Raw genomic sequence first — 140434 nt, 5'->3', positions numbered from 1 at the left:
ACTTTGAGGACTAGAAGGAGGACTAGATGACGACAAAGACTGTAACTGGAGACTACCCCCAGACGAGGAAGAAGATATAACAAAAGAGAGGACTTTGAGGTCTACAAGGAGACTAGGATGACAGAATTATGACTGACACTACAACCAAAACTATGACTACAGTTGTGCTGTAAGGGGAGAGATCCGATGATGCTGGGGAGGAGAGAGAAATAAAATGTCTACACACCAGCCTGGGGTCCTGGGCCCAGTTTCTCCATTCCCCCATCCTTCATCTGTCTGTCGCTGTTGTCTGGTCTGGGGAGGCAGCTCTTGGCCACCTCAAGTCCCATGCACCCCACCATGCCTTTTTCTTTGGAAACTCACGGCTGGGGATGGTGGAGGAGAGAAGAAGCAAGAAAGGTCAATGTGAAAATTAAATGGAAAATACAAATCATTATCTAGATTGATTAAGGAGAAAAAAATAAAGAGTGAAGATTCAAATTACTAACATCAAGAATAAAAGTTTAATAAAAAAGAATCAAAGTTTTGGTTGAGGAATAATACAGAGGTTAAGGACCTTGTCTTTCATACAACCCCAGTTAGATACCCAGCACAGAATATGGTCCCTTGAGCCAGGAGTGATTCCTGAGTACAGAGCCAGGAGTAGCCCCAACCACAGCAGGGTCTAGCCCAAAAAACAAAAGGAAAAAAATCTAAGGGCATCAGTACTGATCTTACAGAAACAAAAGATCAAAACAGAATGCTATAAGCAGTGGGAGTTCAGCAAATTAAACAATTTAGATGAAATGGACAAATTCCCAGAAAAACTTAAACTAGAAAAAAATTAAGATTAAATAAAAATATAACTAGATTTTAACAATAAAATTATTGAGTGGGCTAGAGAGTTTAGGTGCAGAAGTTAAGGCCTTGCATATGGCCAAGCCTAGTTCAAATCCCCAGAACCATACTTGGTGTCCCAGGCATGACTAGGGATCACTCCTGGGCAGAGTCCCTGATTCTGCCAGGCGTAGCCCAAAAACAAACAAAAGATTGAATTCATTACCAAAATCTTCCACATAGTAAAACTCAGGACTAGACTATTTCCCTGGACTAGAGTTGTAGGTTAGTGATTTGCCTTTTTTGTGTGAGACACTGGGTTTGGGTCCCACTACTGCACCCCCCCCCCACCAAATGCTCCCTCTTTTTTATATTTATTGATTGATTTTTGTGGTATTGGGGATCAAATGCATAGAGTCATACGTGACTCTATTATTGAGCCACATGCCCATCCAAAAAAAATTTGAATTTGTGATGCAAAAATGTTTCAAATTTTTTAATGTCTAATATCTAGAATATAAAAATATGAAATTTTAAAACTCAATAAAAATAAAGGCAACCTAATTTTTTTGTTTAAAATTTTTTTGTTTCGAAAAAAAATTTTTTTTTGTTTTGGGGGGCCACACCTGAAGGTCCTCAGGGTTTACTGCTGGCCCTGTTCTCAGGGGTCACTTCTGATGGCATTCAGGGAATCTTTAATAGAATCTGGTATCAAATGGGGTCAGTCACATGCAAGGCCAGCACCTTAACCCCAGTGTTATCTCTTTAGCCAACAACCCTATTTTTAAAAGGAGAAAGGACTTAAATAGAAGTTTCTCCAAAGTAAATATGAGTGGTTAGGATTCAAAGCACAGGAAACATCTAACTTGCAAGTATGGTCACAAACTCGTCTTTGTTGCCTCATCATGCACTGAGCTCCATCCTGACAACTGTCTCTATGATCTCTGGTCACTGTCACTGTCACTGTCCTCCTGTTGTTCATCGATTTTCTCGGGGGCCCAGTAACGTCTCCATTGTGAGACTTTGTGAGACTCTGAGCACAGAGGCGCCTAGCACCACCACGTGAACCAAACTCCCCTGCCAAAACAAAGTAGTCAATTAGGGGCCTGAGAAAGAGCTCAGATAAATGGAATGTATGCCTTTATATGTGAGAGGCAAGGAGTTTTGTCCCTGCTCTGACTGAATGGCTTACCAATACCGCAAGGGAGACCCCTATAACACATTGTTTTAGAAAAGTGGAAGTGAGACCAGAGCAATAGTACAGTGGGTAGGACACTCGCCTTGCATGTGGCTGACCCAGGTTTGATCTCCGGCATCCAGTACAGTGTCACAAGCACCACCAGGACTAATTCCTGAGTTCAGAGCTAGGGGTAACCTCTGAGCATCACCGGTGTGACCCAAAAAGCCAATAAAAGTAGAAATGAACCAAAGTGATAGTACAGGAAATAAGGCACTTGCCTTGCACATGTTCAACCCCTGTTTAATCCCCAGCACCAAAGATTCCCAGATAACACCAGTAATGATGATCCCTGAGTACAGAGCCAGTAAGCCCTGGCCTAAATAAGCCCTGAGCACCGCCAAGTATGGCCCAGTTCCCACCCTCCCTCCATCAAACAGTGGGGGGCAGAGAGGTAGTACGAGGACGAAGGTGCTTGCCTTGTCTGCAGTCAACTGTGATTCTAACCCCAGCACTGCATATGGTCCTCCAAGCACTACCAGGAGTAACCTCTGAGAACAAAGTCAGGAATAGCCCCTGGGCATCATGCTTATGATCCGTACCCTCACATTCCCTCCAAAGTGGGGTAAGCTAGAAGACTTAGAGAATTATTGCACAGGTCTGGAGAGATAGCACAGGAGGTAGGGTATTTGCCTTGCACGCGGCCGACCCGGGTTCAATTCCCAGCATCCCATATGGTTCCCTGAGCACCGCCAAGAAGTAGCTCCTGAGTGCAGAGCCAGAAGTAACCCCATGTGCATCGCCAGGTGTGACTCAAAAAGCGAAAAAAAAAATTATTGCGGGGCCGGAGAGATAGTACAGCAGATAGGGCATTTGCCTTGCACACGGCCAACCCGGGTTCAATCTCTGGCATCCCCAAACACCACCAGGAGTAATTCCTGAGCACAGAGCCAGGAGTAATAATCCCTGAGCATCGCTGGGTGTGACCCCCCCCCAAAAAAAGTACTATTACAAGTGGGTGCCCAGCTTCCATTCCCTAGCACCCAGTGCCTAATGCCTGCTGTAGTCTCAGAGTATACCAATGTGCCCTCTACATACAAAAGGAGTAGTCAGTTAGCATATGAAAATCTATGTATCATTACTAATCATTAGGGAAAAGCAAAAAAGAAAAATCCTCTAAACTTCACTCCCAGTAGAATGTTTGGATTATTACATTAATTTTTTTAAATTTTAGCACTGTGGTTTACTGTTAATGGTGAAGCTTTCTGCATAAAACATTCTAGCACCATACCCTCTACCAGAATGTCCACTTCCCTCAACCATGTCCTAGTGCCCCTCCACGTCCTACTGATGACCCCACCCATCCATTGTGTACTTGTGATGAACTTCCTACCGAAGACCAGCTTTCAGTTTCTGTTGGCTTGAGCATTTGTTGTTCTCCTATTATATTTCTTTATTTGCCACATATAGCAAAGACCATTCTATATCTATTTGATCGAAATTTTTTTAAAAGAGACACAGGAGGGACTGGAGATATAGTATAGGGAACAGGTCCTTGCTTTATATGCAGCCGACCCCTGTTTTATCCTCAGCACTGTTCATGGTCCCCCAGGATTGCCAGAAGTGGTCCCTGAGCACAGAGCTAAAAGTAAGCTCTACAGGGTAACCCAACCACTGCACCCCCATCTTCAAGGATGTACAGGGTCACAAGAGATATTACAGGGGTTAAGGAGCTTCCCTTGGTTGATCTACACCACTGAGCTTACCTGAAGTAGAGATGGGGGCAGATAAAAGGGGTCCTTGGCGATTTTCAAAAAATTAGAAATTGAGCTCCCATTTGATCCAGCAATACCACTCCTAAGAATATATCCCGGAGAGGCAAAAAAAGTATAGTAGAAATTACATCTGCACTTAATATGTTCATTGCTGCACTGTTGTAAATAGCCAAAATCTGGGAAAAAAACTGAGTGCCCAAGAACAGATGACTGGTTAAAGAAACTTTGGTACTTCTATACAATGGAATACTATGCAGCTGTTGGAAAAGTTAAAGTCATGAAGTTTGCATATAAGTGGATCAACATGGAAAGTATCATGTTAAGTGAAATGAGTCAGAAAGAGAAGGATAGGCATAGAAAGATTGCACTCATCTGTGGAATATAACAGAATGGGAGACTGATACACAAAAGTAGTAGAGATAAGGACCAAGAGGTCAGCTTCACAGCTTGGAAACCGGCCTCACATGCTGGGGGAAAAGGCAGCTCAGATAGAGAAGGGAACACCAAGTAAAGAATGCTGGGAGAACCCATTCAGGTTGAAAGATGCGTGCCGAAAGTAGACTATAGACCGAACACAATGGCCACTCAATATCTCTATTGCAAACCACAACACCCAAAAGGAGAGAGAATAAAAGGGAATGCCCTGCTGCTGAGGTGGGGTGGGGTGGCGGGGGATGGGGTGGGGGTAGTGGGAGGGATGCTGGGAACATTGGTGGGGGAGAATGGGCACTGGTGGGGGGATGGGTAAATGATCATTGTATGACAGTAATGTAAACACGAAAGTTCATAAGTTTGTAACTATACCCCACGGTGATTCACTAATAAAAAAAATTTTAAAAGAAAGGGGTCCTTGGGACACTAATAAAGGGAAGTTGTCACTCTTGGGGTGGGTGTGGTATTGGGATGATGTATGTATGAAAGTACATATTGTAATATGTAAATAATATTGTAAATATTGTAAATCTGGGCCAGAGCAATAGGACAGCAGGAAGGGCATTTGCCTTGCACACAGCTGACCTGGATTTGATCCTTGGCATCCCGTATGGTACCTTTAGTATGAATACCGCCAGGAGTAATTCTGAGCACAGAGCCAGGAGCAAACCCTGAGCATCGTCAAGTGTTATCCCACCTATAAATATATAATCACAATTAAAAAGGGTGGTGCTTGTCTTGCATGCTTTGAACCTCTGCTGTATCCCCAATATCAGTTGGTCCCCCAGGACTGCTGAAGAAGCCCCATGCCCCTCTTGCATCCCCATGTGTTCCCAAAACAAAAAGACACACAGCAATTACAAGAATCTGAGAAACTGAAATACTCATACACGGGTGGTGCGAAGACAGAATGAGGTGCTGCTATAGAAAGATAATTTTTTTTAAATGTTAAAGTGTTTCTGAGTTTGACTGAAATACAATCATGAAAGTTTGTAAGTCTATAATTGTACCTCACGGTGATTCATTAAAATTTAAAAAATAAATTAAAAAATAATAAAGCTACACATATTCAGACACTAGCAAAATTTAAAAAATAATGTCTTTCTGAGGTGGGTGAGACAGAACAGCGGGTAGGTGCTTGCCTTGCACATGGCTGGCAAGGGTTCAATCCTCAGCATCCCATATAGTCCTCCAGCCACTACCATGAGTAATTCCTGAGTACAGAGCCAGGAATAACCCCTGAGCATAGTCTAGAAGCTTCCTGTATGTGTGATTGAATAATTCCTTTCTCTCTCTCTCTCTCATCTGACACACACACACACACACACACACACACACACACGGTAAATGAGAATACAATGTGCTCATTCTTTTGGGGTGAGTCGCGTGGGGGCCACGCCCGCAATGCACAGGGTCATATCTGCGGGACTCGGAGGACCGTGCGGAAAGCTAGGGGTCAGACCCAGGTTGGCTGCCTTCAAAGAACGCACCCTACTCGCTGTACTATCTTTTCGGCCCTAACGTGTTGCATTCTAGTTCAGAGACTCTTATCTCCGAGGATCTCTTGGTTGCAGGCGGTCTGTTTCCGGGTTTTTGTTCGGTTGGTTGGTTCGACTTGGGTTTGGCGGTGCAGGGGATCGGACTCGGAGTCTCGCAAAGCCCAACATGCATCCTCCTTCCTCAGCCCCTAGGAGGCTCGGGGTACTGCAGCTGCAGAGCAGGTCTATCTCAGATTAAGCTACGCAGGCAGGTGGAAGACGTCGACCCTGCAGACCGTTTTGTCCTGTCGTTTCCGACCTCCTACCTTCCCAAGGAACGTCGCTGAAGAAACTTCCCGACACACCTTCCCCCTCCTGCCGTCCAGCGCGGCGCAGCACGACGAAAGAGTGACCGAGCGCTTTGCGACAGTCGCCTTACGGCAGCGCTGGGTGAGGAAGATGGCGGCCGCCGTGGTAGCTGCGCCGGGAGCGGGGGCAGAGCCCGCCTGGGGCCCGCAGGCCCTTTCCCCCGACTGGGGAAGCCGGGGAGTCTCCACAGGGGTGAGGAACGACTCGCGACTCGGGAAACGTGCTCGGGACGGAACTCGGCGGGGGATGCGGGGCTCAGTGGGTCGGGATGACGGGGGGGGGGGGGTTGCGGGGCGGCGGACGCGCCCGGAGGTGAAGTGAGGTCAGGACGCGTAACTGTGGATGTTCGTGGGTTCTGGGGCCGAGGCCTCGGGGCTAACGGCCTTGGCGTCTGGAGAGGGAGTCTAGTCGAGGCGGACGCTGCGGCCCTCGGGAGATTCGATGGCGTCCGTGGCGCCCCGTCCTTCGTGCTCTGGGAGCCGCACGGGGGTCCTCCAGGTCTGTGTGGGCCGGGGGCTGGCATAGCGCAGGTTCGACCTTTGGATTCTTTTCCAGACAACTATCATGGCGGTGCAGTTTGACGGGGGCGTGGTTCTGGGGGCCGACTCCAGAACGACCACCGGGTAAGCCTTGCCGCGACGCGTGAACCCCGCCCCCCGTTTCCCTTCGCGCCTTACTTGCCGCAGACCGCCGTGAGACGGTGGTCTCTCCTCTCCGGTGGTCTCTCCGCTCCCGGGACGAGGTTTGTTGCGGCTTCCCGTCCCTCCTTCCGCCCTTCGGCGAAGTGCACGCTGAAGTCTCTTCGGCTCGCGTGGGTCTGGGTGAGAATAGGAATTCCTGCTGCGTCGTGGTTCGGACCCCGCTCTGCAAGGCGCAGGGACCCGAGCCGGATATGGAGGGTCTGGGTCAGGCTCCAGCATGGAAAACGTGCCTCAGTCCAGCGAGCTCTCTCTTTGACCCAGAGTTTCCGGTTTTGAGCCCCAAGAGAGTCGTCAGTAACGGGGAGACGGAGAGGGTGCCGGGCGGCGCTCACCATCTTGCCGTCCTGCAGGTCCTACATTGCCAATCGAGTGACTGACAAGCTGACCCCTATTCACGATCGGATTTTCTGCTGCCGCTCAGGCTCCGCGGCTGATACCCAGGCGGTCGCTGATGCGGTCACTTACCAGCTTGGCTTCCACAGGTGCTTGTGGGCAGGGCGGGAAAGCGCCTTCCAAGGAATTGGGGCTGGGAAGCCAAGTTAATCTGGCTCCCTGGTCATGGTCTCTTTGTTCTCATTCCCCTCTACCTCTAGCATTGAGCTGAATGAGCCCCCTTTGGTACACACAGCAGCCAGCCTCTTTAAGGAGATGTGTTACCGGTACCGAGAAGATCTGATGGCGGGAATCATCATTGCGGGCTGGGATCACCAAGAAGGAGGGCAGGTCAGATAACTCCCATTGCTTTCGCTTTAATTTTCCTCACCCAGGCCATTTACTTTTTCTTATTCCAGTGTGCCTCACAAAATCTCCCCAGACTCATCCCACAGTGGATGGATGAAGGTGCATACGTTGCAGGGGAGGGGGACAATTGCTGACTTTTATCTTTCTTCCACCTCTCAGGTATATTCAGTGCCCATGGGGGGCATGATGGTAAAGCAGCCCTTTGCCATTGGGGGCTCTGGGAGCTCCTACATCTATGGCTATGTCGACGCGACCTACCGGGAAGGCATGACCAAGGAAGAGTGTTTGCAGTTCACTGCTAACGGTGAGAACTACCTCCCGACCCAAGCTAGGCCAGAGTTCCTCATTTCTTGCAGCCATCCCAGCTTCTGGTTGAATTGCAACTCTCTTCTTTTTTTCCACAGCTCTCGCTTTGGCCATGGAGAGGGATGGCTCCAGTGGAGGAGTGATCCGCCTGGCAGCCATTGCAGAATCAGGGGTAGAGCGGCAGGTACTTTTGGGAAATCAGATCCCCAAGTTTGCCAGTGCCACTTTGCCACCTCCCTAAATCCAGGATACAATAAGAGACACCTATGGTGATGCAAAATTCAATAAAGCGTGGTAAAGGAAACCTGTGTGCTTTGGGTTTGGTCTCTTGACCTCATGCCTAAATTTGTCTGGACCCCTTTCTTTCTGTTTATCGCTGCTCAGAGTTCTGAGGAAGTTGGGCACATACCTTTGTAAAGATGGTTTTTGTTTTTCTGGGTTTTTTTTTTTTTTTTTCTTTTGGGTCACACCTGGCGATCTGGCGATGCACAGGGGTTACTCCTGACTCCGCACTCAGGAATTATTCAGAGGACCATATGGGATGCTGGGAATCGAACCCGGGTCGGCCACACGCCAAGCAAATGCCCTACCCGCTGTGCTATTGCTCCAGCCCCACAAAGATGCTTTTTGAACTTCTTTCTCCAAATCACCCCCATCCCCACCTTACGCCCTTCTTTTTGTATTGTTTTGTTTTGTTTTGAGATCTCACCTGGCTATGCTCAGGGCTTAAGCCTGGCGGTGGTAAAGGGACCACATAGGGTGCCAGGGATTAGACCCAGGTTGGCGCATGCAAGGAAATACTTTGCCTGTTGTTCTATCTCTCCATCCCCTCCTCTACCCTTCTTTCCTCTAGATCTTAAGACATCAGAGTGATTGATTGACGTGGGTGCTATCAATAAGTGACTCCCTTCTCTTCCTATTCAGGCTTAAGGTGGAACATAGAGTCTTGCCAATACCAGGTTAACTTCCCCTGAACCTGCTTTCTGCCTTTCATGATAGGTGATTTGTGGTTCTAAGGCCAGAAAGACTCGAGAGCTCCAGCTCAGGCTTATGGTCTCGTTTCTCTAGACTCGCCTTTCACTGGTTTTCGTTTTTCACTTACTCCTGGCTGTGCTCGGGGCTTCTTCCTGACTCTGCTCAGGGGTCACTCCTGGTATACTCAGGAGACCATTTGTAGTGATGGGATCAAATCTGGGTTGAATGCATGCTAGGCAAGCACCTTACCTGCAGTACTATCTGACTAGTCCCTTGCCTTTTAGCGAAAAATGGTGAGACATTTTTGGCTTTTGGAAGAAGGTCAGTGTTATTTATAAACTAGTTGAAGATGTGTTGATTAGAGCTACAAAAAGTGTTGTAAACCAGTATTGCTATGCGGAGTGTGATGTAAGTCAGCCTTCAGCCTGTGGATGGGAAGCTGAATGTGGACTCTGGCCTCTCCAGTGCCGTCCCCTCTCAAGTCAGGGGCCTATAGAAATTCCACTAATAGTGACCAGCGTTTGATTTGCTCTTTTGTATTGTGAGGGTGCTGGGGAGTCAAACACGGCAGTAATTGGGAGCCCATGTGCTGTTGGGATTGACCCCAAGGTGCTCATACACAGAGCGTGCATTCCAGTCCTCTGAGCCATCTTTTTACTTCAGTGGCCATCATTTATTCTCTTTTTCCAGTAGGTGATGTCCTGGGAAAGAGGTTTGATCCTGGCACCCCATATGGTTCCTTAAGTCCACAAGGAGTTATCTCTGAACACAAAGCCAGGAGTAAACCCTGAGCACTGCCAGGTGTAGTCTAAAAGATGATCCCCACCCCACCAAATAAATACACACCCGGTGGTGCTGGGATTCCCAGAGGCCACTCCCAGCATTGCTCATCCCAACAGTGTAGACCTGACAGTGTCCAGCAGTGCTCAGTCACAAGAACCTCAAGAACTACTAGATCTATACCCAGTGGTAATTGGGAGACTTTGCTGTACTTGGAATCAAACCCAGGACCATGTATTTACCACTTGAACTATCTCCCCAGATGGACGATCTTAGTTTTCTTTTTTTTCTTTTTCTTTTTAATTTTTGGCCTCACCCAGCCATGCTCAGGGCTTACTCCTGGCTCTGTCTCAAACACTGGCTCTTAGCAGTGTTTGGGGGACGTGTATAGTGTTGGGGATCTGTCCAGGGTCAGCAGCGCATATAGCAAGGGCCTTAGCTCTTGTACTATCTCTCCAACCACTTTTCACCCAATCTTCTCCACATTATGGGTCAGGAAACTCTAGAAGCCACATTAGAAAACTTGGTTCTAGAATATGGTTCTGTACTCTTGGGTTTCAGAGGCTAGAAGGCAGGCTTTTTGAGACATGGGAGATCCTAGCCTAAGTGAAGAAGAAATCTCTGACAAATGTGCACCCCAACTTAAAACGGCCAATATAGGCTGACAATGGCACAGGGGTTAGTTGCCTTGAATTCAGTGACCCTGGTTTGGTTCCTGGCACCGCATGGTCCTCTGACCTCTGTCCAGTGTGGTTTTCCCCCCAGTCCCTCAGCACTGCAGGGTGTGGCCCCAACCAAAACAAAAAAGGCAATGCAGAATTTTTGGTTTTTCTGCAAAACCTGTTCTCCCAGGCCTCTATATCAAGGCACCTGATTCCTCTTAACACTCTTCGTTCTGTACCTAGATATGCATAGCCAGCCAACCTGCAGCTTAGAGAGACATTTGTTAATTTTTGAATCAACATGGACACATAATTCTTCAGTTTTCACATAGGGATTCATCATTCAAGTCTCGACTCCAGTGTCACGTACTCATGGTGGCTGAGTGATAGCACAGCAGGTAGGGTGTTTGTCATGCACACGGCCAACCCGGGTTCGATTCCCAGCAGCATCCCATATGGTCCCACCAGGAGTAGTTCTGAGTGTATGAACCAGGATTTACCCTTGTGCATCGCCAAATGTGACCCAGAATGCAAAAAAAAGAAAAAGAGTGTCACCTACTCAGAAGGCTTTTTCTGACCACCTGAAATGAATCTCCAAGAGCTGCGTGCTTGCCTTGCATGAAACCCTAACCCTGTTGGATCCCCAACACAGCAGGGTCTCCTAAACACAGCCAAGTGTAATTTCTGGGTGCTGCTGGATCTGATCCAAAACATAGTTTTTTCATTAAGCTCCAGGAGCCAGAGAGATAGTCCAGTGTGTAGGATGCTTGCACTGCACATAACCGACCCAGGTTCAATCCCCTGTATCCCATATGGTCCCTTGAGAACCACCAGGAGTGATTCCTGAGTATAGAGCCGGGAGTAACCTCTTGAGCATCTCATGTGTCACACAAAACAAAGCAAAAAAATAAATAAAGCTCAAGGTGTTGGAGCAGTAGTACAGTGGATAGGGTGCTTGCCTGGCATGCAGCTCCCAACTTTGGTTTAATCTTTGACAGGCTATATAGTCGTGTGTCCCCCCCCCACACACACACACACCTCTGACATGAGTGATCCCGGAGTGCAGAGCCAGGAGTAAGCCCTAAGCAAGCCAGGCATGGCCCAACCCCCCCACCTCCCACAAAGAAAATAAAGCTCCAGTCTTCTCTACCTGCTCTTATATATTACACTGTTTAATTTTACTTTCTGCACAGTAGCACTTATCAGTATGTCCTATTGTACTTGTTCTCTGTCTACTTCTGCCTCCTAGAAAGTAAATTAAGTGAGGAGAGAAAATTCCTTTTGCAGGGTGCCACGCCTGGCTGTGCTCAGGAACATCTGTGCTCCGAGTGGTGTTCGGGGGAGGGTGCCAAGCCTGCCAACACACAGAGCATATGCTCAGCTTGGGGAGCTTCTCTCCCACTCAGGCTTCTTTGGCCTGGTTCACTGACATCCTCAGGCCAGGCCCAGAGTGGACACTCGCTCTGTATCGAGTCAATGTGCCCCCTAGCTGCATATGCTGTCCTGCCTAGCTCCTGGCTGCTCAAAATGTCCATCACACTCTCCTCTGAAACGTTATTTCAGCAAATGCTCTCCTGGGACACCTGTGTCCTATTTACTCCTCATTAGTTCCCATTCCCACCCCACACTGCACTTCCTGTTGGCCTGACTGCCTTAACCCCCGGCTACTACCTCCCCACCACCCTGTCCTGCCCCTGCATAATACACAGGTACATACGTATACCTGACAACTCAATTTAATGAGACAGGCTTGAGGGACTTAGGGGTACTGGGATCACTGAGAGAAGTTGAAGGTTTGACGGGGAGGAGGGTTGCCAGAGCTTCTGGAAGTTCAGCCCCTTGGTTGTTTCTTCAAATGGTGGAGTCATTGGCTGATGCTATGTCATGCAGCTGGTGACGGAATGAGAGTCGAGCTTTCCTGCTGAAGTAGGCACCAGACCCCAGGGAGGGTGTCACTCCCTCAGCCATAACGGGAGTGATAGCTGGTTTGGGATCTGGATCTGTAGGGGCTGCTGAATCCAGACCTAAAGGGAAGATTGGAGGGAAAGGAAAGGAGTTGGGGTCAGGGTCTCCCACCCCTCTGGACTCTACCCTTCCATGCAGTAGGAGGAATGAGGAAGACTGCAGCAGGGGCCAGGAGAGGGGAGACACAGGAATGGCTTCACTGGCAGTTCAGGTGTGCAGGGCTCTTACTCGGCTCCTCTGCTTAGCAGAGGCTCTGCTGCCACTGGCTTGAAATCCTTAATCATTCTGAGCAAGGGAGTCTTACTTCACTATGTACTGGGTCCTGCAAGGGATTTCACCAGTCCTATGGGGGAGTAATGGTTCCAGCCTTCTACCTAGGGAAACAACTTATTCTTTTCCCTCCACTGGTTTGGTCATTTGCCTTTCTTCCCCAGTGTGTGCCATCTGTCCCCCTTTCCATCAGTCCCCCTAACTCCCCCAACCCCACCCTGTACCTGTTTCTTTTCCAGTTCCCTGCTGTCTCCGGCACCTGCACCATGGGAAGCACCATGCCCCCTTCAGTCCCATCTCAACAATGAGGAAGATCAGGGTGCTGTGCTCAGGGTGCTGCGATGCTGCAAATAACCAGGAGGGCCCAGGAGGAGGGGTGTGGTTTCCAAGTCCCCCCACTGTGGGCCAAACTACTACTTAGCCTTAGACCGCCTGGTGATTAAAGGCGCCAAGGGAATGGAAAGGAAAGAAGGGGGAGGAGGAAAGGGGGAAGGAGGACACCCGAGTTAGAGGTTGTTTTTTCATTTCGGGAGTTTTGGGCCACACCTGGCTCTGTGCTGAGGTGTCCCAGTGGTGTTCAGGTGACCTTCTGGTGCCAGGGATCAAAGCTGGTTGAGCTCCATGTAAGGCAAGCACCTTGACTGTCTCTCCAGTCCTTGAATGTTCTCTTTGCTTCCCGTGGAAAAGCAGAAGACTAGGAGGCTTGGCATGGCAAAGCTAAATGCAGAAATGCTGCATTGGGGGCTGGAACAATAGTACAATGAGTAAGAGGTTTGTCTTGCATGTAGTAGACCCAGTTTCAATTTCAGACACCACAGATGATTCCCCGTTCTCTACCAGGAGTGATCCTTGAGTGCAGAGCCAGGAGTAAGCCTAGAGAACTGCCCGGTGTGACCCCAAAGAAAACAAGAAAAAAAGATATCCCAGGACAAATCAGTGTAGTGAAAATCCATTACAGTCATGTTGGACAACTTGGTGCCATGGTGGTCCCTTCAGGGGATTCTTTTATAGTTCAGAATACTAAGATGTACAAAATTTAGGGCTGAAAAATAGTACAGAAGTTAAAGCACTTGTTTTGTACACGACTGACTCTAGTTTGATCCCTGGAACACTGGCATTGCATTTGGTCCCCTGGCCATACCAGGAATGATCCCTGAACACAGAGCCAGGAGTAAGCCCTGAGCACAGTTGAATGCAGTCCCCAAAGTAAAACAAAACCCACTTTCTCTGGCCCACTTTAGTAAATATTAACTTGCACGTGTATGATTTAAAGATAGCCTATATATCTTTAGAATAAAAACTTAACTTGGGGGGGGGGTGCTGGAGCAATAGCACAGAGGGTAGGGTGTTTGCCTTGCACGCGGCCAACCCAGGTTCGATTCCCAGCATCCCATATGGTCCCCTGAGCACTGCCAGGGCTAATTCCTGAGTGCAGAGCCAGGAGTATCCCCTGTGCATCACAGGGTGTGACCCAAAAAGAAAAAAACCTTAACTTGGAAACTTGGAAGAGGAAAATGCCTGGGAAATGTTTCGTACTCATTAAGTGGTCTAATAGCTCTTGTCCTCTCCTATGAAGATAGTTATAGTTGATTAATAGTCTATGCCAGGAAGATGCTAGGAACTTATTTATGGTATCTTGTCTAATCACGTCAGCAGTCTTTTGAGGTATTACTATGACCTAATTTTACAGATAAGGAGTTGGAGGCACAAAGAGACTAGGTACCTTGCCACAGTCACACAGGCAGAGACACAGTCACACAGTCAGCAGAGCAGGAACTGCCTCCTCCACACCATCCCCATCAGCTTGACCCCTGAATCCACTCTGTTAACCACCACCTTGTACTTCCCAGGCATGTCCCTCACGGATGTTCTGGGTCAGTTCTAGAATAGCAAAGCCAGGCTGCAAACTTTCTATCAGAGTACCCTAAGGTTAGAATCTAAGGAGTAAGACAGTGCTACGTTTGAAACATAGAAATGCTACGTTTCCACATATTCTCTCAGGATGCTGCTATATGGGAAAGGTTGGAAAGCACTGCTGACTGTACTGCCTACCTCACAAGTCATTTCTCATTTTATAAACTAACTTTATTGAAGTAAAAATCTTTTGTTCTTTGTGCCAGCTTGCTGCCAGCTTTGAATTCAGAATTCAGGGACTACTCCCGGGTGCAAAGGATCAAACCTGGGTTGGTCATATGCAAGGCAAGCACCCTACCTGCTGTTCAATCTCTCTGGCCCACTTTAGTAAATATTAACTTACAGTTTGCCCAGTGATGTAACTCATCTAGAGCACAGGTCCTGCACGTATGCATTACCCTGACTTTGATCCTGGTGCACACACAATTTACAGTATTTTATTATTTTGTTAAATTAATTTTTCTTTTGTTGTATTTTGTTCCTTTTAGGGGAAACACCTGGAAGTGCTCAGGGGCTACTCCAACTCTGTGCTTGGTAGTCCTAGAGATATCTGGGGAGACCATGCAGTGCCCGGGGTTGAACCCAGGCTTTCTGCAGGCAAAGCATGCACTTCATCCCTTTGGGATCTTTCCTCAGCCCCCTCCAATAAATAGTCTCATGCACACATATTTTTTTTCTGGTTTTTGGACCAATCCAAAAGGAATTGTGCTCAGGGCTTATTCTTGGCTCTGTGCTCAGGGATCATGTGGCAGGCTTCAAGAACCATATGGGGTACTGACCAAACCCAGCTCTGCCACATGCAAGGTAAGCACTCTACCCACTGTACTGTATCTCTGGTTTTGGGGGAACCATACCCAGAGGTGCTCAGGGCTTACACCTGGCTCGGTGATCACTCCTGACGGGGCCTGGGGACCATATGGAATACTGGGGATCAAATCCTGGTTGATCACATGCAAGGCAAGGGTCCTACCCACTGTAGTTATCCCTCCAATGAAATGCACATATTAGTATATTCCATAAGAGCTTTTTTTGTTTGGGGGCCATAGCAGGTGTATTGCTCAGAGGTTGTTTGGGTAGTATGTGCAGTAGATAGGGTAGGCCACTTGATTTGCACTCCATATTGTCTCCTGAGTGCCACCAGAAGTGATTCCTGAGCATCGTTGGGCTTGACCCAAAAAACAACCCCTAGCCCCAAAGAAAATAACTTTTGGGAGATTTGGGGGAAGGTTTGGGCCACACCTGACGATGCGCAGGGGTTACTCCTGGCTCTGCACTCAGGAATTACTCCTGGTGGTGGTCAGGGGAACCATATGGGATTCCAGGATTGAAACCTACGGTTCTATCATTCCAACCTCCCCCCCAGCCACCACCTAAAGAACTTTATATAACTAGCATCGTATGGTATTACTTGGGGGAGGGTGTAGTTGTGAAGACCCACAGAACAAGATAAGAGGAACTCTCTGAGACCTTGGACTCCAGGCTCAATGGACCCAGGGACAGAGATTCTCTGCTTGCTCCCACCAACCACAGGTGACAGAGGGATTATAATCAGGAGGCCCACCCTACCCTGCCCTGTCTGCTTCCACCAACCACCAGAGCCCCAGGGATTGGATTGCGCACAGAAGACCCACCCTACCCCTACCGGGACCAGATAAATACTTCACTGGCAGACCTCCACTACCGACACTACCTCCACTACCCAGCCGCCGCCACACTCCAGGACGCTTTCTGGACCCATTATAAGACACTAAATACCCATCTTCCAGAATTGCCGTACCATATTTGATAGGGTTCAAATATGGTAACACCTACGAGGGCGATTAGAGGTCACCCCAAAAGCCTCTATCCCTCTCGGAAAGCCCAGCAAGCTACCGAGAGTATTCCGCCCGCACGGCAGAGCCTGGCAAGCTATCCATTGTATATTCGATATGACAAAACCAGTAATTACAATGGGTCTCGTTCCCCTGACCAACATGGCAGCATTGAGAAGGATGAGAAAGGAGAGGCCGATAAAATCTCAAGGCCGAACTAGGCTGCCACAATGAAGGAAGACAAAAATGATCATCTGTACTTTCAATGCACGTACGCTAGCATCAGATGCATCCATTGAGGACCTGATGGTACAAGCGCGAATGATCAAGTACGACATAATTGGTCTGACCGAGACAAGAAGGCACCAATCTCATCATGCTGTTTTTGACACTGGAGAAGAATTGTTCCTCGGAACATGCGATAAAAGAGGTGTCGGAGGCGTCGGTGTCCTTGTCAACACAAACTTGACCATGAGCATTGATTCATTCGAATGCCTATCAACCTGAATCGAATGTTTACATTTGAATAGATGTGGCTCACTGCCGGCAGTTTCTATCTTCGTTGTCTACGCACCAACATCTCATTATGATGAAAGAGAAATCGAGAAGTTCTACATGGAGCTAGAGAAGTTCTATAAAGAAGACCACACCTTCTACAAGATCATTGTGGGTGATTTTAATGCCAAGATAGGACCGAGAAGATCAGCTGAAGAACTTCACATCGGGACCCATGGCCTAGAATGGAACGAACAGGGTGAGAGACTGTCTGAGTTCATCATGTCGACCAAGACCATCCATGGTAACTCACAGTTCCAGAAGGCCGAATCTAAACATTGGACATGGGAGTCTCCCAGTGGACGATTCCACAACGAAATAGACCACATCATATTCAATTGACGGTTTTGCCTGACCGATGTCACTGTTGTCCCAAAATTCCGAACGAGATCGGACCACCACCTCCTTCGTGCAAAATTCTACTTCACAGAGCGGGAAGAAAGGGCTGCAAAGTTTAAAAAGAGAATTCCCAGAACGACCACCAACTGGGAGCTCTTTGGCACTATTGCGGCAACATGGGAAGATGCCATTGTTGACAACATTGACGAGGAATATGATCGACTGGTTCAGCACCTCCATGACTGTGCGAGGAACGCCAAGAGAGATATAGCCACAAAAAAAGGCCTGTCTTCGAAAACTCTTGAGCTTATTCGCCAGCGTGGTTTGGCACATCCCTCAGGCAACCACAAGCGAATGTCCGAGCTCGCAAAGCAGTGCAGAGATGCGATCAAGGAAGACCTCAAAGAGAGAAGAGCAGAAGTGCTGGTAGATGCGGCAGAAGCCAGGAAAAGTATTCATAACGCCCGCCTGTCCTTCGCCAACTACAAGACCAAGATGACTGCCCTCCGACGTCCTGATGGATCTATCACATCCTCCAGAACGGCAATGGAGAAGATTATCCATGACTTCTACTCAAATCTCTTCGAGAGCCATGTCCACTTGTCGACATACCAAATTCCACAGGATGGATATGTCATTCCCAACGTTCTCACTTCCGAAATCTGACACGCCATTTTGTCGGTAAAGAAACAAACAGCACCCAGCACAGACAAGGTCAGACCTGAACACCTGAAGAACCTGCCATCAGTACTTAACAATACACTGGCTCAGCACTTCACACGCTACCTATCTGAATGCAAAGTTCCGTCCCAATGGAAAACCAACAGGACTGTACTACTGTTCAAGAAGGGAGACATCCATGACATTGGCAACTATCGCCGATCTGCGTACTGTCTGTCATTTACAAGTTGTTCACTCGAGTCATCCTAAATAGGATTGTCAGAACACTAGATGAAGGACAACCATGCGAGCAAGTCGGGTTCCGCAAAGGATTCAGCACCATCGACCATATCCACACGATAACCAAGCTCATTGAGGTTTCTCGGGAGTTCAAGATGCCACTCTGTCTAACGTTCATTGATTTAAAGAAGGCCTTTGATTCTGTTGAGATGAAAGCGGTCATTGAAGCCCTAGCCAATCAGAGCATTCAAGCTCAATACATCAAGATCCTCCGTGAGCTGTATTACGGATTCACTACCAGGATCTCACTATTCTACAAAGAAGTAATCATTGATGTCAAGCGAGGGGTTCGGCAGGGTGATAACATTTCACCGAAACTCTTCAGTGCCACCCTCAAGAACATCATGTGACGACTTGAATGGGAAGGAATGGGAGTGAAGATAGATGGTCGGCAACTACACCACCTCCGCTTTGCTGATGACATTGTTTTAATAACACCAAACATCAGCCAAGCGGCACAAATGCTGGCCGACTTTGACCGTGAGTGAGGAAAGGTCGGACTACAGCTGAATCTTACGAAGACAATGTTTATGAGAAACAGTCTCGTTCCTGATGCCCCATTCGTTCTCAACGGAACGACCATATCCAAGTGCAACAGCTATGTGTACCTAGGTCGAGAAGTCAACATGACAAATGACCTGGCACCTGAGCTGCGCAGGAGGAAGAGAGCGGCTTGGAATGCCTTCAAGAGCATCGAAGAAATAGCTAAGAGGATGAAGAACCTCTGGCTCAGGGCACATCTCTTTGATTCCACTGTTCTTCCTGCATTAACATATGCCTCAGAGACCTGGGCCCTACGCAAACAGGATGAGAACGCTATTCGGGTCTCCCAAAGAGGAATTGAAAGAGCTATGCTTGGAATATCACGTTTCATTCGAATGAGAGAAAGAATCTGGAGTTCTGACATCCGTCGACGATCAAGAATCAGGGACGCTGTCTCGTTTGCCAAAGTGTCAAAAATCAGATGGGCTGGTCACGTAATGAGATTTAAAGACGACCGCTGGACTAGAGCTGTTACCGACTGGATTCCACGGGATGTCAAAAGACCGCCTGGCTGCCCACCTACCAGATGGTCAGACTTCTTCATCAAGATCATGAACGTTCGGTTTGAGGCTCTTCATGTTCCTAGAGCGAACAGACGCCATTGGGCTACACTAGTACGTGACAGGGACAAATGGAGACGTTACTGGCGCCCGCTCGAGCAAATCGACGATTAACAGGACGTCAAGTGATCAAGTAGTTGTGGAACCTGTTTGGGCCACACCCAGCAGTGGTCAGGGCTTAGTCCTGACCTTGTGCCCAGGGTTTACTATTGGTGGTGCTTAGGAGGACTTTATGTAGTGCTTAGGGAACTATATACAATGTGGGGGATTGAATAGGGGTAGGATGCATGCGAGACAAGTGCCTTAACCCCTATACTATTCTCCAGCCCCTGTATTACTTTACTGTGTCTGGTTTTCTTCACCATAATAATTTTGAAAGTCATGTATGCTGTATGTCTCTCGTGAATGTAGGCCTAGAGGTGCCCAAACACCCCCTAGAGGCCCAAACTTTGAACTTTGAAGCCTATACCACTGGAATAGCTCTCAGCACATATACCTGCCCCACTCAGTAGAACTGGAGGAAGGATTCTATAAAAAAAAAACAAACGGGCAGCAGAAATAACACAGAGGCACTTGCCTTGTATGTAGCTGACTGGGCTGGCCAACTCATTCTCTCCCTGGCACTGCATACGGTCCTCTAATCACCACCAGGGGTCACTCATGAGCACAAGAGCCAGCTGAGCACATCTGGTTGGCCCAAAAACTTACAAACCAACAAACAAAAAAATCTGTATCCAGCAGTCACTTCCTAGTCCTCTCCAGCAACTATTAAGCTACTTTCTATTTATTTTATCTTGTTTTATTTATTGTTTTTTGTGGGGCTGGAGCGATTACACAGCGGAAGGGCGTTTGTCTTGCACGCAGCCAGCCTGGCTGAGCCGGGTTCGATTCCTCCACCCCTCTCGGAGAGCCCGGCAAGCTACCGAGAGCATCTCACCCGCACGGCAAAGAACGGCAAGCCACCCGTGACTTATTCAATATGCCAAACAGTAACAACAAGGCTCACAATGGAGACGTTACTGGGCCCGCTCGAGCAAATCGATGAACAACGGGAGGACGGTGTTTGTTTTGGTTGTTTGTTTTGTGGGACTACACCTAGTGGTGCTCAGGGCTTATTTTTGGCTCTGTGCTCAGGGATCATTCCTGGCTAGTGGCTTGAGGGACCACACATGTGGTGCCAGGGTTTCAAACCCAGGTCACCTGCCTGCTGCTGGACTATTTCTCTGGCCCCTATTTTATTTTATTTTAGGTTTTTGGTCCACACCCTGCACAGATCAGGGTTTTACTTGGCCCTGTACTCAGGAGTCACCCCTGGCAGTGTTTATGGGAATATATGTGGTACAAGGGATCAAACTGGGTTGTATGCAAAGCATATAATTTAATTATTTATTTATTTATTTATTTTGGTTTTGGGGTTACACCTGGTGATGCTCAGATCTTACTCTGGGCACGGTGGCCAGGAAGCACTTATGGAGGGGGTTAGGGCACTATATAGGACACTGGGATCAAACCCAGGTCATCTTTGTGCAAGACAAATGCCCTACCTGCTGTGTTATTTCTCCAGCCCCACAACGTGACTTTCTATTAAGCTTATTTTGTTTTGTCTTTTGGTTTTGGGGTACACCTAGCAATGCCCAGGGGCTACTTGTGGTTCTCACTCAGGAATTACTCCTGACAGTGCTTGAGGGACCATATGGGATGCCAGGGATCGAACAGGGATTGAATCGGCCATGTGCAAGACAAGCACCCTACGTACTATACTATCGCTCTGGACTCTCAACATGACTTTTTTTGGGGGGGGGTCTTTTGGTTCCACCCAGCGATGCTCAAGGGTTACTCCTGGTTCTACACTCAGGAACCACTCCTGGTGGTGCTCAGGGGACCATATAGGATGCTGGGGATTGAACCTGGGTCAGTCATGTGCGAGGCAAATTCTCTACCTACAGTACTATCACTCCAGTCCCACAACATGATTTTTTAAATTAGCGATTAGACTTAAAATTAAAGGTAAAAGGTAAAGGCCCTCCCGTTGATCGTCGATTTGCTCGAGCGGGCCCAGTAACGTCTCCATTGGAGACTTTGTTGTTACTGTGTCTGGCGTATCGAATACGTCACGGGGAGCTTGCCAGGCTCTGCCGTGCGGGCGAGATACTCTTGGTAGCTTGCCGGGCTCTCCGAGAGGGGCGGAGGAATCGAACTCGGGTCGGCCATGTTGGATGCATGCAAGGCAAACGCCCTACCGCTGTGCTATCGCTCTAGCCCAGACTTAAAATTAGACTTGAACAAATACTTTATTTAAAAAATATGAAAATAGTCAATGAGCACAAAAAATATGACCAACATTATAAATCATCAGAGAATTGCAAGTAAGACCAAAAAAAGAACTATTTTACCCATTGTAGAATGTCTCATGAAAAAGACTGATAATGTTAAATAGTGGCCATGCTGTGAAACAACTATAATTTCCATACATTGATTCTGAAAATTTAAAATTAAACTATTTTGGAGAGCCTGGCAGTTCCTTACAAACTTAAATTACACTGATGATTCCAGCAGCCTCACTCCTATTTACTCAAGAAAAATAAATGCATATATCCACACAGAAATATTCACAGGTTTGGTCATGGAAGACTGAAAATAACTCAAGTTCCCATATAAGAGTGGAAAAGGGGCTGGGGAAATAGCACAGTGCGTAGGGTGTTTGCCTTGCACGTGGCCGACACGGGTTTGATTTCCAGCATCCCATATGGTCCCCTGAGCACCGCCAGGGGTAATTCCTGAGTGCATGAGCCAGGAGTAACCCCTGAGCATCACTTGGTGTGACCCAAAAAGCAAAAACAACAACAACAAAAATAAATAAAGAAGACCAACTGTGTTTGTATCTTATTTTATTTATTTTTCTAATTTTATTTATTTATTGCTTTTTGGGTCACACCTGGTGATGCACAGGGTTTACTCCTGGCTCTGTACTCAGGAGTTACTCCTGGCCCTGCTCAGGGGACCGTATGGGATGCTGCTGGGACTCAAACTTAGGTCGGCCGCGTGCAAGGCAAACGCCCTACCCGCTGTGCTATCTTTCCAGCCCCTGTGTAGATAGATAGATAGATAGATAGATAGATAGATAGATAGATAGATAGATAGATATAGATATAGATACATTTTTTAAAGCTTTTTTAAAAAGTGGAAAAAATGTTTAGTTTGTGTGCCAAGGATGGAATTCAGGTCCTCCATATGCAAAGTATGTGCTCCACCACTGAGCCACATTCCCGGTTCCTAGGTTGGCCTGTGGGGGGGGGAGGGGGCGTTGGGGGCGTTGGGGGCTTGGGAGGCGAGGGGGGTTGGAGGGGAAGGTACTGAAGATGGAACTGTGGCCTAACCCTTTTTCCTTTTTTACAGTAAGAATCACAGGCAGAGCAACAGTACATCAGTAGAATATTTACTGTGCATGTGGCTGGCCTGGATGGTCCCCCAATTTTCACCAGGATCACCCCCTGAGCACAGAGTTAGGGATAAAGAGCACAGCCAGGAGTGTCGTCCCCCCCCTAAAAAAAAGGAATCACACAGATCAAAGAAATTTCCTTTTTTGTTTGTTTGGCCACACCCAGCAACGTTCCGGGTTACTTACTCCTGGCTCTGCACTCGGGAATTACTCCTGGCGGTGCTGGGGTGGGGGTGAGAGACCAAATGGGACTGAGGATGGAACTCCGTTTGCATGCGAGGAAAGCTCCCTACCCACTGTACTACTGCTCCGCCCCCTACTTTGTTTTTTAATCCTGAAAGTACAACGTCTGGGGTCCAGAACTAGCTCAAGGGGCTGGAGTGCATGCTGTCCATGCCGGATCCCAGGCTTGCACGTCTGGGAGAACCTAGTCAGGAATCGGTCCCGGCATTGTAGGGCGTGGCCAAAAAGCCAAACGGGGCGGCCCGGAGGGGGCGACGCTGTGAAACGTTCTGTCTTTCAGAACCTACGGGTTGGGCAGGGGAGCTCAAGGACCGGTTCACTTGCTTTGGACGCAGGGGCCCTGGCTCCATCCCTTGCGCAGCGCGGTCCCGCTCGGGGACCCGCCAACCCCAGCACCGCTGGGTGTGGCCCCAAGCAAAAACCAGAAAAGAACCTGAGTTTTTCCTGTTTCTCGACTGTACATTCCAGGACAGCAGGTTTCGTGACTCTTGTTCGATCTGTCCGCCCGGTGTCCGGCTCCCCGCAAGCGCGCAACAGACGAATGAATGAAAGAAAGAACAGCTCATTGGTGGACATCGGCGGGCTTCGGCCGCCGTCCCGGGGCTTCCCACTTGCCCACCCCCTCCACCCACCGCCGCGGCTGGGCGGTGTTCGCGGCCGACCCACAGGGGCCGGCAGAAGTGCCCGCCGCGGAGGCGGCGCGCGGGAGGGTCAGGGTCCGGCCCCGCGGCCAGGAGCGTGCGTGGCGTCGGGCGCCCACGGGGCGGCGGCGGGGCACGCTCGGGCGGGCGCGGCGGGCGGGCCGACAGACCGGCGGGCGGCGGACGGCGGACGCGGGAGCGGAGCCCGCGGTGCCCCAGCGGGGGCCGCCTCGCGCGGGCCGGCGCGGCCGGACGCGGACCCCGCGGAGGTGAGGCCGGGGGCTGTCCCGCCCCCGAGGGAGGCCCCGAGCGCGCGCCCCGCCCCGGCGGCCGGCCGGGCGTGGGCTCCGGTTCCCGCCCCGCCCGGCCCGGTCTGCTCGCGAACGCGCGCGGGCGCCGCCGGCTCGGGTTGCCGGGTGAGGGGCGCGGGGGGCGCGGCGAGGATTCCGGGCCCGGAGCGCGGCCGGGCGGGGCCGCACCCCACCGCGGCGTCTCCGCGCCCACCGCGCTCCGGTTTCGCGGCCCCCCGCCCCGCCCTCGGCGAGCAGCCGGCCGCTTCCTCATTCCCGCCCGGACCCCCTCCGCACCCGCCGGGCTGCCCCCGCAGCGCCCCGCCCGGCCCCTCCCGCCCCCCGCTCTGCCCCGCTCCGCGGCCCCTCGGGTCGGCCTGGGCGGTCCTCGAGCGCCCCGGCTGCGGGACGGGAGGCGGTGCGGACGGGTTCGACAGGGACCCGGGCCGGGCTGGAGGCGGGCGGGCCTCGGAAGGGAGGGCCAGGCAGCTGCGTGGGCGTCCGAGCGGGACTGGGGGTCAGCGGGAGCGAGGTGGGTGGAAGGGGAGGCAGCGGGAGGCGGAGGGCCGCGGGGCGAGTGTTTTGCACGGCTGATCGCCTCCCTGAGAGCTCCCCGTGTTCCTAGATGACGGCGACCCCCGAAGGCCTCTTCCCCTCTGGGGAGGATCTGGACTCCAGCCAGTTGCAGATGGAACCCGATGAGGTGGACACTCTGAGGGAGGGAGAGGACCCAGGTACACAGGCCCCGGCCTCAGAGACCCTGAAGGGGCTAGATCTCCTGGGAGGTTGTCTTCCATCTTCTTTCCTTCCAGCCGACCGGATGCACCCCTTTCTGGCCATCTACAACATTCAGCCTCTGAAAACACATCCTTTGGTGTTTGCTCCCGGGGTCCCTGTCACGGCCCAGGTGGTGGGCACTGAAAGATACACCAGTGGATCTAAGGTGACCTGGTGAGGGCGGGATGAAGAGCTGACCCCACGGGGGAGTGGAACCCAACGGTGCATTCATTCCCTTCTCTTGCCCTCCAGGTGGGGACATGCACTCTGTATTCTGTCCGCTTAACGCATGGCGACTTTACCTGGACAACCAAGAAGAAGTTTCGTCATTTCCAGGAGCTGCACCGCGACCTCCTCAGACACAAAGTCTTGATGAGTCTGCTCCCTTTGGCCCGGTGAGGGCTGAGGGTGACCAGGCTGCTTCCTTCCTGCAGAGGGCAGGGATGAGGGGCAGGCTGCCACTGGCCCAGCTCCATCACTCCCTTCTGCATCCTCCCCCAGCACTTTCCTTCCCAACTCTGACCACTGGCCCTACTTGTTACCTGCAACCCTTCCCTCCTCTGCTCATGCCCAGTTTGACCTTAGCTGCCTCTCCTCTGTTTGGGAGGGGTTTGGGCCCTTGGATCAAACCCAACAGTGCTTGGGACCCTTGTGGTGCCGGGGATCCAGCAGGTTTTGTCGCATGCAGGCAAGCACTTTAACCTCTGTGCGTTCTTCGACTCCCTTCTTTTTATTTTTATTTATTTTTTTTATTTTGTTTTGGGGCCCCTGCCAGTGCTCGGGGCTTACTCCTGACGCTGCACTCAGGGATCACTCCTGTTGGTGGTCAGGGGACCATACTGGGTGCTGGGGATTGAACTTGGGTTGGCTACCTGGCGGCAGGCACCTTCCCCGTCATACTATCGCTCCGGCCCAGCCTTCTCTCTTTTCTTGTCTTCATTCTAAGGGGAGAAGACTTCAGTGATGCCAGCTTGAAGATCTCCTTCCTGCCTTGAAGACCCCATTGCTAGTGCTCCGGGGTCCGAAGACCTGACCTCTGGCTCTTAGTTGTCCTCTACTGTCCCTCCCTTCCACAGCTTTGCCATAGCCTACTCTCCAGACCGAGATGCAGCCAACACAGAGATTCCGTCTCTCCCCCGAGCAGGCCCCGAGGGCTCCACTAGGCATGCATCCAGCAAACAGGTTTGTGCGGACACCAGGCCTCTGGGAAGACCGTTGGTGGGCAGATGACCCTGATTCCAGCTCTCCTTCTCCTATTCCTTCTTCAGAAATACCTGGAAAATTACCTCAACCGCCTCCTGACCATGTCTTTCTACCGAAACTACCATGCCATGGTAAGGTTTCCAGAAATAGGATAAAACAGACCCCCAACAAGCAGAGGACTAGAGTCAGTCTGGTCCAAGGGGCTGAAAACCAGAGCCTCTTCTTTGAGCCTTTATCTTCCTCTGCAGACAGAGTTCTTGGAAGTCAGTCAGCTGTCCTTTATCCCAGACCTTGGCGCCAAAGGACTGTGAGTGCCGTATGCCCCTCACTTGATCCTCTGCAAACATCTGGCGCCTGCTGCCTGCAATGAGGAAGGCAGTGCGGACGGGATGTGGGAGTGGATTCCTCATCCAGCATCTTTTCCTGATTTGCTCCCCAGGGAGGGAGTGATCAGAAAGCGCTCAGGCGGCCATCGTGTTCCTGGCTTCACCTGCTGTGGCCGAGACCAAGTCTGTTATCGCTGGTCCAAGAGGTGCGATAGCGCTGAGCAGCAGAGTGATGGGGGAGAGGGGAGGCGTGGGGGAGGATGAGAAAGGAGGTCCCACTAGGTGGCACAAACTGAGTCCTTCTGCACCAGGTGGCTGGTGGTGAAGGACTCCTTTCTGCTGTACATGTGCCTCGAGACTGGTGCCATCTCCTTCGTTCAGCTCTTCGACCCTGGGTTTGAGGTGCAGGTTGGAAAAAAGAGCACAGAGACACGATATGGGGTCCGGATCGACACCTCTCACAGGTGAGGCCTCCTGGTATAGACGGATACACAGGAAGTGAACGGCCAGACAGAAGTCCTAAAGAGAGTTGAGTGGAAGATACCATGGAAGAAAGGAAGGCACATTCACTGCTTTGGGTCTGGCCAGGATCTAGAATCAAATATTTGGAGTGGCTTTGAGAGCCCTACCCAGAGAAAGAGTGTGTAGTATAAGTTGGGTGGTATATCCTTTTATAGAATCACACTTTGCAGTGCTCAGAGGTCACTCCTGGCAATGCTTAGGGATTAAGCCAAGGTTGGCAGCATGCAAGACAAGCACTTTTACTCCTCTACTATCTCTCTGACCCTGTGAGGAATAAACTCTTGATGTTTTAAAAGAGAAGAAGAAGAAGAAAAAAAAAAAAAGCTGTTCTGCTCACTCATGTGTTCATTAACACCCAGGAACCCGGCACAATATTAGGTGCCAGGGGTGTACCTGCCTTTGGACCCACCAAAGGCAGATATATGCCCTGCCTCTATGGAGTCACTATAGAATTAGGGGCTGAGGGAGTAAGTGGGAAAGAGGGGACAGCTATAGTGGAAGAAATGTCTGTGCAAGTCCAGAAGTCTGGGGATCAAGGATTGTCCTCATCTCATTGTGTCCAGGTCCCTTATTCTCAAATGCAGCAGCTACCGGCAGGCACGATGGTGGGGCCAAGAAATCACTGAGCTGGCTCAGGGCCCCGGCAGAGACTTTATACAGTTACACCAGCATGACAGCTATGCCCCACCTCGGCCCGGGACTCTGGCTCGATGGTAAGACACTTGCATCCCTTCTGAACTTGTCTAAATAAGTTGGTGCTTGGAAGAGTCCTCGATTCTGCTTTCTCTCCTCTGACCCTTTTCGATCTCAGTAACCTCTTTGACTTCTCAGATTTCCTGACCCCCTGACCTCCTTTATCTTTCTGGTACCCCTCTAAACTTTCTGATTCACTAAGTTATCTCCATTGACCCTGACTTATCAGACTTCCATAACTTTTGTTTTACCACATTGACCCTCTTAGTTCTCTATGATATCAATTCTCGGGTTTATTCATTTAACAGATATTTTCCAGGGCCAGGAGAGTGTAGTGGTCAAGGTGCTTCAGCCCCTGGTATCCCATATGGAACCCTAAGCACTGCCAGGTTCCTGAGTGCAGAGCCGGGAGGAACCTCTGAGTATTGCTGAATGTAGCCCCAAATTTTTTAAAACAAATTTTAAAATTAAAAAAATAAATATTCTTCAAGTACCTACTAGTACCAGGCTCAGTGTCTAGCGTCCACAAGCGGTCCAGCAGAGATTCAATTGCCAAACTGTGGTAGTAGATAACGGTATCAGATTCAGCCAATAGTAATGGAGGCAGTTACCCTGAGGTTCCCCTTAGCAAGATAAAAAAATGGGGAAAAGCGGCTTAGGCAGAGCTAGAGACAGCTTGGGAGCCCCCAGTCCTGATTGTTCACGCTGCTGAGGAGCGGAGTCTGGACTTAGCAAAGCCTTAGGCCCAGATGCTTAGCTGAGCCAGTTGGACTTTGTCACACAGAGCGGAGGCATGGAAGGAAGTATTTTCTTGGAGGTGGTGTTGAGATTTTTTTTTAAGCCTAAGAACTAGTAGTAGTGGCTAACACTTTGAGGTACTTATTATGTGCCCAAACTCTTCCAGCATTGTGTGTGTGTGTGTGTGTGTGTGTGTGTGTGTGTGTGTGTGTGTGTTTGGTTTGGGGGCCATACTTGGCAGTGCTCAGAGATTCCTTTTGGCTCTGCATTCAGGAATAACTCCTGGTGGGTTTGGAGGACAATATGGTGATTCTGGGGTTGACACCAGGGTTGGCAGCTTTCAAGTCAAACACCCTACCCACTGCACTATCACTCCAGCCCTTTTCTCAGTATTTTTTTTTGTTTTGGGCCACACCCAGAGATGCTCAGGGGTTATTTTTGGCTCTGTACCCAGAAATCACTCCTGGCAGTGCTCAGAGAACCATATGGGGAGCAGGGGTCAAACCCGGATGGGCGACATGCAGAGCAAATGACCTACCTGCATTGTTAGCTTTATAACATCTTACTGAGATACTGCAGTTATATATTCATGTAACTGATAAGAAAACTCAAGCAGGGAGAAGTTAGATAAGTTGCCCAAGGCCACATATCTTACACACAGTGGGATCAGAAGATGTCTGGACCAAGCCTCTATTTCCCCCTGCCCTCTGATATCCGGCCTTAGGCAAGCAAGTGGTACACTGTCCCACTGAGCAAAAAAAGAGAAATACGTTAAGTTAGAAATGAAAGTTCTTATTCACTGCAGAATTCTTCACCCCAGTCTGTCCTTCCCGACATGCCCTCTCAACAATCCCATTTCTCTCCCCAGAAGAAACCCTAGCAACAGTTTGTGATTTTTTGTTTGTTTGTTCTTTGGGTCACACCCAGTAGTGCTCAGGGTTTACTCCTGGCTCAGCACTCAGGGATCACTCCTGGCAGGGTTCCGGGGGACCATATGTGAGACTGAAAATCAAACCCAGGTCAGCCACGTGCAAAATTAGCGCTCTACCTGATGTACTATCTCTCCAGCCTCCCTGGCAGCAGTTTGATATTTATCCTCCCAAATATTTTTTGTGCATATTTAAAAAATTTCTTACTAATATTTTGGGGTTCACACCCAGTGGTGCTTAGGGCACTGTGCTTAGGGATCACTCTTGGTGGTGTTCATGGAACCATATGTGGTGTCAGGAATTAACCCCTGGATCAGCTGTGTGCAAGGCAAACTCCTTACCTGGTACACTTACTATCTCTCCTCCCCCCCCCCCACCGTGTTTTTTGCGGGAGGTGGGGGGGAAACTTGGCAGTGCTCAAGGGAAACTTTTGGCTCTGTGCTCAGGAGTCACTCCTGGCACGCTTGAGGGACCATATGGGGTGCCAGTGATCGAACCCAGGTGGGCCACATACAGAACAATAGAACAGAACCACTATTCTCTGGCCTCATCTGCGCCCTTATTTTTCATTTAATTAATTAATTTATTTATTTGGGTGGGGGCACACCTGATAGTGTGTAGGGGCTACGCCTGCCTTTGGGCTCAGGGATCCCCTGGCACTGCTTGGAAAACCAGTTGCAGCACAGGGGATGAAGCCAAGCTACCGAGAGTATTCGATATGCCAAACACAGTAACAACAAAGTCTCCAATGGAGACGTTACTGGGCCCGCTCGAGAAGCTGGAGTCAGTCGCACGCAAAGCAGTGCCTCAACCCCGGTACTACTTCTCCACCCTCCCTGACAATTTTATTTTGATTTTTGTGTCACACCTGGTAGCGCCCGGTGTCTACTTATGGCTTAGTACCGGGGATTGCTCCTAGAGGTGCTTGGGGGACCTTGCTGTGCTGGAAATTGAACGCAGACCTCCTGCATACCAGCATGTGCTTGAACCCATTGAGTTATTGCCCCAGCCATTTTCTACGTATTTTCATATACACACGTGCTACTTTATGTTCATTGTAAATGAAATAACTCTTTTGTGACTTCTTTCCCCCACCAAATACATGTGTTAGAGATTAGACATTTAGGTTATTTCACATTTTCACCCATATTAAACAATGCTGCAACAGTCTTGACCTAAGCAAGGAGATATAGTACAACTATCCCTGGCACTGTATGTGGATCCCATGAGCCTGCCAGGAGAGATCTCTGAGCACAGAGCCAGGAGTAAGCTCTGAGCATAGCCCACTGTGGTCCCAAAACCAAAACAAAAAGTTTATAACCAATGCATTTGGTGTGATATATTCCTAGAAAGAGAATTCTGTGCGCATTAAATGATATTAAAGGACATGTATATTTAGTATTTTTATAGATACTGTTATATATACATATATTCTCATTATATATGAGAATATGCACTCTCCCATATGTTAATATTGATGGTATAAGATTCTAGTTTTTGCCACTCTAGTGCATTTAAAAACTATTATTTTGTTTTGATACAATTTCCTTGTTTACTATTGAATATCTTTTTCTATAAATAACCATATTTATTCTCTGAGATGTCAGTCTGTCCATTTTTCAGTAGACTGTGTCTTTTTTTACTGATTTGTTAGAATTTTTTATGTACTATGTACTCTCCTAATATTTAGTCATTTTCATTTATAAAGACCTTTTTGTTTGTTTTTTTTGTTTTTGGTCCCCTGGTGGTGCTCAGGAATGAGTCCTGGCAGAATCAGGGGACCATATGAAGTGCCAGGGATTGAACCCCGGTCGCCACATGTAAGGCAGATGCCTTACCCACTGTATTATCTCTCCAGTCCCCAAACGTTTATTTTATTAATCTTTTTTGGAAGGGGGCCATATCTGGCAGCGCTTAGAGCTTACTCCTAGCTCTTTCCTTAGGAATCACTCCTGGCAGGGATTGGGGAACTGTATGGGGTACCAGGGATTGAAGCCAGATTGACTGTGTGCAAGGCAAGCACCCTACCTGCTGTACTCTCACTCTGGGCCTAGGGTTTTGTGTGTGTGTGAGTGTGTGTGTGTGTGTATGTGTGTGTGTATATGTGAGTATGTGTCTTTTAAGGGCATACCTGGCTGTGCTCAGGGATCACTCCTGGTGTGGGGCTCAAGGACCCATATGGGATACCGAGTATCAAACCCAGGTCATCTGTATTTGGACTGAATTTTTTTTTCCTTTTGGTTTTTGGGTCACCCCTAGTGATGCTCAGGGCTTGTTCCTGTCTCTGCACTCAGGAATCACTCCAGTCAAACTCAGGGGACCATATGGGATGCCAGAGATTGAACTCGGGTTGGCCGCATGCAAAGCAAATGCCCTATCCACTCTACTATTGCTCTAGCCCCTTATGAAGTTTTCAAAAAAATATATCTTATACTTGCAAATTTATTCCACTTTGTTATAGCTAATATTTTAAAAAATTTACTAACTTATTTATTGTGTGCGTGTGGGGGGGTGTCCTTGGGCCATACCCAGCTATGTTCCTGGCTTACTACTGGCCCTGTACTAGAGAATCACTCTTATGGGGCTTGGGAGTCAAAGCTTGGTTGGCCGTGTGCAAGGCAGCACCTTACCCACTGTACTGTCTCTCCGCCCCTGCCATCTGATACTCTCTGACCTTCTGACCATTTTCGACTCTGCTCTCATTCTGATCCATGACTATCCTCTGATCTTCACTCTCCAGAGCTTTCTGGCTTCTGACCTCCCTGACACCCTTGGCTTGGCCTCCCCTCCCAGGTTTGTGAATGGGGCAGGCTATTTTGCTGCTGTGGCAGATGCCATCCTTCAAGCTCAAGAGGAGATTTTCATCACAGACTGGTGGTGAGTTGGCGGGGGCACTGCAGGTAAAGCTTAGACAAGGCGAGCAAAATAGGCTGTACATAGATCATCTTATGGGCTAGAGGAGGCAGTAAAAGGGTAGGGGTGGTTATCTGGGTCTCAGACTGTTTCTCACTCCCTGCTCTGAATCCTAGGTTGAGTCCTGAAATATACCTGAAGCGTCCAGCCCATTCAGATGACTGGAGACTCGACATTATGCTCAAAAAGAAGGCGGTGAGAGTGACCAGTGGAGGGAAAGTGTGATGGGGGAACCTGAGTGGAGGTTGGTTAGAAGTGCAGCCAGGGTAATACAGAGACTTTGAAACTTCAGAAGGAGAAAATGTGTCCATCTCACTCAGGGTCTGGCAGATATTGCCTCCTCCTGGCCCCCTTTGCCTTAAAAACTGGGACCTCCCTCTCTCTGCCCCTCCTCTCCCTGATAGAGACTTTCTTCCAGTGTCCATGATACTATATTGTGTTATCCGTGAATAGACACATCTCCGATTAATAGTTTGAGTTCCAGTGTCTGGGAACAATGTCTGCCATATTTGGGCACTCACAGCTATTGATGGAGAGGAGGAAAGATACATAGATAATGGAAAGAGATAGGTGGAAGGATATGAGAGTGGCCAGGCAGGTCATTTGGAGGGTGGGTGGATGGATCATGGCTCACAAGGGGATATGAGTAAGTGGTCTGGAAGGTGGATGGATCGATAATAAAACTCAGGTGTTGCTGTATGGGTGGGCGAGCAGAGAGACGACATTCAGTCTAGGTTTGCTGTGAGCATCAAAACTGGGCACAGGGTCAGCAATGAAGGGTCTCCAGGCAGGATGCAAGGATGGATCGGGGAGAGGCGCTGGGGTCTGACTTCCTCACTCAATGCCAGGAGGAGGGTGTCCGGGTGTCAGTACTGCTGTTTAAGGAAGTGGAGTTGGCCTTGGGCATCAATAGTGGCTACAGCAAAAGGACCCTGATGCTGCTGCACCCCAACATAAAGGTGACTCAGCCCTCAGAACCCCCTCACACTCTAGTCACCCTCACCACATGTCCACATCACCGCACCTCTCTTCTTCTTGAATAGCTCTTGCTTTCTTTGTCGTTCCATCCCCCCACTGCACCTCCCTGTTTTTGCTCATCAAAGCCCATCCTCATGAACTCCTCACACTTGCTCCAGGTGATGCGTCACCCAGACCAGGTGACACTGTGGGCCCATCATGAGAAACTCCTAGTGGTAGACCAAGTAGTGGCCTTCTTAGGGGGGCTGGACCTCGCCTACGGCCGCTGGGATGACCTACACTATCGACTGACTGATCTTGGGGAGTCTTCTGAATCGGTTACCCCACAGGTAATTTCCTGAGACCTTTCTGAGCACCCCAACTCAGCTCACCCAGGTCAAAAACCCTTTACAATCTCGCCTTTCCTGGCTAGTCATTCAAAGCGCTTCCTGCCCTCAGAGTCTCTGAACCTTTTGGGGACACAGCAGGATCATGCAATGATCCTGTCCCTTCCCCATTTTCTCCGATTGCCCCCACCCACCACCCCAGTTCCTCCAGGGACATCACATGCGGCTCAAGGGGAGATTTGGGCATCAAACTCTCTTCTCTCTTTTGGGGGGGGATGAGGGAGGCAAACCTGGCAGGACTCAGGCCTGATTCCTTGTTCTGCACTCAGGGCTTTTTCCGGGCCGGGGACCATGTGTGGTACTGGGGATTAAACTTGGGTCAGACACGTGATCCTTGCTTTGTATGATCCCCTTGAGCTCTCTTTGCCCCTGGCTTGTGTGTGTTCCCCTACAGCCTCCCACCTCCTGCCCAAACTCTGCAGCTACCTCAGACCTCTCTAACAACCGATTGTTCTGGTTGGGCAAGGACTACAGCAATCTTATCACGAAGGACTGGGTGCAGCTGGACCGGCCTTTTGAAGGTGAGGGACCCCCTTCTCCAAATCCAAGGTCTGGGAGCAGGGACGAAAGCTGGGCCTGAGACTGAGAATGGGATGAGCTAGGTCAAGGATAATGCAGGCTTCCCCTGGCCATTTCCACCTCCTTTCCCTGCCCAAGTGTTCCCGGCAGGCCCTCCCTGACTTCTCTCATGATTCTCCTGGCATCTCCAGATTTTATTGACAGGGAGACCATGCCTCGGATGCCATGGCGGGACGTTGGAGTGGTTGTTCATGGCCCCTCTGCCCGCGACCTTGCACGGCACTTTATCCAGCGCTGGAACTTCACAAAGGTGCTCGCTCTCTCCTGTAGTGGGTCAAGGAATGGAGGGAGCCAAGGGCGGTTCGTCACTTCCCACTGACTGCCGTCCTTTCACCTTAGACTACCAAGGCCAAGTACAAGTCACCTGCATACCCATACATGCTGCCCAAGTCCACCAGTACTGCAAACCAGCTTCCCTTCACTCTCCCGGGGGGGCAGTGTGCCACTGTGCAGGTGAGCCTCTTGGTTTCAGACGAGCCCTTTCTCCTCGCCCTTCAACAGGATGCCCCAAGCTGGTCCCCTGACCTGAGTCAGGACTCCCCCTCTGGCGGGGTCAGGTACATTGTATCTGCCTTCCCTCAGGTCTTACGGTCCCCTTGAGCTCTCATTGTATCTGCCTTCCCTCAGGTCTTACGGTCAGTGGACCGCTGGTCAGCAGGGACTCTGGAGAACTCCATCCTCAATGCCTATCTGCATACCATCCGGGAGAGCCAACACTTCCTTTACATTGAGGTGGGTGGCGTGGGGACCGGGGAGCTGCAGGGACTGTCCGCCAAGGGGAACTTTGGATGTCAGTGGGATCACTGGTGGCTAGAGGGAAGAAGCTGGACCAGGACCTGGAGCACAGAGTACATGGGTGGGGGTGGCAGGGAGCTTAGGCTGGGGGCAATAGCCCAACTGCTCATGTCTGTTTCTGGTTCCTACTCTAGAATCAGTTCTTCATTAGTTGCTCCGATGGGCGAACAGTTCTGAACAAGGTGGGCGATGAAATTGTGGACAGAATCCTGAAGGCCCACAAGTAAGGTGGACTGGCTGGAGGGTAGAGACTGTGGGCGTGATTTCAGCCCAATCAGAGGGGTTGTGCTCTGGGTCCAGGTCACACCTCTCATCTACCCCCCTTCAGACAGGGCCAGTGCTTCCGAGTCTACGTGCTTTTGCCCCTACTCCCTGGTTTTGAGGGTGATATCTCCACTGGTGGTGGCAACTCCATCCAGGCTATTCTGCACTTCACTTACAGGTGACCTCCAAGCCAGACCGGCTTACTGCCCCCATCCCCCCTGTGTCCCCCTCCTCGCTGGCCCTTTCCTGCTGGAAGTTTGAGCTCCACCTTCCTCTCTTTTTCCCTCTGCATCTGTTCTCTTTTTTTAGAACCTTATGTCGTGGGGAATACTCAATCCTACATCGCCTCAAAGCAGCCAGTGAGTGCTGGGGTCTGGGGGTCAAGACCTGTACCCTGGAAAGGAGGAGAGTGGAAGGGCTGCAGGCCTCGGGGTGGAGGGAAGGAGGCCGTCATTCTCGCATACCACTGGGGCTCTTGCCCTGAGAACACGGGGTGTCTTTCCTTCAGGGAAGAACATGGCGAGTAGGCTGCACAGGGCTTCTGAAGTGAAGAGGTAGGTGGGGGGCTGGTGGACAGAAGGACCTTACCCCAAGTACTTCCTCTCGCATCTCTTACACACAGTGGGGACAGCGTGGCGAGACTATATTTCCATCTGTGGGCTTCGTACACATGGAGAGCTAGACGGGCACCCTATCTCTGAGCTCATCTATATCCACAGCAAGATCCTCATTGCAGATGACAGGACAGTCATCATCGGTCAGTCAGGATCTGAGGGGCAGGGATGGGGGTGGGGGAGAGGGAAGAACAGGCCTCAGCCAAGGGCAACAGAATGAGGGTGAGAACTGAGCCTGCAGCTGAGGCCCAGGGAGGGGGATGGAGGGCTAAGAAGGTGTGTTGCCCCAAGGCTGGAACTCCAGCAATCGTGATGGTTTGTGGGGTGTTCATGGCCCAGACAGACATAAATATCCCACACCCACTGCAGGTTCTGCAAACATCAATGACCGAAGCTTGCTGGGGAAGCGGGATAGCGAGCTTGCTGTGCTGATTGAGGACACAGAAATGGAGCAGTCCCTCATGGATGGTGTGGAGTATCAAGCGGGCAGATTTGCCTTGAGTTTGAGGAAGCACTGTTTCAGGTAGAGCTGTCATGGGGTGCTACAATGAGTGGGGGAGGCAGGTGGAAAAAGGGCTTGGGTATTCCAGGATATGCCAGGGGGACCGCAGGCAGGTGAAAATTGTGTAATTGGGAGGCCATGGCACAAGTGGGGGCCAATTGGAAGGATAAAGGGACACAGGAAGGTAAGAAGGGTTGTGGAAGGGGCCACACAAAAATAGGTTAGGCTTTGAGTGCATGTTAGATTTCCGAGTGTGCAGACTAACCCTGTGCAGGGTACCAACAAAGTAGAGCACTGAAGCACTGTAGCACTGTCCTCCCATTGTTCATCGATTTGCTCGAGTGGGCAACAGTAACGTCTCCACTGTGAGACTTGTTATTACTGTTTTTGGCATATCAAATAGCCACAGGGAGCTTGCCAGGCTCTGCTGTGTGGGCGGGATACTCTAGATAGCTTGTCGGGCTCTCCAAGAGTGGTGGAGGAATCAAACCCAGGTCGGCCGCGTGCAAGGCAAACACCCTACCCACTATGCCATCATTCCAGCCCACCAACAAAGTATAGATGTAAAAAAAGAAATTTAGGGGCCAGAGAGATAGTACATTTGCCTTACATGCTGCGGACTTGGTTTGATCCCCAGCATCCCATATGGTCCCCCAAACACTGCCAGGAGTAATTCCTGAGCTCAGAGGCAGGAGTTACCCCTGAACTTTACTGGGTGTGGCCCCCCAAATATATTGCAAAATAATTTTATATATGTATTTGGGGTGGGGGACACCTGGTGGTGCTCAGGGGCTATTCCTGGCTTTATGTTCGGGGATTACTCTTGGCTCAAGAGACCATACATGGTGTTGAGGTCTAACTGTGCAGGGAGTAGGGGGACAGGCAGACAGAATCTTGAAGGCCCTGGCCAGAGGGTAGAAACTGGGCACGATTTCAGCCCCAACCAGAAGGGATGTTCTTTGGGCACAGTCCACACCTCCCAATCAATCTATCTCCAGTTGCCTCACGCTTTGGTTGGGTGGCTGTACACACCTGGTTGCAATACACCAGCAGTCACACAGCCTGTTGGGGCACTGTGTCACCAGGATCAAGCTTCCCATGTGGCAGTGCTGGGAATCAAATTCTGGGCCTCAGGCCTACAAGGAAGACTCTCTGCCACTGAGCTAGCCTGGGATGAGCCTGGGCTGTGGGTATGTGTGTTTTCCAGGATTGAACCCAAGGCCTCACACATACAGTGCCTGCATCTCTGCCACCGAGCCGCATCCCCTACCTTTTTATACTGTTTCACCGTTTAACTTTTGAATGACCCAGGGAGGCACACGTAATTCTTCACTATTAGAGTTTGCGAAAGATCTTAACTTGCTCTTGCCAATCCTGCAGCGTGATTCTAGGGGCAGATGCCCGGCCAGACTTGGATCTTCGAGACCCTATCTGTGATGACTTCTTCCAACTGTGGCAAGACACAGCTGAGAATAATGCTAGTATCTATGAGCAGGTGGGCTTTGAGTGGAACTGGCCTAAGAGGGATTTTAGATTCTCTGGTTCTAGGCCAGGGTTAAAAAGTCTGGAGGGTGGGGGTGGGGATGGAAGTGAGGAAAGAATCTCAAAGGATCCGGTGGCACAGGGTCAGTGAGGGGAAGTCTAGGGATTAGGGACTTCCAGCCCAATTAGGCTTGGACTCTCCGGAGACTTTGCCCAGCCTCATTGGTTCCCATGCCCCCCCCCCCCCCCCCATTTCACAGATCTTTCGCTGCCTGCCATCCAATGCCACTCGCTCTCTCCGGACTCTCCGGGAATACGTCGCAGTAGAGCCCCTGGCCACAGTGAGCCCTTCCTTGGCCCGATCAGAGCTCACCCAGGTCCAAGGCCACCTGGTTCACTTCCCCCTCAAGTTCCTGGAGGATGAGTCTTTGTTGCCTCCCCTGGGTAGTAAGGAGGGTGTGATGCCTCTGGAAGTGTGGACATAGCACTAGCCTCAGCTCAGGAGAGGTCACTAGCTGCTGGGTTTCACCGAGTCTGGCTCCCTGTCCCTAAGCCTAAGGACAGAGGGTAGAGGTCACTGAGAACCAGGAGACTGGAGAAGCACCCATTCTCGAGAAGTAGTCAAAGAGGACAGTTCCAACCTTGGGCTTGGGGACAAGAGGGTTCCAGAGATGCTCATCTTCCTTGCTGCCTAGTTCCAACCACTACTACGAGAAGCATCGATGCTGCCAGGATGTCTGCGCCACACCTGCGATCCAGGAGGCACGAACTCTGCTCTGAGCCTTTCCAGCTCTCCCTCCCTCCTCTGCCCTTGAATCCCTCCCTGCCCAAGTATCTCTCCCAGCCCATGGCTGCCAAGGTGGAGAGAAGGATGAAGCCACTTCGGGCTCCTGACCCTAGAGGGGGGAGAGGAAGTGGGGGCTGGGAGGGGGCAGTGCACACTAATTCTCCCCTGCAGCCTGCTGACAGACACTAACTTTATATCAATTCAATAAACATTTCATAGATAAACGCATCGAAAAGGTCCTTGCGTCTTCCTCCGAATCGAGTCCTTGTCCCCACCTGTGTATAGTGCCACGCTTGTTCACCTCCCCACGTTGCTCTCTGCTCCATCTCTGCTCTGTTCTCTGTACGGATCCATCCTCTAACTGCTGGGAGCAGAAAGTGTTTTCCCAGTGCCACCCAAGGGCCAAACCAGGATACCAGACGCCGAGCTGCTGGCGAGGGAGTCTTGGCAAGCTCCTTTCAAGTGGTTGAGGGGAAACACCCTCAGAGGATTGAGGCACATGCTTTGCATGCAGGAGCCTGGGGTTCGAGCCTTTTAAGCTACCTCTCTAGCCCTGACAACACTTCTTTTTGGTAGTGCTGGGATGTTGGGCCACACCCAGCAGTGCTCAGGGGTTGCTCCTGGCAGTGCTTGGGGGCCTGGGGATTGAACTCAGGCCTTCAGCATGCAAAGTATGTGCTTCAGCTTGTTGAACAATCTCTCTGGTCCCTAATGATATTTTTGTGTGGGGGCCATACTCAGTGATGCTCAGGGAATTATATAAGGTGCTGGGAATCAAACCTATCTCACAGACCCCCCAGAAGCATTTCTTACCCCCACCAAAGAAATGATACTAATTACATGTTTTCGTTTTTTATTATTTTATTTTTCTTGGGAGGGCTATACCTAGTAGTGCTCAGGGCTTTACATCTGACTTTATGCTCAGGGATCACTCCTAAGGGGGCTTAGGCGACTATATGTGATGCCAGGGATCAAACCTGGGTTGATTTTGTATAAGACAAACTTCCTACTTACTGTAACATCTCTCTGGTACCTGACATTTCTTAAGTTGAGTAGCACTGTAACACTGTCTTCCTGTTGTTCATCGATTTGCTTGAGCGGGCCCAGTAACGTCTCCATCGTGAGACCTGTTGTTACTGTGTTTGGCATATCGGATACGTTATGGGTAGCTTGCCAGGCTTTGCTGTGAGGGTGAGATACTCTCGGTAGCTTGCCGGGCTCTCCGAGAGGGGCACAGGAATCAAACCTGGCTTGGCCAGGCCGGCGGCTTGCAAGGCAAACACCCTACTGCTGTGCTATCACTCCAGCCCCTAAGCTGAGTAGTTCTATCATATATCGAATATATATTTACATATGATATGTTCATATATTTTTATATATCTAAAATATTTTGCAATTAGGAATAAAATTATTTGGCAGAGATTCTGGTTCTTACCCTTCACTCCCCAAGTTCCATTCTCCAGTCTCTTAACTGACTGCAGGAGCATGATGACACAGGGTTCGGGTTTGTTTGTTTTGGGGTTACACCCTTCTGGCTCTGCACCCAAAGATCGCTCCTGGTGATCTCCAGGGGAGCTTTTGGGGAGTGCCAGGGATCGAACCCAGGTGGCCTTGTGCAAGGCAAGCACCTTACCTACCTTCTATATTATCTCTCCGGTTCCACATGAAGGCACAAATACAGTAAGTTTAGGAAGTCTTCCTGGAAGAGGGGGATTGTGAGGAGGGATGACGACATGGAGAGAGGTGATGTTGCCTCACCTGCATCCTCTCCTTTGAGTCATGTCTCTTGGTATGAATTGGCATTCTGATAATTAGCTTCATTGTCAGCACTGAGTGTCTCTTTCCCGAGGAGCCGACTACCTTATTATCCAGAGTGGGGTAGAGGCACCAGTTGAATTGTCCCAGGCTGGATCAGGGGCTTCTATAGGAGGAACAAAGCTTCATATGCTGTGTGAACGTATCTTTACCCCCTCCTCGTTAGTCCTGACATTGAATTAGGATTTCCCACCAACTTTTGGTGCTAGGGATTGAACCTAAGACTTCACGCATAAAAGGTCTCCTGCTGAGCTATATTCCCCAGATCTTGAATTTCTTGAATAGAGACACCCCGCCCCCCTGCAGTGCAGGGGAGGAAGTAAAGGGATTTGAGGAATGGGCTTAAGAGCCAGGAATATAGCTTAATGGGTTGAGCATATGCTTTTCTTGTTTTTGTTTTGGGAACACACTCAGTTGTGCTCAGAGAGTATTCTGGATTCTGTGCTCAGGGATCTCAGGGAGGTTCTCAGGGGACTATATGTGGTACAAGGGATTGAAACCAGATTGGGTACATGCAAGGCAAGCGCTTTACTTGCTATACTATCTCCACCCCATGCATATGCTTTTCACGTACGAGGCATAGTATCCCTGGTACCATGAGGTCACTAACCCACAAAGAAAAGTGGGCTGGGAGGCCGGAAAGCTTGCACATGGCCTACCAGATTCAATCCCAGCACTACATTTGGTTCCAAGCGCACCACCAGGAGTGACTCCCGAGTGCAGAACAAGAAGTCAGTTTGGAGCACAGCCAGGTGTGCTTCTGCACAAAATTTTCTTTTCTTTATGTATGATCCTGAATTCTTTCATCAGATTGTCTGGCTTTGTATTAACTAGTATGGGGAGTTGGCTCAATGGGTGAGAACAAAGGTTCTTTTTGTTGCTTTTTGGGGGGGAGGTCACTCCAGGGAGTGCTCAGGGCTTACTCCTGACTTTGTGCTCAGGGATCATTCCTGGCTGTGTGTGTGTAGCTATATGTAGTGTCAGATCAAGCCACCAGGGTCAGCTGCATGCAAGGCAAGCACCTTTACCTCCTACTATCTCTCTGGCACATGCTTTGAATGTGGGTGGCTTGGGTCTCATTCCCAGAATTCCATGGTATCCTGAGCACCATCATGTATGGTCCCAAACCAAAACCAATTAGTATGACAATTATAGATATATCTATGTTTAAATATAAACAGATAAAGATGGTGAACCCTCATATAGCCAATGTAGTCATATTTCAGCTTCAATATTCTCAGCACTGGGACTAAGATTATTTCTCTACCCTTCCCAACCCCAGATTACACAGCCAAGCTTGGGTGGCTATATGTCCTACCTCTGTGATCTTAATTTGCTTATTCATTGATAAATATTTCTTTATTAAACACTCCATAAGTCAAGCAGTAAATTTGTTGAGGACCAAGTATACGTCAAGTACTTCAGAAATTTAATTTTATTCTTACCTGTTATTATCTCTAACTAAGAGATAATAGAATTGAACCTCAGTGAGATTAATGACTTGCCCAAAGCACTAGCTTTATATTGTTTTTTTGGGAGACCTCCCAAGTGGCATTCAGGAAGCCTCAGTGGGCCCTCCTCCTGGCAATAGGTTCAATACAAGGGCTGCTGGGCCTCGTGGTGCCCCATGGTGCCAGGCCACCCCAGCTCAAGGTGCCTCAATGACTTCTTTTGGAGATGCTCGGGGACCAGGTGGTGCTGCGGATGTAACTGGGACTGGCCACATAGAGGGCAGGTGCTTTAAACTCATATAATCTTTCAAGTTTCATTCGTGTTGGGTTTTTTTCCCTCCCATCCCATGGTCTTGACTTTGAATTACTGTATATCACATTGTCTACTGAGACAATTGTCATCTTCATTCACAGAATTACTGAATCTATAGCCAGGCTCTGTGCTGAATGAAGAGACGAAATCATTTCTGCCTTTAAGAAACTCGATAGACATTAACAATTCAGAGTGTTAAATATTACCATGAATTTATGCAAGGCAGCTAAACTGAAGAGTGAAACAGCCTTAGTGGGTCAAGGAAAACCTCCATGGAGGAGCTGATTTAAACATGTAAGACAAAGCAAAGGACCATGAGAGTGGGCACTCAGAGCAGGCACACACATTTCTTCCTAATGCTTCAGGAAGAAACAGTAAGTGCAGCAGGCATAAAAGCTGGAGGTGGCGATGTTAAGTTCCTGGGAACTGTGAGTAGAGTATTTCAATAAAATAATGCAAGGTTAAATGATGGAGCACTGAAAAACAAGGCAGGAGAAACAGGCAGATCCTTTTGTTTGTTTTGGTGCCATATGTTTATGCTCTTGGTTCTTTCCTCAGGAATTACTGCTGATACTGCTCTGGGGACCATATGGGATGCCACGGATTGAACCCAGGTCAGCTGCATGCAGGACAAGTGCCCAACCTGCTATACTATCCAGCCTAGAAACTGGGCAGATTTTTTTTTTTTTGTGATACCAGGCAATGCTCAGGGGTTGCTCTGAACTCAAAAATTACTCCTAGCGGTGCTTGGGGGACCACATGGGATGCTGGGGATTGAATATCGAACCCAGGTTGGCCTCAAGCAAGGCAAACAAATGCCCTCCGCTGTCCTATCACTCTGGCCCCAGAAGTGGGCAGATCTTGATTGGCCTCAGAAGCTACACTCTAGAGTCTATTCAGTGAGAAGCCAGAGAATATATTTAAAAAGGACAATGACATCAAGTTTGAGTTTTAGAAAAAAAATCACTGTATGGAGAACTGACTTAAGGGGCTAAGACGGGGAGCCAATAGAGGTGAGTGAGGCTTGACAAAGACAATGAATGGTAAGGTAGAGAGAAGTGTGGAGCAATACTGGATGTGAACAAATGAGCTAAGGAGTGAGATCTGAAAGGAGAGGGCCAGAGGTAGCATAGTAAGGCACTTGTCTTGCATGCAGGTGACCTGTGCAATCCCATCTCCACATATATCTCTGGAGTGAGCCCTGACTGGAGCTGAAGGGAGCTGGGTGTTAGCCCAGAAACTTAAAAACAACCCCCCCCCCCAAAAAAAAACCAGGAAAAGAAAGCAGAATGGAGATTTTTAGTAACCTTCAAGGACTTTTTTTCTTTTTTCTCTTTGGTTCAGTACTTAGGGGTAACTCCTAAAAGGGTTTAGGGGACATAAGGGGTGCTAGGGATTGAATCCAGGTCAGCTATATACAAGGCAAGTGCCCTACCTGTATACTATCTTTCTGGACCTCCTTCAAGGACTGTTTATTCAAGACCTCAATGTGTGTCGGGTCCTACAGATTTAGGAAGTGATACTGGAAATCAAACAAGTTTCCCCCTCAACTTCAGTGACAGAAAGACCCAGAAAGGGCTCAGACCTCATGTAGTCCCCTGAGTCCTGCCAGGAGTGATCCCTGAGCACAGAGCCAGGAATCAGCCCTGAGCACTGTCCAGTGTGCTTCCTTCCCTCACTCCTCCCAAACGGTGCAGAAGGTCAACTAGCACCTTGCTCAAGGTCAGAGTAAAACAATGGCAGGACATAACTCCATGTTCTTTACGTGCATCACGCAGCCTCCGAAGAGGCTAGTGGCTGAGGGTGCCGTTCCAACACGACTAGGGCTAAGGCGTCCTAAGCGAGATTTGCAGGGGCTGGGCACGGCTCCTTCCTTCCTCACGGCCTCTCCCAGCCACCCCTTTCCCCAGGCTGCTTCGGTCGCAGTGAATAACCGTTGAATCAGCTCCTCCGTGCAGCACGCCGTGAGAGGCGCAAAGGTCGAGGCCCGTCTCGAGAGCCGAGGCCCCGTCGTCCGCACCAGCCACCCGGGTCGGGACAGGGCGAAGGGGCTTCCCACCCCCACCCCGAACGCTCCGTGACTTCCACGGCCGCGTCCTCGCGAGGCCCCTCCCGCGGCGGCTCCACTGTCGCCATGGCGATGAGGTGGGCGGACAGCCGTCCTATCCGGAGGCCACCCAGCCTCGCGTGGGGAGTTACCATGACAACGCCCCTGGCGCTCGGGGAGCTGGGTCCGCCCTCTGCCCCCGCGAACGGAGAGGTGGGCGGCTCGATCGGCAGCCGAGCACACGAGAGAGGCGGCGGAGGGAAGGAAAGGCGTCCCGGGCAGCCGCGAGCGCCGCAGGGCCAAAAGCCGGCGAGAGGAGCGGGGAGGCGGCGCGCCTGCGCACGCGCGTCGGGCGGGCGCGCCCCGCCGCCGCCCCGCCGCCGCCCACCTCTCGCCCGGCGGCCCGGGCGTCCCCGATCCCAGCGCGCGCCTCCCGCGCCCGCGTGCGCCTGCGCGCAGGTGTCGGCGCCGGGGGAGGGCGGCCGGCGCGCGCGTCACGTGCTCGTCCGCCCGCCGGTGCGCGGCCGCCCCGCGCGTGCGCACGGCAGCCGGCGGCTCGGGTTGCGGGCGCCGCGGCCACAGCGCCTGTCCGGCGGCGGGTCGGTCCTCGCGCGGGCCCTCCCCCTCGCCGCCCCCGGGAGGCGCGGCCGAGTCCAGCGCGGCATCCCCGATGGGGGAGAAGCGGCGCCGGCGGCAGCGGAAGAGCCGAGCCGGCGCGTGAGCGGCCCGGGCCGACCCGCGGAGGCCATGGGCGACCCGGCCCCCGCCCGCAGCCTGGACGACATCGACCTGTCCGCCCTGCGGGTGAGAGCGCCGCCCCCCGCGCGCCCTGGCCTTCCGGCCCCCCGCGGGGAAGCGGGGCGGCCGCACGTCCCGCGCGCTCCCGGCGGGCGGGGGCCTGCAGACCCCCGCCCCTCGGAGCCCCCTTCCGGTTGGCGCCCCGCCCCCGCCCCCGGCCACGTGCTGCGGCCCCGGAGCCGGGCTCCGTCCCGCGGTGCCCCGCCCCGCGCTCCCCTCCCGCGCCTGCCGCTCGGTTCGGCCCGGACTCCGTCCTTCCGCGCGTGGGGGTCTCCTCCGGCCCGGACGCGGCGCTCGCTCGCTCGCGGTGCTGTGACGCCCGCCGCCCCTGCCCTGAAGCGGCCCCCCACTGCTCCGGGATCTCGACGTCGCGACTCCCTCGACAGCCCCCCCAGCCGCCCCTGCTCCGAATCGCGTCTCTGCCCGGGCGGCGGTTTCAGCCCCCCGCACCACCTGCCCCTGCGTCGTCTCGGCCCCGCGCAGCCCGCCCTGCCCCGCTCCCGTGTCAAGTGCGGCAGCTAGAAGCGGCGTCTCCGGCCCGGGGTCGCTGGCTGGAACATCCCGAACTCTGCAGCAGCGCCGCGACGAGGGCGGAGACGCGTGCCTGGGCGGGTCGAGGGGGGCGCGTTCCTGGAGTTCGGAAACGAGCACGGGACCACGGGAGAGGATGTTTCTGTGTGCGGACTCGCAGACCGTGCCGCAGGTGGCCAGTCTGGAGACCTGGAAGAGCAGTGGGGATCTGTGTGCGTGCTGGGGAGGGGAGGTCATGGCCCCGAGGGAGGACTCGTTAGAAAAGCAAGCGGAAACGGTCGCAGCAGGAATTTCTTGGAAATATGTCTTGCCCCTCTTGGGAGCCTGCACTCTCAGTTGGGAGCCTCTAACGGCGCTGATGCGTTTTCAGCACTGAGTTCTGGGTGGGTGGGTGGGTTGGTTGGTTTTTGGTTTGGGCACCACACCCAGCGGTGCTCAAGGCTGACTCCTGGTTCTGAACTCTTGGATCACTTCTGGCGGGCCCTGGGGACTTCATGGGGTGCCGGGAATGAACCCGGATTCGCTCTGTGCAAGGCGACTGCCCCAAATGCCCTGCTATCTCTTTGACCCCCAAGGAGCTCCGTTTTAAGGAGCAGTTTGAGTATTTTCAAGGTGAACACTCCAGACTCAGGGGGTTATGTCCTGTACCCTTTGGGCGAGGTGTAAGAAGAGCAGAATCTCCCACCTCTGGGCTAGCTTCTGTTGGAACCTCTGTTTAATTGTCTTCCTTTCGATTTAGCCAGGGAACATGGCCTGTAGCGGGAAAAGCGGTCAGCCACCGAGGTGCCCTGGATATGACTGGAAAGGAATTGAAGAGCAGAGTCATGTCGTTAATTAGGTTTCTATAGGTGACACAGTTTTTCTTGCCTTTCAGGTCATAAATTGTTTGGTGCAATGTTGGGCTAAGAGACCTGACTTGCTGGAGATAAGGTGATAAGTTGCTGAGGAGGTGGACTAAATAATGAATCTCTCCTCTCTCTCTTTCTCTCTCTCTCTCTCTGTGTGTTGGTTGGTGAGAAGAGGGTTTTAGAAGAGGGAGTTATGGTCGCTTCAAACTGGTATCTCAAGTTAGGCTGATGGGATGTGAGATGGAAAAACAGGCTCCCCTATTGTGTGCTACTCTGAGATGAACCCCTACTTTCCCTTCCCACCCTGGTTGTTCTTTAACTAAGCCTACTGGTTCCTGTGACTGTGATGACAAAAATAAAAGCCGACACAACAGATAAGTCTATACCATGACCTTTGGTTTAAACCTTGTGGGACTCTGCTTGGATTTCTTCATTCCTAAACTCAGCCTCTTCTGGAAGTTTGGTGTAGACTGGACCCTCAGTTGAGGATTTTGAGCAATTCTGTAAAAACCCTCTGATACGGTGTTTCCATTCTGAATGTCTCTGCTTGAAGTAATGTTAATCTTTTTCTCAGTTGACCTCTGCCTTATTCACCAGAGAGCTCAGCGATCTCTTCCTGGTACTTGTCTCGCCTGCTTCGCCCTTCGAAGGAAGCGTTCCCATCCCCAGCCCCCGACCATTCACCCCAGGGCTGTGTGCTTGGTAGCGAACTGCTTTTTTTGAAATGGGGCGAGAGAGGACCCACTTTCTCCTTGCTACTGACCCTTATTGTATTGCTTGTCCCCTCCTCAGAGAGCGGCTGTGGCACTGTGGAGCAGCTAGCTCAGTAATCTCTGGTTCTGTTCCTCTCTGATTTTCAGTGAGAAATGGCAACCTGGAGTGTTAGCAGCAACGCCTGAGTCTGCATCATTGTGTATTGGAGGCTTGGGGCAGGGAATAGGAAAATATACTCAGCCTTTATTAGTTGGTCTTGAGGAACCCAAAATGTCTTTTTCCTTTTGTTTCAAGGTTTTGTGTGGTCGTCTGGTGATGAGTAATAATCTGGTATTAGAAGAGATTGATTTTTCATTGATCTTAGCCACCTGTGGGTAGGCCGAGTGGACCTTCCACTTTGTCATGATAGGTGCGTTTGACCTCTTCGAGGTTCCATTTCTTTACCAGCATGGTGACGTGGGATCAGATTTCTGAGTTGATTGGCGGGGGGGGGGGGGGGGGGGGGGGGCTCCTGACTACTCTCAGGGGCAAGCTTGGGGGACCATATGGGGTTCTGGGATCAAATCCAGGTCAGCCACATGCAAGGCAAATGCCCTACCTGCTGTACTCTCTTTCTAGCCCCTCTTTCTGAGTTTTTAGGTTCTAGCTTGCTTACTGTATAACTTTGGCTTTGCTCCTACTTCTCCCTTTACTCACTACTGCAGATTCTTCAAAACCCTTTACTTTTCTGCCCTTGTTTGAATTGCAGACTGTCTCCTTTAATGTTTCCCCCCTCCCACCTCTGCCCCTACTTCTGGTTGCTACTACTCCCGACCCTGTGCTCAGAAGATTCCCCTATTGTTCAAGGGTCTATGCAGTTTTGGGGACTGAACCTGTGCCTCCTGCCTGCAAAACAGGCACTCAGCCTGTTTCACTCTCTGTTGGGCCCAAATCTTCTTTTTCTTATCTATATAGTAGTGGAGATGGTTAATAGTGCTGAATTCAGTTGAAATAGTGCTGAATTTCATTCAAGAAAAGAAAGAAATATTTTCCTTAAGCTCTAGTCCAGTTTTGGCACACACCAAGTGACCATATGGCAGTCCTTATTGTTATTATTACCAAAATGACAATCAGAGAAGCCTTCCAGGCTAACTATATCTAAGCATTTCTCCCCTGGTTTATTGTCATATACAGTTTCATATGTTATTTAGTCTGCTTTATTGTACTTCATAGTATTTATTACCAGCTGACATATATATTAGTAGCCTCCAGTAAAACTGTGAGTTCAAAAAAGCTAGGATTTTGGTTCCTTTGTTCACTTTTCTATCCCCAGTGTCTGTGTAACTATTTGGCATATAGGGGGGGTTCAGATGTTTGTTGAATAAATCTGTATGATTGGCCAATAGCTCTTAGAACAAAGCTTGGTTAGAGAGAACATTCAAAAAATGCCACCCTCTTGGGTTTCTTCTTGTCCTTATTTTACATGCATGCAATTAATAATTTACCTCTTAGAGTTGTTTTTTAGAATTACACCTTGTTTCGGGATTAGCTGATTTAGAAACCCTCATCTGAGTGAAGCCCTTGAAACAGAATTAGCCAAGAGACAATTTGGTCATTTTGTTTGAAACCATCTTTGTGTCCAAACTTGATTATATCCTAGGTGAATCTTCTGACTTGAGACTCTTGGTTTTTCATAAAGAATGAATATCAGTGGAAGTGGATGGGTTAAGGAGGAAGCCAGCCCTAGGCTGACCTCTTTTCTTCTGCGTTGCTCTTTTTGTTTGACCCATTTCATAAATCATACAGCTTTTCTTTACTGTTCTGACAGCTGGAATTTTAGACTGCAGTGTCCTTGAAACTATGGGCCCGTGCTCAGTGTTGCTGTATCGAAATAATATGGAGCACCCTCAAGAGGGACTTGTTGCTAGTGCTGATGGAGATGTTCTTTTTCTAATGATTTTTGCATGTGTGTATTCTTTCAATGAATCTCATCCCCCTTTTCTCTTCAGAGTATGCAGAGTGAAACTTGGAAAATTGGCAGTTCCTATTTATTTCTGGGCTGCTGAGTAATGTGGAACTGCTACTGGATTCTAATGTGCTAGCAGTCCAGAGGGTAATGACAGATGCCTCTGGCAAGGGAATTGGAAGACTGACCATATAAAGTGGAAATAAGGAATTTTTACCAAGGACTACAAGTAGGACTTGAGACTGTTTTGGGGAGCTTGAAGCATTTGGAGTAGAGTGAAATGCCACTTTGACAAAATGATGTACCATCATTGCAGAGAAGTTTCCTGAACAAGATCTGTAGCTAGAACAATTCTGAGATGGAAGGGCATCTCCAGAAGCTATTTGAGAGTCTACCGGACTAAACTTTCTGTCTCCAGACAAAGTTGTTCGACAGAAATCTATCTAGAATATTCTTTCTTGCCTCCATCAGTCACTAAGCACATTCAGCCTGCTGTTTTGGAAATCAGAATTCAGATGCTATGGGAAAGATGAGCTCAAGTACTATACTATTTATGAATTTTTTTTTTTTTTTTTGCTTTTTGGGTCACACCTGGCGATGCTCAGGGGTTACTCCTGGCTCTGCACTCAGGAATCACTCCTGGCGGTGCTCGGGGGACCATATGGGATGCTGGGAATCGAACCCGGGTCGGCCGCGTGCAAGGCAAACGCCCTACCCACAGTGCTATTGCTCCAGCCCCGTATTTATAAAATTTTTTATTTAATATTTTTTGTTTTCGTGCCACACCTTGCTGTGCTTAGCCACATCCTGGCTCTGCACTCAGGGATCATTTCAAGGTGCTCAGGGAAACTGTATGGGCTGCCGGGTATTGAACCTAGGCTCACTGCAAATGCCTTAACCACTGTACAATCTCTCTGGTTCCTAAATTTTTTTTAATCCTTTCTTTTCTCTTTGTTAAGGTTTTTTGATGACCAGTTATTGCACACACCTTTGACTGGCATTTGTATATTTTGTGTCTTTTTTTTTTTTTTTTTTTTTGATAGAAGTGCCACACCTGACAATGTTCAGGGATCACTCCTGGACGCACTCAGGGGATGGTATAGGGTACTGGGGACTGCCCCTAGCTCCATGGAAAGCAAGAGCTCTCCATATTGTACTATTGCTCCAGCCCCCAGTTTTCACACTTGTAGTTGTGCTTGCAGGGGTCATGCATAATATCATGGTACTTGGTCACCTAGCCCAGGTGCTTGCCAGGGTTCTCACATCCTTGATTGTGGTGCTTATACATGTACTAGCCGGGAGTTGCAGTCTTAGCTGAGGCACACAAATCATAATCAGAGAGCTCATTGGGGCTGCTGAACTATTTAATCAGAACTCTGGGTCTTTCCCTGAGAAGTCCTTTTATACGCTTCGGCCTCCCTTCTTATTATTATTTACCCTAAAATCTTACAAATTTTGAGGTATGGACATTTTTTGTTAAATCAGACTGACAAATTAAGCTTGTGTTCTGTTGTTCTGTGATCAGTCATCTTGAATTATTTTGTTTTGTTTTGCCACACCCAGGACTTATCCCTGACTGTGCTCAAGGATCAGTCCTGGTGGACTCAGGCCATATGGGGTGCCAGAGGTTGAACCCTGGGCAGCTGTGAGCAGGCAAACACCCTACCCACTGTACTCTCTCTCCAGCTCCATTTTGAATCTTGATATCTAGTCTTATTTTTTTCTTTTTGGGTCATACCCTGTGATGCTCAGGGGTGACTCCTGGCTCTGCACTCAGGAAATAACTCCTGGCTTGGGGGACCATACGGGATGCTGGGAATTGAACCCGGGTTGGCCTCATGCAAGGCAAATGTCCTACCCAGTGTGCTATCGCTCCAGCACCCAGTATATTCTAGTCTTTCCCCTTTTCCAACACTCACTTTCATTACTAAGTCTCTTTTTTTTTGGTTTTGAATCATATCCAGCAATGCTCAGGGGTTACTCCTGGCTCTGCACTCAGGACTCACTTCTGGCAGTGCTCAGGGGACCATATGGGATGCTGGGGATCGAACCCAGGTCAGCCGCTTGCAAGGCAAACTCCCTACCTAATGTACTATCGCTCTGGGCCCTACATTACTAATTCTCTTAACCTTTTTTTCTTTCCTAGATTAAGGAAATAGGCAAAAAGTCTATTCTCAAATTTCTCCCAAGTCTATTCTCAAATTCAATAAGTCAATTCTCAGATTTCATAAATGACCACAGAATATAGAAAGAGAAAAATATTTGTGGGAAGTCTCCATAGCGTGTGTTTGTTTTCTCTTTTCTCTTGTTTTTGCTTTTTTCCTCCTAGCAAATGGTTTATTAACAACAATACAAAATTAATTGTTTTGGTTCTGCTTTGGGGAGCACGGTTTGGGATTTGGGTGGTAACATTCGAAATATAGTGGTGGGAAGGTGCAGTGGTGGTGGGGTTGGTGTTTGAATAGTAAATGTAATGAATCATTGTGAACAACTTTATTAAAATAAAATTAAAATAATTTGTTAACGTGAATCTGGGATTATCCATCTAGAGAAGTCCTTCCAGAAGGTAACTAGAAAATTGAAACTTCTGTTCTCGATGGAGGTAGAGGACAGTAGGGGGGAGAAGAAAGGGATGGAATTGTAGTGACTCTCCAGAGTATCCAGTGGCCAGGTAGCCTGAGGATGCGCATGCTAATAATGGGTAAAATTCCCTGTTCTTTTTGATGGAAGATCTAAAAGCAGGTGTGGAAGATACAATGATGAGCAAGGTTGACGCAGTTTTCCTACAGTCAATAGGAACAGTAATGAAGTAATCATATAATATATCTTTGTAAAATTACAAACCATGGTAATGACTATTGCAGAGAACTTTAGCATGCTATGAGAACATATGTCAATAATTGTTTTTACGTGGAATTTTTTTTTTTTTTTTTGCTTTTTGGGTCACACCCGCCAATGCACAGGGTTCCTCCTGGCTCTTGCACTCAGGAATTACTCCTGGTGGTGCTCAGGGGACCATATGGGATGCTGGGAATCGAACCCGGGTCGGCTGCGTGCAAGGCAAATGCTGTACCCGCTGTGCTATCGCTCCAGCCCCTACTTGAAATTTTTTAATCAAAAAAAATTTTTTTTTGAGGGAGCTCAACCAGCTGTGCTTGAATGACCCTAATGTCGTGCTAGAGATCACATCTGGGTTGACGACCTTCAAGCCCTGTACTGTTTCTCTGGCCACTGTTTTCAGTTTTGGTTTTGGTCCATACCTGGCCGTGCTCTGGGGTTACTTCTGGCTCTGCACTGAGAATCACTCCCATTGATGCTTAGGGGGCCATATGGGATGCTGGAATCAGTTCCAGGTTGGCTGCATACAAGGTGAGCACCTTCCCCTCTGTACTATCTCTCTGGCCCCTGTTTTGACTTTTTAAAAAATAAGGATATTTGGGTGGTCAGAGAGATAGTATAGGGGTTAAGGCACTTGCCTTGCTGTGGCTAGCCCTGATTCAGTCCCTGGCACTGCCAGGTGTCACTCCTGAGAACAGAGCCAGTAGTAGCAGATGCAATCCAAAATAGGAAGGGAGGGAGGGAGGGGAAGGAAGGAGAGGAAATAAGGAGGGGGAGGGAAGGAAGGAAGGAATGTGCGTGTATATTTAAGATATGCAGTATGACGTTTCAATATACATGGTGATTACTACAGACTGGCATATCTGTCTCCTATAGTTGCCGTGCATGTGCTTCATGCATGTGTTTGTGTGTGTGTATGTCACTAGATAGTAATAATCTTGAGTGGTGACTTCTTTGGGTTGGAAGGAAAGTAACGCTCACAGAAATAAGCACCAAGAGGCCCAGTCTTAGACCTAGTTCTTAAGATCTGTGGGAAGTGGGATGCTTCCTAACATTAGATAGATCTACGTATAAATAAATGAGACTCAATTTACATTGTGATGAGTGGGGTGTGTAGGGGGAGTGTTACTGGCTTTGCATGTTTCAAATGATAAAGAGTCGAGGAAGCTGCAGTCTTGGGCTTCTTGGAGTAACCAGACTCTAGAAACAGTTCAAATATCAGCAGGATGGCAGCACAGATGAAGGTGGGGTGAACTGTGAAAAGTGTTAAATGGCACAGACTTTGGGAGGAACTGTAGGGGCTGGAGAGATACCTTTCTTTTCTTTTCTTTTTCTTTTTTCTTTTCTTCTTTTCTTCTTTTCTTTCCCTCCCTCCCTCCCTCCCTCCCTCCCTCCCTCCCTCCCTCCCTCCCTCCCTTCCTTCCTTCCTTCCTTCCTTCCTAACCAGCTATGCGCATGCTTACTCTTGGCTCTGCTTGGATGAAACCCATGTCAGCTGCTTGCAAGCGGTAGGGCGTTTGCCTTGCATGCAGCCAACATGGCCGACCCGAGTTCGATTCCTCCGCCCCTCTCGGAGAGCCCGGCAAGCTACCGAGAGCATCTCGCCCGCACGGCAGAGCCTGGCAAGCTGCCCGTGATGTGTTCGATATGCCAAGCACAGTAACAACAAAGTCTCCAACAGAGACGTTACTGGGCCCGCTCAAGCAAATCACCTTAATCCCTGTACTATCTCTCCAGCACAGTGGCTGGAGAGATGAGAGATGAATGGAGGCTTTCTTGGCCTAAGAAAAATTGTGATGCTTTGTAAGGAAGGATATAAGCCCTTTGAGTATGGAACAAGTACATAGGCCCTTTGACTTCATCTGTGAAGTTGATGCCGCAAAGAAGGAGGATCTTATAAGACCAATGGGACAGGTAGAATGGAGAGTTTTTGTGATTGTACCTGAGAACCCTGTCATTCAGAGTCCTGACTATGTTAAGTGCATCTGGCAGTTACTGTACCTCTGTCCGTCCTGTCCTTAGGCTGAGCAGCCGTATTTATTTATTTATGTTTCAGGGCCACATCCAGATGTGCTCAGGTGCTCTTCTTGGTGTGTCACTGCCAAGAATCTAACCAGTCTCTTACATTCAAAGCATGTGCTCCACCTCTTTGAGTTCTCTTCCATCTCTAGTAGATCTCTTTATACCAGGCCTGATGTTAGTTGGTTTTCTATAAAGAATTTGAATCTTTTTCCTTTTCCCTTCTCTGCTGCAGTGTCAAAGTCTCGGCCTTACACATTCACAGTACATATTCTGTCAACTGGGCTGCCTTTCCAGGCCCAAGAATAAGAAATTTTTTCCTTGGAAAAAAATAGGGGTACCACACCCAGCTGTGTACCTGACTATCTGCTCAGGGATCACTCTTGGTGCCTGGGGGACCAGGTGGGATACCAGGAATCAAACCTGTGTCGCTGCATGCAAGGCAAGTGAGTGTGTCCTGCCTGCCGTAATATCTCTCTGGCCTAGAAATTCTTTTTTTTTTTTTAAATTAATTTGTTGAATCACTGTGGGAAAAGTTACAAAACTTTCAGGTTTAAGTCTTGGTCATGCAATCATCAAACACATTTCCCTTCACTAGTACTTATTTTTCACCAAGAACCCCATATACCCCCCCAACCCTCCCAATGCCTGTGAGGCAGATGAATTCTAGTTAACACTCTATCTACTTTGATTAGATTCATTATTTTGACAAAAGATGCACCATTATTATTTAGAGTTTACACCCCAAAATCAGACCTGCTGAAAAGGCATTGTGAAATAATTTGTTTTCTACAGCTGGTTACAAGAACCAAATGATGTCGCGCGGCCACAATAGCGGCCGCTCGGTTTTGGATTTCTGATATTTTACTTATTAAGCCTGGAAGTATTTCTGCCGAGAGTCAGATAATTATAAGATTGGTTTCTGTGGCTCTAGACCCTTGGCCGTGCCGGAGAGCCTCTCGTGGGGGGCAACTCATGACCTCGGTAGGGCGTGAAGGACAAGCTGGGAACACCCCCCTTCCCATGAGGTTAGGCCTAGAAATTCTTTGTTTTTTTTTTCTTTTTGGGTCACACCTGACAATGCTCAGGGTTATTCCTGGCTCTGTATTCAGGGGTTACTCCTGGCAGTGCTCAGGGGAACATATGGGATGCTGTGGATCAAATCTGGTTCTGCCGCATGCAAGTCAAATGCCCTACCCACTGTACTATCACTCCTGTCCTCTGGCCTAGAAATTCTTAAGTTTTTCATCTGTTTTTATTGGTTTCTGGCACATCCAGTGGTGTGGTGCTACTCTCAGTGTGATGCTTGACTGGAGATTGAACTCAGGCCTCTTGCATGCAGACCATGCGCTTCAGACCTCTGAATCATCTCTTTAACTCTCAGGAATGGGAAATTCTTTTATTGGGGGGAGGGGCGATTTCCCACGCATTAGTCAGGGGCCTAGAGGCCCCTCCTCAGAAAGCGCTGTTCCTCGGGCCCTGTGGTGCCATACCCAGCACTGCTTGGGGGCCTCCAGAATTGCAGACAACAATGCTCGGAGAAGTGTGTGGTGCTGGGCATCATACCTACTCATCCTATACAAGGCATGTGCCCTAACTACTTTACTGCCTCTACAGCCCTAAGAATGGGACCATTTGAGACTAGGAGTTGAAGGATGTGAATTGGGTCCAGGAGGAGTTTTCACTGCACAGCAGACCTAGTAGGGATAGCCTGAAGATCAGTAGAACTGGGTGAAAAATTTCATCACCTTCAGTCCACCTCGACTTTTGCTTCCCATGAAGTCTTCCTCCATTCTTCTCATACATCTTACATGTTTACACTTAATATGTAGAACCTTGTATTGAATACTGTTTTCTGTGCTTTCCCCCTCTTCTGGATGAGGGATCATTTCCTGTTGATTGCTCACAGAGTCTACAAAATACTGAACTCATTATTACTCACTTGGTAAGAAATGAATTCAGTGTTCCTGTGCCTTTCCTACTAGATTCGATCCACGGGCAACAAAGCATACTTTGTAATGTTAGATACCATGGGACAGAGAACAATACAAGTATGGATGCATTCTGTTTCTCATCTAGGGTGGCATTGCTCTCCAGGGGGTGCTTGGAAATGTTAGAAAGGGAGTTTTAATTGTCACTGTGTCTGAGGAGCACTAACAGCGATTTGGTGTGTGGGGATTGGGGATATTAACTATCCTGCAGTGTCTGGGCCAACACAAGGAACAATTGTTTTTCCATCCAAATTGTCAACAGTGCCTCTTGTGATTTTGTTTTGGTTGTGGAAAAGGTCAGGTGAAGGACGAGGCAGGTTTCTTCCATGTTGTTGAAGTAGTTCCTTGGTCCCCTTGTTTATTTTTTTCTGGGTGGGAGAGGAATATAGGCTTTAAATTCTTTTGTGCATGGTACATACCTCTTACAGCTTTTGTTTGCCAGCGCCCCTCTGAAGGTAAAATGGGGAGACTCTAAGTCCCCCTTACAAGGAAGGTAAGATACACATGAACACGATCATATTTCAGTCATATAGTGTTTCAGAACAGTCCCTTCACCAAAGTTCATTTTCCGCCATCTCTCTCTCTCTCTCTCTCTCTCTCTCTCTCTCTCTCTCTCTTTCCTTTTAGGCACTGTGGTTTGCAACTGTGACTGAAAGGTCATCATGTGTATTATTTTACCTCCTTTCAGTCCTCAGCTCTTGTCCAGAGTGGTCATTTCCAACTATCATTGTTATTGTGTTCCCTTTTTTGTCCTAACTGCACCTCCCCCCCGGGCCCCACTTGTGGCAAGCTTCCAACCATGGACCAGTTTTCCTGGCCCTTTCCTACATCTTTGGGTATTATTCTCGTTCTGTGTTTTATATCCTGCAAATGAATGTGATCGTTCTGTCTGTCCCTCTCCCTCGGACGCATTTCACTCAGCCCGATATTCTCCACGTTATCCGTGTATAAGCAATTTTCATGACTTCATCTTCCCTAACAGCTGTGTAGTGTTCCACTGTGTATATGTGCCATAGTTTCTTATGTAGTCATCTGTTCTTGGGCACTTGGGTTGTTTCTAGATTCTGGCAATTGTGAATTGTGCTGCAATGAACATAGGAGTGCAGGTGGCTTTTCTGCGTTGTGTTTTTGGGCCGCTGGGGTACGTCGAAGTGGTATTGCTGGATCATCGGCAGGCTCATATTCTGGCTTTTTGAGGAATGTCCATCTTGTTTTCCAGAAAGGCTGGACCAGTTGGCATTTCCACCAGCAATGAATGAGAGCCCCTTTCTCCCTACATCAGCACTGGCTGTAGTTGTTCTTTTTCTTTTTGATGTGTGCTAGGTTTTCCTATTTTCTTCCTATCCACCTTCCCACCTGCTTTCCCTTCCTTCAGTTCTTTCTCTTTCTTGCTTTCACACCTTGTGTATAACCTCAGGGTTTATGCTCAGGAATTGCTCCTGGCAGTGCCAGAAATCAAACCTGGGTCAGCCACATGCAGACTAGTACCTTAACTCCTTTATTATTTCTCCGGTCCCTCACCTACTCATTTCTTTAAAAGCACATTTGTAAGAAAGTGGCTGAACAAAATCTGGAAAAAACCTGAGTGCCAGAGAACAGATGACTGGTTAAAGAAACTAGTGTATCTACACAACGGAATACTATGCAGCTGTTAGAAAAATGAAATCATGAAATTTGCGCATAAGTGGATCAACATGGAGAGTATCATGCTAAGTGAAATGAGTTAGAAAGAGAGGGACAGACATAGAATGACTGCACTCATTTGTGGAATATAAAGTAACATAATAGGAGACTAACACCTAAGGACAGTTAGGTGTTGTTATGGTCAGGAAGATTGCTCATACGCTGGGGGAAAAGGCAGCTGGGATGGAGAAAGGAGCACTAAGTAAATGGTGGTTGGAGGCGTCGCTCAGAATAGTAGATGTGTGCTGAAAGTAGACTGTGGACCACACATGATGGCTGCTTGATGACTTGCGAACCGTAACCCCCAAAAGGACAGAGAGAGTATGAGGGACTGTGCCTGCCACAGAGGCAGCGGGTGGGAAGGGTGTGGGTGTGGGGAGGGGAGGCGAATATTGGGAACACTGGTGGTGGAGAATGGGCACTGGTGGAGGGATGGGTACTTGAACATTGTTTGACTGAAAGGCAGTCATGTAAGTTTGTAAGTCTGTAACTGTATCATGGTGATTCATTAAAATAAAAAATTATAATAAAAAATGGCTGAAGCACGTAATACTTGGTTGTTCGTTCTGAGCAACTCCAAGAAGACATGGACAGGGGTCCCCTAAAGCTTAGGGGGCATGAGGAGGAGACAGGTGAGGCACACGGAGTTTGGGAGAGCAGCGCGTTTGTTTATTGTCTTGTGTCTTAAAGGCAGAGGTGTGGTCTCAACTGCTGGGTGCTGAGGAGAAACCAGAGGGTAGGAGGTGTCTGTCACCCTATTGTATATTTTGAAGAAAAATAGCTTGGGGGGCTGGGGGGGGGTGCTAAGTGGCTGGGAGTGGAACAGCTAATTGGGACTTGTTGACGTTCTCCAGAGCTGTGCAGTGGAGCTGCCATCTAGTTTTCTAAATCTGAACTTGGGTTCTTGGTCTTGTCTAGCTTAGGTTTGGAGAAGCTGGAGAATGTCATTTATACCTTAACAAGGTCATTCTTCAGCATGAAAACTGCATTAGACCACTGTTTTTCCACCTTTTATAGAGAGTGGTCCCTTCCAAAATTGATTTTTGTTTTGGGGGCCACATCTGGTGATGTGCAGGGCTTTGAAGTTTATTGGATTCTTTATCCCCTTAAGCCTTTTTTCCCCCTTCATTTAGAACAGGTTGCTATAATAAAATTGTTTTTATTTTGGAGGGCCGGAGTGATGGTACAGGGGCTAGGGTGCTTGCCTTGCATGTGGCAGAACTTTTGGATCCCTGGCACCCCAAATAGTCCCCTGAACACCACCAGGAGTGATCCCTGAGCACAGAGCCAGGATTAACCCTGAGTACCACTGGGTATGACCCAAACACCAAAAAAAGAAAAAGTATTTTTATGTGAATTTATTTCAGAAGGGGCTTTGGGATTAGAATAAGAAGAAACATTTTTTATGCAGTAGGTTCTTCTAATCTTATTATTCCCAACAATGAGGGCTTATTCCTCACTTTGCATTCAGGGATCTCTCGGAGGTATTCAGGGCATTATATGGGGCGTCAGGGAGTGAACAGGTTGGCCACGTGCAAGGCCAGTGTCTTGCCTGCTGTGCTATCTCTCTACCTTCGCTGTATTTTTAGATGATGAAGAAACTGAGGTTTATAGAAGTTGGAAGTTAAATAATTTGCCTAAGGTTGGATAACTTAGTAAGTAGCAACTTGCTGAAGTGACCTAGTAGTAACTTGCCTCAGGTTGAGTAACCTAGTAAGTAGCATAGCTCAGTTTCAGGTATAAGTCTGACTCACTCCAGACCTGAGCTTGTTCACCCCTGTGCTGTCGAGGCCTGCTCCAAGGGGGCAGGGTATCTGTGTGGGTGCATGTGGAGGGAAGAGTGGTATGTAGCTGGCATTCTAGGCTGTGCTTTGAGCAGTTTTAATTGCAAGTGTGTGACTTGTGGCAAACAGGGTTGTGGACTTGCATAGGCTATTGCATTGTCCGTACGTTTCTATAAGAAACGGTTACTGCTTTCCAGAACCACAAGATATGGCTTAGTGGAGAGGACAGGTTTCTGGCTCTCGGGGGAAGGTGGTTTGGACCACACCCTGCTATGCTTACTCCTAGCTCTGTGCTCAGGGATTACTCCTGGCGGTGTTCAGGTTGCCGTATGCAGTACTGGAAATTGAACCAGGGTCTGCCACTTGTAAAATATGTACCTTAACCCCTGTATCATCCCTCTGGCTTGTAGAGGACAGGTTTTACTTTTATACCTAAATGTTTTTTGAGGGGAGAAAAATGACTTCACTCTTGAGCCAGAGAGATGGCTCAGTGGGCTCTACACAGCTTTACGTAACAGGAGGCCCCAGTTCAGTTTCTGGTTTTTCTGGGCTCTGCTGGGAACAACACCCACCCACTTATAGAGTTGGGTATAGCTCTGAGTTCACTGGGTGCTCCCCTTCCCCCCGCCCCCGAAAAAAAATTAAAGAAAAATTACTTCAGTCTGAGGTTTTGGGAACCTTAGGGAGCTGCTCATAAGTTGGCATTGGTGGGCACAGGCTGGGAATATGAAGCTTGATGGACTTGTGCCCAGAACTGAGTGATTTTTAGTTGTTGGACTGCTGGGCACTCTAATGACAGGAAGGCAAAGGAATTCAGAAGATTAAGACTTGAAGACCGAAGATTAAATGATTCAGGAAAAGGCCTGTTCATCTGAGAGAAAAGATTTTTCGCTTTCTTTTTTTGTTTGTTTTGTTTTGTTTTGTTTCTGGGCTACACCTAGCAATGCTCAGGGGTTATTCCTGGCTCTGCACTCAGGGATCACTCCTGGTGGTGCTCAGGGGACCATATGTGGTCCTGGGGCTGGTCCCAGGGATCAAACCGGGTTGATTGCATACAGTAGGATACCGGCTATCTTATTGCTCTAGTCCCCCTTTCCCTTTTTATTTGGCAGGGACACACCTATATGCTCAGGGGTTACTCCTGGCTTTGTGCTCCACGATCACTCCTGGCAGTACATGGGGGACTGTATGGGGTGCTGGGGATCTAACCTGGGTTGGCCATGTGCAAGGCAAGATCCCAACCTGCTGTAGTATCACTCTGGCCCTCCTTCCTCCTTTTAAATTTAATTTTATCATTTAAGTGATGCCAGAGATAGAACCCAGCGTCTCATAAAATTGAGGCATCCTCTCTACCTCTGCATTCCATCACTGTCCCTCATCCCTTAAAAATTTTTTTTGATGGTGGATAAATACATATAATGAAAATATTATAATTTTAATCTCTTTGTTTTTGACAGAGCACTTGGGCAGTATGTGGTGCCAAGCCGTTTGCATATAAACCATATGCTCCAACCTATTGAACTATTTCTCTGGCCTCATTTTCACCATTTTTAAGTATATGATTCATTAACATTAAGTTCATTCATATTGTTTAATCATCAGTACTTTATCTCTCCAGAACTTTTTCATCATCCCACACTGAAAGCCTGTGGTCATCAAACACTAACCCGCCATCCCCCCTGCCCAGCCTGATTCTCCTTCCTTTTTTTGTGTGTGGAGTTGAGCCGAGAGCCAGATAGAGCAGATGCTTACTATTTGTTGAGTCAGGCGAGGAGACTTGTCTCGTGTCATTAGCCAGTTTCTCTCTCTCCTGGCTCCAGTGTTAGGTGATAACTTCTGGGAGCGAGCTAAAAAGGATTTGTGTGTGTGGTGGGGAAGGGAAAGTGGGGGGGGGGGGGAGAGGGAGAGGGAGAGGGGGAGAGAGAGAGAGAGAGAGAGAGAGAGAGAGAGAGAGAGAGAGCGTTAGTTAGTTAGGTTACTCCCCACAGGGTGCCTGGGGCTTGTGGGTTGCTTCTGATGCTCTCGGGGGACTATTGTAGTTCTAGGGATCGAACCTGGGGCATTTGCATGCAGAGTGTGTGCTCCAGTCTTTTAAGCCCTCTTACCAGCCCCCTGAAAGGAATTTTAAGTAAAATGGCTAGATAGAGTCATAAGAGGATTAGGTACTGGAGAGAAATGAAAAATATACCAGGTGGTGCTCAGGGTTTACTCCTGGCAGGCCTCAGGGGACCATAAGGAATGCTAGGGATTGAACCTGGATCAGTCACATGCAAGGCAAGTACTCGCTGTACTATCTTTCTGGCTCCAAATTTCTCTTTTGTGTTTAATTCCTTTACCATCTCCCAGCTGTCACTTGCTATGACTGAATAGTCATCATTTTCTCAGATTATTTCTTCTCATCAAGGGGGTCTGGTAGGTAAGTGCTAGAGAAAGATGGAAATATGTTCAGTTGCAGAATAAAGATGATAAGAATTAATATTTTTTCTGCCTTTGTGTTTAGGAATACATGTGCTAATGAGGAGTCTCCTTGGAAATGAAAGAAACATCCTTTAGATGAGGGTCTGTCCGTCATCTAGAATCTGTTTTAGATGCACCAAGAGCTCATACATGGGACACACCAAGTTGAGGGTTATACATCAGTGTGATTCATTTTGCCTTTGGGACTGCTGAAAACTTGTGGGCACCACTGTGCCCAGATGGTTTGACTCTGGGTCAGACTGCATTCATCTTTGGTGACTGTGCCCCTGGACAGATCCAAGACCTTATCTAGATAGGAGCTAGATACCTTAAAATAGAGTAGATCAATTTGATAGCCTGTTCAGATGCCTCCCTTCCTTGGATCACATCACTTAGTTTCTTCACTGATTATTTTTTTTTGTTTTGTTTTGTTTTGTTTTGAGGCCACATTTGGCAATGCTCATGGATTATTCTTGACTTTGTGCCTGGCTGGATCGAGGGACCATGTGGGGGCCAGAGATCAAACTTGGGTCAGCTGCTTGCAAGGGAAGCGCCCTACCCACTGTCCAATGGCTCCAGCCCCTCTTCATTGACATTTTTGGAGAAAGAGGCAAAGAGTAGAGGCACGCTTGATAGTAGTAAAGCAGCCTACAGAAAGGAGGGCAGAAACCAGGTCTTGGAGAGTCCTGTGTTACAAGGATTGAACCCGGGTTTTTTGCATAACCAGCATATGATCTAGCCTGTTGGCCCTGGCCCCTATAGCATACATTTTAAAAGGTGCCTACAAGCTTGCTCTTCGTGCCCGTGTTCTTCCTTGAACATGTCTTTTGTTTGCTTGTCTATCTTTGCTTGCTTATTTCCACTCTGGAGATGCCTGTGTTCTTGCTTGAACATGTACTTTTCTCTTTCTCTCCCCTCACATCTTTCTAAATAAGTTTCAGTAAAAACTTTCTTGCTGCAGCAGGCTGGAGTGATAGTACAGCAGGTAGGGAGTTTGCCTTGCTTGAGGCTGACCCGAGTACATCCCCAGGTTCCTGTATGGTGCTCCTAGCACCACCAGGAGTAATTCCTGAGTGCAGAATCCGGAGTAACCCTGAACATTGCCAGGTATGACTCAGGGTTGGTCAAAAGAAAAAAAAACCCACAAACCCTTGCTTCACACATACACACATACAAAAGTGCCAGTAGTAGGTTAGGGTCAGAGTTAGATCTGACTTCAGATGTTCCTGTGTAATCCGAGTAGTGAGCTACCTGGCTATATTGCTGTGTGTCCACGCACTCTGTCATGTATGTGTTCAGCCTGGGGTCCAAGGTGCACTCTCTGCTGAAGAGAGATATTTCACAAAACAGTGATGAATGTCCCTGCTACTGCCCAGACCCCTGCATGGTGACCTGATAATCTTTAGAGTGGGTGAAATTGACCATCTTCCTAGGCTCTCAGTGGGAGACCTGCTGACCCGGGGACTTCTGTGCTCAGACAACCTGATAACCTCTAGTGACAAGCTGCCGGACCTGCTGCTAGTTTCAGTCCATCTGGTTTATAGGATGAGTGTCCTCTCCCTGGGATTTGCTTTCCTCATTTGCAGAATGAGAAGGAAGAGACCAGTGACTCTAAATCAGAGGCTTAATCACAATCCCCCAGTAGATTTTTACTTTGACTTATACCTAAGCCCTGCTGCTGGAGATGATTCAGTGATTCAGGCTGTGGGGCAAAGTGTATGTGTTTTCCCAGGTGATCAGTGAAGATTTCCTCTGGCAACTCTTGGGCCGGATGATCTCTAAGACCCTCTCGACCTTTTTCCCACCCTGGCCCCTTCCAACTTTGTTTTCTTCCTGTGGCCTCCATCCTGCTTGTCTGGTTTAATGCTGCGGCCCCTGGTTTACACTATTTTAGCTTGTCCCCTTGGAATATCCTGGGACCCCCACAGGGTGAGAAATGCTATTCTAGATCAGTGTTTCCCACAGTAGGTGGATTATTCTATACCAGGGGGGACTGAAATAACCCAAGGGGCAGTGATCGATTTTTTTCCCGCATTTCGTATCACACCTCGTGATGCTCAGGGTTTTCTCCTGGTTCTGCACTCAAGAGTTACTCCTGGCAGTGCTCGGGGGACTGTATGGGATACCAGGGATTGAACCCGGGTCAGCCGCATGCAAGGCAAATGCCCTCCCGGCTGTACGACCCACTCTGGCCTCGACTTTTTAAAGAAGCCGGTAGGCCAAATAATTTGGAAACCTCTGTTCTAGTCTCAGGAGACCCCTACAGTACTTTGTGGTGTTCTCTGGCCCTAAGTAGAGTTTTATTGTAGTTTTGGAGGGTTACACCCAGCAGTGCTCAGAGCATATGGGGTGCTAGAGATTTAACACAGTTCTGTGTGCAAGGCAAGTACACTACCTGCAGTGCTATCTCTCAAACCCCAGATCTCAGTTTTGTCATGTATTGTGTGAACTTTGGCAAGGTCGTTATTACTCCTGCACATTTTTGTTCCTTTGTAAAATAACAATAACAAGAACTACATAGGACTGTCTTGAGAATTATTTTCAAAATGTCAGGAGAATACCAAGCATGGTGAAATGTTGGTAATAGCCTTAGTTCTTCTATGAAAGTGCACTCTATTAACATCCCTCTCCTGACTTGTGTTTTGTTTAGGAAAAAGAAAACTGCCCAGTCTATTGAGTTCAGTTTAATGGTTGCGGTGGGTGAGTCACTGAGTCCTCAGGTGTGGGCATGTCATTCTGAGAGTCTGGCTTTCCTTTCCTTGCCCTGGCGACTTTACCGTCTCCTGAAAGTTTTCCAGCTTCACTGGGGAAAGAGCAACTTCAAAATCTAATCATCTAAACTTGAAACTCCTGTTTGTCCCGTCCCTTGAGTCAGGAATTCAGCAGGTGCTGGGCAGTCACGCTGGCCCCACACGCCCTTTTTTTTTTTTTTTTTTTTTTTTGTAGAAGCCCTTGGGTCCACTGAGAGGCAGCACTCAGCCTGAGGGGAAGGACTTGCTCCTCATCTCAGGGACATTCTGATGGGGATGCATGGCTTTGCTGAGATGTGAAAGACAGGACGTTTGTTTAGAAATGGGTCACCACTGGTAGAGCCGCAGATTCCAGGCTGGGCAGCAGGGCTTCCTGGCTCCTCAGCTGCCTTTTCTCAAGATTTCAGACTTTTCCTCAGAGCCTGTCAGCCGCCCCCACGCTGTGACCTCTGCTTTATTCTTGTTTTCTTTCTTCTGATCTCATCTTCCATAGCACTTCCTTAGCGGCCCACCCTGGTCTTCCTCCCTTTAATCCAAGTCTTCTATTCTTTTTTCTATAGTTTACAGCGTTGGATTTTTGCAGTCGTCATCATGTCTTGCATATCTGCTTCTGAGACTAGATAGTAAGTTTCCATGACTGAAGGGACCATTTCTGTTTTGTTATTATCACCACCTTCTAATATTTTAGCAAGGGCTATAGCATGTTTGTAGAATGAATGTGTAAACTGGCTGTTCGAGTCCATAGGAGCAGGAGAAACAGGATACAGTTCTGGTGAAAAGTTCAGTAAAGGCGTTCACCTTACCATGCTGGTCAACGAGTTCCTTCCTCTGTCTCATCTGTGTCTTTTGGGGGTAATTTATTCTGAGTTGGTCCTTGGTGGGGCCAGAGACTGCCTGGTCTCCACCCTTTGGCGGATGCCCCTCTCTCCTTTCTGTGATTCGGACCGGCTTCCCTCCCCTCCCCGCTAGCCCGTGCTCGCCATGCTCTTCCAGTTGGCTCCGCTTTGCTCCTTCGTCCCTTTCCTGGATTCTCTTTTCACACTTCCCTTGCCGTCTTTTGAGTGTTCTGTTTGTCTTTGGACCACGCCTGGCAGTATTCCGGGGTTCCTCCTGGCTCTGCTCAGAGGCCACTCCTGGTAATGCTTGGAGGGCCGTATGTGGTCCCAGGGCCAAACCTGGGGCTGGCTGCATTCGAGACAAGTGCCTTGACTCCTGTATTACCTCTCCAACAGTTACGTATCTTTGCGTATCAGTTTCTCTCTCAAGGTGTCTGGCTGCTCTTCTGTGTTGGGTTAAAAATAATACTGGAGCAAGATCAATTTTCTTTGTCTATAAAACTTCTGCAGTCTCTTGCCTTGGATTTGTGGACACCTGACTCCCATGGGAGGGGGTTGGCAATGAGGTATGATGATTTGTTTGTACTACAGTTGAAAACCAGCAGTGAGAAGCCTTATTATTACTCAGCCCTGATTATTGTTGTGCTTCTCCATGAGCTTGGTGTCTGCCAGCCGGAGAGGGCTGGATGGCTTCCTCCTCCCTGCCTGTCTGTCTCCGCCTGCTCCTATTCTGCCCTTTCTCCATCTCTCTAGTTTCAGTTTCCCAGGGGCTAGACCTCACTGGCGCTATTCAGGCCAACCTCCAGGGCCAGAGATCTCTTTCGATGTGGGTTTTTTGTTTGTTTTTTGGGGGGTCACCCCTGGCAGTGCCCGGGGTTACTCCTGGCTCTGCATTCAGGAGTCACTCTTGGTGGTGCTTGGTGGTCCCTATGGCATGCCAGGAATGAAATCTGGATCAATGAAATCAGCAAGGCCAGTGGCGTACCCACTGCACTATCGCTCTGGCTTGCAGATATGCTTTTTATTTATAATTTCATTTTTCTTTTTATTCTGTTTTGGAGTAGCCGCACCCAGTGGTACTCAGGGCTTACTCTTGGCTCTCTGCTCAGGGATCACTCCTGGAGGTGCTCAGGAAACTATACGCGGTACCAGAGATTGAATCTAGATTTGGCTGAGTGTAAGGCAAGGGCTTTGTCCACTATACTATCTCTGGCCCCTGTTGCATTTTGTGTTTGTTTTGGGCCACACTTAGCATTGCTCAGGGGTTACTCCTGGCTCTGTTCTCAGAGCTGAAGGGCTCCAGGGATCACATGAGGTGCCAGGGATTGAACTCAGGTCTGCTGCATGCAAGGCAAGCACCCTACCCATTGCACTATCTCTCTGGTCTCACTCCAGCCCCTGTTCTTATTCATTTTGGTTTTGGGGCCACACTTTGGCAGTGCTCAAGGGTGTCTGTGAGCTTCAGAGTTTAAGATGTCTCTGGGCTTCAAGGTTGTTCCCAGTGGTCTTTAGAGTGCTTACGGTACAGAGGGGACTAGACAGTGCCAGCCATCAAACTTATGGGTCTCCAGGCCTAGAGCAAGTAGTACAGCAAGTAGATGCCTGCCCTGCACATGGCGACCTACGGTTTGATCCCTGGCATCCTGTATGGTTCCCCAAACCCTGCCAGGATTGATCCCTGAGTGCAGAGCCAGGAGTAAGCCTTGAGTACAGCGGGGTGTAGCCCCTAAAAAGAAAGCCAAACTTAGGGGTTCCCCATGCAAAGTATGTGCTCTTGCTCTTTGAATAGTCTTCTGGCCCTGTTGCATATTTTTATAGGGCCCACTTGAAGCAGAGTTCAGGGTCCTGGGACCACTACCGGTGATGCTCAGCCTTGCACCAGTTGCAGGCCTCATGAGTCAGTGCTCAGGCCTGGGAATGGAGTATTACCTGGCCTTTGCAGTGCTCAGACCTACGCCTTGTGGTGGGTAGACAGTGTGGTCATTAAGGGCCTCATCTCAGCTAGGCACCTGCTAGGCATTCTACCAGATGAGCCTTCTCTCTGCTCCCTCCCTCTTTCAATGTATCTTTTAAAAAATGGTTTTGTTTTTGTATTACACCCAGTGGTTCTTGGGGCTTACTCCTGGCTCTGGTCTCGGGGTCAGTCCAGGTAGTGCAGGTAATTGAACCATCAAGGTTCAATAGGTCACAAGTGCCTTACCCACTGTGCTCTCTCTCCTGCCATTAATGTGTCTTTCCTTTCTCTCGGGCTCCCACTCTTCCTATAAATCCCAGTGAGACAACATTCTTAGTAAATCACCTCCCCACTGGCATTTTGTTTGTTTGTTTGTTTTTGTTTGGGCCACACCTGACTGTGCTCAGGCTTACTCCTGGTGGTGCTCGATGCTGGGGGATGCCAGGGGGGGTGGTTACATGCACGGCAATGCTCTGCCCGCTGCACTCTCTCTCCAGCCCCAGCACCACCTCTGACACAGCTTTTTCTTGCTGTATGGGAGGCGATCTCTTCATAGTCTTGCTGTTCAAATAGCTTACTTCATTTTAAAGTGTTTTACACTCGTGAATTCTTCTGTGATGAAGTTGCACGTAGCTAGATAAGGAAATGGACTTACGGGAGGTTAAGTGACGTGTGTCAGAATGACAGGACAGAATCAGAACCAACGCTTCGTGCACACTTACTGGTAGTTCCTGTCATCCCATCTTTCTGCTCAGAGCTGCAACAAAGAATGCCTGTCTGTGCGTGTTGTTATCCTCTCCTTTGTTTTCTACAAAAGGCTTATTACCTCCTCTGCAGGAAATTTTCCTTTCATCTCTCTCTCTCTCTCTCTCTCTCTGCCTCTTCCTCCTCCTCCTCCTCCTCCTCCTCTTCTTTCCTCCTTGTGTGTGTGTGTGTGGGGGGGGGGGGGGGTCGTTGTTCTCTGGTTCTCTGGTCTTACCCGGCCATGCTTGGGGCTTACCTGGCTTGGCTCAAGGATCACTTCCGCTTGTGTTGGGAAACCATATGCAGTGCTGAGGGTTGAGTCCAGTAGGCTGCATACAGGGCATGCACCTTCCACACTCTGTTATCTCTCTGGCTTCTTTATCTCTTCCTGTCCTCTTGCTTCACAGTCTTCGGGTTTTTGTAATGTTCCCATTTGGTTTTTGCCGTCTAAAGTTTTCTGCTTCAAAAAAATCACTGACAAGTGATACATATTTGGCCCTATCTGCCTCCACCATTTTGGGGTTCATGAGACGCTATACTTGTAAAATAAGAAATATGATTGTAAGACTAGTCCAGGGCCTCTTCTGCTGGCCAGAATATAGGAAGGAGCAGACAGTTCTTTTGAAAACTGAAGGTATTGGGCCAACGAGATAGTACAGTGGGTAGGGGGTTTGCCTTCCCGTTGGCCCCAATCAGGGCTCCATCCCCAGCTTCCCATGTTGTCCCACAAGCACCGCCAGGAGTAATTACTGAGTGCAGAGCCAGGAGAAATCTCTGAACATCACTGGGTGTTACCCCCAAATGAAAACAAAGCTAAAGGGGAGAGAGTGTGTATAGAGGTTAAGGATCTTACTTTGCGTGCAGTTCTGTCCCTGGTTCCATTCCCAGCACAGCATTTTTATTCTCCCAAGCACTACCAGGAGTGATCCCTGAGCAGAGTCAGGTGCAAGCCCTGAGCGCAGCCATGTGTCAGTAACAAAACCTGAAAAATAAATCGAAGGTGTTTTGGGTCAAGAGAGATAGTGTAGGGGTTAAGGTGCTTGCCTTGCAATGCGGCCAGCACCGGTTTGATTCTTGGCACCACATTGGTCCCCTGAGCATCACCAGGGTCCACTCCTTAGCACAGATTCAAGAACAGTCCCTGAGCATTTCTGAGTTGTGGTTCTGACCAACCTCCTTCTCCGCGGGGAGGGGGTGCGGGGGAAGGAACGTGTTTGCTCTAGAGGACACTGAATTCCCTCTCGGAAAGAGACGTGCATGTGCGTGTCCCAGTAAAGAACAGCTTCTCGTTGGCAGACCAAACAGCCGAGCGGAGGGAGACCAGAGAGGCCAAGCACATGCTCCACACGCATGTGGCAGGCACGGGCTTAGCCCCTGCTGCTGTGCGGTGCCCTGAGCCCCACAAGGAGCAACCCAAAACTTGAGGAAATGGAACTCGTGACCATAAAAACCGATATAGTGCAATCCATATTTTACTTATTTATTGTTTTGTTTTGGGGCCATACCAGGCCGTGGGCACTTACTCTGGGCTCCGTGCTCAGGGATCACTCCTAGCGGGGCTCTGGGGACCACATGGGGCGCCAGGGATTGAACTAGGGTCAGCCACTTGCAAAGCAAGCACCTTACCAGTCGCACTATCTCTCTGGTATCTCAATCCAAATTTCAGTTTTTTATGTTTTTGTTTCTGGTTCACACCCAGCAGTGTTTGGGGATTCCCCTGGCTCTGCACTCAGGAATTACCTTTGGCAGTGCTCTGGGAACCATATGGAATACCAGGGATTGAATTTGGGCTGGCCCACCGCATAAGGAGAGGGAAAAGGTTTTTCTAGATAACATTAATCTTCTTCTGTTTTTCTATTAACTACAGTACTGAATGTGACTCCGTATCTAAAAATGAAAGAGAGAAAGAAAAAAAGAGGGAGGAAGAGAGAAAAAGTTTAGTATAGCAGAGGAAACAATTATAGTCACAAAAACGTAATTGGTGCCCATAGACCCGTGATGTGGCTCAGTGGTAGTGTGCCAGCCTTGCATGTCTGAATCCCTTGGCTCAGCCCCTGGCGCCACGAACACACAAAGTGGTGTCACAAAAGGGTAGCGTAAGTGGCTGGAGAGATAGTAAGTAGATAAGGCACTTGCCTTGAAAGTCCACTTTGGCTGACCTGGTTCCATCGCTGGCACTATATATGGTCCCTATAACACTTCCAGGGGTCACTCCTGAGTACAGAGCCAGGAATAACCCCTGAGACTTACAGGGTGTCGCCCAATCTGATCTCTACTATCAGTTTTTAATTTTTAACTTTTTATGTTTGGAGCCACACCTGATGGTGTTCAGGACTTATTCCTGGCTCTGTGCTCAGGATCACTACTGGCTCAGATTATGTGTGGTGCCAGGGTTTGAACGTGGGTCAGACATGTGCAAGGCAAATGCCTTACCCACTGTACTAGCTCTCTAGTGTCCCAAGCCCAATGATTTTTTTTTTAAAATAAAGGACAGCTCATGGAGCCAGGGAGATAGCACAGTGCGTTGGGCACTTGCACACAGCCAACCCAGGTTTGATCCCCAGCACTCCCTATGGTTCACTGAGCCCGCCAGGAGTGATCCTCTTGCTCCCTATGGTACACTAAGCCCACCAGGAGTATTCCCAGTGCTGCTTATGATTTGCTGAGCCCTCCAGGAGTATTCTCAGTGCTCCCTATGGTTCACTGAATCCACCAGGAGTGATCCCCTCTCTGCCTATGGTTCACTGAGCCCACCAGCAGTATCCCCAGTGTTCCATATGGTTCACTGAACCTGCCAGGAGTATCCCCTGTTCTCCCTATGATCTACTGAGCCCACCAGGAGTATCCCTAGTGCTCCCTATGGTTCACTGAACCCACCAGGAGTATCCTCAGTGCTTCCTGTGGTCTACTGAGCTCACCAGGAATATCCCCAGTGCTCCCTATGGTTCACTGAGCCCGCCAGGAGTATTCCTAGTGTTCTCTATGGTTCACTGAACCCGCCAGGAGTATCCCAAGTGCTCTCTATGGTTCACTGAGCCCGCCAGGAGTATTCCTAGTGCTCCCTATGGTCCACTGAACTCACCAGGGGTGATCCTTGAGCCCTGCCAAAAAGGGCGGCACAGAGTACTGTGGGAGCAGAATGGTCAGGAAAATCTCTGGTGAACCTGCTCTCTTTGTAGAGATAAGGGAGGATTGGAGGGAGATCTAGAAGACTAGTGACATCTGAAGAGTGACGGGCATGCACTTAGGGCATGCGATTAGACATGGAGGAGGAACGGGGCGGGGCCAGCACTGTAGTAGGAGGTTAGGGTACTGCCTTGCCACAGCCAGCCCGGATCCTATCGCTAGCACCACAGTTGTTCCCTGAGCTCTCCACCAGGAGTGATCCCTGAGCTCCACCAGGAGTGACACCCCCCCCAAAAAATGGGGGAAAGCCTAGTGTATGAGAACACAGAGAAATCTTCAGAGTGCTCGACCTTGTCCTCCAACTAGAAACAAAAAGATTTAGGATGGGAGTGGTGAGACTCCAGACCTGGGTGTCTGTGAGGCAGGCGTGAGCCTTCAGAACAATCTCTTTGGCTCTCAGACAGTGAGCAGGATCCAGTGGGCCAAGCTTGGGGGATGAGGAGCAGGGCGGCATTGTGGTACAGCAGGGGTAGGAAGCCGCTTTCATTTGCCACCAGGGATTTTAACCAGGCTTGAGTTTTAGTTTCACCTGGACACACAATTATTTTCTTGAGTCTTGGTTTTCTCATCTGTGAAAGGGTAACAATTCCCACCGGTCTGAGGCACAGATAAGATCCTGATGACTGACAGTGCCTTGAAGATTGTGAAGTACTGGACAATTGGTGAGGACAGCAGTGTCAGTGTCATCAAGACACGGGTTCTGTTTTGCCAGGGACAGAAAATTATTTTATTGAGGCTGGCAAGATGATGGTCTAGCAGGTAGGGCATTTGTCTTGCATGCGACCAAACAGTTTCAATCACCAGCACTTCATGTTGTCCTTGGAGCCTGCCGGGAGTAATCCCTGAGCACAGAGCCAGGAGTAAGCCCTGAACTCATCTGGGTGCCCAACCCCTCCCCCCCTAAAAAAAAGGGAAAAGAAATGGATTTTATGGCAGAATAAATCTAACTGCTCTGACAGCTTGTTATTAGAGGGTTGATGCTGGGGATTGAACCAGGGCCTTCTGCATGCAAAGCAAATACCATATCTCTTGCTTTTAATTGGTATGTGGGGTGGGGGCATCCCGATGTTACTCAGGACTGCCTTACTCCTTGCTCTACAATCAGCGATCACTCCTGGTGGGCTCTGTATGGAGGGAACTGTATGGAGCACTGGAGATTGAATTAGGTCAGTTGCATGCAAGGCATATGGCCTCTGTACTATTTCTCTGCTGTTGGGGTTTAGGAAGTGAGTATTGGAGAGGTCAAGGGAAGCCACCCCCTCTGCTGCCTGGAAAACGTCTCCAGATCATGTGGCTAAGGGCTATGGGGATGGCTACCCGACCTCAGGTAGCTTTCAAGCCAAGACTGGGGTTGTTCAAGCCAGGTCTGTGCTTCGGAGTTTTCCTGTAGAGGCCTGGGGTTGCTAGTGGAACCTCAGAACCAAGCTGTTTATCCTTTAGATATTTTGGTTTATTTTAAATTTCTAACTGCGATGGTATTTTTTTCTTTTTCTTTTCCCACTTCCCTGACTCGGCATCAGAATGGGACCATCTGTCCCTTGCCTTGCTTGCGGCCATTCTAGAACCATCTTGAGGTTGCTTGAAATCTGTTCCCTGTTCTCCTTCCTCTCCCTTTCTGACTCCTTTCTTTGTGCTCCTCCAGAAACTGTTCTTACCTTGCTGCCTCTGAGTGTCACCCACCCACTTTCTGTGGACCTCTGCATCCCCTGTTCAGGACAGACCTGCCTGCCCAGGGCCCTTGTGAAGCAGCTGCGTCTGGGGAACCTGGAGGCGGGGAAGGGAACTGCTCCTGGTCTCCCTGCTCAGGCAGGATGCCCTCTGCCCTGACTGGGCTCGGATTAGAATGGTATTTGTGTTCATGTACACGTTCATGCCTGAGCTTGTTTGTGCCTCTACAGGTGGAGGCAGTCTTGTACCTGCTTTTGTGTGTTTGTGTTCCTGTGTGTGGCTTCTGGCCTGCAGACCCAGGATGACTTAAGAATTGCCCCTTGCAGTCAGGGAGGAAGCTCAGACTGAAGTCATCCTGAGGGAGCACTACATGGTCCCCCGCTCTCACTCACCCCCAACCCATTATCGCTAGGTGTGCTCCAAAAAGTAAAAACGAACAAAAATATTTTTACTGAGGATTGGAGAGATAGTACAGCCAGGAATACTTTTCTCTTGCCCATAACTGATTCAGGTTTGATATCTTGCACGCCGTATGGTACCTTGAGCACCATCAGACGTGCCACTCCCCAATGAAAGAAACAGTAACAACAAAAACCACCCATGCTCACTGCACAGAAGTGACTTCCTGGTTTCTTTCCTTCCCCTCTCCTCCTAGAGTCCGCTTCATTTCCTGAGCTACATTCCCATGCACATTCTTCGAACACATACAGCAGTCGATAAAGAGAGAACTGGTGCTTCACAGTGCGGAACCAGAATAAAAAGATCACATTAAGTCCTCCAGTGTGAGAAGCGGGGTTAACTCTGAGCATAATGGAGAATTAGTTATTTTATAAAGAGTAGCAGAAGTAGGTGGAGGAGTTTGTAGAAGGCTTTATAGTTGATTTTTGGGCAAAGTGGACGGGTCTATAGGGAACTTACAAGGATTTTAACCTTCTTTTTTGTTGCTTTTTGGAGTTTGTTGGATCAAAGAAGAGGTGCTCTCATCACCTCTCTCCTCCATCTGCTTCCCTTCTAGCTTATTTCACGCGTCATACTTTGGCTTAGACCTGCTTTCCCCACTGAGCCTTTAGGATAGTCATTGGGATAACGCAACACTCTTGGCCAGCTCGGCTGGTGATACGTGGAGATTGACTCAGGCTGGGAGGACACTTCCTGTTGCGAAAGGTAGGCACTTGCCTTCAGTTGAGTCCTTGGAACTGTGTCTTGGGTAGGAAGCAAGAAGTCGCCTAATGAAACTTTTCCTGACGTTTCCTACCACCTGCCCCCACGTTGACGCCCATGTTTTTCCGTAGGAGCCACACCCGCATGCTAGTACATTGTGGGGAGAAGCCTGGAGCCACTCTCCTTAATGCTCTGTTCTGTCCTGTCTGCCAGGTAGTTCAGACCTAGTGATGTGTGGTTGTGCTTAGGATCCAGACCCAGAGTTGCTGAGGGAAGAGAATGCATGCATGCGGTACCTTATATGTACTACTAGTTGTGCTCTACAACTTGGACTACTTCCCAGGTTCTTCCATTCCCTTTTTTTCATTTTTGGGGGTTGGGAGTGTGTTATGGGCCTCACCCAGCAGTGCTCAGGGGATCATGAGGTGCTGGGGGTCAAACCTGAACCTCTCTCTTGCAAAGTATGTGCTCAGCCTCCACACAGATACCCCGTCTTACTTGCACATCTTTCTGCGTCTTTTTCTTTTTTTTTTCTCATGTACACAGTTGAACACATCTTTTAACTAGTCACATCTAATTGAAGGATACCCCACCATGGCTGAGAGATGATACAAAGGTTAAGTCCCTTGACTTGCATGTAGCTGACACTGGTTTGATTCCTGGCAGTACACATAGCCCCTAAACCAAAATCCAAACAAATAAACCCAAACAAAACGAAATACACCCTCATTCCGGGTCAGTGCCAGAACTCGAACCTTTGGGGAAAAACCACCTGCCTCCTTTCTCTCAACTCCTCTCCAGGTAGTGGTAATGACAGTGAGACATCTTCTGTGGAAGGGATTTCAGGTTCAAAATTAGTTGGTGATGAGGCCACAGGGTTAAAGCTGGTTTTTGCATAGGAATCATGGTTAAAGCACTTAGATTATTGCATCTGGGGAGATGGCTTTTCTTTGGGAGGGAGGAAATTTTGGTCTGCACTTGGCAGTACTCAGAGCTCACTCTTGGCTATGTGCTGAGGGATCATTCTTAGCCGTGCTCAGGGAACCATAGGCAATGCCAGGGATGGACTAGGCTCTGCTGCTTGCAAGGCAATGGCTTAATCGCTGCACTGTGTCTGGCCCCTTGGGGGCTGAATTTGAGTTGCTTTTGAATTTATGGGAAACTGAGGTCTCCCTTCCCCAGACTGTGTGCCTTTGCCCCTCTCTTCCCCTTTTTTGCGGGCTTTCTGGGTTACAGGAAGAACTCAGGAAAACAGGGCTATTGTTTTCTTGCTTGAGGGAGGATGGGAGGGTCCGTCAGCCCAGCTAGCTGCTTTCTCCAGAATGGTGCCAGCCGGAGGTTTCACGGGTCCTGGCAGCTGAGTTAGGGTTGTTTGACTTGGGGCTCCGTTGCGCCGGCTCTTGCTGGTTCCCTCTTTAGACCACAACTTCCCATTCACTTTTCCAAGTGACCCCGTAGTTTCTTTTCTCCCTCTCCCACTTTTCTCTATCACAGGCCACTCTAAGTCTCTCTGAACCCTTTGTGGAGGCCTGTACTGCCTGGGAATGAATGGGAAGGAGAGGTTCTGGCCCTTTCCCTCAGCTCCTGTTCTGTGCCCCCCACACTGCGAGGCAGCCCCACCCCTTATCTGCTTCCGTGCTTACTGCAGGATTGAGGGCGGAAGTGGAGAGGGTTAGATGGCAACTTGCCTGGATTTTGCACTGGTACAGCAGTAGAGCTTGTCAGGGCATATCCAGTTGGATAGTCATTGCTGGGCCTGAAGTGAGGGAGAGACCAGTCCTCTTTCGCAAGGACTTCCAGCCCTTTCCAAGGCTTTATAGTTCTTTTTCCTAACAGTCTCCTAGAATCTTTGGAATTTTTTATTTGTTTGTATGTGCAGGGTTCCGTGAGGGAGGGGGGTAGAATCACACCCTGTGCTGCTTAGGGTTTCCAGTGGCTCTGAGGGGAACGTGCAATTCTGGGGATGGATTCAGGCCTCTTGGCATGCAAAGCATGCACTCCAGCCCTTTAAGTTATCTTCTTGGACCTGAATCTTCTGGAATTTTTAAATAACACTTCTAGCACTGAAATTCCATAATTACATGACTCATGGGTCAACAGAAAATGGGAATACACTCTCCTACCCTGTTACTTCTGGAGTTGCTACACAAAGGATAGTGTCCTTACCCATACGTTAACTCTTTTCAGCATGTTAATTCTTCTCTCTGTGTCTTGTGGCTCACTAATAAACTCCTAGAAGGTCGATTCTGGGTTTAAGAAGACTCAGGGGGTAGAGCACGTGCTTTGCATGCAGGAGACTTTGGGATAGAACTGCAAGGTCCCCTGAGCTCCCCAAGCTTCCCTGAGCACTGCTGGGAAAAAGGCCCCTGAGCATTGCTAGGAGTGGCACAATAACAAATCAAAGGGCTGAGTAGCTCAAAGAACTGAGCTCAGTACAGGGGCAGCCCCAGGTGCTGAGCGGGGAGCAGGCCAGACATGAATGTCACATTAATACTGACTGATTAATACCGGCTGATATTGGTGATAGTAGTTTGTATTTGTTGGAGTATTTCCGAAAAGCCTTTTATCTACTTGCAAAGCTGGTGATTGGTTGGGTCAGAAAACTTAATGGCTGGAGCATATACTTTGCATACAAAAGGCCTGAGTTTGATCCCTGGATTGTTAAAGCACTGAGCTGGGAGTAACCCCTGTGCACAGCTGGTTGTGACCCAAAAAACAAAGCAAAAAGCATAGTCGATGGGCAGTCTGAAGTACCTGGAAAGAAACTTGCTAGAAGAGGATTTTTTTTTCATTTTGTTTTGCTTTTTGGGTCACACCCGACATTGCACAGGGGTTCCTCCTGGCTCAATCACTCCTGGCGGTGCTCGGGGACCATATGGGATGCGGGGAATCGAACCTGGGTCGGCCGTGTGCAAGGCAAACGCCCTCCCGCTGTGCGATCACTCCAGCCCCTAGAAGAGGTTTTTCAGGAGCAGGACTGGAAATAAGCCCACTGAAGTGTGACCCTTCCCCCCTGGGCTGGTGAGATGGTACAGCAGGCAAGGTGCTTGTCTTGCACACGGCCAACTCAGTTCCATCTCTGGCCCCCATGTGTTTCCTTGAGCCCTGTCAGGAGTGATCCGTGGGTAGGCCCGGGAGGAAGCCCTGAGCACAGCCAGGTGTGGCCCCAAAATAAAATGAACAAAAGCACTGCTGGGAGAAAAGAAAGAAATGTGACCCTGCCCCCCCCCCCAAGAGCTGGCCTCCTTTTGCCCTTCTCCCACCCACTCCCTTCACCCCGGATTCCATTCTGACTTGTCATCTCCTGAACATTAGCGAGCTAATTATGGGAGAGTAATTAGGGTTTTTTCCTCCTGACCTTTTGTGTCCTAGAGCAGTCTTTCCCGAAGTGGGCGATACTGTTCCCCAGGAGGCACTGGAATAGTCTGGGGGCTGTGGTAGCTTTGGGATGGAAGCTGAGCCTCCCATCCTCAGCCCTTGGAGCTGTTTCCTCAGCTCCCTTTTTGTCAGAGCTCTGGTCAGGTCACATTCTTCTTCTCATTTCTCCAGGTTGGCCCTCTGGGAGAGCCTGTCCCTTGGGTGTCAAAGAGCAAAGAGGAGAGCTTCAGGGCAGTTTTGCGGTTTTGCCAGTTTTCTCCTGGTCAGTTTTCTGGGAGCAGAGCCTGTGATGAGTCAGCATCTTGGGGAGGGAGGATCAAGGTGCTGTGTGTGATCGTCGCGTGGCATGCCTATACCAAGCCGGAGTTTGTGCCAGATGCTGGGAAGATTCTGAAACAGAAGGCAGCGCCTTCAGGAAGCCTTTGGGTTGTAGTTGCGGAGTCTGACACGCTTGAAATCATTAAAGAGGAATTGAAGATAGAGAAGAGTCTGAAGGGACAACGTGTTCCTTTCTTCCCCCTCACCCAGGCTGCATGTTTCTTTTTATTGAATTTTATTTTTTCGTTTTGTCCTTTGGTCCCCACCCAGTTGTGCTCAGGGCTTATTCCTCGGTTTATGCTCAGGATCGCTCTGGCAGGCCTCAGGGCCATATGGGGTGTTGAGAATTGAATCCAGGTGAGCCGTGTGCAAGGCAAGCGCCCGGCTCACTGTACTTCTCTCCAGCCTTCCCTCTTTCCATCCTCTCCAACGCTTCTACCTCCAGAGTCCAGAAAAAAGCTCTCTTTGATGAGACTCATCTCTGCCTTTTCTGTCTAGCACATAAATATTAAAATATTAAATTAACAAGCCACTGAGTATTTCTCACATATATTTAGAAACAACTGGTGCTGTGAGGAAAACAAAGGTTTTAGCTGGTAAAACTTCCCCAGTGTTGCAAGGGTAGTATCCTGCATGAGATGAGTGATGTTGAGTATGTGTACATTAGATTTAAATTTGGGAGTCAAATATGGTTCCTTGTATTGCATATGGAGTTACATCTACAGGAGAGTTCCTGGCTGTTGACATCTCTGTTGTTTCTTCATACCTAAACAAAGTAATATGTATAATTGTGAATCATAAATGTCATCTTGCTGTGTACAGCTAATGCTGTGTATATAATGTATCTCGAACTGCTTCTGACCCACAGGGTGTCTATCAGGTATCTCGGAACCCCACTCTAAGTATCACAAAATTGATTCTTGACGCTTCTCTGGTGCTTTCCACAGCCTCTCAAATGAGATAGGCCTTTTATAAAGACTGCTGTCTTTATAAAATTTTAATGTTCATAAAATATGGAGAAGCCCTGCTTAGTCATATAAACCCTAGCAAGCGAAGGAAAGCAGCCACAGACTGTTGATCCACATGCTTACTGCGTAAAAAATAGTTCTCTGTGTTACACACTGCTGTTACTTTTTTTATTAAAGTCTGCATGACTCTCATAGCAGGTACCACCCCTGCCCTTCAAGAACTTCTGTTCTTCTCCAGATATGAGGCACAAACATGTGAAAAATTAGTGATGCTGCAAATCCGGGTTTTTATTGTTGCTTGGGGGTCACACCCGGCTTACTCAGGGGTCACTCCTGGCTCTGCGCTCATAAATTGCTACTGGCGGGCCTTGGAGAACCTTATGGTATGCTGGGGATCAAACTCTGGTTAGCTGTGAGCAAGGCAAGTTCCCTATTCACTGGTACTATTGCTTTGGCCCCTGATGTCACCGTCTGATTTATTCAGTTTTAAGAGACAGCCCAGGGTCAGAGAGACAGTAGAGTGGGTGGGGAGCTTGTCTTGCACGTCTGATCCCAGAATTCCATATAGTCTCCTGAACCAGGAGTAAGTCCTGAGCACTGATGGGTGCAGCCCAAAAACAAACAAAAAATCCCCAAACTAACAAAAAAGGAACTATATGGGGATATAGTTCAAAAGATTGGTGCACTTGCTTTGCATGCAGAAAGCCTAGTTCAGTCTCCTGTGCTGCAGAATCCCCCTCCAGTGCCACCAGGAGTGACCCTTCTCCCGGAGCAGTGTGCTCGAGGGAACTCCTGATAACCTCCGTGTCTGGCCCAAAAAGAAAAAGAAAAGACTAGTTTCAACAACGTCCAATGAAGACATAGTTGTCGTATAGTCTCAAATTAGGCTGCATGAGTTCAAGTCTTGCTTCTACCACTTAAATTAACTGCCTTAACTACGGGCAAGTTATCTGCCTTCACTCACCTATAAAACGAGCAACAATGGTGTTGATGTTACGGTTTTATGATTGTTATATTACCTGGTCTGTGAACAGTACTATCAGCATCAAGGTCTGGAATCTGAGACCAGAGCCTTCAGCCTTGACTGTGTGTCACCTTCCCTCTGGGTTTTAGCTGGAAGGACTGAGGAGACATGCGCCCTCGCTCATCTTGTCTCTCTCGTCGTGGACTGGCTCCCTTGGAATGTGAACCTTCTGTTGAGCTCTTGAACTCGAGCTAAGAGTGGGGCAGGAACGGGAAAGGAGTGATTAAAAGAAGTTTCCCTAGGCAATAAAGGCTGTAAGCAAGTAGAAGAAGGCCTCTGCCCAGATTTTTGAGGCCAGGGGTTGTGGGCACAGTGGGCAGGATACTTGCCTTGCATATAACTAACCCAGGTCGAAAGCCAGCACCACAGACCCCCTGAGCCCTTCCGGAGTGACCCCTGAGTGCAGAGCCAGGAGTAAGCCCTGAGCTCTGCTGCTGGGCGTGGCACGAGAAGCAAAAAAGATAAAAAAGAACTTTGAGGTTATACCCTGGCTCCGCCACTTCCTGGCTGTAACGTTTCACAAGATCATTTAGTTGCTCTGAACGTCTTTTAGCGGTGAAAAATAGCAGGAGTACTGATCTTTTTTTTGTTTTGAGATTTTATTCTAAAGCACTCAGCCTTACTAGGAGCAAAGTAAGTGCTCAACATTTACTAGTTGTTTAATTATTAAGGGACTGGGTGGGGGGCAGGGTGGGCCAAGAGTGAGATCTGAGACAGGAGTATGAAGATCTCTTGTGATAGTAAAGAGAAGGGCCACCGGTGTGTGGATAGATAATAGTATTTATTGCTGTCACTGTCCCTGTCACTGTCCTCCCGTTGTTCGTCGGTTTGCTCGAGCGGGCCCAGTAACGTCTCCATTGGAGACTTTGTTGTTACTGTGTCTGGCATATCGAATACTCTCGGTAGCTTGCCGGGCTCTCCGAGAGGGGCGGAGGAATCGAACTCGGGTCGGCCATGTTGGCCGCTTGCCAGGCAAACGCCCTACCGCTGTGCTATCGCTCTTACCGTATTTGTTGCACACAGGAGAATCCTGGTAATGCTTTTACATGCCAACTCTTATGTCTTTCCTATTTGTTTTTGGGCCACACCCAGCCATGCCCAGGGATCACTCCGGGTGGGGCTGAGGGAGTCATATGGGATGAACCCTGGGTGGGGAAGGCATCTGCCCTACCTGCTGTACTGTAGCTGCATCCTCTCATTTTGGCTTTGGGCCAGCATTGCTCAGAACTCACTCCTGGCCCAGTCCTTCGGATCTCTTCTGATAGTGCTGAGGGATTTGATGCTGGAGTTCTGACTCAGGTCAGCCACATGCAAGGCCTTACCTCCAGTGCTTTGTCTCAGTTCCTACACTCAATTTTCCCTAGATGGATCTTACATTCTGAAACCTTGTTGAACATATTGATGAGTGACTTTCTTAGGATTTTATACATACAAGATTGTTACTTTTACTTCCATTCCTATTCAGTGCACTCTAGTTTTTTCTTAACCTGAATTAAGTTTGAAAAGCACAGCGGGTAGGGCGTTCGCCTTACACGCGGCCAAATGGCCGACCCGAGTTCGATTCCTCCGCCCCTCTCGGAGAGCCCGGCAAGCTACCGAGAGTATTCGATATGCCAGACACAGTAACAACAAAGTCTCCAATGGAGACGTTACTGGGCCCGCTCGAGCAAATCGACGATCAACGGGAGGGCCTTTACCTTTACCTTACCTTTAAGTTTGAAATAGTAAAGTCTCAGAGAGCCCGTCAAGCTACTGAGAGTATCTTGCCTGCACGGCAAAGCATGGCAAGCTACCCATGAGGTATTCGATACGCCAAACACAGTAACAACAAGTCTTACAATGGAGATGTTACTGGGCCCGCTCGAGCAAATCAATGAACAACGGGAGGACAGTGCTGCGGACAGTGCTACAATTCTATAGTAAAGAACTTTGTCTAGTTGTGAGGTCACATTTAAAAATATACCCAATTTGGTCTTAAACTTAAGAATTACAAACTTAGGGGGTAATTTGATTAGTATGTAAAACTGATGTTGAAATTAATGGGTAGCATAGTCTATGCTGGGTTTAGAGTAGTTAGTTAGGGAAGTTGGTTTGTTTGTTTTTTTTTTTTGTTTGTTTGTTTTTTGGGTCACACCTGCACAGGGGCTACTCCTGGCTTTGCACTCAGGAGTTACTCCTGGCAGTGCTCAGGGGACCATATGGGATGCTGGGAATTGAACCCCGGGTCGGCCGCGTGCAAGGCAAACGCCCTACCCACTGTGCTATCTCTCTAACCCCAGTTAGGAAAGATTTTATGAAAGAGAATTTGGGACTTGGCTTGACTGACATATGGCAGGTCATTTTCAGGCAAGGTTGGCCATACTGGCACAGGGGATGGAAAAAGAATGGGCTGGGTCAGTAAGGAAAAAAGTACTGTGAGTAATGATAGTACAAAGTAGTGTTAATCTCCCGTATTGATACTGGTCACCATGCCTGACTGTTCAGAACCCAACTGCTCCCTGGTATTTCTAAATCTTCCATTCACCTATTCTCAAAATGGGCCCATTAACTCTCTACATTATATATTTATAAATATGTAAATCTTTGAATCTTTTAAATATACAAATCTTTGCTTCACCCCCAGAACTATGGTACTAAATCAGAATTTTTGGAGAGACACCTTGGATGTCTGCTTCCAAAACCATTTTTACTTTTCCTGGAACTTGAGAACCAGTACCCAGAAGCAGTCTGTATCTATCCCCAACCCTCATTCAGGATCTCCAGTGTTCTGTAGCAAAAGATCTACCTTTCCATGTCACCATCAAGTCATTGTGTTATTCGTGCATCAGTCATTTGCACATCAATCATTGCGTTACTTGCAGAACTCCCTTGTCTTCCTTTCTCTTTACCTCAAAAGATAAAAAATGTCTCTTCTCTTGTTACCCTCCCTTTGCCACCTCTGGGCAGCTGACTAGGAAAAAAACTATAGACTGCTGAGATGGGAAGACAGCTCAGAGGGCCGGGGTGCATGCTTCGTATGTGGTGGCTCCAGTTCAATTCCCTGTACCACACGGGTCCCTCAAGCACTGCAGGTATGCCTTCCCCCCCACCCCCCGAAAAAAAATCAAGACTGCTGAGACAAAGAATTTGAACCGAAGAGAAAGGACAGGAGACACCTGAAACAACTTAATGAGAAACGTGTTTATGTGTGAGGGGCAAGCCAAGACTTCTTGGTGGTACGGAGGTAGTTGTGGGGTCATAGAGACAGTGCAGGGGTCAAGCTGCTTGCCGTGCACACAGCTGCCCTCGTTGATCCCCAGCACTGCAGATGATCCCCCAAACACTTCCAAGATGATCCCTGAGCACCGAGCCAAGAGTGCGGCTGGATGCTCAGGCAAAAAAAAAAAATAAAACCAAGTACAGAAGTTTGAAGCCCTTTTCTAGTTCACCATTAAACTGACCACACAGACACATCTCTGAAGGGGTGGCTTTCAAATGTGAAAAAATGCGTGAATCATATTTGAACTGTGATGTGTATTTTTGTTTGTTTTGTTTGGGTTTTTTTTGTTTCTTTTGGGCCACATCCAGCAATGCCCAGGAGTTATTCCTGGCTCTGCACTAAGAAATTACTCCTGATGATATTCAGGGACTATATGGGATGCCAGGGATCAAACCCTGGTCAGCTGCATGCAAGACCGAGTGCCCTACCTACTGTACTATCACTCCAGTCCCCTGGTGTATGTTTTTGGACAATCTGAGTCCTTGGGCTTGTATTTCAGAGAGAAACAGGTACTGTTATATTTCATCATTACTGTAAAATAAATAGTGATGCCTTGTACATAGTATTTGGAAGACACGGTTTGCACATTATGGAATACACCATGTAACACACACACATATATCCACACACACAACACACATTTGTATCATAAATTTTCAAATTTTAGAGCTAGGACCATGGGCTAAAGTGAAGAATGTATGCTTTGCATGAGACTTGGGTTCGATCCCTGGCACCACAAAAAAGAAAAAAAACGTTAAGGAAAAGAAAAGGAAAAGGTCAGTGTATCAAGCAGCGTCTGTTTGGGTTTGCGCTCCTTCCACAAACACGAGAGAGCTTTGCTCTTTCAGAAATGTAAGGCGCTTGCCCTGTGTGCAGCCAACCGAGTTCGACCCCCTGTGCCTCGCCGTGAGTAGTTCCTGCACTGAGAGCAGGAGCAACCTCTGAGCGTTGCTAGCTCTGGCCCCAAGGAAAAAGTAAGACCCTTTTCTTGGACCTTGCTGCTTCCTTAACATCTGCTTTCCCTCCCTTCCTTCCAGGTCAGGCTTCTTCGGGGAGGGTGCCGCAGAGGGTGCTGCGGTCACAGCTCTCACTTCCTCACCACCCCTCCCCCCAGCCCCTGTGGTCGCCTTCTGCTTTCACAGCTGCACTTCCCACAGAGGATTCCTGGGTGCCAAAGCCAGCGGCGTTTTCCTTCGTCCTCTCTGTCTCTTCCTCTGTGTCTGTTCTGCTCTCCGTGTGTAGCGCAAGGCAGAGGGTAGCTCTGGCCCTTTTGTTCTCTCCCTGTATCCACATTTTCCTGGGATCTGTCGCCTCCTGTCCTTGATGCTCACGTTCGTGAATGTCTAAATCATTTATCTCCAGACTCTTACATCTAAATGCCTAGTTGGTATTTGCTTCTGCATGCCCCCCTGGCATCTCGGATTCGAAATCCAAACCCAAAGGGGCGTCCCGTAGAATGGCATCCTCCAGTATGCCCGGAGTGAGAATGAGATTCCCAGCCTCAATTTCATCCTGCCCCTTGAAACAGACTTTATTCATCCAATCCCGTTGTAGTCTGTGCTAGGAGCATGAGACCCCCAAACCTTAAATACTTGCTCAGGGACACAAGACTGATGAAAAGTCACTCTTCCCAATGCAGATGTCTATTTCCACTGTACAAAGCCGTTTCCTAGTGCATCGCAGGCTTTCCGTTGGTCCTATGGCGTATACACACGCTGCTGCATATCCATATTTACATACTTGGCTTCTATGTAAAATTGTAAAGGGCTTCGGGACCTTACATGTTTCTCATATTGTTGAGCTCCCCGCTGTGTCTCATTGAGGTATTGTCACACAGTACTCAATAAATATTTTAATGGATAGAGGAAATAAGAGAAAGTCACTTTAGGTTTTCCCTGATTAGAACCTGCCTATCCCAGAGTGGGGCAGATGCAGACACTCACTCAGAAAATATGTGCTACTTGGTTAATGGTCGGGCAGACGTTACTCATTTGTTCTGTTTTGTTGGCAGTGTTCAGGGACTCCTTCCAGCTCTGTATTTAAGAGTAAGTCTTCGTAGTGTTCAGGTATTGGAACCACAAAATCCTGGATCTGGCCAACCCCGCGTCCTTCAGAGTACTTGTATCAGCTTGAAGTCCTCTTCTGTTTTAAAACTGCCCCTCTATTAAGTCTTTCTCCTGGGCAAGTTTGGATTTTTTTTTTTTCAGGCTGCTGTGTCTTCTCCCTGGACCAGAAGCTGGTCCTTTGATAGACAAGGAGGGCTTAGTCTTTTTCTTCTAGAAACTTCTACACAAGTCAGCACACAATGTATGTATATGATGGTTCATGTTCAGACCGGAGCTGCAGAATTTCTCTAGACCCTCTAGGCCCCCAGTTCCTCTCTCTCTGAGTACTTGACCAGTGTACAGGGAATCTCCCTGATTTCAGCACGTCTAAGATATGTGCCTTATGCTTATTTCAGTGAATAAAGAACTATGTTGGGCTCTTTTTAATTTATTAAAATTTTATTTAATTTATTATTATCATTGCACTGTCACTGCACTGTCCTTCCATTGTTCACTGATTTGCTCAAGCAGGCACCAGTAACATCTCCATTGTGAGACTTGTTGTTACTGTTTTTGGCATATTTAATACGTCATGGGTAGCTTGCCAAGCTTTGCCTTGTGGGCGGGCTCTCCGAGAGGGGCAAAGGAATCGAACCTGGGTTGGCTGCATGCAAGGTAAATGCCCTACCCGCTATTGTTATTATTAATTTGTTTATTCACTTTTTTGCTTTTTGGGTCACACCCAGCGATGCTCAGTGGTTACTCCTGGTTCTACACTCAGGAATTACTTCTGGCAGTGCTTCAGGGACCATATGGGAATCCAGGGATTGAACCTGGGTCAGCCACGTGCAAGGCAAATGCTGTACCCACTGTACTATTGCTCCAGCCGCAAATTTTTGTGTTTTTGGAAGTGCTGAAATCAAATCCAGGGCCTCACATATGCAAGGCATGTGTTCATTTCCTGAGCCACATTAATTTTATTTTATTTTTTTTATCAGTGAGACACCATGAGGTACAGTTGTAGACTTACAAATTTTTGTGCTTGGGTTTCAGTTACACAATGATCAAGTACCCATCCCTCCACCAGTGCCCATTTCCCACCACCACGGATCCCAGCATCCCTCCCACCCCCATCCCCCCATCCCACCCTGTCTCTGTGGCAGGGCATTCCCTTTTGTTCACTCTCTCTTATTGGGTGTTGTGGTTTGCAAAAGAGGCATTGAGTGGCAATCATGTTTGGTCTATAGTCTACTTTCAGCATGCTTCTCCCATCCTGGGAGTATCCTCCCAACACCCTTTATTTGGTGCTCCCTTCCTGTCTGAACTCTCTTTTCCCCTAGCATGTGTGGCTGGCCTCCATTTACACAATGGAGTACTATGAAGCTGTTAGAAAAGATGAAGTCATGAAATTTACATACAAGTGGTCCTACATGGAGAGTATCAGGTTAAGCGAAATGACTCAGAAAGAAAGGGATAGACATAGAAATATTGCATGCATCTGGGGAACATAAAGTCACAAAATAGGAGACTAACACCCAAGAATGGCCGAGATTAGTACCAGGAATTTTACGCCACATTTGTTTTAAGAAAATGTTTAGAAATCCTGTATTGGTTTTCAGAATCAGGCAGAGAGGAAGCGCCCTCCCTCCCACCTTCTGGGCTACACACGACAATGCTCAGGAATTATTCCCAGTGCATTGCTTGCAGGACCTTATGGAATGCTGGAGATTGAACCTGGGTCAGGTGTGTGCCACACAAGTACCGTACCCACTGTCCTATCTCTCCAGCCCTAGAAAGGAGTTTTAATTATGTATTGTTTTTGTGTGGAGGCCATTATGGTGGTGCCCAGCATCTACCCCAGACTCAGGCTCAGAGGTAGCTCTTGGAGGTCCTTGGGGACATGTGATGCTGGGGCATGAACCTGAGCCTCTTGCATGCACAGCCTACCCTCCAGCTACTTGAGCCATCTCCCTGGCCCCTGATTATCCACTTTAAGACTCTCAGCAGAGGCCCAAATGTTACCTGGAAAGTTTGTTTCCTTTTTTCTTTTTTGGGGGGGTCACACCCTGTGATGCACAGGGGTTACTCCTAGCTCATACACTCAGAAATTACTCCTGGCAGTGCTTGGGGGACCAAATGGGATGCTGGAATTGAACGAGGTCGCACTACCCGCAGTGCTATCGCTCCAGCCCCCTGGAAAGTTTGTTTCTTAAGTGACATCCCTACTCGGTCTCTTCCTGCTGTGCAGGGTCTGTGAAGGAAGTTGCAGCCTGCCTGTCCAGCCTGTCTTGTGTGTGTGTGTGTGTGTAGGGGTAGGTGGTCAGGATACAAACAGAACTGGGCCTTGTGAAGGAAGTTGCAGCCTGTCATACCAGCCTGTCTTGTGTGTGTGTGTGTGTGTGTGTGTGTGTGTGTGTGTGTGTGTGTGTGTGTGTGCGCGTGTGTGTGTGGATACAGACAGAACTGGGCCTCGGCTCTCAGCTTGCAGCCCCACCTCCCAGCCTCTCTCTCCAGAAAGCAGCCCTGCCAGGAGGGCGTGGGCGGCCTGGCCCGGCAGCTGCGCAGCTTGCTGGGCTTGCCTGCTCTTGGCCCAGTGGGAGAATGAGAGTCTTTAGAGGCTTTGTTGGAGTTCTCTGGCCCTCTCTTCCTGGCACTGCTTGGCTCATGAGCTGGAACTGAAAGTTCTCACTTCTTATCCACCCATCCCAGCAGTCCTTCTGACTGTCACTTGCTCCCAGACCCGCACTTCTCATTCTAGTTCTTTCTATCACCCCCAGCTGCCTCAAGCTGTGGTCTGGAAATCCTCCATCTCAGGAGGACTGGGAAGGGAGAAAAATGACAAAGGTGTGCCCCCAGTAGCTTTCCTCATCCCTACTTTGGAAAAATTCATGATAATTAACCTTTACTGAGTGCATGCTCTGTGACAAGCACTGTCTTTTGTGTTTGTGGGGATTAACCTTATTTGAAGAAAATGTCCTGATTTTTGCACATGAATCTTTACCCCCTCCCCATCTATCCCCACCCCAAATTTATCACCGAATCTGACATAAGTTCTGTGCCTTTGAAAAGCCATCTGTGGGGCACACGGGATGGTTCAGTGAGAGTAAACATCTGCCTTGTAAGGCTGAAAGTTTAATCCCAGTGGGCCCACAAGTTCCAATCAAATGTGTGTGTGACCAAGTGTGTGTGATTCTCAGTCATTTCTTGTTTCAGCAGGGGATGCGAGGGTGAAGGGACGTTCGGCGACACCCAGCTATGCTCAGGTCTTCCTCCTGGCTCTGTATTCATTCAAGAATCACTTCTGGAGGGGATTGAGGAACTTTATGTGGTTCAGGGAATTCAGTCCAGGTTGGCTGCGTGCACGGCAAGTCCCTTACCTGCGGTCCTATCTCTGTGGCACCACCTCCAGTCACTTCAGCAACGGCGACGGGAATGGCAAAATGAGAAAAGCCATTTGAGCTCTGGTTTCTGTTTTCTTCTTCTGACTTTTCCCAGAGGGCATTAGTTCTGAGCCAGGCAAGGGAAAGGACAAGCGACCATCCCCGTAGCCCCTCATAATCTGTTAACTCTTGCATCCCGATTGGAAGCCTTTCCCCTCACTCTTTGTGCAGAATCCTTTTCTGAACTCCTGACTTTCTTACTCTTCCAGGATCCTGCTGGCATCTTTGAGCTGGTGGAAGTGGTCGGCAATGGAACCTATGGGCAGGTGTACAAGGTGAGACTTGAATAGTGCAGAGAAGCACGGTTTTCTTCCTTTGGGGGGGGGGGGGAGGTGAGCCCTTGGAAAGGGGAGAGAGGATCTGGAGGGAGAGGAAAGAATGCAAGTCAGGAGAAGAGGAAACAGCAAGTGGGTGTTATTGCAGGCCTCTGCCTCTGCATTTAGAGCTCAGCCCTGGGTGTGGCAGGAACTGGGTGGAGCTGGGTGGCTGTGGGACGGGGAGGTGTGAGGGCCATGGGCAGGGTGTGGTCACGCGTGTCGGGGCTCCCTTGGGAGCAGAGCTCAGGACAAAGGTGGAAGTTGGAGAGATGGTTGGGACTTGGAGGTAGCCCGTGATGTAACGATGACCTTCTGCAGAGAGGAAGGGGCTTCCTGGAGCTCCCACAGCCACCCTTTGGCAGAGGTCCGCCCTTCTGTTTTTGAGGCTGCCTCTGTCTCCCACAGAAGTGATTTCCTCAGCCACTGATTGTAGTTTGTAGCCTTGCTTGTCCGGCCCTCTCACATGGCTTGGCCACCAGTCACTCCCGGGAGGGGTACGTTCAAGGTAGACACTGCCCCGTGGCTGGGGCCCTCATGCCTCACCACCTCTCCATCGCCTGGTATGTGGAGACAGTTTCTTCACAATTCTCTGCACCTCTGACCTGTTCCCTGGCTCTCTGGTGCCACCTACTCTTCCCCTACCCTTTTCCCTATGAGTTTGGAGAACTAAGATTCCCTCCCCCTCTCTTGCCTAGTCGTTGCCATGGAAATCACAGCTCTGTGTTCTGCTTCTCTGGGCTTGGGGTCTTGAATGACTGCTGGGGATAAAAATAATCTAGGGGCTTGCAGTGCGCATGGCATTCCCTGCCAGAGGCTGCTCTTCCCCGGGAAGCCTTGAACTTTTCTGTCCGGGTGTTAGGTGACTCCCCCCAGGGTTCCAGAAGGCCGGAGGGGAGGGTTGAGCATGGCAAGGTAGACTGTAGAAGACATTCCTTCCACTGGCCTTGTGCTTCATGAGTTCCCCGAAATCTCAGCCGCCTCTCAGATGATCTTGAAAGCAATGTTAAGTGCCTTTGTGTGGGGGGAAGGGCGTGCAGGGCACATCTCTGCTGTAGGTCCAGATCTTCAGCTCAGAGAACAGAGGAGTCAGCTCTGACGTTCGGATGGTGGGGAAGCAGGCCAGAGAGGTAGGCAGAGAAGCTGAGTGTCTTCCGCATTCCTCCCTTCAGTGTTGTCGGGGAGAGCTCAGAGCTGAGAAGTTCAGACTCGGTAGTTTCTCTATAGCATTCTGACCAACACATAGTTGAGGTGTCTAGCTACCATAAGAGTCAGTTTTCTTTTGAAAGGGAGCCCACGTTTGGTGGTGTTCAGGGCTTACTGCTGGCTCCGCACTCAGGTATCACTCCTGTCAGTGCTCAGAGGAGGAGTGCACAGGATCAAACCTGGGTTGGTCACCTTCAAGGCAAGCTTCAAGTACCACCCAGTACTGTCCGTCTGACCTGAAAATCTTTTAATTTTTTTATTTTTATTTTTTGATGAAGCAAGAAAATTTTTATTGAAACTTATTTAGAAAGATGTGAGGTGAGAGAAAGGGACAAGTACATTTTTAGGGTGGAAAAGGGCAAGAAAAGATACACTGAGACAAGCAGGTAAGATACGTGTCCAAAGGAGAACATGGGCTTGAAGAGGCACCCCCAAAAGCCTTTAAGCTAAGAAGAAAAATCACTTTCTTAAGGCAGAATAACACCCCAAAGTGTAGCTTCTGCCAGAATCCAGCTCTCCTTAATCCTAATCCTGAGTCCCCTGATTTCTGTTTCTTGGTCCTGCAGGGTCGGCATGTCAAGACAGGGCAGCTGGCTGCCATCAAGGTCATGGATGTCACAGAGGTGAGGATCAGGGGGCAGAGGGAGGATCTGAGCATTGGGGAGACTGTCGGGGCTCACATTCTCCCCCTTACCCCACCCACCCAGGACGAGGAGGAAGAGATCAAACAAGAGATCAACATGTTGAAAAAATACTCTCACCACCGCAACATTGCTACTTACTATGGGGCCTTCATCAAGAAGAGCCCCCCTGGGAACGATGACCAGCTCTGGGTGAGGAGAGCCGCCGCCGCCTCTCCCCGCCCTTCTCCGCTCCAGATCATTCACTCAGAACTCAGCAGAGTGCTCCGGCTGTCCTCGTGCCACACCTCCCCCCGCAGCCTGGTCTTTTTCTGGACTCAGAGAATCCCCAACAGAATCCTCCGCACGTTGCAAAGGATCCTCAACACGTTGTCCTGTCCTTTTGAGCATTTTCCAGGGGTCCTGGGTTTGCCCCCACCTTTGTCCTGACCAGTCCACCGTGTGCAGCAGCACTTGCATTGAGTGAGCAGTGTCATCCTAGCCAGGGCTAGAAGAGATCTCAGGGAGGCTGCCCGTCATTTTCCTTCCTTTGAGACTGACTCCAGGGGAAGGCAACGGGCCAAAATATTTGTGGGAGGTGACAGGGCTCGGGCAGTGCACAAGTCCTTCCTTATGGATGGTGATTCTCACCAGAACTTGCTTTAATTCTTAGCCTCCCTCCACCAAATCGTCCCGGCCCAAAATGTTTTAAAGAGTCACCATTCTGGGGCCGGAGAAATAGTCCAGCGGTAGGGCATTTGCCTTCCACATGGCCGACCCGGGTTCGATTCTCAGCATCCCATATTGTCCTTGGAGCACTGCCGGGAATAATTCCTGAGTGCAGAGCCAGTGCACTCAGTAATTCCTGAGTGCAGCGTAACCCCTGTAACCCTAAAAGAAAAAAAAAAGAATCACTATCCTCCCTAATTTTGGACACTATTGTCTATAGATTCCCCAGCCCAGCCCTTTCTGGTAACTAAGCCTAGCCCTCAAGAGAGAGCTTGGTGATGCCTCTAACCTTGGTGAGGGGGTTAGGGCTGACATCCAACTTTCCCCTTTCAGCAGTGCTGTTCAGGTACTTCTGAGACCTTTCTGTGTAGCATGCACAGAGATAAGGAGTCCATGTCCCTGTCTCTGGTCTATTTCTCTCTGTCACTTTCACATACTCTCTCCCTCTCCCTTTCCCTCTCCTCTCTCTCACTCTCACTTTCACTCTCCTCTCTCTCTTTCTCACTCCCCTCCCTCTCCTCTCCTCTCTCTCTCACACACACACACAACCATTCTCTCTCCCTCTCCCCCTCCCTCTCTCTCTCTCTCTCTCTGTCTCTCTGTCTCCCCCCCCCCCCCCCCCGCCCCCGCCCCTTCTCCTTCTCCCTCTCCCTCTCTCCCTCCACCCGCATCCTTCCTATAACAGTAGGTCTGCTTCCAGGGGAGCTCATTGTAGTGACAGGGTGCCCCCTTCTGGACCTGTTGGGTACCATTTTTCTCTCTGACTAATCCTCTGGCAAATTGCTTTTGAGTATGCAGATCTACATATCCACCCAACCTTTTTCTGCACTACATATGATGTTTATTCTTTTGAAATTAAAATAAAAAAAGGAATTCGGGCCACACATGGCGATGCTGAGGAATTACTCCTGGCTCTGTACTTAGGAATTACACCTGGCAGTGCTCAGGGAAACATGGGATTCCAGGAATTGAACCCAGGTCAGCTGTGTGCAAAGAAAGCACCTTACCTGCTGTACTATCACTCTGACCCCCTGCTGTATTTTCTTTAGTGGGAGGGGTACCCAGTGCCAGCGCTGTGCTCAGGGATCTAGTACAGGGCTCCTACTTGTAAATGCTCCGACTCTTTGAGCCATCTCCCCACTCACACCCACACCCTAGAGCATTGTGTGGAACTTTGAGAGATAGTTCAGGAGATAAGGAACTTGCCTTGTGAGGCTGTAGCAGCAGTAACCCTAGTTTGAATCCCCACTACCACATGTCCTTTCTTGAGTACCACCAGCGCTCACTCCTGAGCAAAGAATCAGGAATACTGATTCTTTGAGCACTGAGCACTGCTTTGTAGGGCCCAGAGGAGAAAAAAATGTGCTGTGGGGCCAAGGGTGTGGTTTGGTGGCATAGCACATGCCATGTATCTGAGGCCCTGAGCTTGATCCTACCACTGCTGAAAGCATTCTCAAAATAGTACTTTCAGAAAGTACAACGGGCATAGCACAGGTGCTTGCCTTGCATGTGGCCGACCTTGATTTGATCCCTGGTACCAATTATGGTCCCCTAGGCACCATCAGGTGTGATCCCTGAACACAGAGCCAGGAGTAAGCTCAGAGTACCACTGCGTGTGACCAAAAGCCAAAAAAAGAAAGGAAAAGTACTGCAAAAAGTGGTCATCAGATCCCCTTACCCCTCCCCAATAGGGGGCTTTCCTTTTGGCCCCTTCTTCTAGACTTCGAGACTCTTTTCTTGAGCTACAGGAAATAGCCACTCATCTGTCTGTTCTTGCCCAGTCTGTGGAGCTTTCCCCCCATGTCTTCCCAGTTTCTCTCTTGTAGCTCTCTAACCCCCGTGGTGGTTATTTGGAGGACTCACCTGGAAGTGCTCAGGAGCTACACCCAACTGGGTGCTTGGGGGGGTCATTCCCTGGGGGAGGGGGGGTTCAAGGACCATGCAGTGCTGGATATCATACCCAAGCCTCTAGCTCAGTTCTGGCTCTTGAGACCTCTGCTCATCCAGGGGACTCACAGGAGGAGGAGGCCTGGCTGATGCTTTCCCTTCCTGTGCTTCGCTCGTACCACAGCTGGTGATGGAGTTCTGTGGTGCTGGTTCTGTGACAGACCTGGTGAAGAACACAAAAGGGAACGCTCTGAAGGAGGACTGTATCGCCTACATCTGCAGGGAAATTCTCCGGGTAAGCACGAGGCTCTGTACCCTCCGCCTGAGTCGTCCCCTGCTGGAGCTTCTCTCTGGGTGTGGACCCTCTTGCACTGCAGAGGACCATGTATGAACCCTTTTAAAGGAGAGCCCGGCCTGATTAAGGTGGGGATAAAACATCCCTAAGCTGGGGACTCAATCTGCTGGAGGAGACAGGTGCCTCTGTTCCCACTTCTCATTTGACCCTACAGCTGCTGGGAATAACCTGGAAGCCATCACTGTGGGTGTTCCTCAAGAAAATCCGGCCTGTGCTTGGGTTTCTATGTGGACAGTCCAGCTCCATCCAGACTTATGCCTCCTCTTCCCTAGGCTCATGTCTGCTCTTGATTCTTTTTCATCCCTCCCACACAGAGACTAATTTCCCTCTTTCTCCTGACCAGGGTCTGGCTCATCTCCATGCCCACAAGGTGATTCATCGAGACATCAAGGGGCAGAATGTCCTGCTGACGGAGAATGCAGAGGTCAAGCTCGGTATGCTGATGTTTGCGTTTGTTTTTGTTTTGTTTGGGGGTCACATCCAGTAGTGCTCAAGGTTTACTCTGTATTCCAACTCCTGGTGGGCTCAGGGTACTAGATGGGGTGCCAGGGACTGAACTCAGATCAGTGACAAGCAAGGCAAGTGCCCTTAGCCACTGACCCTTTGTATGCTGAATTCTTCTGAGATAGGCGAGGTCTTTTCACCTCCAGGAGAAAGAATAAGAGACTATTTATTTTTCTTTTTTCTTTCTTTTTTTTTTTAATGTGTGTGTAATAGAGCGATAGCACAGTGGGTAGGGCATATGCCTTGCACGTAGCCAACATGGCCGACCCGAGTTCAATTCCTCCGCCCCTCTCGGAGAGCCCGGCAAGCTGCCGAGATAATCTGGCCCGCACAGCAAAGCCTGGCAAGCTACCCGTGATGTATTCGATATGCCAACCACAGTAACAACAAAGTCTCACAATGGAGACGTTATTGGGCCCGCTCGAGAAAATCGATGAACAACGGGAGGACAATGACAGTGACAGTGTATGTGATTGAAGATCGGTACTGCCATCCCAGCAGCCCTCAGGCTACTCCTGGCTTGGTGCTCAGGGGTCACTCCTGATGGTGCTCAGAAGCTGCTTTTCCTCTTTGTTAGCCCAAGTTCAACTCTGTAGGCAGGAGACTTGTTTCTTCTCTCTTTTTATCTCCTCCCCTGAACACCCTGCTGTCTGCTAGCATCTTTGAGGACAGATTTGCAACCCCTTGATCTTGGAAAACTGACTCTTGGTCTGTTCACCGTAGTTTTTCCCCAAGCCCCAGCAAAGACTTGATAAGTTTCTTCAGGGTGATGATGAGGTAGTAAAGGTGTTCAGGGAGCTCCTGAGTCCCAAGGGAGAGGCCCTTCTCTGCCCTGGGACATGCACCGTACAGGTCTACGGCACGGGCAGCAGACATGAAGCCCGTTCACAACACCCTGCTATCCATGGCTTTCAGTGGATTTTGGAGTGAGCGCACAGCTGGACCGCACTGTGGGCAGGCGGAACACGTTCATTGGGACCCCCTACTGGATGGCCCCGGAGGTCATCGCCTGTGATGAGAACCCTGATGCCACATATGATTACAGGGTACGGAAGGGAAATTGGGAGCATGGAAATGGGGGTGATGAATTGGCTGAATTTATAAAGGCCTTGTGCAGGATTGTTTAATGTGATGGTTTAATACCAACTTAGCATGATGGGTTGAAAAATATATTTGTGGCAAGGAAAGTCTAGTTGGGAGGATTGGGTGGGCTAGGGGTGGCGCGGGGCTGGAGGAAAAGCCCAGGAAGGGGAGAGCACCAGGGAGTGGCTTGGAAAAGGCCAGGATTGTGGGTGAGGGAGGGGTCAGGAACATTCACCTGTCCTTTCTCTTCCCTCCATAGAGTGACATTTGGTCTCTAGGAATCACAGCCATCGAAATGGCAGAGGGCGCACCCCGTAAGTGCCCTAAGTCTGGGAGAGGAGGCTCAGGAAGTGTCTGTAGGGAGGCGGTGGGTCAGGAGGGTTTACTGTAAGCCGGGAATCTGTAGCCTCTTAAGAAAGACTGGTGGTGTCTCTTCTTTGCCCCAGCTCTGTGTGACATGCACCCCATGCGAGCCCTCTTCCTTATCCCTCGGAACCCACCACCTAGGCTCAAGTCCAAGAAATGGTAGGTTTTCGGCGGGCTGGTTTCTAGTAACAAAAGTCTCTGGACAAGGACACCCCCTCTCCCTCCCTTTGCCACGTACGTTCAAGCCTGCGCCTGCACCATAGAAGGGGGTTTGGGACAGGGACCGGTGGGGTGGGAATTGGCATTGGAATGTGGGAAAGATAGGGGAAGTCGTGGTAACTTTGGTGAATGATTCCCCCCTCCCCTTCCTCCTGTGGGTCCCACTTCTAGGGTCCTCCCAGCATGCACCCCCATCTTTTCAGGTCTAAGAAGTTCATTGACTTCATTGACACATGCCTCATCAAGACTTACCTGAGCCGCCCACCCACAGAGCAGCTGCTCAAGTTTCCCTTCATCCGAGACCAGCCCACAGAGCGGCAGGTCCGCATCCAGCTTAAGGACCACATTGATCGTTCCCGGAAGAAGCGAGGCGAGAAAGGTCAGTGGGCACAAGGGGAGGCGGGGGTTCCCGGAACACAGGTTAGCCCCACTCTTCTTCAACAGCCCTGGCTCCCTGTCAGAGCCCACCCAGGCCCAGCCTCTGTGTTCTAGGTCTCTTCTCCATCCTTCACCTTCTACACCAGATCCCGCTCTTGCACAAACATCCATGCAGCAGTGCATATACTCGTTCTCCTGTGCCCTCTTTGGGGCCTGATTTCCCATCTCTGTCCAGGTCCAAACCTGAGGCCTGCTGTCACCTCATTTCTGCAAGGAGGTGGGCAGGGACCCAGATGTGCAGTCACCCGGACAGACCTTATCAGTTATCTCCATCTATGATTTCCCTAACCCACAGGGGATGGGGTTTGGGGGTTGTCTGGGCCCTGGACGAAGAAATAACAGTGATCTCCGTTCTGCAGAGGAGACAGAGTATGAATACAGTGGCAGCGAAGAGGAAGATGACAGCCACGGAGAGGAAGGAGAGCCAAGGTGGGCTTAGTAGACAGGGGCTGAGAGGACAGTAGTGGTCCATGGCTTGGGGGCTGGCAGTCTGGAGGTGATGGGCCCAGAGAGGTAAAGCGTCATGTAAACAGAACCTCGGAGGAAGTGGAATGAATGAATGAGCAAGTGGTAGGGAAGAGGGTGATTCAGTGCTGCGGGCCAGACTGTTAAAGGCGCACAGAGCCGCAGCTGGGCCCGAAGAGAGAGCAGACCTCAGAGAGGCCAGATGCAGATTGAGTTCCTACAGAGGTGACGCTGGTTCTGACCCTGTTCATTCTGTCACCTTGACCCAGCTCCATTATGAATGTGCCTGGGGAGTCCACCCTACGCCGGGAATTTCTCCGACTCCAGCAGGAGAATAAGAGCAATTCAGAAGCTTTAAAGCAGCAGCAGCAACAGCAGCTGCAGCAGCAGCAGCGAGACCCTGAGGCCCACATCAAGCACCTCCTGCACCAGCGGCAGCGGCGCATTGAGGAGCAGAAGGAGGAGCGGCGGCGTGTGGAGGAGGTGGGCAGTCCTGGGAGGGCCTGGCCCTGGTGCCATTCCAGGTTCATTAAGATGCTTGGTGAAGAGACTCAAGCCCAGTGTACTCTTACCTGCCAACTCTGTGTCAACGGTTGTGCTCCAGCATCTCTTCACAACCAAGTTCTTTCTGAAGGGCTCTTCTTTTTCCCACAGATCGTCCCCTTCCTGTTCGTGCGTGTAAATCTCTGCTTTGTCTGTATCTCACTTCAGGCACCCAAGATCTTGGGGGTTGGCACTAAGCGCCCAGGGCATCTGATGCTCGGAGCTGTCTGGTTTGAACATGAATAAGGTCATTCTAAAGATCCTCCTTTGGGGCTGGAGCAATAGCACAGCGGGTAGGGCATTTGCCTTGTACGCGGCCAACCTGGGTTCAATTCCCAGCATCCCATATGGTCCCCTGAGCACTGCCAGGGGTGATTTCTGAGTGCGGAGCCAGGAGTAACCTCTGTGCATCGCAGGGTGTGACCCAAAAAGCAAAAAAATAAAGATCCTCCTTTACTCTGGGTTGTTTTGACTTAGATTTGCAAAAAGTAGTCTTTTTCTTTCTTTCTCTTTATTTACAGTACTGGGGATCAAACTTAGCCCCCTCCCTCCCATTAGAAAATACAGTCTTATTAATTGAGCTAAAAGAATATCACTGTAGGTTTTTTCCCCAGTGCTAGGGCTCAAACCCAGGGTCTCAAATATGCAAGGCCGCGCTTCACTGCTGGGCTGCATCCTCAGCTTTCAGTTGGGTTAGTTTGGAGGAGAATTAAAATAGCTACATAATCTCCCAGTTCAGAGAGCTGGGCTTAACCCCCAAAATTTAAAGAATAAAAGATAAAGACGGGGGAATATAGAGAGCACTGCTTACCTTGCTTGGTGCAAATCTTTTTATGTTGTACAGTGACAAGGATCAAACTCAGGGCCTCACACGTGTTAAACAAGTGTTCTTCCTCTGATGCACATCCCCAGCCCTATTTACTTTAGGCCTCCCTAGCAATGGAGATAGGGCAGAAACCCCTGGGACCACTTTCTGCTGGGGGCCATGTATCTGGGCCCTTTGAGCTCTCTCCTGGCCCCCTGCAAATCTCTTAATAAAATCTTGGGGGACTGTAGTGACAGTACAACAGGTAAGACACTTGTCTTGCATGTGGCCAACCTGGGTTTGATCCCTGGCACTCCATATGGTCTTCCTGAATCCCACCAGGAGTAATTCCTGAGCACAGAGCCAGGAGTAAGCTCTGAGAACCACCATGGTGTGACCCCCAAAGCAAAAATAAATAAATAAATAGAATCTTATCTTGGAGGTCCAGAAAGCTAGCATAGCGGGCTGAGTGTATGCAGAAGGCCTGAGTTCAATCCTTGAACAAATGTTCCCCTGAGTACTGCCAGAAGAGTCTTAGTGTAAAACTGCAGGGAGCCCATGAGCATCACAGGTATGGGCTGTAAAGCAAAACACACCTAATCGGCTTCATAAAACTCTCCACAGTGTAATACGGCCTGTAGACTTTGTTCTTCTTCTTCGCCTTAAATGATAAAGAAGACAAGCTTTTGTTCTTTTCAGAAAGACTGTGGAAATACGATGCAACATGGTTTACTAATAGTCGAAAGGGTGGGAGTAAGCCCACCTCCAGAGTCCCTCCAGAGTTCTTTTTTGTTTGTTTGTTTTTTGTGAAACAGATTTTATTTGGAGGTTTTTGAAGGTGAGAAGGAAGGGAAAGCGAGAGAAAGGGGGTAGGGGAGGAGAGGAAGGGAGGGAGGTGAGAGAAATGCACCCGAGAGAATGTGAGTTTCTCCAGTGGCAGAGAGAGCCTCTACACACATTACACATGGAGGCATAAAAGTACACATCCCAAGAGGAGAGATGCAGGCGACACTTGTACTTGGCCATGTGGGCACAAGCAGCACACAGACTCGGGCAGCATATGCGCCTCCCCGTGGCTTCTTGGTTTCTCTGTATGGGCCCCACCTACCCTCTTGTGTCTAAAGGTTGTCATTTCCTTCTTGCTCTATTTGGCAGGAGTTGATTGAAAAGGCCAGGAATGTGTGGAGATTGTTGTCCTTTCGGTTTGCAAAGTTTTGGGTTTGGTTTTGGTTTACTTGGTTGTTTGATGGGAAGGACCCATTTAAGCCTCCTCCCAGCGCAGCAGTGAGCCTCTCAGCCTTTCTTGTCCTCAGCCCACAGCCACCTTAGGCAGTTTCTACCAAGCTAAGCTTGTAGGTTTTTTGATAGGGTCAGGGGGGTTTGCAGAAAAATAGTCACACCACTGACTCACCACCATCTGAAGCGAGGACTGGCCTGCACGGTCCTCTGCGAGAGGTGCTGAGACGGGCAGTCTCTGAAATCCCCCCCTTTCACCCACAGCAACAGCGGCGGGAGCGGGAGCAGCGGAAGCTTCAGGAGAAGGAGCAGCAGCGGCGGCTGGAGGACATGCAGGCCCTGCGGCAGGCCGAGCGGGAGCAGGCGCGGGAGCAGGTAGGACCCCCAGTGCGCTTCCCTCCCGGGCCTCCCCCCTGCTCCTGCTGCCTGCCTGCCTGCCTCCCCTGCTCCCTGATGCCCTCCCCACTTCTCTACCCAATCCCAGGAGTCCTGTCTTTTCCAGCTTCACTCTTTCTGTTTTCTCCCACCCTTCAACCCCCAACCCTGGCTCCCTGCCCTCCTCCTGTCTCTGTACCTTCATTCCCATCTCCGCCATCCTGATTCCTTGCCCCTGCCTCCACTCTGACTTCTTCCACCTTCCCTGGCCCTCCGCGGGCTCATCCCTGTGCTCTCTTCTACTCTGACCCGCTCTCCTCCTCATCCTCACCCCACCGATCCCTTTCTTCTTCACCTCCCTTGCTGCCGCCACCGCCCTCCTCCGCCTCTTCTTCTTCCCTGCCCTTTGCACCCCTACCCCCGACCCCTGCCCCCCAGGACTATATCCGTCACAGGCTAGAGGAGGAGCAGCGACAGCTCGAGATCCTTCAGCAACAGCTGCTCCAGGAACAGGCCCTGCTGCTGGTAACGGGGTCCCCCAGCTTCCTCCGGAAGGTGGCGGTCAGAGCTTCTCTGCTGGAAGGGGAAGGGGACATTTTAGGGGAAGGGCTCACCCAAGTGCCAAGGGAAGACGCATCTCTTTAGGTAGTTGGAAAACAGAAAGGGCGTGCCCACCCTCACTTCCAGGACCACCTTCCGCTGAGCCTCTCTCCTTACCCCGGGTCCAGGAATACAAGCGGAAGCAGCTGGAGGAGCAGCGCCAGTCGGAGCGTCTCCAGAGGCAGCTACAGCAGGAGCATGCCTACCTCAAGTCCCTGCAGCAGCAGCAGCAGCAGCAGCAGCAGCAGCTTCAGAAACAGCAACAGCAGCAGCAAGTCCCGCCTGGAGACAGGAAGCCCCTGTACCATTATGGCCGGGGCGTTAATCCTGCTGACAAGCCAGCCTGGGCCCGAGAGGTTTGTCACAGCTCCGTTCATCTGCTCACACTGCCTGTGGCCTCGGAGCTAAAAGAAACAGTCAGCTGGCGCTAGCAGAACCGCGCTGAGGCGGGGAAGGAAGGCCTGGCATAGGCCAAGGCAGGGAAGGAAGGCCTGGCATAGGCCACCCAATGGGGTGGTTGTGGCCGGAGGAGGTCTAAGGTTAAGAGCCGCAAAGCCAAAGCTGTTCTTTCGCATCACAGGTGGAGGAGAGAACCAGGATGAACAAGCAGCAGAACTCGCCCTTGGCCAAGAACAAGCCAAACAGCACAGGACCAGAGCCCCCCATCCCCCAGGCCTCCCCTGGGCCCCCTGGACCCCTTTCCCAAACACCTCCTATGCAAAGGCCAGTTGAGCCCCAGGAGGGACCACATAAGGTAAGTCTCTCTTCATTCCCGTCTTGACACCAAGACACTGGAAGCTGCACTCAGCTGTATACACACGGTCATGCTTAGGCAGGGGTCTTAAAGCTCGGAACTACTCACTGCCGCATGTGCTTCCCCTCTGCCTGTTCCTGGGCTTCAGGCACCTTTGATGGAGAATAGGAAGCCAGAATCTTCACTGCCCCTTCCCTGCCAGCCCTCAGGTTGGGATGTGCCACCGAGCGGGCAGCCCACCCTCCCTGGTCTCTCCCTGCAGAGCCTGGTGGCACACCGGGTCCCACTGAAGCCATATGCAGCGCCTGTACCCCGATCCCAGTCCCTGCAGGACCAGCCTACCCGAAACCTGGCTGCCTTCCCAGCCTCCCACGACCCTGACCCCGCTGTCCCCACACCTACTGCCACACCCAGCGCCCGAGGAGCCGTTATCCGCCAGAATTCGGACCCCACCTCTGAAGGGCCTGGCCCCAGCCCCAACTCTCCGGCCCCAGCCTGGGTCCGGCCAGATAATGAGGCCCCACCCAAGGTAAAGAGAGCCCTAGGGTCCAGGAAAGGACTTCGATTCCGCAACCGCAGGGGAGAATGAGGGGGAGTGATGCGCTGGAATGGGGCTGAAGGAGAACAGTGAAGGGCACACCATGTTCTCCGCCCGGGGCTTACCCACTGGATCCCCTGGTGAATGTGAGAAGGGAAGAACAAGCAGAGGCTGGGGAGACCAAGGGACAGACGCTCTGAGTTAGAATCTCGCTTCTGTGACTTCATGGGATTTGTTTCTCCGAGAAAACTGGGGGCGGGGGGAGAGAGAGAGAGAGATCCCCGTTTGTGTCATTTCCCCCATCCCCTGCCTGGCTTCTTCCCCTCTCTCATTAGGTGCCTCAGAGGACCTCATCTATTGCCACTGCCCTTAACACCAGCGGGGCTGGAGTGTCCCGGCCAGCTCAGGCTGTCCGAGCCAGGTAACCCTGAGTAGAGTCAGGCAGCAGCGTACAGAGTGGGGCAGGGGAGCACAGGAATCTGCCAGGTTATCCGCTTAGGGGTGGGCCAGCCCCAATACCGTCACCTCAGCCCCCTCCCTGCCCGTCCCCGGCACCCTGTGCTCCCTCCACAGACCTCGCAGCAACTCCGCCTGGCAAATCTATCAGCAAAGGCGGGCCGAGCGGGCCACCCCCAAGCCTCCAGGGGCCCCCGCTCAGCCCCCTGGCCCGCCCAACGCCTGTAGGTAATGGAGCTGTCCCCACACTCACTTCCACCCTCACTTCTGCCACCTGCTTCCCCCTGGTGATGGCGCCTTCTGCTGTGTAGCTCAGCACCTTTGGGGAGTGGAGCACCCCATCTCCCTCACCAGCCCCTGACTTTCCACAGTAACCCCGACCTCAGGAGGAGCGACCCTGGCTGGGAGCGCTCGGACAGTGTCCTCCCGGCCTCTCACGGGCACCTCCCGCAGGCTGGCTCTCTGGAGCGGAACCGTGTGGGAGGTATGTAGCCGGGCCAGGCAGGGTGGGGCCTGGCTCAGGGTGCTGAGCCTCTGCTTCGGGCTCAAGGGGTAAGAGCAGGGTGTGGACTCGAGAGCATCCCCTTTACGAGTGCCAGTGACCATCCCTCTCCTCTCCTGCCGTCTCCAGCCTCCACCAAACTCGACAGCTCCCCAGTACTCTCTTCCGGGAACAAAGCCAAACTTGATGACCACCGCTCCCGGCCGGGCCGGCCCGCAGTAAGTCAGTGGCAGCTGTGGCTTGCCTTTCCTGCGCTGGGACTCGGGCTGGAAGTGGCACTTCCAGTGGGGAGCTGGGCAGGGTCTTCGCTGATCTGCACGAGAGGAAGGGCTGTGGGACACCAGCTGGCACTTCTCAGTCACTAACCTTCCGTAACTCTCTCCTGCTGACCCCTGGCTGCCTTTCTTCCCCTGTGGCCCCTCCCAGAGCTATAAGCGAGCGATTGGTGAGGTTAGTGCCAAAGAGCATCTTCTGGGAGCCCCTCTGTCGTCCAGCCCTTCTCCAGCCGCCTCCCTCTCTGCCCATCCCCCTCACGCCCACTCCTCTCCTGCAGGATTTTGTGCTGCTTAAAGAGCGCACGCTGGATGAGGCCCCCAGGCCTCCCAAGAAGGCCATGGACTATTCCTCCTCCAGTGAGGAGGTGGAGAGCAGTGAGGACGACGAGGAAAGCAACGGCGAACCATCAGAGGGGAGCAGAGACACCCCTGGCGCCCGGTATGAGGGTGCCAGGGAGAGACTTGAGTTAGGGGGAGGGGAGGAGGTGAGGCTTTGGGGAAGATGGTTCCCCTGTCCCTTTCGGCCTGCCTTTGCTGATAGATTTGCCAGGCCGAGTTGCTGCAAGGTCTGGGAAGGGAGCACGGGGTGCCAGGGTGGGGGCTGAGGTGACTATTGGGGCTGGCCCATCCCTAAGCGGGTAACCTGGCAGATTTCTCTGCGCCCTTGCCCCACTCGGTATGTGGGACGCTGGACATCATAGCTCGTCAGTCAATCTCCCCTTCCTAAAGAATGGAGGAGAGGTCTGGTGTGGCTCTCTCTCCTACTTGAAATTCACTTCCTTCGCTGCCTCTGGCCAGCCTTCCCCACATGCCAGCACGGAGTACCCCATGGTGGCACGGGCTGCTCTGGGCTGTGTGTACTGACTGTAAGCCCCCACAGTCAGCTGGCCCTCATGACCTTCCTCTCTCTCTCTTTCTCTCTCTCTCTCTCTCTCTCTCTCCCCCCTTCTCTCCCAGTAGTGATGGAGACACAGACAGCGTCAGCACCATGGTGGTCCATGATGTGGAGGAGACTGCCGGGACCCAGACCCCCTACGGAGGTGGCACCATGGTGGTCCAGCGTGTGAGTGGGTTTCCCCAATCTTTTCAAATCCCACCATGCCCCTGCCTTGTCCCAGCACTCACCCCCTTCTCTCTCTTCCTTTAGACTCCCGAAGAGGAGCGCAGCCTGCTGCATGCTGACAGCAATGGTTACACAAACCTCCCAGATGTGGTGCAGCCCAGCCACTCGCCCACTGAGAGTAGCAAAGGGCAGAGTCCTCCCTCAAAGGACGGAGGCAGCGATGTAAGTGGGTGAGGACAGATCCCAGATCTGGTAGCCACGGATCCGGGGTGGGGGGGAGGGGAGGCAGTTGAGGTGGACGGTCAGAGGTCCTGGGAAACAGTTGGCTGGGATCTGGGGAGACCTGGGCCTAGACGTAGTAGGAGGCCACAGACTGGGTCCCAGATGTTCACTTGATTGACCTCCTGCCTCCACCGCCACAGTACCAGTCTCGTGGGCTAGTAAAGGCCCCTGGCAAAAGCTCTTTCACGATGTTTGTGGACTTGGGGATCTACCAGCCAGGAGGCAGTGGGGACACCATCCCAATCACAGGTGAGGACTCAAGAGAAGGATTTAACAGTTGCATGCTTCCTCGCGGGTCTGAGCGCCTGCCTTTCTAGACCCGTTGACCCAAGAGTTAAAATGCTCAGGGCGGCCCAGGCCCCGACCTGAGTGATGGAACCAGGATGAGGCCTTTCAGCTGTGTTCCAGCTCTTCCGCACGTCCCTCCCTTCTCCCTCCACTTCCCTTCTGACTGTTGTGAGGAGTTCCCACTGGATGAAGGGAGAGCGGCGATGAGACTGGAGTCCACCCCCTCTCTTCTTCCTCTGGCAGCCCTCGTGGGTGGAGAGGGCAGTCGGCTTGATCAGCTACAATATGATGTGAGGAAAGGCTCTGTGGTCAACGTGAATCCCACCAACACCCGGGCCCACAGTGAAACCCCCGAGATTCGGAAGTACAAGAAACGGTTCAACTCAGAGATCCTTTGTGCAGCCCTTTGGGGTAAGCCTGGGCTGGGAAGGAAAGGAGGGTATGTTGTACTCTACACCCTGGATCAGCGGAGGGCCTGGCCTTGACGCTCATCTACCCAACGGGTCCTTTTCCAGGGGTCAATCTGCTGGTGGGCACAGAAAATGGCCTGATGTTGCTAGACCGAAGTGGACAGGGCAAGGTGTATGGACTCATTGGGCGGCGACGCTTCCAGCAAATGGATGTGCTGGAAGGACTTAACCTGCTCATCACCATCTCAGGTGTGTCTGTGGTGCAGGGCTGGGGCCGGAGGGAGCAGGGGGGATGCAGTCAGAGGGTCAGGGACATACAGCAGTTCAGGTTCTGTCACCATCTTTAGCCTGGGTGGGAGGAAGTCAGCCTTGGTCCAGGAACCAGAATGGAATGTGGGGTCACATTTTCCTTGTGGTAGGAAGATAAAAATGGTGAGCAGATAACCTGTACTTCCATTGAAGAAGAGTGTGTGTGTGTGTGTGTGTCTGTGTCTGTGTCTGTGTCTGTTGTATTTACTCCTCAGGGAAACGGAATAAACTGCGGGTGTATTACTTGTCCTGGCTACGGAACAAGATTCTGCACAATGATCCGGAAGTGGAGAAGAAGCAGGGGTGGACCACTGTGGGGGACATGGAAGGCTGCGGGCACTACCGTGTTGGTGAGAAAGCCGGGGCACATCTGTTAGGAGAAGGGAAAAATGAGGGGTTCAGAGCTCAGTAGCTAAGACAGTCTTCAAGGGGGAGACGTGGGATCATGGTTGGAATGTAGAGACAGACTGTTGAGAGGTGACCAGCAGCCCCACAAGGAAGTCCTTATATCCTTCTCCTCTTCTTCTAGTAAAATATGAACGCATTAAGTTCCTGGTCATCGCTCTGAAGAACTCTGTGGAGGTGTATGCCTGGGCCCCCAAACCTTACCACAAATTTATGGCCTTCAAGGTAATCGCCACCTCGGCGTGCAACACTGTTCCTAGGTGTCACTCTTGCCCTGTGTCCACCGAGCCTTCTCTCCACAGTCCTTCGCGGACCTCCCTCACCGCCCTCTGCTGGTCGACCTGACAGTGGAGGAGGGTCAGCGACTCAAGGTCATTTACGGCTCCAGTGCTGGCTTTCATGCTGTGGATGTCGACTCGGGGAACAGCTATGACATCTACATCCCTGTGCATGTAAGCGGGTGGGGCATGTAAGCGGGTGGGAGAACAGGACCACCAGGCTGGCTCTGGACACTAGGACTTTAGCCCACCATCTCCCCAGATCCAAAGCCAGATCACACCCCATGCCATCATCTTCCTCCCCAACACCGACGGCATGGAGATGCTGCTGTGCTACGAGGACGAGGGCGTCTACGTCAACACGTACGGGAGGATCATTAAGGACGTGGTGCTGCAGTGGGGAGAGATGCCCACCTCCGTGGGTGAGTGCGGGGTTCCCACTTGAGACCGCCGGCCTGCAGCGGGCGCAGGGCAGAGTTACAGCAGCTGTTCTGTTCAAATCCCTTTCTCCTAGCCTACATCTGCTCCAACCAGATAATGGGCTGGGGGGAGAAAGCCATTGAGATCCGCTCTGTGGAGACGGGCCACCTGGACGGGGTCTTCATGCACAAACGGGCCCAGAGGCTCAAGTTCCTATGTGAGCGGAATGACAAGGTGGGAGAACTGGGGCTCATGGTGCCCCCACCCTGGGCTGGCCCCTCTGCTGGGCAGGGGAGGAGATGGCTTGGGAACCTTTTGAAAAGGGGAACCCCAGGGAGCAAAGTGTGCGGGCAGCCTTCCCTCCCCTTCAGTTTCTGAGAGAACTCTCCAGACTCACCAAGAGGGCCAGCATCCTCCTTCCCGACACACTCTGCTTTCTGAGGGTGTGGGGGGAGGGCACCCTGAGAGGCTCGCTTCTGTCGCTTCTCTTTCTGCCCCCTCCCCATTAATTGCGACTGCTCCGTGGTCCTCATCCCCTGGTGACTTCTTCTTCTGCCCCCACACAGGTGTTTTTTGCCTCAGTCCGTTCTGGGGGCAGCAGCCAAGTTTACTTCATGACTCTGAACCGTAATTGCATCATGAACTGGTGACAGGCCTCGGGCTGGGGTCACCCCCCCTGGACCCAGCTCTCCCCTGAAGCCAGACTTCCCCAAGCTGCCCGCATTTCCCTTCCTTGGGCTTTTGCTTTTACTGGTTTGATTCACTGGAGCCTGCTGGGAACGTGACCTCTGACCCCTGACGCTTTCGTGATCACGTGACCGTCCTCTTCCCCAACATGTTCTCTCCCCAAAACTGTGCCTGTCCCAACTTCTGGGGAGAGGCACAGCTTCCCTTCACCAGGAATTGAGTGGGCCTAGCCCCACCCCCCCTTTTCTCCACTTAAGAGGAGAGCATTTGGGGCTTGGACCCCACACCCCACTGCTGCTGACTGGCAGGGCCCTGGGCCCCTTCATTTGCACGTCAGGGGAGCCGGCTCCCCCCTTGAATGTACCAGGCCCTGGGGGGTGTCACTGGGCCCTAGGTTTTGGGGGGGGTCACCAGCCACTCCAGGGCAGGGACCATTTCCTCATTTTCTGAAAGCACTTTAATGATTCCCCTCCCCCAGACCCCAGGGAATGGAGGGGGGACCCCGCCAGCCAAAACATTTCCCCTTTTCCAACTCCTATCTCGTCTAGTCTCTGCCCTTCCCTGGTGGAGGGTGGAAGCGGGAAGCTCTCACCCTCCACACCCCCTTGCTTGCATCTGTATATAGTGTGAGCAGCAAGTAGTCCCGGCCCTCCCTGCCCCCACCCTTCTCAATGTAGTGGCCTTGGATATCCCCTTTGTTAATAAAGACAAGTCAACCAGCTTCCACCACTTCGTGCCCCATTTTATTGTCTCCTCTTACAAGCCAGCTGCTAGCCAAGGTGAGCAGGCAGAGCTCAGAAAAGGGGAGTTTGGGTGTGGAATCTGCAGGGGATGAGTGAGGAGTGCTGGGTCAGTCGGGGGAGTGGCTCAAAGGGCTGGAGCACAAGCAGAGTGGGTTCCCCAGAAGACTAGTGGGAGAGCCCCAGGAAGCACACTTCCATCCCGTCTGCAGCCCCTGCCCCTTCCCAAAAGGAAACCAAGGGGAAATGACTGAGGGTGTTTTAATTCTGCAAATTCCATCAAGCACAGCCAGGCAAGAAGAGGAGAGCAAATGGGTTTCCTGTTTGGCTACATTATGTCTAAAGATAGCCGCTCAGAGAGGGGCCAGAGGGATAGTATAGCCGGTAAGGCCAGCCTGGTTCAGGCTGGCAACACATATGATCCCCTGAGCTCTGACAGGAGTAATTCCTGACTGCAGAGCCAAGAGTCAACCCTCAGCACTGCTGGTGTGGCCCAAAAACAGAGAAGCAGTTTATAGTTACAGGCTCTCATGGGGTTGGGGCCTTGAAAAACAGGGAGGTCAGCGAGGTCAAATTAAAGGTAGTTCTTAGCTTTTTTTTTTTTTTTTTGCTTTTTCACTCATACCCAGCCATGCACAGGGGTTCCTCCTGGCTCTGCACTCAAGAATTACTCCTTATGGTGCTCAGGGGACCATACGGGATGCTGGGAATCGAACCTGGGTCAGCCGCGTGCAAGGCAAATGCTCTACCTGCTGTGCTATTGCTCCAGCCCTGGTTCGTAGCTTTTAAGGGTTGACACACAAGAGCTTTTCAGAGCCACTGAACCATCTGCCCCTCCTACTGAGCCCTGCATGGTGGTCAGACTTAGACACGTATGCCACACTTGGGAAACTAACAAAATCCAGATTTACTGAACAGAGAGTGTGCATTAAGGTGCTTGTCTTGCCTGTGGCAGACCCTGGTTCGATCCCCAGGACACACGACTCACTTGGGAGCACACAGGGCACACTGCCAGTATGGTCCCAAAAAAAGATCAGATTTACTATTGGCTGTGGGAAAGGATCATCAGTGCAGCAGTGGCAACCGCTTGTTCTTCAAACCACATGGCTGTGAGTCCGGGGCAAGGCTGCTGCCTCACACGTGCGAGGCACCGGGTTCGATCCCAGGCACCACAAGCTGAAACCCACAAGGTTTCCTCCGGGACATAGGAGGGGGCGAGCTTGGAAGTCGGTGCCGCGTTTACACACAGGGAGGGTAGGGCAGGTCCGGCACTTGGTTGAAGTAGCCCCCCAGGAAGATGAAGCTGGACCCGACACCGAAGAGCACCAGAGCCGCCCAGAAGCAGACGTTGTCCAGGGCCTTGCCCATGCGCACCCAGTCGGACACCTCCTAGAGAGGGGCGGCGAAAGCCGGCGTCAGCAGCCCGCCGCGCGCGGCCGGGCCCCGTGCAGGCGGGCAGCGCCCGCCCACCTCGTCGGCGGCCTCCTGGTCCCGCGTGCTCTCGGCGACGAAGTTGACGGCGTCCACGCAGCTGCGGACCGCGGGGGCGACGGCACCCAGGTTCTGGCAGAGCGCGGCTGCGGCGACACCGGGCGGCGCTCAGCCCCCGGCCCTCCCTCCGCGGACGCTCCCGCCGGCCGCCCGGGCGCGCCCTCACCGGTCCACGGCCCGTGCCGGTGCCGCTGGGCCTCGAACACGAGCTCGCTGCGCGGCTTCTGCAGGATCAGCTCCTCGGCGCGGCGCAGGACGCCCACGGACGACGCCCGCCGAGCGCGCGGGGCGCGGCGGGGGTCGGCGGCGGCGGCCGGGCCCAGGGCGCGGGGCAGGAGCTGCAGCAGGACCTGGGGCGGGGGGCCGGGCGCGTCGCTCGCGTCGCTCGCCCCCCGCCCGCCGGGCCACGCCTGCGCGCCCCCCGGCGCTTACGTGGCGCAGGCGCGGGCACGCGGCGTGGGTGGCGGGCGTCCGCAGGGACACGTTGAGCACGACGACGCAGTTCATGACGATGAGCGTGGCGACCACCATGACGAAGACGAGGAACCTGCGCCGCGAGCGCGCCGTCACGCCCGCAGCCTCGTCACAAGCGCCCGGGCCGCGATGGAGCGGCGCCCCTCGGCCCCTCCGCCGGGCCGCCCGCTGCCCCCGGCCCGCCTGTGCCTGCGGCCGCCGCGGGCCGCGGCCAAGGGGGGCCCGGGCTCCCTGGAGACGCTGCTGTGGGTCTACCGCTTCCACAGCTCCACGGAGGTGAGCGACGCCCGCCCCCGGCGCCCGGACCCCCGGGGGCGCCCCGCCGCGGCCCGGCCCCCGCGCGGCGCCCGACCACTCCCGCGCCCCCCCAGGTGGCGCTCCGGCCCCCGCTGCTGTCCTCGCTGGAGCTCGCCGTGTCCGCGGCCCACGAGTACCTCGAGCGGCGCTTCCGAGAACTGGAGTCCCTGGAGCCGCGGGGGCGGCCGCCCACCCCCAGGGCCACCCTGGGGCTGGTGCTGAGAGAAGCCGCGTCCGGCGTCGTGAACTTCGGCGCCACCTTGGTAGAGGTGGGGGCGGGCGGGGGCGGGGGCGGGGGGCGAGGGCGGGGGCGGGGGCGGGGGCGGGGGCGGGCAGCCCCCCGACGGCCGTGCTCGCGTTGCAGATCTCGGCCTTGTGGCTGCAGCAGGAGGTGCAGCGGCTCGAGGACGGCGACGAAGGCCTGGGGCTGTCCCCGGAGGCCGGAGATCCGGGAAGGGCGCTGGCCCGGGTCGCCCTGGCCGTGGGTCAGGGGGCTTGGCGGGCCGGGGCCACGGCCGGCGCGAGCGCGCGGCTCCTGCTCCGGGGCGCGTGGCTGTGCCTGAGTGGCCGGGGCCCCCAGGGGTCCGCCTCGTTCCTGCAGCAGTGGCGACGCCAGCTGGGCCTCGGAACCCCCGAGGAACCGGGGAGCTGAGGATCGGGGGTGGGCGGGGGACCGGAGGCCGCGGCACTAGGGGGACACCGAGCCGGCCGTTCCCGGACCGACAGACGCAGGAGAACTCGGGGTGACGTGGGGCGGCAGTGCGAGGGACGGGGCACCAGAGAAGCCACTGCCGGCCCGTGCCACTCTCCCCTCCGAATAAAGTCCGGGAGGGACAAGAACCGAAGCTCCGGCCGGGTCGCGTGGTTCCGGCTGCGCCCCAGACCCCGCCCCGTGCTGACCAGGCGCCGCCCTGGGTGCTGGCCGCAGCCCGCGTGGGACCTGCCCAGCCCGCTGCTCCCTTACTGCCCAGCCCGCTCCCCCCTTACCTGCCCAGCCCGCTCCCCCCTTACCTGCCCAGCCCGCTCCCCCCTTACCTGCCCAGCCCGCTCCCCCCTTACCTGCCCAGCCCGCTCCTCCCTTACTGCCCAGCCCGCTGCTCCCTTACTGCCCAGCCCGCTCCTCCCTTACTGCCCAGCCCGCTGCTCCCTTACCTGCCCAGCCCGCTCCCCCCTTACTGCCCAGCCCGCTGCTCCCTTACCTGCCCAGCCCGCTCCCCCCTTACCTGCCCAGCCCGCTCCCCCCTTACTGCCCAGCCCGCTGCTCCCTTACCTGCCCAGCCCGCTCCTCCCTTACTGCCCAGCCCGCTCCCCCCTTACCTGCCCAGCAGCGGCACGCTCAGAGACGTCTCCGGGATTTTCTGGGCGATCAGGAACAAGAAGACGGTCTGGGCAAGCAGGACGTTGATGGAGACCGTGCACTTCTGGCCGCCGGCTGGAGGGAGCACGCGCTGAGGGGCGCCCGGCAGGCCCGAGCAGGAGCCAGCGGGCAGGGGTCGGGGCCCCTACCTTGCGCGGGCAGGAAGTAGGCGAGCAGCACGAGGCCGGAGATGAGCACGCAGGGCACTATGATATTAATGACGTAGAAGAGCGGCTTCCGGCGGATGATGAGCGTGTAGATGACTTCGGTGCCTCCCGCGTCGTCAGCGGAGCCGCCCTCTTGGCGGCGGATCACCCCCGGACAGTAATCGATGGCCCATTCGCCGTTTTCTACGGGCATAAGGCGCGGTCAGTCAGCGGGGAGCCCGCGCTGTCCTCGGGCTTCGCGCCTCCGTGCAGTCGCGCACAGAAGATGCGGCTGTCGAGGCGGGCGGGCGGGGGGGCCGGAGTCCTGGGCTCCTGGGGCCCAGGGCAGGCAGGATGAGGCCAGCTGAGGCAGAAAGACATTCCTTTCCAGGGAGGCTATGGGACCATAGGAAGCAAGGAAGCAGGATCGCCTGACAATCAACTAGTTTTCGGAAAGGGCCTTGTTAAAGCGCACTTGCCAAAATCAGACCCCAGCAACTTGGGTGAACTCCACTCAGAAAAGCATCTCTGCACTCAGTCTAGAAGCATTCTTTTCTGAACAGGGCAAGGACGGCAGGGCTCACCCGTGTAGGCCTCCGTATCTATATAGAGCTGGCTGACAGTCTTGCCTTCTTCATCCACGGCGAAGATGAACTCCACCTCTTCAGCACTATATGTCTGAGAACTACAGAGCCAGAACCCGGGACTCTCGCCCCAACAGCTAGAACCCAGGTCTACCTTGGGCCAGGGCTTACCAAGCTGAATCTGAGGTTATTGGGACTGACCCCATGCCCCATGCCCCACCTCCACGCCTGTTCCCCTGCTCTGTCCATCAAGGTGGAAGGTCCCACGGCTTTAGAGGACTGGCTCCACCCTCCAGGACCCAGACGCACTGCCCAATCTGACTCCCCTCCATTGGTCACCCCCACCCCCGCCCCTGCCATCATCACTGCAGTCCTGAGTAATTTCCCACCGGAAAATGAGGGAGCAATTCTGCCAGTCAAAGGGAAAGTAGGTGACTTCCACAGCGCAGGTACTGCGATAGATGGCCGGGGGCAGCCAGCTCACGGAGCCACCCTCGTAGATCAGGACATTGGCGTCGTAGGCCACGCCGAACTGGCCGTCGATACTGTAGGGGAAATCAGGCTTTTGTACACTGCTTGGTGGTCTCCACACATCAGACATGCCCCTCCCTGGTCTCAGTCCAACCCAACACCTCTCAGCCCAACCTTTGTTTCCCTCCTGTCAGGTGCCCTCCTGGTGCTCACTTATTTTCCAGCACAATCTCTGGCAGCCATACGAGTTCTGCAGGAACCCGCAGGATATCTAAGCCCCCAAAATCATCCTTGCTGAAGTTGAATCGGTAATCATGCCAGTCCTAAAAAGTTGGGGCACAGAGGGGAGAATTTTGCTCGGCAACTCCCAACCTGGTTCCCTGGCAAGCTTTGGGTTTAATCTGGGGAGGACTCATACCATGCTCCCAAATTGACTTACGATTCCAATCCAGACGCTGGTGGTCAAGGTCTCCTCTTTCTCATTCTGCGCATGGATTTCAGATGAAGAAATGGATTTCAGTGCCAGGTCTGGGAGAACATGGATGCTTGGGGCCAGAGAGGGATTTTAGGGTTGGCTGAAAGTAGGAGTCTCTTACCAGTGAGATAAGGTTGGTCAGGGTCACCTTGAGGGAGATGATGACTGTCTCCTCAGGCCTCTGCACGGGCCTGCGTGCACTGTCATAGTTGTCAAGGAGATGATGGTATAGACGCAGCTCCTCGTTGCTCTCACCTCTGCCTGGGATGGAGTCAAACGGAGGAAATCACGAGCTGAAGAGGCTGCGGGTATCTGCGAGGTTGTGGATTCTTCCTCGCCAATTCTTCCAGGGGTGTCCCCCGCCAGGGAAATCTCTTGTCTACACCTTGGTCTTTTTCTCCATCCTGTCCCTTTCAGGTTAGTATCTCAATGTCTGACCCCCTCCCCTGTCCTCCCCTCATCCCTTCCATACCCAGGAGGCCCCAGAGGAACAGGCCACACAACAAAAGCCCTGGCATCCTTCTGTCTGCTCTCAGGGTTATTCTGAGCTTTGACAGGCTTGGAAGGGGGCAGGTCAGGGCACATGAGTGGCGGGGAGGGGGTGTTAGTTCCGGACTGGGTTAGGGGACTGTCACCTAATCTTCCACACTGCAGCCAGGCACATCTTGGCTGCTTCCAAAGGCAGCTGTACCCGCCTGTGTTTCCTGTCCCCGCACAGTCCCGGCATCTTTGCCTGCTACCCAGCCACACAGACTGGAGCTGTTCTGAAGCAGGTGGGCTTCAGAACAGTCTGAACCCCCGAAGCCTGGTAGCAAGGTCTGTGGTCCTTTGCAGGCAACATTCCTTGATTCCCATCCTCACTAGTGAGGACACACATTACCACCACCCAGGATCCCAAGATCACACTGATGTAGTTCTGCCAGCAGAGTGTGGCAAAAGCTTATCTCCCTAGAGACCTAGTAATGAGACAGACAGACACTGTGACAGACTCCACCTGGCTCAGAAACCATGCCTCACTACAGGGCCCTTCCTCTCCCCACTGCCTTATTCCCACTTCTGCTCACCGCCAGCCTCTCTGAGTGAGCACTTGCCCCAAACACCAGTTTTAACTTGTAACCATCTTACGGTCACAAGTGTTAGGGAGTACTGTCTATCCAAATAATGAATTCACCTTTTCCTAAAGTCTTCTTGAGTCACCCAGTCTCCTGGATGCTTATTTTCAATCCAACTTCCTAGGCTCCATTGCCAAGAACTGTGATTTAAAATGATGCCAGAAATATGGTACCAGGAATCTGCTGGTGTGATTTCTATTTATTCTCCAAATCAGTTAAGTTCTCCGTTAAATCACCACTAATACATCCTGCATCTCTCTCACATCCTACAATAGTGCAGCAAAATTTTATTTGGTCCAACATCCTGCATTTAGGAACATAGTCTGGGGGGAGGGTAGAACTCTCATCCCTTGATGCTCAAGCCCATGTGTTATTGTAGCCTGGGACATCTATCACTCTCTACTGGAGAGCACTTTGTCATAGGGGCCCCAGCTGGGACTGGAACTCTTGTCCTCAGCCCAGTGAATCCTGCACGCGTCTTTTATAGAGCCAGCATGTGGGATGAGTGTTAGTACATTGTATGCCTGAATATCAGCTATGAATAACTGTGGATCACTGGTGCCTTAATAGAAATTTTAGTTTTAAAAGTTCTTTCCCCAGGTAGTGTTTCCAGGAGGGGCTTTTCCATCTCCTTCCTCTACCCCAGGCGCCACAGTCCACCAGTTAGTGCTGGGCTGGGGCCGAGAATGCTGGACTGTGCATTTTTTGTGAGCTCAGGCTGATGATTGCCTGAGGGATTAAGACTTCTTCCTGAGTAGGCAGTGACCAGCAACAGACTCCAGCCTGCTCCAGCCTGGGTTGTTTTCTCTTTTTGAGTCACACCCAGCGATGCTCAGGGGTTATTCCTGGCTCTGCACTCAGGAATTACTCCTGGGGGTGCTTGGGAGGCCATATGGGATTGAACCTGGGTTGGCCTCATGCATGGTAAATGCCCTACTTGTACTATCGCTCCAGCTCCAGTCTGGGTTTTATATTGTTTAGTTTGCTTTGTGTAGGGGCCACAACTGATGGTGCTGGGGTTTTCTCCCAGCTTTCTTCTCTGGGGTCATTCCTGGTGGTGCTTGGGGGGGAGGGGACTAGGGTGCTTAGAATAGAAACAGGGCCTCCTGCATGCTAAATCTGCACTCAGTCCATTAAGTTCTCTTTCAGGCCCCAAGTTTTGCTTTTTTTTTCTTTTTGAGTCATACAGCAATGCTCAGGGGTTACTCCTGGCCCTGCACTCAGAAATTACTCCTGGTGGTGCTCGGGGGACCATTGGAATGCTGGGAATCTAACCCAGGTCGGCTGCTTGCAAGGTAAACACCTTACCCGCTGAACTATCTCTCCAACCCTGAGTTTTGCATTTTTTACAGTGCTCCCAAGAGACACTCAATTCCATTGGGCATTCACAATCCTACATTGCTTTTCTCTTCCTTTGAGTGGTTTAGCAATGTCCTTTTTGTATAGACACAGGAATACAGTTAATTGAATACTGTTTATTCCTGGGCATCTATCATATTTACATGACTTAAGCCTCAGTTGCCCTTAGTTCTTAACACCCCCCAAAATGGAGGTCCCTCTGAGAGACAAGGATGGACAAAGATCTAAGCTCGATAGGAAACCACTGCTTTCACCTATGGCTTGGAGGCTGCCCACAGTGGCCAGGTTTGGGTGGCGTGTGCTTCTGAGCCATCTGTAGCCTCACAGTGGAGATGTCTCCCAGCTGGTCTGATGAAGGCCCCTTCAATTTGCAACAATGCCAGAGAGAGCGTATAGTGGGCAGAGACTTGCCTTGCACATGACTGACCTGGGTTCTCTCTCCGGCACTCCATATGGTGCCTGAGCCCTGCCAGGTATGATCCCTAAGCTCAGAATCAGGAGTAAGCTCTGATTACCACTGAGTGTGGCCGTAAAACAAAAATCAAAATAAAAAAGCGCTTACGTGGATTTGATCCTTAGCACTTCGGAAATAGTTCCTCTTCCTTTTATGAATAAGGAGACTGGGTTTAGAGGAGTCAGTACCAGACAATATAGAACACTGTCCGGATAACCCTGGATAGCATTGGTGTGTCCTTGCTCCTCCCGAAGGGAGCTTAGGGTTAGTTCTTGACTGCCTGTGGCTCTGATGGCTAAGACCTCACTGGTAGTTAAGACACAGAGGCAGAGCTCAGTAAATAATAGGCACTTGACAAATATTTATTGAACCCCCCAAAAAAACTTGTTTTCAGATTTTGGGCCACACCTGGGTCTGTACTCGGGTACTTATGGCAGCACTGGGAGACCACGCCTGTGCTAGGGTTCAGTATTTCACTCAGCTCCGTGCTAGGCAAGCATCTTTGTACTCTTTGGCCCCTACGGAACAAGTTAGCAAGAATAAATGAGCGAATGCTAGCTTCCTAGAACAGTCCGCCCCTCTCCGGCTGGAGTTGATGGGCTCATGGGAAGACACTTGCCCAAGTGAAGCCACAGAAAGGCCCCTCCTGATGCCGAACCAGTAAGTCAGTCTAGACCCAGCAGTATAAGGCCCACAAGGTGGGCAATGCCAGAGGCAGATTATTCATTCCTCCTCTGGCATGAAGTAAGAGAACAGGATTGGGCTCAGGGAGATGGCTCAGAGGACTGAGCACATTCTCTTCTGTCTGGTTTCACTTGCTCCAATCCTGCTGGATTTGATTTAAAAACCACAGAGGGGGGGGAATGTGATAAGAGATCGAGTGATAGTGTAGTGGATAGGGTGCTTGCCTTGCACATGGCTGACCCGGGTTCAATCCCCAACATTCTATATGGTCTTTTGAGCCTGCTGGGAGTGATCCCTGAGCACAAAGCAAGAAGTTAGCTGGAGCACTACCTGGTGTGGCCAAAAAACAAAAACAAAAAGTGTGGGGCGGTCATTTGCAAACCACAGCACCCAAAAGGAGAGAGAGAACAAAAGGGAATGCCCTGCCACAGAGGCGGGGTGGGATGGGGGTGAATGGGGAGGGTGGGAGGGATACTGGAATCATTGGTGGTGGAGAATGGGCACTGGTGGAGGGATGGGTGCTCGATCATTGTATAACTGAAACCCAAGCACAAAAATTTGTAAGTCTACAACTGTACCTCGTGGTGTTTCACTAATGAAAATTAAAAAAAAAAAAACAAAAAAAACCCGTGTGGGGCGGGGGAACTGAGAAATAGAATATTGTGGGCAGGAAAGAGTCTTTAGCATCTCAAGCCTCCTTTTCCCTGGCTTGACAATACTAAGATTGGACCAGGCAGATGGCGCAAAGGCCTGAAGTGCCTATTTTGCTTGCAGAAACCCCAAGTTCAAGCCTCAGCACCACATGGTCCCCTTAGCACCACCAGGTGGCCACAAAACAAAAAATTGGGATTTAGAGCCAGGAGCTTGACTCAAAAGATCTGGAGCTCATATTTTGCATGCTGGAGCCCCAAGTCTGATCCCTGGCATACCTGCTCCCCCAAGGACCACTAGAAGAGACACCTGAACTCCAAACAGGGTGGAGAACCCAAGCTTGACTCTAAGACAAAACAAAAATTAGGATTTGGGGTCATTGATATGACTCAGAGAAATGGAACATACGCCTCCATGTGCAAGCCTTGGGTCCTACCTGGTGTGACTCTGGTGGTCCCCTGCACCAGTGGGCGCCAGGCCTCACAGCACCAGCCCAGGCACTGAACCATCAGCCCACATTGCCAGATCAATATCATTAAAGTGGCCGCCCAGAACCCCACCTAGCATTTGTGAGTGTGATTCCTCAAAGAATTAGGATTTTCACAGCCTGAGATATAGAAACTTACCTAATAAGCAACTGCTTTGATGGCAACCCAGATTCAATCCCCAGCACCACATAAGGCTGATATGAGCACTGTGAGGTGTTGCTCCTAAGCCCAGAGCCAGAAATAGTCTCTGAACATCACTAGATGGGTTCCCTCCCCCCTCCCCCAAATTAGTATTTTTAAAAAGGAGCTGGTGTAAAGAAAAGCCCCGTATTCCCCATAATATAATCCCCAGGAAAATCCTGATGACAAGGAGAAAGACAAATGCCAGATGGCTTCACTGTTGTGTAGGATATAAAGAAACAAGTCAGAGGAACAGACATAGCCAAACCCAAACCGAAACCAGGCCTAGATTCTGAAGGTAGAGTGAGGAGTGAGATTATTAGAGCGGGGGGGGGGGGGGGGGGGGCTGGGGAAGGATGAAAATAAAGGACGGACTGGGGAAGGAGAGTATTGGTAAAGCGACCAAGCGGTGGGGAGGACAGCGTGATAACTTACATGTGAGGTGTGAATCTGTACCCCTAAAATTTACAGGTGCTGTACATCAATGTTGCCTAAAAGAACATTAAGTTATGACTAGGGGAATAGCTTCTGTGGTAGAGCACATGACTAGCGAGTGACAGGTCCTGAGTTTGACCCCTGGCACCGCCTGGTCACTGAGCCACTCAGGGTTTCCCTAAGCACCACTATAGTTGCTCCTATAAAAAAAGTAAAATTAATATGTATATATGGGTTGGAGTGATAGCACAGCAGTAGGGCGTTTGCTTTGCGCGCAGCCAGCCCGGCCGAGCCGGGTTCGATTCCTCCGCCCCTCTCAGAGAGCCTGGCAAGCTACCGAGAGTATTAAATATGCCAAACACAGTAACAAAAAGTCTCACAATGGAGACATTACTGGGCCCGCTCGAGCAAATCGATGAACAATGGGAGGACAGTGTTTGTTATGTATATATATTTACATCTGTGTGTATGAGAGAGAGAGAGAGAGAGAGAGAGAGAAGAGAGGAGAGAGAGAGAGAATAAAGAGTACAGGGCTCTTGCCTTTCATGTGATGGGTTTGATGCCTGGCACAACATTTGGTCCTCTGAGCAAATAATCCATCAGAAGTAACCCAAGTGCCACACCCCAGGACTACCAGGCTTGGTCCCAGTTAAAAAAAAAAATCCCTTGCACTGAAGAGATAGTAAAGGGGTTAAAGCACTTGTCTCACATGCAACCAACCCTGGTTCAATCCCTAGAACACAATGATCCCTTGAACACAACCAAGAGTGACAGCCAAGCACACAGAGCCAGGAACTGCTCCTAGTATTGCCAGGTGTGGCCTCAAACACACACACACACACACACACACACACACACACACACACACACTATCTAAATGATCCATTCTTTGACAACACTAGAAGAATGCTGACAGATAACTCTGCATTCTGAAAACTTTCCTCCAAAAATCTAAAATCCAACATATGTGTATATAGAGAGACATATATATGTATATATAAATGTAAACAAAAGATAGACTATGTTGAGTTTACTATTCTCCATCTTAGTATCACTTAATATATTAAAGGGGGTATGGTGCTGCCAGCAGGTTAATCTGTACCTGTGAGGCGAGTGCATCAGCAGCCTGATGGCGCCTTCAGACTTCCAGATACCCCAAAATTGCTGCTGTGCCTTTGGCCAGACCCCAAAAACTTGGGGCAAAGTTTACCAAGAAAGTAAACAGCCAAAAGTTAGGTATGTGGAAAACACACCCACAAACCACCTCCGGTCAGCTATATAATTGGAGGCAAGGCCTCTCTGGCTCCTGATTGAACTGCTTAATGGCCATGATCCCAGAGACTCAGAAACGAATCTTGGAAACCAGAGGCTTTAGGTAGAAATGCGTCCAGTCCCTGCAGTAGGTTACCGGTGATGGGTCAACCCAGGTAGGAATAGGTTTCGTGCCTTGGTCTGTTCCCCCTGGTGGCCCGGTGGCTGCCATCCTCCAGAGGCCACTGGATAGTCAGGTTTGGGCCCCCAGTGATGAGACACACAGGGCCTCATGGGATGGGGATGGAGCCGGGCTTGTCCTCCCCACCCCAATGAGACCCCAAGTCATTGCCCACGAATGGCCTCTCTGGCTCCTGATCCAGCTGCTTAATGGCCAGGATCCCAGAGACTCAGAAACAAATCTCAAAACCCAGTGACTTTTGGCAGAAATGCGTTCCGGACCCCACAGTACATTACTGTCGCCAGGTCACCCCAGGGAGGAAAGGGTGTTGTCACTCCACCTGCTCCCTCTTGGCGACTTGGTGGCCGTCATCCTCCAGAGGCCTTTGGACAGTCAGGCTTGGGCCCACAGTGACGAAACTTGTTGGGCCTCATGGGATGGGGGGAGCCGGGCCTGTCCTCCCCTCCCCAACGAGACCCCAAGTCATCGCCCACGAATGGCCTCTCTGGCTCCTGATCAAGCTGCTTAATGGCCTTGATCCCAGAGACTTAGAAACAAATCTCAAAACCCAGCGGCTTTTGGCAGAAATGTGTCTGGACTCCGCAGTACGTTACTGTCGCCGGGCCACCCCAGGGAGGAAAGGGTGTTGTCCCTCCGCCTGCTCCCTCTTGGCGACTTGGTGGCTGTCATCCTCCAGAGGCCATTGGACAGTCAGGCTTGGGCCCGCAGTGACGAAACTTGTTGGGCCTCATGGGATGCGGGTGGGTGGAGCTGGGCCTGTCCTCCCCACCCCAACGAGACCCCAAGTCATCGCCCACGAACGGCCTCTCTGTCTCCTCATCAAGCTGCTCAACGGCCATGATCCCAGAGACTCAGGAGCAGATCTCTAAACCCAGTGGCTTTTGGCAGAAATCTCTCCAGATTTAAGTGTTAAAATTTCGGAATTTCAAAATCACATGGCCCTACTGCAGCCACGCGACATCATATGTTATTCATAACCAACAATAGAACACAAATTGTCTATTGTTGCCTTTTCAGCATATCTGAGTGTTGGGGTAAATCTCAAATAATAATGGTGGGTCTGGTGTCGAAATTTTGAATGTGATCAAAGTAGAGAGAGAGTAATGTGGAAATCATCTGCCCCACAGGCAGGGGGAGGGTGTGGGATGGGGGTATACTGGGATTTTTGGTGGTGGAGAATGGGCACTGGTGAAGGTACGGGTGTTTCATTGTATGACCGAGACTTAGACCCAAAAGCTTTGTAACTGCTCTCACGGTGATTCAATAAGTAAAATTATAAAAAATGAAAAAGAAAAGTAAGGTGGAGTTCATGCCCAATTCAATCAGCTAATCAGTGGCTGAATAAATAGCAGTACTCCTACTATATATATATATATACTATAGAGTTTGACCTATTTCCATACTACAGATTTTTCCTTGTCAGGGCTGAGAACTAGCACCGCAGACCGGTAAGGCCCTGCCCTTGCCTACAGCCAACCCAGGTGTGAACTCTGGCACTTCATATGGTCCCCTGAGCACTGCTAGAAGTGATCCCTGAGCTCAGAGCCAGGAGGAAGTCCTGAGCACTGCTAGGTGTGGCCTTAAAACAAAACAAACAAACAAAATTATCTCTCATTTATCTTCTCTGTTTGAATGGACCATCATTTGCCCAGTTTACAATGTACAGACAAGATGTTAACCATTTTGGTTTGTGATTACATATATATGACATTCAGCAATGAACATATTTATGCAGTGTTTTTTTTTGGCATAGTATTTCAAATACATGCATAGGGCTAATTTCTAGCAGTGAAATTGCTGCCTCAGAGGAGGTGGCAAGTATGGCAAAATTCTTCAGGTGCCAAGTTCCCAGCTTGTTTATTCACAGCTGTGGCAGCAGGTGCCTCCCACCTCTTCAGCAGAACACAGGTCCCCAGTCTGTCCGCTGAGGGACCCAGCTGGAAGCAGCAGGCCCAAACACTGCAGAGCCTTCAAGCTCACATTCAACCCAGTTTGAATAAAAAATTAAATTTGAGAAATACCATATCCAGGGTTTTTCTTTCCTTTTTTCAGGGGAAGGCTTTGGGCTAAAACCAGCAGTGCTCAGGGATCACTCCTGGCTCTGTGCTAAGGATCACTCCTGGCAGTACTTGGGGAAGCATTTGGTGCTAGGGATCGAACCAAGGTTGGCCGCATATCTCAGTCCCTGCACTATTTCGCAGTCCCCAGGATTTTTCTTTTTTTTCCCTGACTGATTGTGACAGACATTTCATATATGGTCATATATTCAGGGATTTTGTTTATGTGGCACTGGATCTCAAACCCAGGGCCTCACATAAGATAAGCGAAGTTTCTATCAATGAGCTCCCTCCCTGCCCAAAACCAGGTTGTGTCTTAGATTATGTGGGCTAATGCCCAGCATCCTATGTTCTGGCTTGTTTTCTTAGAAGAAAAATTATATTTGAACAGTTAAAGACATATCTTCAAAGAGCCCTGAGTTTTTCCCTCACTTTTTATGCACTGATAAATAAATTTTTCCATAAGAAGAGTTCAGTGCCCTTACAAATGGTTCCTTTCTTCTAATGTGTAATTTTACTATCTTTGTAAAAATTATCTTAATTATATTTTATTATTTATATAGTTAAGCTAAACAGGTGCAGACTGGAGAGATAGTACAGGAGTTAATAGACTTGTCATGCCAGCCAGATCAACTACCCATTCAAACTCTGGCACCACATAAATCCTCTCAAGCACCTACAAGAGTGATCCCTGAGAGGGGCTGGAGTGATAGCACAGCAGGTAGGGCGTTTGCCTTGCACGTGGCCAACCCGGGTTCGATTCCCAACATCCTTCCTATATGGTCCCCTGAGCACCTCCAGGAGTAATTCCTGAGTGCATGAACCAGGAGTAACCCCTGTGCAATGTCGGGTGTGACCCAAAAAGGAAAAAAAATCTGATCCCTGAGTGCAGAGTCAGAAGTGCCATTGAGTGCAGACTAAACCTGCACCCCCTAAAAAAAGATAGGAAAAGGAGGATTTTGGATTTTTTAGTTTTTGTTTTTTAATTTTATTTTTTTACTTTTAATTTTGGGAGGTTTGGGGGCCCACCCAGCAGTGCTCAGAGGTTATTCAAAAGTTTTGTTAGTTTAGGTAGCAGTTTTCGATCATGTTAACCTTTATGCTATTGATTGAGGCTCACAAAATCTGGCTCAGTGAGGGTGGCTGACATAGTACTCAGCAGGGGTCTCACTTCCTGGCTGCAGCACTTGCAGACCTTTTTAGTAACAGTGTTTGCTAAGGATTGCACAGCTTTGCTGGGAGTTGGTGGGAGAGGGGCTTCAGACGGATCTGACTGTTGCATGGCCAGAAATGATTTATAGCACCAGGAAGTGTGGACAACAGAGCTGCCAGACAGCAGACTCACCTGGTGCAAGAGGGTCACCAGGGATTTGAATCATGTCCATAACCTTGAGTCATGTCCATCGGCTTATGATGCTAAGGCTAAAGACCAGAGAGATAGTACCTTAAGTGCTTAGTTGTCTTGCTCATGGCCAATCCCAGTTCTATTCCTGGAACACGATATGGTCCCCAAGCACTGCCAGGAGTAATTCCTAAGGGCAGAGTCAGGAGTAAGCTCTGAGCATTGCAGGGTGTGACCCTAAAAAAAAAGAGTAAGTGGGGGCCGGAGTGATAGTACAGTAGGTAGAGTGTTTGCCTTACACGTGGTTGACCTGGGTTCGATCCCCAGATCCCTCATGGTCTCCTGAGCACTGCCAGGAGTAATTCCTGAGCACAGAGCCAGGAGGAAGCCCTGAGCATCGCCATGTATGACCCAAAAAGAGGGAAAAAAAAGTAAGAGGGGCGAGTCTCAAGTAGCTGAGTTTGTGCTTTGTAGGAAGGAGTCATGTGATCCATTTTGATGCTGCTGCTGTACCCCTGAGTACCCCTGAGTACTCCTGAACACCTTTTCAGGGGTTATTCACTGAGCCCCACTGGGTATGGTCTCAAAAGAAACAAATTTTAAAAATTAAAAAATATATAAAAACACTTTTCTCATTTTGGAGAGGCTTAAATTTTGGGACCACTCCTCCTAGTCGTGTGCTTGGGGTTCACACCCAGCAGTGCACAGGAAGCCCTGTGAAACTAGGGATCAAACCCCAGTCCCCCACATGTAAAGCACACCCTTATCCCATAGAGCTATTACTCTAGCCCAAACTCTTTTAAAAAAATAATAAAGTGGGATGGGGGGGAATACTGTGGACATGGTTGGTGGAAGACGTGCACTGGTAGAGGGATGGGTGTTCGATCTTTGTGTGACTGAAACTTAATCGTGAAAGCTTTGTAACTATCTCATGATGATTCAATTAAAAAATTAAAATAAATAAGAGGGAATATTAAGTGGACAATCACTTTGGAAAACTGGCAGATTCTGAATAACTTAATTCTGTAGTTTTCCTTTGACTCAAGAATTCTGTATCAAGACTTTTTTTCATTGTTCCTCCTTCCCTTCATTGTTGTTGCAGTGACCACAGACATACCTGTCCGTGGTGCTCAGTGAGGTCACTCATCACTCATAAGGTGCTCATACAACTCGACCACAGTTCTCCCTCAGTGGGGCAGAGGTGGTCACATGTCTTTCATGATGAGACATGAGCACATTCTGGTGGTGCTCACAGTTGCTTCTGGCACACTCACACGTGCTCTCCAAGGATCACATTTCCTGCCACCTTTTATTTTGGCCACAGTGCTTGCTGGGCTAACTCCCCTTAGGTATAGTGCTTACCCAAACCCAGCTGTGGTGGGGGACTCAGCAGACCTTCCAGGACTGGGTTACACACAGGGGGCAGCACTGGGGCTTGAACTCGAAGCCTCACACTTGCCGGGCAGGAACCCCAGGCCAGTGAGCTCTCCCACATCCCACCCTCGTTCTGAGGTATTAAAAGAAACATGAACCCGAAAGATCTGCGCACAAGTCACTGGTTGCTTGGCTGGGAGGATCAACCAGAAAGAGGCACAGTGAACTGATGGAAATGGTCTCTGTCTTGATAGAGGTGATGATTATGTGGGGGGAAATGTTTACCAATGTTTTATAGAAGCAATGAGACTAATGTTTGTGCATTCCTCTCCATATACATTATTCAATAGATAAATATAAAAAGAAAAATAAATAAAATTATGAAAAAAGTAAGGTGGAGTTCATGCCTAATTCAATCAGCTAATCAGTGGCTGAATAAATAGCAGTACTCCTACATAAAAAAAATAAGGTGCTTACCTTGCATATAACCAATCCCAGATTAATCCCCAGCACTGCATATGGTTCCCCAAGAACTGCCAGATGTGGCCCCCAAACAAACAACAATGAAAGATAAACCTTGGACCCAGGTAACTTCACAGAGTCCTACTAAACTTTCAAGGAACAGATCTATGTTTTACACAAGTTGTCCAGATATCAAGAAGAATGAAAGCCAATCAAGTTTATGAAGTTCCTACATCAACTAAGGACAGGAAAAAAAACTAAAAAAAAAATAGCCTTCCCTGTTTGAAACAGCAAGCCTAGTTCCAAGGGATGAGTCACTGTACGTCACAGCCATCCCAGCCTTCTTAAGAGGCACTCAGGATGGAGCTTCCCTTAGCATGGATTCATTTTGGATCGCCTTCAGGAATGCTGGGAGCAGTCCCTGGGGGAGGGGGCACTAGAGAACCATAAAAAACTATAAATAGGTGTTTTTGGGTAATGTGTGGTGCTAAGGATCCAGCCCGATCTCAGACACACAAGGTGTGCACTTCGCTGCTGAGCCGCACGCCTGGCCCTGGAACCTCACTCATTCCTGGTAGAAGAGAATCCCTTAGGCTAAGCAGTTTTCTGCTTCTGCTCCTTCGCCTCACCACTCCTTTTTCTTGGAGGGGGTCTTCCCTGCAGTGTGCAGGCGATTCTCAGTGACTTGATTCCCAAGTTCAAGTGACAGCCCAAGGATGCAGTACTGCTCAGTCCTGCGGTACCGGGGACCACCAGGACCATTCCTGCAGCGCACATGGGTCTTTGGGGCTGATTCTGGTGACATCCAGGGGGCCATGGGGTACAGAGGATCAAATTGGGGTTGGGTGATAGATGGCATGTGCCCTAAGCCTGGACTATTTTCCCAGTCCCGGTGCCATATTTTAAAAAAAGATTTCACTTATTTTTTATTGTTTAGTTTTGTGGGGGGGTTGCGGGTGGCGTTTCCACAATGGGCAGTGTTCAGGGCTGCTCCTAGCTCTGGGTTCAGGAGAGACTCCTGGCAGAGCTCAGAGGATCAGATGTGGTGCCAGGGATTTCTTTGGACCAGGGTCAACACCATACAAGGTAAGTGCAATACGTTTGTACTATCTGCCCCCCCCCCACTTTATCATTTTTTGGGGTCCCCACATATCCAGTGGTGCTTAGGAATGATCTCCGGTGGTGTGCAGAGGACCATATGCAGTGTTATGGATTGAGCCAGCATCAGCTACATGCAAGTCAAATGTCTTAACTCCGTACTCCCTGACCTATGTTTCCCCCCACCTTCTCTTCCCTGCCCTTTGGTTGTTGTGTAAATGATGACCAGAGATCACACACATCAGTCGTGCTGCCATGAGACAGAAGATCACACAATGTCTTCTGGCACCAGAGTTCCCAGACAGCGTAAGTGCTGAGATGCACTTGAACGCATGAGGTGGTGCTAAGGTGGGGCTATTTGCCACAATAAAGCCAATCAGATCATCAGATTAGCTTTAGTAACCTCTGTCCAAGGGGTCAGTCACAAACACTGTGGCTTGTCCAGTTACATCCTAAGCCTTAATAGTCCCAAACAGAGGAGAATCTGGCCATTTATTAAACACAATTTCTGCTCCCCAGTAGACACCTGAACTAATGTTTACATTAACAAGTACATTAAGGACAATTGGCAGGTACATTAAGAGTTAATAGGTACATCCAGAATTAACAGGCACTTTATGTTCATTGCAGCACTGTTCACAATAGCCATAATCTGTAAACTACCCAAGTGCCCTAGAACAGATGACTGGTTAAAGAAACTTTGGTACATCTACACTATGCAGCTGTCAGGAGAGATGAAGTCATGAACTTCGCTTATAAATGGATAGACATGGAGAGTATCATGCTAAGTGAAATGAGTCAGAAAGAGAGGGACAGACATAGAAGGACTGCACTCATCTGTGGAGTGTAAAACAACATAACATGAGGCTGACACCTAAGGATAGTAGATACACGGGACAGGAAGATTGCTCCATAGCTGGAAGCCTGCCTCATGAGCAAAGGGGAGAAGGCAGCTGGAATAAAGAAGGGATCACTAAGAAAAAGATGGCTGGAGGAATCGGTCGGGATGGGAGATGTGTGCAGAAAGTAGATAAAGGACCAAACATGACAACCTCTCAGGGTCTGTATTGCAAACCATAATGCCCAACAGTAGAGAGAGAGTATGGGGAATGCTGTCTGGCATGGAGGCGGGGGGGGGGGGTGGGAAAGGGGTGGTATAACCCGGGATATTGGTGGTGGGGAATGTGCACTGGTGGAAGGATGTGTGTTTGATCATTGTGTGATTATAACCCAAACATGAAAGCTTGTAACTATCTCACAGTGATTCAATAAAATTTAAAAAAAGAAAAAAGAATTAACAGGTACTAGGGTCAGAGCAATAGTACAGAGGGTAGGGCATTTGCATTGCACGCGGCCCGCCCAGTTTCGAACCCTGGTGCCACAAAAGGTCTACTGAGCTCACCAGGAGTGATCCTTGAACACAGAGGCAGGAGTAAGCCATGATCATACTGCTGGGTGTGGCCCCCAAACAAAAGGAATTAATAGGTACATAAGAGCAAAGGTCGGGATAGTTACATAACTGTGGTCATGGGTGATAAGCAATCAGCAAGCGCTTTTAATGTATAGCATTAAAGTCATGATAACCACCTGTTCTATTCCTGTCTGGACACACATTTGCAGCCTTCACATTTGCAGACAATTAGCCCTCATTGTCTAAACTAAGCTAAACTTGATTTACTCAAGGGGCTATCCCAACCTTGGGGTTTTTATTAAGGGGATGGATGACTTCCCCCACTAGGAATCAAATTTGCAGCCTCAAGCCCTCATACTAGGAAAGCAGTATTTCCTTAGGCCTTAAGAGTTCCAAAATGTTGCTTGGTGGTAAAAGACATACTTCATGTGTAAAGGCCCTGTGCTCCATCCAGGGCACCAAAAGAAAACCAAATTTAAGATAAAAATTTAAATGAATGTAAAAGGAACCCCAAAATAACAAGAAACTGAAAAACAGATTTTTGCCTTTAGATGTGGCTGGAGTGATAGCACAGCAGGTAGGGTGTTTGCCTTGCATGTGGCCGACCGGAGTTCAATTCCTCCATCCCTCTCCGAGAGCCTGGCAAGCTACCGAAAGTATTCCGCTCACACGGCAGAGCCTGGCAAGCTCCCCATGGCATATTTGATATGCCAAAAACAGTAACGAGTCTCATAATGGAGACATTACTGGTGCCCACTCGAGCAAATCGGTGAACAACGGGAGAATTGTGCTACAGTGCTATATGTGGCAGTGAGTGACATCACTAGTATGAAGACAGAGCCTGAGGATGGCAAAACGGAAGGATGGGTTTCATCTACTGAATGGTGCCACCAAGCTGCTAGATGAATCTGAAATTGTCCCTCTCTAGACCTCTTGCTAAGAAAGCAATGCCCTTAGGTTTAAAGAAACCTTTGCTGGGACTGGAGAGATAATTTAACGAGCTGAGCACATGCTTAAGATGCAGGAGACTTGAGTTCTAGTCCCAGAACTGCATAGTCCCCTGAACACCACCAGGAGCAACCCTCTAAATACTGCTAGGTGTGGCCCCAGGCAGATAAGTATATGACAGTACAAAGGTCCATAAATGGTTAGATAAGTTCTGAGAGAAAAATAGCAAATATAGAGCCTGGAGAGACAGTACAGCCAGTGAGGTGTTTGCCTTGCATGCTAAGCTTAACTGGGTTTGACCTCTGGCATCCCATGTGGCCCTCTGAGCCCCACAAGAAGTGACCCATGAGTGCAGAGTCAGGAGTAAGCCCTGAGGACCTCTGGGTGTGCCTCCCCTCCCCAAAAGAACAAAAACAGCAAATGTAAAAGGGGAAACAACTCTACCAGAAACTAAACTACCAGAGAGTCATACAAACAATCATAAAAAACATGGGGCTGGAGTGATAGCACAGCGGGTAGGGCGCTTGCCTTGCATGCGGACCTCCTGGGTTCTATTCCCAGCATCAAGTATGGCCCCCCAAGTACTGCCAGGAGTAATTCCTGAGTGCAGAGCCAGGAGTAACCCCTGAGCATCGCTGGGTGTGACCCAAAAAGAAAAATAAACAACAACAACAACAACAAAAACATCATTGTGGAACAGGAATGTGGCTCAAGCATTAGAGCACAGGTGTGAAGCCCTGAGTTTGATCCCCAGTGCCTCCTGGTTCCCTGAACACCTCTGGATATGATCCTTATAGTCCCTAAGACCACCAAGAGTGACCCCAACAAATTGAAAAAAACTGTTACTGCTTAGTAATTGACAAAACAAGGAAACTTGTTTTGGGGGATCAGCTTAGAGCTGAGTGGTAGAGCACTGACCTTGCATGTGTAAGGCCCTGGACCCAAATCCTAGCAACACACACACACACAGAGAGAGAGAGAGAGAGAGAGAGAGAGAGAGAGAGAGAGAGGAGCATTAATAGAGCATGGGAACAGTTCAGATCATATGCATATAGAAACAACACAGGACGATATCAATGAATCCTCTATTACAAAAAAATTAACTCGTATCCCTACTTGTTATCATATACAAAAATAAACTCTAGCTGGACTAAAAGCTTTTAATCAAAAGGTAGAATTTAATCAAAAGGTAGAGATAGTACAAGGCAAGTACACTTGCCTTGCATGTAGCCAACTCGGATTCAATCCCCGGTGCCCTATATGGTCCCCTGACCACCATCAGGAGTGATCTCTGAGCATAAATCCAGGAAATGAAAGGGGAAATACTTTAAATGAGAGGTGAAAGGAATAGTACAAAGGTCAAGGCAAGTGCTTATACACAGCTGACCCCAGTTTGTTTGATCCCTGGTACCACGTATCTAGTCCCCTTGGTGGTACCAGGAGTCACCCTGAGTTAGCACAGAGCTAGGAATAATTCCTGAGCACTGTTGGGTCTGGTCCAAATCACCCCCCCTCTCAAAAAATAAATTTCATGTTGAGAAAGACAAATTAATCTTATTTAATGTCATCATCTCTCCCTCAATCCTCAGAGAAGCTTCTATTTCTTAGAGCTTGAGCTGTGCTTCTGAGAGCCAGCTGTCCTACTGCCTACCATCTAGAAAAGTAGACAGACAGTCAAACAAAGTATCGTAATAATTTTGGCAAAGATGTAGGAATTTATAATACAGTAACTAATCCAATCTGAGAACTCAGACAACAGCAATCCTCCTGGAACTGACCCAGACCTGGATCATGCCCATCCAGCCCCAAGGGTGTGTCCACACTCAGAGTGATGAGTCTCTGGGGAATTTTTTTTTTCTTTTTGATTTTTGAGTCACATCGAGTAGTGCCCAGGGCTGATGCCTGGCTCTGCACTCAGTGATCACTCGTGGAGAGCTTGGAGACCACATGGGCTGCCAGGGATTGAACCCGAGTTGGCGTGTGCAAGGCAAGAACCTTACCCATTGTACTATTGCTCTGGCCCTAAGAATGAGTTTCTTGGCCTTTTTTCTTTATTTTCCTCTCCTCCTCCCCACCCCCTTTCTCTTCCTCCTCCTCGCCCTTCTCCTCCTCTCTTTTTTTGGTGTTGGGAAGTGAAACCAAATCTATCACATAGCTACACCTCCACCTTCTTAATTCATGTCTTAGCCATGCAAATACTGGCTAGAAATATTCCATTCCACCTGATGACAGCCAAAATTAATTCCATAAAAACCTCAGTATTGGGGGTCTTTTAGGCACTCAGAGGGGCTAAGGGCCACACCCAGAGACAGCAGGGCCACCTCAGGGATGCTTGGGGCTACTGGGCAACACCTGGCAGTGCTGGGTCATGCAGTGCTAAGGACCAAACCTGGAGTGCATGCAAAATATTCATTCCAGCCCTTTGAGCTATCTCCTGACCCAAAAATGCTTCACTTCTGATTTTTCTCAAATTTTCCACATATTTCGATAGCACAGCAGTAGGGCGTTTGCCTTGCACGCAGCCAACATGGCCGACCCGAGTTCAATTCCTCCGCCCCTCTCGGAGAGCCCGGCAAGCTACCGAGAGTACCTCGCCCGCATGGCAGAACCTGGCAAGCCACCCGTGAGGTATTCTATATGCCAAACACAGTAACAACAAAAAAAGTCTCCAATGGAGACGTTACTGGGCCCGCTCAAGCAAATCGATGAACAACGGGAGGGCCTTTACCTTACCTTTTTATTAATGAGTCAACCTAAAGAGCAAAATCATATGAACAAATTTATTTCCAATAAAATATCTCCAAATAGGGGCTGGGGAGATAATGTTGAGCTTAAGGTGCTTGCTTGACTTGCATGCAGTCAACCATGGTTCAATCCTCAGCGCTGCATATGGTACCTGAGCATCGAGAGAGATCACTCCTGAGCACGGAGCCAGGAATAGCTCCTCAGCATTGCCAGGTATGGCCCGACTCCTCTTCCAAATAATGGAAAAACACAATATGTCTAAATACTACAAATGTTTTCAGTATGATATGATGAAATGTAAGTAATCTTGACACAGCATAAAATATGTGTGCCCCATTTTAATCCTAGCTGGATTCTCTGGAATTCTCCTCCAACGTCTACTCTTAAAGTTTTACCTAACTTTATTATCAGCTGTTGCCTGCTTTCATCCACCAGGGAATAGGACGATTATGTTTCTACCTCTCTCTCTCTCTCTTCTCTCTGCATTGTATGTGTTGTGTGTGTGTGTGTGTGTGTGTGTATGTGTGTGTGTGAGAGATGCCCTGCAGTGTTTAGAACTTAGTCCTGGCTCTGCACTCAGGGATCACTCCTGGCAGAATTCCAGGTTGGCCACAAGCAAGGCAAATGCACTACCTACTGTTCTCTAATTCTGGTTCCCTCCTTGTATTTCTTAACCAGTAATCACTTGATCCAGAAGACATAGCCAGGAAGTGTCAAACACGCACAAAACTATGATGATGGCACAGAAAGGAAGAGAAAAATCCACTTTCTGGTTTTAAGTTTTGTTTTTGTCAGGTTCTTTTGTGTACAAGGAAAATGGATAACTAAATTTAAAATAGCTTTTTAGAGACAGAGGAGACGGTACAGCAGGTAGGGTGCTTTCCTTGTATATGGTTGTCCCATGATTGATCCTCAGCATCCCACATGACCCCCATGTCCTGCCAGAAGTGATCCTTAAGCACAGAGCCAGGCCCTAAGCACCACTGGCTGTGTCCCAAAAACCAAATAAAATAAAATAGCCTTTCAGGCTTGCTTTTCAAATGCCTGTTCTCTCTTGACAAGCATCTAATTTGTTTGTCTCTATGTCTCTTTACTATTTCCCCTGCCTCCGGAGAAGCTTATAAAGGTAAAGGTAAAGGCCCTCCCGTTGATCGTCGATTTGCTCGAGCGGGCCCAGTAACGTCTCCATTGGAGACTTTGTTGTTACTGTGTCTGGCGTATCGAATACGTCACGGGGAGCTTGCCAGGCTCTGCCGTGCGGGCGAGATACTCTCGGTAGCTTGCCGGGCTCTCCGAGAGGGGCGGAGGAATAGAACTCGGGTTGGTCATGTTGGCCGCTTGTAAGGCGAACGCCCTACCTGCTGTGCTACTGAAGGCAGGGCTGGAGCGATAGCACAGCGGGTAGGGCGTTCGAGAGTATTCGATATGCCAGACACAGTAACAACAAAGTCTCCAACGGAGACGTTACTGGGCCCGCTCGAGCAAATCGACGATCAAGGGGAGGGCCTTTACCTTTTTACCTTACCGGAGAAGCTTGTGTTCTCTGTTGAACATATGTATCTCCTCTCTTCCCCACTGACATCTTTCTAAGTAAGTTTTTGCTCAACAGAAACTACCTTGCTTTGGAGCCAGAGAGATAGTGCAGTGGGTAGGGTGCTTGCCTTGCACCAGGCCAACCTGGTTCCAGTCCCCCAGCACCCAGATTCCACCAAGAGTGATTACTGAGCAGTTAGGAGTAAGCCCTGAGTGCTGCAGGGTGTGGCCCCCCCAAAAAACACAACCACAACAGAGCTTTTCACGGCTGGCCCAAAGACTGAGTGCATGATTTGCATGCAGGAGACCAGAATCCAAATCCTGGCACCACATGGTTTCCCCAAACACCACTGCACAGACTTGTGGGTAGTCTTGAGTACCACTGGGTGTGGCCCCAAAGGAACAAATAAATCTTTTTGGTCTTCACAACATTAATTTAATCTCCAATGGAGGCAGAAAATTTCTGCCAAAATTTTATTAGAAGCAGGATTTTACATAAGATCAAAAAATCTTCACAAAAGTGCTTCTTAAGTTACGAAAGAACAACAGAATCCCCCTCCCCCACCCCTCAGAAAATTTAATGAGGGAGGAGCAGGAAGTGAGGAGAGGCAGTTCTGAGGCGCTCAGGAATTCAGCACCCACCCACCCCACTCCCCACCACCCCATTTGTTCAGACCCACGATGAAGGTGTTTGACCCCACAGCCGTCTTGGAGGCGCTGCTTCTTAGTAACCATGTCTTCAAACTCATCCACTTTAAATATGATGAAGTCCCACTTCCTGGAGTAGAATTTCCGGTGAACAAAGGAACTTTGCCCAGCATAGTTGGTCACATGCTCCTTGCTTTTCAGCTTAGCTTGGGTATTCGGAAACAAGGACTGGGCCTATGTGGACACCGAGCCCTGGTGCTTTCCAAAGGCACCTGTTTGGATCCCGAGGCTGGGGACTGCTGAAGGCAGGCAGATAGGAATGCTTTCCAAGGGCTCTTCCAGGTACCCCTGGGGAGGCAAACAGGCAGCGGCACCGACAAACGGACTGCCGCTCACAGCCATTGTGCACTGGGTTCCAGAGGTGAAAATTCAGTTGGCCCAACTGACTGTGGAGAAAAACCAGAATCTTTTTTTATAATTTAATTTTATGTTTATAAAGCAGTTAACAATATTTGATTATATTTAACATTCAAACACCAATCCCACCATTACACCTTCCCACCACATTTCGGATGTTTCCATTCCGAACCCCAACCCCTGCCCCAAAACAACGGTCCACAGTCACGGTCCTCCCGTTGTTCATCGATTTGCTTGATGGGCCCAGTAACGTCTCCATTGGAGACTTTGTTGTTACTGTGTCTGGCATATCGAATACTCTCGGTAGCTTGCCGGGCTCTCCGAGAGGGGCGGAGGAGTCGAACTCGGGTCGGCCACGTTGGCTGCATTCAAGGCAAATGCCCTACCGCTGTGCTATCGATAGCCCCAAAGCAAAACTGAAATAATTTGTTTTGTATTGTTATGAAAAATCCATTGACAATGATCCAAAAAAGGTTTATCAGAGGAAAGTATGTGAAGATTGTTGTAGTTCCCACAGGAGCCATTAAGCCCTTCTATAAGAGATTACTAACATGTTTTAAAAGATTGAGCATTGTGTGCATATGTATTTTACATATGTACATATGTAAAAATATATTTCCCTCTAAAACTGGTTGCCTTCTACTTTAAATGCCATCACATGTGGCGCGCTACACTTGGAATATTAGTGGTGTAAGTGGAGATGGGTTCGTTCGTGGGTGACACTCAGCCTAGCATGTTGAGAGTGGCTGTGAGCACGGTGGAGGTTGAGTTCTGGAGGTTTTCGGCTGCCAGGGCTGGCTCTGTTGGGGTGGGACGGGGACCTCATCCACCCATCTCTGGGTTGTCCCGAACGAAAGAGCCTTGCGTGGGGAACAGCATGGCTATGGCTTCTCAAAAAACCGGAATCCTGACCTTGGAGAAACAGGGTATAGTCCATCTTAATCAAAATACCAAAGGTAGGAGCTGGGGATATAGCTCAACCCTAGAGCACTTGCCTAGCATTTCTGAGGCCCTGGGTTCGATCTCTGGCACCTCAAAAGTCACACACACACACACACACACACATTGAAATTATCAAAGCTAAGAGCACTCATATTGTGTCACAGTGGTGTATTTATTTTATTATTGGGGTGGGGATTGGATCACGCTTGTGCCTAGAGGTTGCTCCTGGCTTGGTGCTCAGGGATCCCTCCTTGTCATGCTCAGGGAATCATTTGTTGTGTTAGGACCAATCCCAAGCCTCCTGAATGCAAATAATGAAGTCTAGCCCATCCAGCTATCTCTCTAACCAGTAAGTAAAAAGTAAAAGTAAAGGCCCTCCCGTTGATCGTCGATTTGCTCGAGCGGGCCCAGTAACGTCTCCATTGGAGACTTTGTTGTTACTGTGTCTGGCATATCGAATACTCTCGGTAGCTTGCCGGGCTCTCCGAGAGGGGCGGAGGAATCGAACTCGGGTCGGCCATGTTGGCCGCTTGTAAGGCGAACGCCCTACCCGCTGTGCTATCGCTCCAGCCCCTCTAACCAGTATGTATTATTATTTTTTTATTTTTTTTTATTTTATTTTTATTTTTTTTTTTTTTTATTTATTGAATCACTGTGGGAAAGGTTACAAAGCTTTCAGGTTTATGTCTCAGTCATGCAAATATCAAACACATTTCCCTTTACCAATACTTATTTTTTACCATGAAGAACCCCAATAAAACCCCACCCCCCACCCCTCCCCGTCCCTGTGAAGCAGATGAATTCTAGTTAACACTCTATCTGCTTTGATTAGATTCATTGTTTCAATAAAAGATTCACCACTATTATTTAGAGTTTACCCCCCCCCCAAATCAGACATGCTGAAAAAGCATTATTATTTTTTTAAATATAGGAATACTGCTATTTATTCAGTATGTCTGAATATTCAGTATGATATAGTTAGTATGATATATTTATAATATTCAGTGTGAGAATATTAAATATTATGATAATATTAAATAATACATACTCTTTCAGGTCTTCCAAAGAGGAATCCAAAGAACTATGCTTGTAGTATCACGCTTCACTCAAGTGAGAGAAAATCCAGAGTTCTGGCCTCTGTCGACGATCAAGAATCAGGGACACTGTTTCATTTGCCAAAGCATCGAAAATCAAATGGGCTGGATACATAATGCGATTTGGAGAAGACCACTGGCCTAGAGCCGCTATGGACTGATTCCACGGGATGTCAAAAGATCACATGGCCGCCCACCTACGAGATGGTCAGATTTCTTTGTCAAGACCCTGAATGATCAGTTTGAGGCTCTTCGTGTTCCTGGAGTGAGCAGACGCCATTGGGCTACACTAGCACAAGACAGGGATGAGTGGAGACATTACTGGCGCCCACTCAAGCAAGTTGATGAGTAACGGAACGTCAAGTGATCGAGTGATCAAGTTCTGAGAAAGACACACACCATCACTTCTGCAACAGGAAAAACACCCAAACCCAATCATGAGCAGCATCAAACAAACGGAGGGGAAAATCTACATAATTGAGGGATTCTATGCATTTATTGGATTGCAGTTTTAAGAAATGTCAATCATGAAAAAGACAAGTTAGGGAACTAAGAGAAGCTAAACAGATGAAAACAGACTGGTCCTGGGCTGGAAAAGAAAGAATAGCTAAAAAGACATTTTGGATAGATACAAGCTGTAGTTGGACAGATGTGTCATGTCACAGGCCAGGACAGCAGTACTGGAGAGGGTGTTTGCCCTGCATACAGCTGAGCCAGGTTCAACCCCCGGGACCCATGTGGTCCCCTAAACTCTGCCAGGAGTTATCCCGGAGTGCAAAGCCAGTAGTAATCCCTCAGCACAGCCGAGTGTGGCTCCCCAAAAAAAGTGGAAGGAAGAGAGGAAGAGAGAGATAAAGAAACAGAAAGAAAGAAAGAAAGAACGAAAGAAAGAAAGAAAGGAAGGAAGGAAGGAAGGAAGGAAGGAAGAAAGGAAGGGAGGAAGGAAGGGAGAAAGAGAGAGAAAGGAGGAAGGAAGAGGAGAAATAAATAAAAGGAAAGAGAGAGAAAGAAAGAAAGAAAGAAGAAAAGAGAAAGGAGAAAAAGCAAGTATGTCGTGTCAATATCGAACTTTCTGAAATATATTTATTCATAAAATTTCTTTTTTTTAAGGAAACATTTGAAATATTAGGACTAAAGAGACGTGGTACCTCCAATTTACTCTCAAATGGCATGAAGATTTGTTTGTGAGAAAAAAAAGTGAGAAAACAGGAGATAAAAAGTTAATAACTAATGATCTAGGTAAAGAACATTCAGAAATTCTTTGTACTATTTTTCCATTGTATGTAAGTTTTATATTATTTAAAAACAAAACATTTGGAACCAGAAGATAGCACAGTGGGTACGGCACTTGACTTGCATGCTTTTATTCAGGTTTGATTCCCAGAACCCCATATGGTCCTCCAGTGCCTCCCCCAACTCCCAGGAGTGATCCCTGAGCATAGAGCCAGAAACAAGCCCTAAGCACCTCCAGGAGTAGTCTAAAAGCCAGAAAAAAAAACATTTATTAAAATATCTAGACCACTTTCCTCCAGATCTGGGGTGGAGTACCATGGACATCTATTGTCCTAGAAATTCTTGCACATGTACCCAAGAACACAAACAAAAAACTTTTCAAAACATCATTATTTATAATGGAGGAAAATAGTAGAAACAGAGCTGAGGAGTTGACTCAGGAACTTGAGAGCATGCCTGGCTTGTAGTGCCCCCCTCACCCCACACACACACCCTGTTGTTGGGGCAAGTGTGCTACCAGATCTACTTTCTATCCAGCTTTAAGCTCTCAGTCTTGGAATGAAGAGGTCGGCCACTTGGAAACATAGATAGTCATAGACAAAAAAACTAATAAATAAATAAACAATAACCCAGCAATGGTCTGTGAGATGTCTCGATGGGCTGTGCACATGCTTTGCAGGCAGGAAATTCGGGTTCCATCCTTGGCACTACATGGCTGCCAGAGTGCCACCAGCAACAACTCTCAAGCACAAAGCCAGGAGTAGCATCTGAGCATAGTCAGGTGTGGCCCCAAACTACCCCGACCTGCGAAAGTCCCAATAAAAGTCTACTCTCTAGCCCAAGGACCAGAAAGGAGGCCAGGGATGTGCCAGGATGTGCCTAAGCAGCTTGCGTGTTTGAGGTGCTAGGTACAACCCTTGATGCTGGGGGTGGAGAAGTACCAGCAAGGGGTAGTCCAACAAGAGAAAATAGAATAACCATTCTATTTAAGTCAAACATCACAGAAAAACTGTAACCACACCCACAGCGTAGATTTTTACCCTTTTATATAGGCACTCAATTACCTCCTAGTTTCCGAGATTGAGTAGGAAATGGGTACTTCCACCCTTGCCAGGCCATTTGGAAGGACAGAGGGGCCAGGTAATCAAGAACTTCAGCTATCCCCTTGTTTTACAATTTATAAATGCTCTCCAACTGGTTTTGTTTCAAACGTGTGTGCATAGAGAATCTGGACCTTACCTGACTGATCAGTTCCAGAGAAGTTTCTTTGTCAGTAAGTAACATACGTTTGTTCTATAGCAAATAGAAAATTGAATTCTAACTCAACTCTAAGAATTCTAAGAATTGTTTTCATTGTTTTAAGTACCACATAGGCAGGCAAGGGAAAGGAAGAGAAACAAAACAGATATAACAGAAAACAAAAACATAAAATTTCAGAATTAAGCCCTAATATATCAACAATTATATTAAATGTAAATGATTTAAATATACCAATTAAAAAAACAGAAAATGGCAGCAGAGGGGTTGAAACTTGACCCATGGACCAGTTAAATAGTACAGCAGTAGGGTACTTGCCTTACAGGCAGTCAACCAGGGTTTGATCCCTGGTATCACAAGTCTCGCCTGAGCACAGAGGCAGAAGTAAGCCCTGAGCACCACCAGGTATGGACCCAAATCCAAAAATAACCAAAGTGACCCAGGCGCTGGAGAGATGGCACAGCGGTTCAGCTGCTTGCCTTGCGTGCGCCTGATCTGGATTTGGTCTTTGGCACCACATATGGTCCCCCAAATCCCACCAGAAGTGATACTTAGGCACAGAGCCAAGAGTAAGTCCTAAGCACAGCTGGGTGTGGCCCCAAAACAAAAAAAATGTATATTCCAATAAGTGAACCAACCTATGCTGTCTATAAGAAACTCATTTCACATATCACTTGATCACTTGACATCCCGTTACTCATCGATTTGCTCCAGTAACGTCTCCATTTGTCCCTGTCGCGTGCTAGTGTAGCCCAATGGCATCTGCTCACTCCAGGAACACGAAGAGTCTCAAACCAATCATTCAGGGTCTTGACAAAGAAGTCTGATCATCTCATAGGTGGGCGGCCACGTGATCTTTTGATGTCCTGTGGAATCCAGTCCATAACGGCTCTAGTCCAGTGGTCATCTCCAAATCGCATGATGTATCCAAAGCGATCCAGCAGCTGGAAAGATGGCATAGTGGTTCAGCTGCTTGCCTTGCGTGCATCTGATCTGGATTTGGTCTTTGGCACCATATATGGTCCCCCAAATCCCACCAGGAGTGGTACTTATGCACAGAGCATAAGATGTATGTTAATGCAGGAAGAACAGTGCTGAATCCTTTTCTAAACCTGGCTTGCTCGCATGGTTGTCCTTCATCTAGTGTTCTGCCAATCCTATTCAGGATAACTTGAGTGAACAGCTTGTAGATATCTGATTTTCGACACCTTGGCAAACAAGACAGCATCCCTGATTCTCGATCGTTGTTGATCGTTGATGGATTCTTTCTCTCACTGGAGTGAAGCGTGATACTCCAAGCATAACTCTTTCGATTCCTCTTTGGGAATAGAATTCTCATCCTGTTTTCATAGGGCCCAGGTCTCTGAGATGTATATTAATGTAGGAAGAACAGTGGAATCAAAGAGATGTACCCAGAGCCGGAGGTTCTTCATCCTATTAACTATTTCTTCGACGCTCTTGAAGGTGTTCCAAACCGCTCTCTTCCTCCTGTGCAACTCAGGTGCCAGGTCATTTGTCATGTTGACTTCTTGACCTAGGTACACATAACTGTTGCATTCAGAGATGTTCATTCCCTTGAGAGCGAATGGAATGTCAGGAATGAGACCGTTTCTCATAGACATTGTCTTAGTGAGATTCAGCTGTAGTATGACCTTTCTGCACTCACGGTCAAAGTTGGCCAGCACTTGTGCCACTTGGTTAATGTTTGGTGTTATTAGAATGATGTCATCAGCAAAGCGAAGGTGGTGTAGTTGCCAACCATCTATCTTCACTACCATTCCTTCCCATTCTAGTTGTCACATGATGTTCTCGACGGTGGCACTGAAGAGTTTTGGTGAAATGGTATCACCCTGCCAAACCCCTCTCTTGACATGGATGATCACTTCCTTGTAGAATGGTGAGATACTGGTAGTGAATCCATAATACAGCTCACGAAGAGTCCTGATGTATTGAGTTTGAATGCCCTATTTGGCTAGGGCTCTGATGACCGCTTCCATCTCAACAAGGCCTTCTTTAAAGCAATGAACATTTAGACAGACAGAGTGGCATCTTGAACTCCCGAGAAACACCAATGAGCTTGGTTATCGTGTGGATATGGTCGATCGTGCTGAATCCTTTTCAGAACCCGGCTTGCTTGCATGGTTGTCCTTCATCTAGTGTTCTGCCAATCCTATTCAGGATGACTCGAGTGAACAGCTTGTAGACAACAGACAACAGGCAGATCGGGTGATAGTTGCTGATGTCATGGATGTTTCCCTTCTTACACAGTAGAACAGTACTGCTGGTTTTCCATTGGGATGTAACCTTGCATTCAGACAGGTAGCATGTGAAGAGCCAAGCCAGTGTATTAATGAGTACTGCCAGCAGGTTCTTCAGGTGTTCGGGTCTGACCTTGTCTGGGCCAGGTGCTGTTTG

The 140434-nt window shown here is 49.8% G+C and overlaps 6 protein-coding genes across 16 annotated transcripts; 4 read left to right on the top strand and 2 right to left on the bottom strand.

Moving 5' to 3' along the window:
- Positions 1–6125: 6125 nt before the first annotated feature.
- On the top strand, positions 6126–8099 carry PSMB6 (proteasome 20S subunit beta 6). Its single transcript, XM_056115145.1, has 6 exons — positions 6126–6239; positions 6603–6670; positions 7099–7230; positions 7342–7471; positions 7649–7793; positions 7894–8099. Exons 1-6 carry the CDS (start codon positions 6138–6140, stop codon positions 8034–8036), a joined length of 720 nt encoding a protein of 239 aa, XP_055971120.1. The 5' UTR covers positions 6126–6137; the 3' UTR covers positions 8037–8099.
- Positions 8100–12009: 3910 nt separating this feature from the next.
- Positions 12010–13140, bottom strand: CUNH17orf114 (chromosome unknown C17orf114 homolog). The gene is made up of 3 exons (XM_056115151.1): positions 12994–13140; positions 12672–12791; positions 12010–12236 (listed from the first exon to the last, which is right to left on the bottom strand). The coding sequence occupies exons 2-3, from the start codon at positions 12742–12744 to the stop codon at positions 12064–12066; spliced, it is 246 nt and encodes an 81-aa protein (XP_055971126.1). The 5' UTR covers positions 12745–12791; positions 12994–13140; the 3' UTR covers positions 12010–12063.
- A 10519-nt stretch (positions 13141–23659) lies between these two features.
- On the top strand, positions 23660–38435 carry PLD2 (phospholipase D2). The gene is made up of 25 exons (XM_056114950.1): positions 23660–23721; positions 24368–24476; positions 24555–24685; positions 24772–24914; positions 25596–25701; positions 25788–25853; positions 25971–26029; positions 26162–26254; positions 26360–26512; positions 27134–27283; positions 31724–31807; positions 31960–32038; positions 32692–32802; positions 32980–33150; positions 33602–33728; positions 33918–34036; positions 34126–34239; positions 34414–34518; positions 34716–34804; positions 34910–35023; positions 35155–35204; positions 35468–35602; positions 35829–35982; positions 37342–37456; positions 37704–38435. The coding sequence occupies exons 2-25, from the start codon at positions 24368–24370 to the stop codon at positions 37926–37928; spliced, it is 2802 nt and encodes a 933-aa protein (XP_055970925.1). The 5' UTR covers positions 23660–23721; the 3' UTR covers positions 37929–38435.
- Positions 38436–44576: 6141 nt separating this feature from the next.
- Positions 44577–107328, top strand: MINK1 (misshapen like kinase 1). 11 transcript variants are annotated; one of them, XM_056115247.1, is made up of 34 exons: positions 44577–44660; positions 88405–88470; positions 90282–90338; positions 90423–90548; positions 93136–93246; positions 93650–93740; positions 94726–94856; positions 95153–95207; positions 95340–95418; positions 95682–95857; positions 96276–96345; positions 96651–96864; positions 99230–99340; positions 99779–99865; positions 100069–100296; positions 100521–100694; positions 101017–101223; positions 101568–101653; positions 101806–101916; positions 102060–102172; positions 102320–102408; positions 102617–102640; positions 102744–102904; positions 103423–103528; positions 103613–103750; positions 103951–104059; positions 104342–104509; positions 104614–104757; positions 105033–105167; positions 105347–105447; positions 105525–105674; positions 105763–105922; positions 106015–106154; positions 106487–107328. In XM_056115247.1, exons 1-34 carry the CDS (start codon positions 44604–44606, stop codon positions 106568–106570), a joined length of 4059 nt encoding a protein of 1352 aa, XP_055971222.1. In that variant the 5' UTR covers positions 44577–44603; the 3' UTR covers positions 106571–107328. The 11 variants fall into 11 exon arrangements, with proteins under 11 accessions (XP_055971222.1, XP_055971220.1, XP_055971219.1 ...); XM_056115245.1 differs by having other exon boundaries at positions 100957–101223; positions 103426–103528; XM_056115244.1 differs by having other exon boundaries at positions 100957–101223.
- A 996-nt stretch (positions 107329–108324) lies between these two features.
- Positions 108325–133478, bottom strand: CHRNE (cholinergic receptor nicotinic epsilon subunit). Its single transcript, XM_056114793.1, has 13 exons — positions 133451–133478; positions 133109–133282; positions 112764–112903; positions 112607–112651; positions 112381–112490; positions 112086–112241; positions 111697–111797; positions 111116–111316; positions 110927–111041; positions 109271–109385; positions 109005–109188; positions 108818–108924; positions 108325–108736 (listed from the first exon to the last, which is right to left on the bottom strand). Exons 1-13 carry the CDS (start codon positions 133476–133478, stop codon positions 108587–108589), a joined length of 1626 nt encoding a protein of 541 aa, XP_055970768.1. The 3' UTR covers positions 108325–108586.
- On the top strand, positions 109442–110356 carry CUNH17orf107 (chromosome unknown C17orf107 homolog). The gene is given in 4 exon segments (XM_056115152.1): positions 109442–109588; positions 109684–109878; positions 109974–110270; positions 110336–110356. Coding segments are annotated over 4 exon segments (660 nt in total).
- Positions 133479–140434: the final 6956 nt, after the last annotated feature.

Source organism: Sorex fumeus, unplaced genomic scaffold (genome assembly GCF_029834395.1).
Source record: "Sorex fumeus unplaced genomic scaffold, SorFum_2.1 ptg000028l, whole genome shotgun sequence".
Classification (NCBI taxonomy): Eukaryota; Metazoa; Chordata; class Mammalia; order Eulipotyphla; family Soricidae; genus Sorex; species Sorex fumeus.
This window is presented reverse-complemented; position numbering and strand designations above follow the sequence as displayed.

Coding starts and splice junctions, on each gene's coding strand:
- PLD2 (XM_056114950.1), top strand. CDS start 24,368: ATGACGGCGACCCCCGAAGGCCTCTTCCCCTCTGGGGAGGATCTGGAC. Junction 33,151..33,601: donor CTGAATCGGTTACCCCACAG/GTAATTTCCTGA, acceptor GTTCCCCTACAG/CCTCCCACCTCCTGCCCAAA. Junction 37,457..37,703: donor ATGCTAGTATCTATGAGCAG/GTGGGCTTTGAG, acceptor CCCATTTCACAG/ATCTTTCGCTGCCTGCCATC.
- MINK1 (XM_056115244.1), top strand. CDS start 44,604: ATGGGCGACCCGGCCCCCGCCCGCAGCCTGGACGACATCGACCTGTCC. Junction 44,661..88,404: donor TCGACCTGTCCGCCCTGCGG/GTGAGAGCGCCG, acceptor TTACTCTTCCAG/GATCCTGCTGGCATCTTTGA. Junction 101,654..101,805: donor GCTCAGGCTGTCCGAGCCAG/GTAACCCTGAGT, acceptor CTCCCTCCACAG/ACCTCGCAGCAACTCCGCCT.
- PSMB6 (XM_056115145.1), top strand. CDS start 6,138: ATGGCGGCCGCCGTGGTAGCTGCGCCGGGAGCGGGGGCAGAGCCCGCC. Junction 7,231..7,341: donor TACCAGCTTGGCTTCCACAG/GTGCTTGTGGGC, acceptor CTCTACCTCTAG/CATTGAGCTGAATGAGCCCC. Junction 7,472..7,648: donor ATCACCAAGAAGGAGGGCAG/GTCAGATAACTC, acceptor TCCACCTCTCAG/GTATATTCAGTGCCCATGGG.
- CUNH17orf114 (XM_056115151.1), bottom strand. CDS start 12,744: ATGGGACTGAAGGGGGCATGGTGCTTCCCATGGTGCAGGTGCCGGAGA. Junction 12,237..12,671: donor GGGAACTGGAAAAGAAACAG/GTACAGGGTGGG, acceptor TCTTCCCTTTAG/GTCTGGATTCAGCAGCCCCT.
- CHRNE (XM_056114793.1), bottom strand. CDS start 133,478: ATGGCTGTGAGCGGCAGTCCGTTTGTCG. Junction 109,386..110,926: donor AGCGTGCCGCTGCTGGGCAG/GTAAGGGGGGAG, acceptor CTCGCGGCGCAG/GTTCCTCGTCTTCGTCATGG. Junction 109,189..109,270: donor CGTGCCCGCGCCTGCGCCAC/GTAAGCGCCGGG, acceptor CCCCCGCCCCAG/GTCCTGCTGCAGCTCCTGCC.